Raw genomic sequence first — 142906 nt, 5'->3', positions numbered from 1 at the left:
AGAAAATCAATCGCATTTCTCCTTCTTTTGATGATAGTAGAAGTATGGAAGAACTTCGTGTTCAAATCTTTACAAGTAAGCCAAATTTCTCTAGATTTATTTCTCCACAGAGATTCTTCCTGAAGAAGAAGATCATCCAAATGTTTTTGAAGCAAAACTTCTTGATCAAAAGAGAAAGCAGAAGGCGGAGACTGTTGGATAATATCAAGCTGACAAAGAGAAGATGCTATCTGTTTTTGAATATTTCCAAAATGATTGATGTTCCAGTTTTTTAGAGCTGCTTTGGTAGCTTTGAGTTTCTTGGATAAGATAAAGGAAGATGAGCCATTGAAATGAATAATCCAAGCATTGAAGATAACTGAACCACATGATGGATCATAGGTCCAAAATTCTTCAAATCGAAAAGGCCGAGGGAGAGGGAGGTCCGAATGAGATGTATCCAAAATGATAGGGTTATGATCAGAAATTTGTGCAGGAAGATGTTGCACAGAAAAATGAGGGAACAAATGAATCCATTGAGAATTAGCTATTCCTCGATCCAGACGTTCTTTGATAAGATGATGCTCTTTTCGTTTATTAGACCAGGTAAAAGGATTGCCAAAGAATCCTAGGTCAACCATACCATAGGAATCCAGAAAATTATGAAAAGCATCATTAGAGGAACAGGCAAAAGGTCTACCACCATATTTTTCGGATTGTGAGAGAATCATATTAAAATCACCAATACACAACCAAGGCCCAAAATAATCCTTACCCACATCCAACATAGATTCCCAAAACCCAGATTTATTTTTATTTTTTTTCAGGAGGACCATAAATACAAGAAAATAGCCAAGGTTTGTTAGGAGGATCAGAGTAGCACCAAGCATTTATTGTATTAACAGAAGTCGAAATGCATTCTAAATCCACACCATGACGCCATGCTAACAAAAGCCTTCCTTTAGAGCCAGAGGGAGGAGCATGCGACATCAAAATAAAAACCTAAGCTATTTAGAACCACAATAGCATGTGAAGTATGAGTTTTTGTTTCAGACAAAAAAAGGATATCTGGAGAATGTTTTCGAATCTTACCCCTTAAGCTACGAATCGCAGAGGCACAGGATAACCCTCTGCAATTCCAAGCTAAAATCTTCATGCATGGGGAGAAGGCCTCACCGGGCACTCCTCCAAACTCTCCAAGTACATAGGAGTTGAAATAACAGGAACTTGAGACGGTAAAGAGACCGCCTCATGATCATACACGGCATCATTAAAAATATGACGTCTTCCTCTCCTAGTGTAGTGCCCCAGATTTAAAATCCTCATTTAAAGATATTAAATTGAAGATAATATTATTTTAATAATTATATTAAGTGATGAGATTTGTTCTTGAAGAATTTATGGATTATATGAGTATTATAGGAATGAAGTTTTATTTGAGATCATACATCCTAAGGTTAGGATAGATTATAGCTTGATAATTTAGTTGGTGACTTTAAGAGATATGATGATATAATGATACATATTATACATTTGAAGGAAAGTTAGCTTTGAGGGATAGTTGATTTGGTGTTAGCAAATGAAGAATGGTGTGAGAATGGTTAGATGAGATTAGATATAATTTTAATAAGGAGTGGGCCCAAAGTGTTGTTAATAATGTTCATCTTTTATTATATAGGACCGGAACCCTTCAATAATTCACACCATTTTCTTTCTTTTCCTTTATTTATTCCTCTTTTTTTCCACACTCCCCTCTCTTTTTCCATGAGGCCCCCACCCACTTTCTTATCTTCCTTTCTTATTTTCCACCAGCACACCAACGACCAACCCCTCTCTTCCCCCACTTTCCACAATACTACCACTCATTACTCCTTCCTTTTTCTTCCTTCCTTCTTTTACCACACGGCTTTTGAACTTTTCTTTTAATTTTTCTTTGACTTCACCTACTCCCATTTCTTATTACTTAACGGAGAAGAAGAAACAATAAGATAGAGAGAGGGAGTTTTACGGATGTAAAAAGGAGAAGACAGAGGGAGAAAGAATGTTGCAATAGAGTGAGAGATGGACAAAGTAGCATGAGAAAAACAAAGCGGGTGAGATGCTGAGGGGGGAGAAACAGAGATTTAAAGGATGACCAAAAGAGAAATTCGCAGAATAACAAAGATAGGTTCTTCAAAGGTAAAATTCTTCTTCCTTTAGCTATGGGTATTTGATTTTAAGTTGAGTAATAGGCCTTAGATGAGAACCTTTTTGATTTAATCATGATGATATTGGGTGGTTTCACTCTTGAGAATTTTGAATTAGTAGTGGGAGTTGATTCTCTATTTTAATGGGTTAACTTCCCTAAAGGAGTAGACTGGAGTTAATTGATTCTCGTGAATTGTTATTAATTTAGTTGTGAATAAACAGAGTGGAACAACAAGATATTTTTTTCAAGATGATTAATTAGCAATTTAAAGACTGCTCATAGCTTCAGTCTCGAGGTAAGTAAATTCACTACCCCTTCTAAAATTACTTCATGTCATGCTATTTATATATTCTTGTATCAAACTGTAAATGATTATTTTATTTACCTGTCATGGAGATACGTTGCATGCATGAATGATTTATAAAAGAATTATTTAGAAAGTTTATATTTCTTTAAATGCTTTCTAAGCACAACAAGTTTATATTTGGAAAAGTTTTCATTTTAAGAAAAGAAAGTTGAGAAATGATGATGATTATAAGAAAGAAAAATGATGATAAACCCTCCTACATGTTGCCCTAAGATGCATCAAAAGAAGTACAAAGAAAAGTACAAGAGATGAGATAAATGTTTATGAAATGAGGGCACATGTATGGAGGAGAGTATTTTTGGCCCCAAGATAAGATAAGATGAGAGTTCGGTACCGATACTCGGATGGAGGCGAAACCACTGAAGGAGGCTATGCCAGAAGGTGGTATTCCATCAACAGACCGTTGAGTGCACCAAGAAAAAGAGTTAATTGACGGTCGGGCATGGCTGAGGCCACAGTTCAGTGCCATGGTCACAAGGACCCGCAACCCTCGTGCACAGGGGTAATAGTGTACATGGGCCCTATTATGAGAAAATGATACTATATTTTCAACGATGATATGCTATGATGATCTATAATGATTATTTATAATGATGCATTATGATGATGATTTATAAAGATGATTTACAACGATGATCTATTACTAGATGTAATAGTATGTATATGTTACAGGAGATGCAACCGTACATACAGATATTATTATGGCTAGAATTATATTTATTTGCGAAAACGATTTTCAAAACTGAGAACAAGGAGTAAAACTATTTATGGTTGTGGATTTTACTTGCTAGGCCCCCTTTGGGCTCATTCAGTTTTATTTCTTGTTTTCAGGTAGAAAGGATGTTGGAATAGGAGGCCGGAATGGGGACGGGAATAATTATTAATTTTCAAAGTCTTTTCATATCAGTGATTATAATAATATGATATTCCGCAACTAAAGTTTAATGTTTTCTAATTTCGCTTGTAATAAAATCTCTTGAATAATGTTTTATACATTTTTTGTATCCTTTAAAATCAAGTACTCTGATAGACCTTATAGATCTTTGCAAGAACTTTTGTTGTAAAAGAAGAAAAGTGGCAAACTCAGCCTTAACGGGCTGGGGATGTTACACCTAGCCCTGAAAAAACGACGAGAATTCATCGGGGGAGCAGCCACAGAAGCTGCTGGAGAGAAACTGTCTTCAGCAATTGTAACAGGGGAGGATACTGCCACAGTCAAATCTGCACAAAAATCAGGAGCAAATGGCATCGGTGGCTGAGGCATATTTCCCAAAATCTGTCCATAAAGCCCATGAAGAGAGCTGCAGGCCTTCTCTTTTAGTTTTCCTTTCTCTGTCTTTGTTTTGTTTTTATGCAGTGCCTCCTCCCTCAAATTCTCAACCGCATCTTCAGGCCTTAAAAGAACAGGTGGCAGCAAGATGAGACAAAATTCTTTTGCATTTTCCTTACTATTTCAGCCCACGCAAAGGCTGTTGCATTACAGAATTTGCTGCATATATTTCTTTGACAGCAATGGATCCCAACTCCAAGATGATGATTGCCACGTGTACACTCACATGATTATTCCTCCGCAATCCTATTTCATTTTGAGAATAACTTGAGTGTGGTTAGTGCATAAAGGAGGGGTTTTGTGCACACCGCCACCCTTCTTTTTTGTTTATATTTGTTTTTAATTTTTATTATTTTGTTTTTTATTTATTTTTAAAAGTAAAATAATAAAATAATATTTTTTTTTAATACGCCACGTGGCGGGTTGATGGCCTTAGGATCTCTAAAGAGAGATCCTAGCCATCAACTGGATCCTCTCCAGTTCATTTTGAACTGGAGAGGATCCTTGTCCACCATTTAGTAGCTACCACATCAGTTTATTACACCAACTTAATACTAGAATAATTCGTCGAGTAATTTTAAGTAACCTACTTGTGTCCTACTAAGAATGATGTGGCAATTAAAATCATCATTGAGCTTGTAATTGATCATTATTGAATTTTGATCAAAGAGTGATTTTAATAGTCATATCATTATTAGTGGGACACAAGTAGAACACAAGTAGGCCACCTAGAATTACTCGATGAATTATTCTGGTATTAAGGTGTCTTTGATTTTGGCATTGAAGATAGCTCCTTGTATCTCCTTGAATTGGCCAAATATGGTACTGCCATATACTTGTATTGGTATTTTGCAATTTGTTAGAGTACTAGCAGTAGATATATTGTATGTCATTTATTTCTTTATGTTTAAGGAAAATTTCAAAAAAATCACAAAAACCTACTCACAATAGATTCCTTACATTTTTTTTTTTGAGAAAAAAGAAGTCACTTTTATTAATGAATCAGGACAAAACTCATGGTAACAATCTTCTGCATTACATCGCACACAGTCACTCCCACTATCCACTCTCTCCCCACCAAGGGTTGGTACATTTAATCAACCATCAAGGGTTGGTACAGTGTTTTCCAATGTGTAGAGAACTATACATTATTTTAATATAAATATTTCTCTTTCTTCTCTCATCTTTCATTTTTTTTTTTTTTTTGTCTTTAATTAGGGATTGTGTTGGGATTTTGTAAAAAAAAAGTGAGGGTAGGTAGAGAATTTGTATTTTGTAAAGAAATAATATTTTAATGGTATAGGGAAAGATAATAGAAGTTATTGTGAAACATATTTTCATAGGAAATCAAAAAGTAACTTTGTACCCTAAACTTAGTCCTTTTAGATGTGTCAACTAATTGAGTTCTATATGACTAAATTCAAATGGTATATATTATTATTAGAATGTTTTCAACTTTGTTACATCAAATTGTTGAGAGATCTGTGGCTTTACATGAACATGTGGTATTTGGTCTAGGCAAATTCTGACCGTTCGGCATGCATCACGAGTTTTTTTTTTTTTTTTTTAATGCACAAAAGAAAGCATGAAAATATTAAAATTTTTGCAAATTAATTGTAGTTATTCACGATGTGATTTAATACCATATGGGATTGCATTAAATGTCTTCACTTTCTTTTTTTTTTAACATGTCCACATAAGGGAAGGAAGATTCGAACGAGTAACCTTCGCTTTATGAGGCGTGGTTCACACCAATTGAGCTAACTTTTGGGTACAATGTCTTCACTTCTAATTGTGAATACAAATTGCAAAGCTTCAAAAAGAAGGAAATATTTTAATTGTCAGGATCATCCTAAATATGGACAATTTCTTAAATATGAAAAACTTAACAAATGCTAGCACCGATTAGTAAAGGAAATGCTAGGTGTTCTCATGGTGTTCTTTTAATCCTAAATAAATATTATTTAAAAACAAAAAAATAAATAAATTTTCCTTATTTTTCACTTAATTTTTAGAAAATAATATTTACTTAACACTAAGAAAATACTAAACATCTAGCAGGGAGATAAGAGGAGCAATCTTTTTTTTTTTTTTTTTTTAAACAAAATAATAGGCCGGGCAACAAGGAGCTATCTTTAATGCCTTTTTTTTTTTTTGGTAACAAACTGCTTCATAGAAAACAAACAAACAGACAACAAAACGCATCTCTCACTAAGAGGGGAGGGTGGGAGGTGGATCTTTTCCACTACAGATGGGGATGGAAAGGGGGGAGAAAGAGGAGAAAAAAAAATATGGGAATGCAGTCAGAGAAAACTCTAGCCGCGGCCCAATAAGCCACATAATGGGCGCAGAAGTTAGCACTTCTGTTAACTTTCCTAGCCTCCCATTGAGAAGAGGAAGGAAGAAGAGATAAAACATCATAAATCAAACCATCTATTTGCCAATCCAAAACAGTGGAAGGTTGCTGTAAAGAGGAAATAACAATGGCAGAAACTCCTTCTAATACAAATTTTCCTAGCTTCAAAGAGTTAGCTAGTATTGCAGCCAGTAGGGCTGCTTGTGCTTCACCATAGGCGGGCTCACAAGGGGGGTTGAATTGATACAAACTCTTGGTGATGTAACCATTAGAATCTCTGCATATAGCAGCTTGGACAGAAAATTGATCTCTAGTAGTAGTGTCAAAGTTGACCTTGAAATTGCCTAGATGAGGGGGAGACCAACTTTCTCTCATAGGTTGAGAAGTGGTTTTCCAAGCTGCATAGTGATCTAAGGATAGCCTCATGATTTTGTTAGCAAAATTAGAAGCTTTGGGGAAAACTCCATTATGGATAGCTTGATTCCTGGAAAACCAAAGAGTATCACACAGCACAGTAGCAAAAATTTGAAAAAGATGAGTGTCAACTAAAGGGATACCAAAAGATTTGTTAGGAGATAGAATTCCGATGATCCAATTAGGCAAAGTAAGAGCTGACCATTTCATAGAATCAAGAGGCCAATGGGAAGATCTCCAAGAAATTCTAGCCAAAAAACATCTGAAAAAGAGGTGATGAAGTGAGTCCTCTTCCACTTTGCATAAGGGGCAGATTAAGTCTACCTGGGGAATGGGAAACACAACATTGATCCTAGTCTTGGAGGGGACAATGTCCCAAGCAACTTTCCAAAGGAATAATTTTAGTCTATCCATCAGCCTAAGCTTCCATAGGGCTTTCCATTGGGTGGGGGTTAAAGGAGAGGAGGCTGTGGAAATCTTAGGGGTAGTTATGAGCTTGTAAGCAGACTTAGAAGTGAACAGACCAGAGGAGGAAGGAGTCCATATGTAATCTTCAGAAGAAGAATGAGAAATCCTGATTTTCTGTATCTCCCTAGCACTAGAGGAATCAAAAAGGTAATTTAACAAGGGCATGTTCCAAGAGGCTTCAGAGGAATTAAGGGTGTAGGAAAAGAGGTCAGTGATCAAAAAATTAGGGAGAGGTTGAACCAGATGAGGAGAGGGAATGGGGATATAAGAAGACAGAGTGGGGATCCAAGGGGAGCTCTAGATGGGGAGAGAGGATTGTCTGTAAATTTTGAGACAGGCATCTTTTGAAATGACAGAGATGGAATTTGTGATGCCTTTCCACAGTCAAGAGGAAGAAGAAAGGGATGAGGGGGTGAGGAGAGAGTTAGAATGAAGATACTTACCTCTGAGCTAGGCCACCCACATCGTGTTTGTATTGCATAGGAGCTTCCAACCAAGCTTTGAAACAAGGGCTAAATTAACCTCTCTCATCTTCCTGATTCTCAATCCTCCCAAGTCTTTAGGGAGGCATAAAGAATTCCATGATTTTAGAGATAGATTTCTGGACTTTGTAGGAGGGAAACCCTACCAAAATTTTTTGAAACTTCTATCCAGCTGAGAGCAGAAGAAAGAGGGAAGCAAGAAGGTACTCATTGCATATGAGGGAATGGTAGCAGCAACTGATTTTATGAGAACCAATCTGCCTGCTTGGGAAAGGGTTTTGGCTCTCCAGCCCTCCATCCTACTTAACACCTTATCAAGGATATAATTGAAAGCACCTATTTTCGAGTTTCCCAACAGAATAGCTAGGCCAAGGTAAATAGATTTAGTGGGGTTGGAAGTGTATGGAAAGATGGCTGAGATGGAGGAGATGGCAAAGGAGTTAGAATTTTTGCTAAACTGAATGGAGGACTTGGTTGTGTTAATCAACTGACCAGACCATCTACAAACTTCTCAAGGCAAGAGTTTTTGCATATGGTTTTAGAGAGGTTAGCTCTACCAAAAATGAGCAGGTCGTCAGCAAAAAGCAAATGGTGAATAGCAGCATTGTTTCTAGCTATCTTTAATGCCTTGGTTGGCACAGCTCATTCTCATTATACATACATGTAAAAAAAAATAATAATAATTATGAGGAGCTAGGACTGAAATGACAATTGTACCCATGAGGATCTGGTTATAATAATATTTGAATCACCATTAGCGTACGGGGATGTAGCTCACATGGTAGAGCGCTCGCTTTGCATGCGAGAGGTACGGGGTTCGATACCCCGCATCTCCACTTTTTCTGTTTTGTCGTTTTTGTTATGGCCTCCGCCGCTAAAAGTAGTCGCTGTAGTAACAGGGTAAAACTAAAATTTGAAGCTCTGGTAAAGAGTGACCCCACTGCTGGACTAGTTTTCAATTCCCATCCCCAATCTCTCTCTGCTTAGCTCTGCATGGAGCTCTCGTTGTCTCCTTCGTCTTCACTTCGAATCCAAGCCGTATTCCCTCACTGCAAGACACCATTTTATCACACAAAGATACCCACTAGGCCTACAAGCAAATCTCATCGCTCTCTCTTAGAATGCCACCCAATATTGCCTTCAGTTGCGCTTTTCGATCCCAGAAGTTACTCGAAACCTGCATCAAACAGACGGTGCAGGCGTAATTCCATCTGGGTATGCTTCATTTCTTTAACAAATCACATTGAATTTGTGCACTTTTTTTTTCTTTCTTTTTTGTTCCTTATCTATGTTTCATAAGAAATAGACGTATTTGATGATTGAAATCCCATCGACTATCATTGAGATCTGTTGTTTTCCATCTGCGTTGGTTTAATTTCTTGAGATTAGAGAAATTTATATGCAATCATTCAAATATGATTGCATTGCGCTTTGTTAATTTATTTTCCATTCTTTTTTCATGAATAGAAAACAACATTACACAAAACCAATACCATCTGAAAGCTTGAAAGCTCAGGAATTGTACTGGACCATCCAATTAAGATATGATCTTTTCCTATATTGAAAATGATAGCTTTGAATTGAACCAATCATCCTTTTGCCTGTCCAAAATGGGGGACCAAAAAGGAGTATAAAATGGTGGAGCTGCAATTTTTTCCCCTTAATTGTCATGCCAAAGTGCTGTTATCAACCTTCATAAAAATATCAAGCTTTTAGGGCCTATTGGCCTGAGACTGATGGAGGGCAATTTGCTTTGACAGTGTGTCTATCCTATTTTATAACCTGATTTGGTTCGACTAACAATGTTGTGTCCAAGTTGTTTTTATGGTTAACGATTCTAAAGACTCAATGTACGGCATTAATGTGAAGTGGATACCGACAGGCCTGCACTCAAATTGGAGCAGCTGGGTCTGATCCAATACCAAATAAAATTTCAGACTTTAAAGATGCGTGCTGGAGATTTCTTAGGCCTCATACCATACGTGGAACAGCTCTAGGGTCCTCGTAAGTAATTACTACAAGAACATATTGGCTGACATTGGTTTACTGATCTTTATCCCAACAACTGCCTAGTTGAGTAGATAAAACATCATCTTTAATATGTTTTGCAGTGCTTTGGTGGCAAGAGCGTTGATTGAGAACACACATTTGATAAAGTGGTCTCTGCTACTTAAGGCATTCTCTGGCCTTTTTGCTTTAATATGCGGAAATGGCTATATAGTTGGCATCAATCAGATCTACGATATTGGGATTGACAAGTAAGTAGTGAGCGTATGCACAGATTTTTCAGTTGTATGTAAAAATCAATTTATGCAACTGGCTTAAACTCAGAATAAGGTTTTCTAAGCACTATTACAAGACTTATTAAACATTTTCTGTGGTCTGAGACCTAGCACAAGATGAGCCATTATCACCCTGCTCTTAATTCTTCGACTGTATAAGACTTTCATTAGTATTAAAGAATGATTTTGGTATAGCCAGATGGTCTTTATCCAATAATTTAATTCCCCCCACCCTTCTGAACAATAGATATACTAGGTGGTGTGTTATTGTCCTTAAGTCTCGGTCTATTATTTAAAAGCTGTGTATACAAATTGAAAAAGTATGCGTTTTTGGATTTCTGAGTGCTTGATACAAGATTTATCCTAATGTGTTCACCTGTTCATGGAAGTATGCATGTAAAATTCTTTGAACTTAGCCTCTTTTGTTTCATTTGCAGGGTAAACAAACCTTATTTACCTATAGCTGCAGGGGATTTATCGGTTCAATCTGCATGGTTATTGGTGATATTTTTTGCAGTGACTGGCCTGTTGATTGTTGGATTGAACTTTGGCCCATTCATTACTTCTCTTTACTGTCTTGGTCTTTTTCTTGGCACCATCTATTCAGTTCCTCCATTTAGAATGAAGAGATTTCCTGTTGCAGCATTTCTTATAATTGCCACGGTATGGCTTCTTTTCTTCCTGCTTATAATTTTGATTTCCGATGGTCACACAAGCTTAAATAGCTTGATATCTGTTAGACACAAACGTCAAAACACGTGAACGGTGTCAAAAAATTTAGTAATCCACAATTTTGCCAAATTGATAATGAAGTAGAGGAAGGGGTTGTTACTTTACATTTTAAGATGAACAGATTATTGCTGAGAAAAAAGGGGGACAGCTTTAAGTAATAGAAATATTTGAAGCCATAGCCAGGGCAAACTGAAGTTGAAAAGGGTTATCAATTCACATTCTAAGATGACCTTGACTAAGTTTTGAGGAAGGAAGAGAGCCCTACAAAAAAAAAAAAAAATGTAGATAGTTTACAAAAACATAGACATAACATGCATATCCACATTCATTTGTATATACATGAATGTGAGTATATATGTCTGTGTAAATGAAGTCATTATTTTAGAGGCCATTAAGAACCACATTAATGGGATTCAAGTTCTGAGAAAGGAAGGACTGTTTCAGGTTTCAAGGTGGGAAACATGGTAATGGAGATTGTTATTTTATACATTGATGATGCTCTTTTGACTGCATTAACACAATAATTTACAATTATATTTTGCTCGCCAGATGATTCTCTAGAACACACTGGAATTGACCCAAAAATAAGTTTTGCAGGTGCGCGGTTTTCTCCTAAATTTTGGTGTATATTACGCCACTAGAGCGGCCCTTGGACTTACATTTGAGTGGAGGTGAGTTACCATTTTATTATGTCTTTCGTAATATAGTTGAGTAGGATGAAGCCGTTCTCACATGCTTCACCTAGGTTTCAAAGAGATAAGACTTCGTAAATGAACAGCCTAGGACCTGTTGAGTTGGTCCTTGACGTTAACTTATAGTAAGCAACGACAAATCAACTGTTGAATTAGGTTTTGTAAATTAATTTACAAGATATAGGACTTTCAAAGATTATGGGTTCGTTTGAAAAAACTTTTTAATGGGGTTTTTTTTTTTTTGGTTATGATGTGACATAAATTGAAAATAGTTTAGAGTGTTTTCTATTTTGAGTTGTTTGCTAATGCTTTTGCTTTTTTGCTAAAAAGCAAAACGCTACCCTAAAAAGTATTGCCAAACAAGCCCTATATGGTTTGACTTCAGTCGTTCGAAGATCTGGAGCCACTTTAGTTAATGTGATTGGTGTGACTCCATAATCAAATAGCTCATGATAAGGCTTGGTAAGCTCCTTTATATTGTACTTCTAATGCATGTCTGAAGGTTATAGCTGCGCTTTTATATGACTTATGGGCCTCCAATTATTTAGAACAGGGATCTTAATAATTATTGAGTTGGCCAATTTTCATTCCTTTAAGTTGTAATCAGTGCTGAAATTGAGGAATGAATTAGAGTTTTATGCACTCCAACATTTCCTGAACCTATTTTATGAACTCCACTAGATTATTAAAAATGACGTACTTAACGATATTGTTTTTTGTGTAGAGAATGAACTATACTGGTTAATTTAATATCTAATTTTATATTCTGAAATTTGTACCTATAATGATATTTCTGCTGCATGTACACATCTTCAAATTTTTGAGATCTTAATTTACACCTGCAGCTCACCCGTGGCTTTCATCACTACTTTTGTAACATTGTTTGCGCTGGTCATTGCCATAACAAAAGATCTTCCTGATGTTGAGGGTGATCGCAAGTAAGTTTCATGGTTTCTTTTTATTAATTTACTTATTTCTTTGAGCTGCTGATATTTATTGACCTTTTCATATGTATGAATTGTAAGTCTTGGATTTTACCCTCTACGTGCCTTAATTTTCGTGATTTGCTTGCTCATTTCTTGTTTGGAACTCGATTCACATTTTCAGTCAAACCCAACCCAGCTGTTTCTTTCTCCCTGAAGCTGGCATCCCTTGTTTGAAATATCAACGTCGATCTAATATCAATTTGATATAATCATTTTACAGGTTTCAGATATCAACCTTAGCAACAAAGCTTGGAGTTAGGAACATTGCGTTCCTTGGTTCTGGGCTTTTGTTGGTAAACTATGTTGCTTCTGCACTGGCAGCAATTTACATTCCTCAGGTGAACACATGTCCGTTGAAGTTTATCTTCTTCTTCTTCTTTTGACCTACCTCTTGGGGTTGAAGATTATCTTATTTGTCTTTACATACTTTCTGCACAGCTTTTGCATATATGTATTCATTATTGATATTCTTCAGCAAGGATGAATCCAAAATGATGTCCTTCAATTGCATGTGTACAGGCTTTCAACCGTAGCTTAATGGTACCTGCTCATATGATCTTGGCATCAATCTTGATCTTCCAGGTTTGTTTCTTGTGATTTATAACTCTTCTTCTTACCACAATAACCAGGATGTCTTTTTGCATGAATTGCCCTAAATACTCCTTTACTTAGCCCACTCACAATTTTTTCCCACTACAATAGAGAGATTATGTTTCATTTCTGATCTACTATTCGGGAACCTCAATGAATGTTTCGAAAATGAATTTGAGTTTGGCATAAATGATTCTTTAAAAGAAAGCAACTCCAATGACTGCTTGTTGGCTATATGATATATTGGAAATTAAGCTGACTTCCTGTATGGTTGCTGTTGTTAACCTAAGAGTCTGTTTCAGCTGATATATGATTAAGGTCGTGATCAGGTCCTTGCATGTGCTGCATCTTATTCTACATTGCTAGTACTAAGATTTTGACCGACCCCAACACCTCGCCATAGTTTTAAGTACCGGACCAGACTGGTTGATCTGACCGAGTGACCTGCTACCTATAACAGTCCGATCAACCCCCTACACCTGTACCTACCAAAAACTGCCCGAACCCACCAAACCTGGGATCAAACCATAGCACAGCTCATTGGACCATTAGCGGTTTTGGGCAATTCCAATGGGTTTTTATTCAGCAGACACCCTCGTCCTCGAATTGAAACACCTCGCCAACCCCCACAGGAGTCTTTGAGCACCCTTGGCCTCTTTACCTGATACCCATCCACCTACGATTGGCTATCAACAAAGCATCCAAACCCTTTAATTGCCTCAGCATCTATCAAGTAATCACCATTGCAGTCAAGTCTGCCCCTTCCCCATCAACTACAAACCATGTTGTTCAAGATCTGAGGTCCTTTCTAAAACCAGAGTAGAAACTTTTGTTTGTTTCTGTTAAACAATAGGAATGAGGTTGGTTTTGACCGACATTCATACATAATGAATCCTACTTTGCTACCTTCAGCAATATCAGTGCAAGTAAAATGAATTATGAACAAGACTTTTAGCTATATGATATTTATATGCATGTCCTGATGGCTGATGCAATGACCCTTTCATGTTTTGCCTCTTCTAGCTCTCTTATGGTTAACGAATCTCTAGGTTATGTGGAAGTTGGTTTGCTGATTGTTAATTCTTTTCCAGAGACACACAGACAACCTGCTTTCGTGCAAATATTTTTAAATTTTGAAGGCTCTGGCTTACTATTTTCTTTTTGTGTAATATCAGGCATGGGTGTTGGAACAAGCAAATTACACTCAGGTAATTCATTATTTCTTGTTGCAAGAAATTATTGTAGAAGTTTTTCCAGTATCATTACTTTAACTGGAGTCATTTTTATCTCTACTTATCTGAAAAAGAAAGAGTAAAAAGAATAGCTAAATACTGCTGCGGCACAAAATTCCAGAGGAGTCGAGTCTTCATTTTCAGATATTGAATTTAGCTAAAGATAACAAATTCAGTAACACAAACTCTATGTTAAATATGTTTGGAGTGTTCTATTTGTTTATTTCCAGTCAAGTTGTCAAGGAGACCACTTGGAGTCTTGGACACATATGAGATATTCAATTTTTTTTGCACATGACACCCAATATTTAATATATATATATATATATATATATATATATATATATATATATATATATATATTGTAAGTATTTGGTTATATTTTCTTACATAAGGAAATAAAATGATTCTATTTGTTAAGAGGCACGACATTTTTTTTTTTTTTTTTTTTTGTCTGAGCATGCAGTGGGATGTGCACGCGATTCGTTAAACCCTAAACAATTCCGTAAAAGACATGATCTTTGAACATACTTGTTTTCACTTTTCTATAAGCAACTTTTGATGACTCCACTCCATATGCTGGGTTTGTGCCTTTGATGGTGAGAAAGGGAAACTGGAATGATCATATCTCCATATGATTCATAGACGCCCCTTATTTGTAGACACTGTAACAAAACAAGTCACACTTTGTCTGGAAATCATATGAACAATCTCAGCCTTTTGAGTAGTCCAAGTATTACTGTGTGAATAAATGACTCTGGATAAGATTGGTGGTTGTAAGATTCTCTTTACCTCTTCTCTTACTGATCAAAGTGATACTAATTGGAATTCAGTAATGCAGCTGAAGGATTTAGATATATATATTCTTTCTTAAAAAAATAGAAAAGAAAAGAAAAGAAAAAAAGAACACCAAAATGAGGATTCCATTTTAGTGTCTGATCTCAAGTTTGATGACATTGTGCAGGAAGCAATCTCACGGTTCTATCGATTTATATGGAATCTCTTCTATGCTGAGTACATTATATTCCCTTTCATCTAGCAACTTAAATCTTTATTTTTCTTGACCCCTTTTTAGAGAGAGAGAGAGAGAGAGAGAGAAAGAGATTTGTACTTTTCTGTAAATAACATGTATGCTTTGTATTAGCAATGTTGTTGTACGTGTTATAGTTTTTGTCTACTTGCACATACACAAAACGCTAGTTCTGTTGTCTAATTTCCATTCTTCTTTTCAATTCATTTTTCTCATGTTATTTTCTTGTAGACCATTATTTTTTATTTTGGATAATTACACTTAACCCCCACTAAGTACCACTCATTTACCGATTGCCCCTACACTTAGTGACACATGACCCCCTTCAACTACCAATATTGATAAAAAAAAAATAAAAAAAATAAAAAAAGAAATTAAAAAAATTAAAAAAAAAAAGAAAGGGATAAATGCAAAATTGGTCCATATGGTTGACTTAAATTACAAATCACTCCCTGTGGTATAACAAATAATTTATAGGTCCCTGTAGTTGGCCTAAATTATAAATTACTCTCTGTGATATAAAAAATAATTTATAGGTCCTCAGGGTAGGCCAAAATAACAGTTTATTCTCTAAAATTAATTTACGTTAAGTAATTTGATTGGGAGCATTTTGCGATAATTTGACGGTCACATTTTGTGAAGCAGTTGAGGAAGATGAAGATGAGGGAAGGTTACACACATGGTAAAATTTTGAGGATATAAGAGATTAGGTTAATTTACCATAACAATATGATGTGGAGTGAGGGTTAATGTGTAATCTTAGTTGGCGTCATAAAATTATGTGAAAAATTCTAATTGTCATTTTTGAAAGTAGAAAATTAATAATAACATGTGTTGCATTTTTATTGGGTATGACGTGGCAAAGTGGCATATTTTGTTAATTTACTTAAAGAAAATTGAATTCAGAGAGTAAACTATGATTTTGGCATACCTTGAGGACTTACAAATTATTTTTTGTATCACAGGAAGTGATTAGTAATTTAGGCTAACTATAGGAACCTATAAATTATTTGTTATACCACATTGAGTTATTTGTAATTTAAGCCATTCACAAGGACCAATTTTGCATATATTCCAAAAAAAAAAAAAAAAAAAAAAAACCTTACAACCGAGCTCGTTAAATCTGACAAAAAAAGCATACGTGACATGCAAGTGCTCATTTTTACTTGAAATAGCAAAAATACCCTCAAGTAAAAAAAAATAAAAAAAAAAAATAATTAAGCTAACTAAAAAGACAAACAATATATAGGCTGTTTAAGAGGCATTCAATTGGATTTTTCGATGTGTGTTTCACGAACTAAAAGTGCGAAGTTTCGTTTCTTTTTAAAAAATTTGCAATTTGAAAATGTAAAAAAAGATTGCCTTTTTCAAATAGCAAGCAAAATATGTTTTTCAAAACCCAAGCCAAATAGTAATTTTACTAATACTAAATTGTATTTATAAAAATCACTTGTTATTTTTACCCTTATAGCTTCGTCACTTGTTATAATGACGAAGCTGGTAGCTTTAATTACCGAAGTAAAAGCTTCCATGGCGTGTGATTCTGTGAAGGTCTCATTACTCCTTTTATATATATGGAATCAAAAAAATTTCAAAAAAAGAATAATAATAATAATAATAACTCTTTTCATCATTTACATCTTTTCGAAACCAAAACAACATCAAAAGATTATGTATTCAACTTTTATCGTCACCAGAATGAATCCAGCAACCCAAAAGCGACAGCAAAAAGATAAATACATTATTACATACATATACGGATCGATCATCTATCGATGCATAATATAAATTTGATCAAACTGCACATTTCCTCCTCTTGGCGTTGGCAACGATGACAGGTTTGGTCGAGCTGTACAAATGAAAAATCGATCGGAACCTCCTCTTCCTTGGCCAGCAAATTCCATCTTCTTCTTCTTCCTTCTCTTCAAAGGTTTCTCCATTAATGGTAGTAGTATTAGTAGAAGACGCGTCAGTTGCATCACCGACGACTTTGCTTTGCTCTACTTTCCCTTCGGCGCCGCAGCTGTTATTGTTGTTATCGTCGTCGTTGTCATGGTGGTCATCGGACTCTCCGCTGAGTTGTATTAGCTGCCGAGCCACGTCTATCTCCGACTCGGAGAAACTAAAGCCCTTCTGGTTCTGGGTTCTTCTAGCTTTGCATGCTAACGCTGATTTTGCCATTATTTGCCCGTTGAGAGAGAGAAAGAAATTGGGCGGACAGAATGATGCTTTACATATATATAGACGAAGATATTAAGTCGGTTGCAATATTTTTTGTTTTCTTGCGGGGCAAGTTGTCCGTGTCTCCGTAGTAATAAGAAAGGAGGGAAGTCGCTCTCTCTCTCTCTCTCTCTCTCTCTCTCTCTCCATATATATATATATATATAAGTCGGTCAATATATATATATATATATTATTCCCTCCCTGCAAGACACCCTTTTATCACACAAAGAAATCCGCGAAGCCCACAAGCAAATCTCATCGCTCTCTCTTAGAATATCATCCAATATTGCCTTCAATTGCGCTGATCGATCCAAGAAGTTGCTCGAAACCTGCATCAAACAGACGGTATAGGCGTAATTCCATCTGGGTGTGCTTCATTTCTTTAACAAATCACATTGAATTTGTGCACTTACTTTTTTTTTTTAATGAAAGCACATCGATTATGATTGAGATTTCTTGAGACGTGTTGTTTTTTTCATCTGGGTTGGTTTAATTTCTTGGGATTAGAGAAATTTATATGCAATCAATTTGCACTCTGTTAATTTATTTTTCTATTCTTTTTTCATGAAAAGAAAACAACAGTACACAAAACCAACACCATCTGAAAGCTTCAAAGCTCAGAAATAGCACTGGATCGAACCATCCAATTGAGATATGATTTTTGCCTATATCGAAAATGATAACGTTGAATTGAACCAATCCTCATTTTGCCTATCCAAATTTTTTCCCTTAATTGTTATGCCAAAGAGCTGTTTTCAACTTTCATAAGAAATATCAAGCTTTTACGGCCTATTGGCCTGAGACAGATGGTGGGCAATTTGTTTGGACACATTTTCTGTGGTCTGAGACGTGGCACAAGATGAGCCATTATCACCTGCCGTTAATCCTTGGGCTGTATAAAACATTCATTAGTTTTAAAGAATGATTTCGGTATAGCCAGATGGTGTTTATCCAATAATTTAATTTTTGCAAATTTCTTCAAATGTAATCTACAAAACTTTACTCTATGAGCACTTTCCAATCTTCAAATGTGATGTCACAATGATGATTTATGGTTTTCCTGTTTTATGATTTCAATATAGGATTACATAGAACTGAAAGGGGTCTCTTCTCTTTTTGGTTTAATGGGCTGCACATCCTGCAAAACCCTATTCAGTTCTCATCCAATTTATACGGTAATCTACAAAAATGTGTAGAATAATGGCAGACATAGAAAAGAATGCAAAAGAATCCTATATCATTTTCTCTACCCCAGCATGCTGCAATAAATCCTGTATGGGTTTTGGTTTCATCTAAATTTAGTCTGTCTATGGTGTTGCTGATTGAGACAGTATCAGTTGCTCCGGAGCAAGGGAACTTCTGCCTGCACTTGTCTCTCTACACAAAGAATTTGGAGTCAAAACCTTTGGGCTGCAATGGGACAAGGTCCGCGGGGATGCATTAATACTTCTTGATCTTGGAGACAAATTGGCTTGCTCTAAAACCCGGAACTGAAGCTCAGAAGGATAGTCTCTCATGCAACCAATCCGTGGCCCGGCGCCGGTTGCCCATTTACTGGATAAACACTTGGCCAACTGATATGACTTCATTCCTTTATGCGAGTCTATCCTTTGCATGATTTTCTCTTTTGGGATGGGCTGTTCATCATCTTCTTCTTGGTCTCCATCAAACAAGTTTAGCTTAGGAACCATGAAATCTTCCTCTGATAAGAATGACTCTTCCGCTGTCTCATAACCGTCTTCTGCAGATTCTGGAGGGTGAGCGTGGCAATCTGATTGATGTGCTTCCTTCTTAGAAATGTCAATTACATCATGTTGGTATGGTATTTCAAGTCTGGCTACTTTCGAGCCTAATTCTCGTGACAATCTAGACATGGAGGGTCGGGGAGTTTCTTTAGCATTAGAATCCAGGTCTCTGGAATCAGAGCACTCTTGAGCCAAGAAATGTTCACTCATTGATGGGTTGCTTTGGAGGCAAATGTCATTGGCCTTTTCATTAGGGGCTTCTTCTTCCTCTTCATTTGGGCTTTTCTGTTACATAGAAAGAGAGAAGTGCATCAGTGATTTGCCTTCATGGTGATAAAATTCGATATGAACTCTGAAACATAGTCTACATGCAACAACAAAGCAGAAGGTTTTGGCTAGCTACAAAACAGCATGTGTTCCAATGTTTAAGTATCACCATTGTAGGAAGCATCCCAATACTCTCCTGCTGTGTCATCTTGCTACATAAATGAGACTGCATAGATTTTAACTTTATAAAACTATGAGAAGCATAGTCAGCATGTTCTACCTTTACATTGGTGAGATCTATATTCTGTTCCTCAAGGAACAACATGAATTCTTGAAAATTTTCTTCTGTCGGTCGATAATGCCCACTGTGAGGCCAAACTGCCTATTGAGTTGACAAAAACCCTATTAGAATGTCACACAAATTCCACAAAAAGGAGAAGGCCACCAATTAATCAAGCTTTTCATTGAAAATCTGTGTCTTTTACTTTTATACCTTCAGAACGCCGTCTTCCACTACCAATCTTCCAGCAGACAATGTGGCTCCTCCTGCCAAGAAACTAGAATGTTGAAATGTGCCCTTGTTCTTCTGCCCAACATACAAGGTCTTGGATGTGCAAAGAACAAAGATCCACTTGGCATCTTTGGGTCCTTCTGTTGTATCAAGTAATTTGTCACTCTGCTTATAGAGAAGTTTCCCATCCCGCACCACAACTTCATAAGCCTTCCGTTCTGCCTGCAAAATGAAACATTTGTCAGGAAATAAATTCCAATTGCAAATCATGACCTTTTGTTTCAATTTTGAGCCACTTAAAAATCTTGAGGTTTAGATTTAATCAACTTTGCCTTTTATTTAAAGTAAATTTCAATTTATGTATAACGAAAATATATGAGTATTATAAGATACAATCCATTAATTCTTAATTATACTTTACTACTGCAACCAAACAAATGAATAAGAGTAACATTAGCCTAATAATTATTCCTATCACTAATCCATTTGATTCAGTGCACCAAACATGACCTAACTCTAATTCTAATTCCTTGCAATTACAAAGGGGACAGGAGGCTCACTGGACCAAGATATTTGATGCATTGTTGCTGAAGCTTCAATCGAGGACATCTCTCAAGATTTACTTCTTTTCCTTCTCCTATATCGAGCCTGCATTTTTTCGAAGTCCAAATATCAAAAGGGCAGAAATAATATTTACTGTCAAGCAAAAGTCAATATGCAGGATTTGCTTTTGGTCCCAACTATCTTACCAGTAGAAGAAAGGCTGTTTACTCTCACACTGAAGCCAATTAACATAATAAATTTGAAGATTATGGCCATAGCGATGGCGGGGATCAATCTGTTAAGGAGAAGGGACAAGACTAAGAACAAGCAACAAATGAAACTAGTAGTTTGATTAGAAGATGTTCCTTTAAAAATGGACTTACTGCCTCAAGCCAATGTTGTAAAGCAAGTTTAAGAGCCTTTTCATCCTTAGATAAGCCTTTCCCCACCTGCAAAAGGGTAAATTAAAAATAAAAAATAAAAAAAAAAAAAAAAAAGAATCAGCAATTAAGAACCATATATAACAGAGCAACATCATATAAGTATGCATCCAATTGATTAAAACTACCTTAGCAGCTCTAGTTCTAGCCCTGGACCAGCGTGAAACAGCGGTCTCGGGTTTCTCGATGTCAAAGAATGATATAGAGCTCCGCTTCAGTTCTGCAAAATCGAGCAGCTTCCACCTACAAAGTGAATTGCAAGAAGCTTATTATACAAATATGGAGATGGTGTTTGGGCAAGCGGACCTAAAACCAATCCATTTCATTCTGGTAAAGCAAAGAGATCCTAGACACCACATGTGAAAATAAATAGTGACTCCAAATTAAATTATCAATCTTTGTTCCAAAACTATATGGGACAAAATTAAACGGATGATCTCATCTTCATTTATTGTCCAAACTTTCCTTAAGAGAAATGCATTTAATAAAACTTTAAAAACAAACCATCTCTGCTCCACAAGAACTGCACAATCTGCCAGCCGCCTCCTTGTTCGGAAACTCTTGTACACTTTCTGCAACTTCAATGCAGCCTGGTACCTATGCTTTGTTGGGCCTGACAATGGTGATTGGTGAGTTTTCTCAGACAATCCATCTGATCTTTGAAATTGGTCTCCAATGTCTTCAGTCTTAGAGTTCACACATCTACCAAATACAGTGTTTTCCATTTCTGCAGAAGGAGTTTTGACTGAATCACGGCCATTGAAACTGACTGAATCACGGCCATTGAAACTGACTGATCGCAGCTGACTCCTTACATCTCCGCCCCTAAAACTAATTGATCGTACAAGAATAGCTTCAAAGCGACTATCCACATCATCAAGGTCAGCTAATGGACAAGATAAGGATATCCCCATCGATCAAAATGGGATGCCTTGTATATCCAAATGACCAAGGTCTCAATCAACAAGTTCTAAGGGGACTAGATACCTGTTGAAATATATAAAAGTCAAAAATTAAACACCAGAAATCTGTAAATTGGTACCTACAAGAGACAATCAAATGGTAAAGAAAATAACACTTCGAGGGTATATGATTGACTTCATGAACACCTGCCCATACTTTGTTTAATGAAAAGAAGAAAAGGAAAATGCCTGAAAAAAGTTAGCCAATTTTGAGCATTTCATGCCTTCCCCACAGTTTGTTTTCCCCCATAAACGAATTAAGTTCCCTCAAAGAGCATACCTTTTAAAATAAAAAATAAAAAGAAAGAACACAAAAAGGATCGTACAGAATCTTGAGCATTTGAATAACTACACATTATGAATTCCTCAAGCACATCATAGACAATATTATAAGACCATATATCATAAAAGAACTCCAAAATGCACAACTCATATTCCTGGAGTGCATTTTTCTTTGTAGGCCAAAAATACTTCTTAATATAAATGGGAAAACAGGTTCAGACTCTCATTTCAATCAAACAGCACAAGAAGAAGAAAAAACACCATTAACGTAGTTGATCTTTTCCTCTACAACCCAACTTTTATATATACATATAAATACATATCTACTTTTTTTTTTTCTTTTGAATATGTGGGTAAACTCTACAGGTTTCATCAAGGATATATCCCGGAACGGAAGGGCCTCTTCAAACCTACCCATTTCAATCAAACAACATGATAACATAACCCATATGTCGTTTTTCAAAAATTCCTCTTTCTCTTCACGGATTTATCAAGAAGTTTCAATAAAAAAGGAAGAAAACCCAACAACATGAGAATGAAAAGTAGGAAACAGATATGAAATGAAGCCGTATAGAAGTCTAACCTTAATCCATCGGAGACGAAGTGAGAAATCAGAGATGCGACTGGCTTTAACACACAATCGAAATGATAGGTAGAGACACAAGAAAACCAAAAAGAGAAATGGCCAAATGGGGATTTGTTGGTGGCAATGTGAGAGAGAGCGAACAATGTGGCGGGGTGGTGAAAGAGGTTTTTGTGTTTGTTATCCAGAGGTTCAAAGATTACCCCTCTCTCTCTCTCTCTCTCCCTCTCTCAAAGCTTTCTCTGTCTCTGAAGCTCTACCACGTTGGCTATGTGTCATTCTTGCATACGTATATATAGAAGAGAGAGAGAGAGAGATGAGAGTGAAGTAACAGAAGCATCGGTCGCCCTCCACTTGTGCAATTGACAATGAAAGAAATGTTTTTCTTTTTTCTTTTTCTGTTTAAAAAAAAAATAATTGTCCAAAACCTTTTTTTGGTTTAAAGTAGATACTAATGAGACTTATTATTAATTTTGCCAATAACATTGACAGCTCGAACGGTTGATTCGTTTGGTTAATACTTCGTTTTGAATTCTCACTCAACTTATATATACGGTTTTTGTGGATGAAATTGTGTATATTGAATTTACCCAATAAAAATAAATCGCTTTATAAAAAAATAAATAAGTCGCGAAGTTACGCTACCTTAAACGTGTTTCACTTTATTAAAAAAAAAAGACTTATTAATTTTTGTGATAAAGTTCATATAATTTGAATTAAAATGATAATAAATTGTAGAGTTAAATCACCACCTCCTTAAAAACTTTAACTTGTGCGTATCGTCTCCTTCACCCTGGCCACTGCTGCTGTTTGCTGGTTATTTGTTTGTGTTTTTGGTTTTGAATAAGAGTTTTTTTTTCTTCTAAATCTGCCTTTATGAGCGATCTATGGGGTGAGGAGGATTAGATCTGTGATAGATTTTCTCTCAGGGTCGGAAAATAAAGGTTGAAAAATATAGCTACTTATGTCTTAGATCTAGTATGCCCAAGAACAAATCTGTGCATTAACTGCAATTATACATAGGTTAGCGAAAAAGTTAAGGTCATAAATAGTACATAATTGTAAGATCTGTATTGTATCTATGACGTTGTAACTTCATAGCTTTGGGCTATGATTTTTCAAAGTTTTTATACTCTATAATATAAGGGTTTTATGCTCTGAATCTTATTATCAATGAAATTACAAAGATTTCCCATTCAAAAAAAAAAAAAACTTTAACTTATGAGAAATAAATAATTTAATTATTTAACTAATATTTTAACCCATTAAAAATTTCTATTAAAGTACAAGCAAATGCTGCTACTTGAATTAAAAAGAGAATAAATTGTAAAGTTAAAGTTTAAACTCAAAATTGACTCTAATCATTCTCAAAAACTTAAGCTCATAAAAACAAAAGGAGATAATTTAATTATTTAATTAATATTATAACAAATTAAAAAATAAAAACTACATAAACTCTCATTACATATATTTGTAACACAAATATTGCACTGCTTCTAATTGACTTCACGAAGAATAGTATGTTGGAAAATATTTTTCAAAATGGTTTTTTGTTACCTAGTAAAGACCAACATTTATTGACGGTTCATGCCCAAATTGAGGTGCTTGACTTCCGTCTTCACACGATGAGCCTTGAGATTGACATTAAACGACCGTTTCAAACAAACAAAAAGACTTTAAACGACAGTGAAAGCATTACAAGTCTATCAATGGGTAGAACTGGTCTATAAAAGATGATGCAAGCATCTACATGTTACTATCAACTTTGGACCTTTGGTATATATGACTATATGAGCAAAGTCTCAAGTAATCCTACTTTTGGTAGACTCTGAAATGTACCAAACTAATATTTCCTCTAGTTTGAAATTACAATTTTATCCTATAATTGTTGACATGGCAATTGTTAAAGCAATAAATAAAAATTTGTTAGAAACAGATCTTTTCTATTTCAAATCTGTATTCGCATTGGTTGGACATTACTCTACTTGTTTACGCTGATTGTTGAATAAATATTTGAAAGTTAATTGGCTTCAGTTCGGTTTCGATTAGAATTGGATCCGTTAAAATTGAGACATATGTCCTATAATAAAACACAAGAAACACGTGTTTCAATTTTATTTAATCTATTTTCAAATGAAACTGGACTCAAGAATCAACCTATATTATTTGTTTAAACTAAATTTTTTGAAACAGAAATATGATTGAGATAAGTGAAGCCCCTAAGTGGTTGCAAGGCTTGGTAAAGAGACCTTCAATATTTTGTGGTAACTACCCTTAATGAGTAAGTGCCAAACGCGCAATAAATATATATATAGGAAACGGATTATCTTTATTTCAGTTAGTTATCCAGTTACGGTTTATTTGGGATTGCGGTTTTAATAAATGCGATTTTTAAAATTGTGTTTTTAAAATCGCTACTTATTAAAATTGCAAAAGCGTTTGGTAAAACATGTTAAATTTTTTTTTTTTTTTTACCAAATATTTGTTATGCGAAATTGTAATTTTGGTTTAAAATTGTGTCTTTTCAAATAAACACCCCATAAGAAATCGCAAACGTTTTTTCCTATTTTAGATTAAGTGTTTTTTAAATCGAAATGTCAAGTACCTTACGTTTTGCGATATTTTTTAAAAATGTATATTATTATTTCAAAATCGCAATCCAAAACGCAGATTATTCAGGACAAAATTGTCATTTTATTTTTATTTTTACAAATTTACATCATTTTTTTATAACTAAAATCGATTTCTCTCGATTTCATTTGAAATATATATATATATATATATATATATATATATATGACGATTTGATATTAAAAGCCGCAGAAGGGAAATATGTTTTTGTAGGTAGCTTGGGCATACTATTAATTGTTTGAAAAATCTTTTGTAAACTGATGGGGGCCAAAGAATCTTTTAATGGCCACCAGTTGTGTGATGATTAGAGACTTTTGGGTACCTACCTACAAGGCTACAACTATATTAATTAAGATTTAGTTGAGCTAATTGTGTTTTATATTCTGGGTGGATAAGGAGTGACGTGGCTTTACTCTAAAAGGATCACTTCACATTTGTCAAAATGTAGTTTATAGACTTATACTTAAATATTATTTTTTTTTATAAAAAAAAACATGGATATTTGGTACATTAAACATTGACTTTTACAGTGAAGAACCCTTTGGTAATATGATAAAATAATAATAATAATAATAATAATAATCTCCTAGTAGATCAATTAAAAAAATAAATAAAAACCTCAAAGCTAAATGTAAGTTAGGTAGATTACACCTCATTCAACTATTTTATTTTATTAAACCATGATATACATAAGGGTGAAGTTAAACAACACGCTGGCGTGCGTGGCACGTCAATGTAAAAAGATTTTTTTTTTTTTTATAATTAAAAAATTTTTAAAAAAAAATTTACACTAACGTGCCATGCACGCAGCGTGTTGTGTATCATGGTCCTATACATAATACATGCACAACTTGTTCACTCCTCTGTCTTCCTCAGATATTTTATTTAGGAAACCAAATGACTCTTGGGTGAGGACCATAGGCCCCCAATAGCCTTTTGGTCCCATCTTAAATTATGCACATATTTTAAAAGGATTTTTTTGGTCTTAGGGTAATATTATTTTTTAAAAATTAGGTGAGAGAAATAATGGTCAGTTTATTTTTTTATTTTTGTAAAAAATAATATACACCTATGATAGAAAGACAATAGGAGAGTACCTAACATTTCTCTTTTAAAATCAAGCGAGTCACGTTCGGCTCAATAAATATTTAACTAAATTTTAACTAACGAATTAATTTTTTCTATTTTAATTATTCACTTTTTCAAAATACGTATATTCAACTCAGTATTTTAATTATTAACTTTCACTTTTCAATTTAAAATATTATTTATTTATGTACTTTCTTGATTTTCAAAGAAAAAAATATACCATTAATTACACTTCACCCTCCCAAAGTTTGAGCGGATTTTCAACTTGACTTCTAATGTTTCAATTTTTACAGTGTACCTTATCAAAGTTTCAAAAAATTTCAATGTGGCCCATCCATTAACAATTTTCGTCCAATTTAACTGAAAATTGGTCGGGGGCCAAACACATGTATTTTTTTGTCTTAAATTTTCAAAATGTCCCTATGTATTTTAACAAATTTCAAAACTGCCCCAAGGCAAACCAAAAAAAAAAAATTGGGGGTGGCTGTACCTTTGGCCATTTTTGGGGTAGCCCCCCATCTAGCCAGATTGGGTGTGGTCAAAAGTCGAAACCACCCCCATTTGACTCCTTGGGGTGGCCAGCCACCCCCCAAAATGGCCCGAAGGGCAAAATTTTGAACTTTTTTTTTAAAAAATAAAAAATAAAATTAATAGGGGCAATTTAGTATTTTTTTTTTAATTTCTGTTAGAGAAAACTAAAATAGTTAATGAATGGGTCACACTGAATTTTTTTTTTTTTTTTTAACTTTAATGTGGTGCATTATAAAAATTAAAACATTTGAGGTCAAATTAAAAATTAGCTCAAACTTTGAGGGGTAAAATATATTAAACCTAAAAAGAAAACATTATTGCTGAATTTATTGAATTGCAGTTCTCAACAAATTTGCTAAGCCAAATAAATTCTTTTCGAGAAATTTTTAGTGATTTTATTGAGTTGCAGTTCTCAACAAATTTACTATGCCAAAGTCTTTTTGAGAAATTTTTAGTACAAAATTATCTAAAAATAACTTTTTAACTATTTTGTCAAGTGGGTGCTCGTGTATAGACTATATATTTCATTCTTCTTTTATAATGGATTTACTATATTTTCGAAATTATGGTAAAAAAATAATAATAACATCCGGTTGACCTTGGAGTCAGTGTTTTACTAAACTGCAATTTCCTCGAACCTTCTTTACGACAATGCAATTATCGCTCTTGATGAGAAAAAGTGACCACATTTAACTCTAATCATTACTTTCCAGCTATTTTCATCTATTTTCTACAAAATCCTGCTTCCCACTTCCAACAATGAACGACTCCCAATTTCAAGACCGGCTTTCAAACTTCAAAGTAAACTGTTTTTTTTTTAAAAAAAAATTAGTTTATAACCTTTTCTCGTGTTAAATTGAAGTCGGTTTAAAATTACGTTTGAAAAATATAACTTTTAAGTCAAAAAAAATTATGAGCAAAAGTTTTATTTTTAAGCTTTTGTTAAAAGTGTATTTGGGCTATTTTTAGACTTTTAAAACCCTTAAAAGCGTTTTTAGTTTAGTAAGGCTTTTAATTTTTTTACTAAACTGGTATTTTTTCTTTAAACGAACTTTTTTTAGTATTAAAAGTACTTTTAAGACTCTCAAACGTAATCTCAATCAGACTCTTACAAAAAAGAAAAAAAAAATCTAAATTTTATAGCTTTACAAAATATCTAATTTATATATATATATATAAAACTATTTTATTTTCATATTCATTTTGATTTCTTTTTCTTTCTTGGGTGGATTTTTTCCAGATCATTTTTCCTTCTTGGAAATGGGATGGGGTGGGGTGTCGTTTGTTAGAGCGTGAAAATCACGCGCATTAAAGTGAATTAAGGTTTTCGGAGAATGATGAAAGTCAAAGCATGTGTCTTGGAAAATTCTGTCATCGCCAAGTTGCCAACTGTCGTACTCATATCCCAAGGCAAGCAGCTTCTTTGTACGTTGTCGCGTACGAACCTCAAAAACATGCGTGGCGCGAAAACCGAGGCCCACGTTTTTCACTTTTTGCATGATTTTTTTTTTTTTTTTTTTGGTGTGTTTGGTTGCCGTTGGTGAAGACACCCCTCCAACTTATATTGACTAAATCACCCTTAAGCCAGTTAATAGTAACTAGCTTAGAAAACAAAAAACAAAAAAACTAGTACCTATAAATGTCATTTGCCTTTTAAAATGAGAAAATAACATATTCTTCCATTCATCTTTTTTATATCAATTTTACAAATATTTTATAAACTTAAGTAATAAGATTTTGTAATTATTAAATGAGAGCCCCTTCTATAAGAATGTGGTGTAAAACTTATTTTTAAAGCTTTTAATAGAATATGACACATTTAAGTAAGAACATCAAATATAATAGAGATAAAAATATTGTATTTTTAGTTAAAATTAATCCTATCAACTTTTTTATTAATTCTAACCCAATACTCACCATTCATCATCGAAGTCTCATCAATCAAAACCGATCAAAACAGTGGATCCAATGGTTTATCAAATGTTAAGAGAATAAAAATTATTTGGTACAACTAGTTTTATTATTTTTTGGTGTAAAATTTCTAGTTTATACCATATCTTGATTGAAGTTATTCTCTTATTAAATTGATTATTTTTTTTAAAAAAATATTGAATGACTATTAAACCCAAGTCTCCTACCACATGAATATATTAAAATAAAAATAGGATAGAGACGTGGTGTAAAGCATTAGTCGTATAAAAAAATGATTGGTATTTTAAGTTTAGCTAAGCAGCATAGCGGTGAAGAGTGGACCTTAACGCTGTTCCCGATTTGCCAATACTGGGATTTGCTGGAATTTGATTGGACAGCGCTTTTTTGGATGAGTGGGATTGCGTACGGCTGTACTTTTCCCTCGCAGAACCCGACCAATTAGATTAGGTGAAGACCATCCTCTTCCTTTTATGTCCAACGCGCTTGTTTCTGAGCTCAAGCACCGACACAAATAGAGAGTTTTTATTTATTTTATTATTAGTTTTTTAATTTATACGACCGAAAGGGATTTAACAGTATAAATCAATTTTTAATTTCATTATTATATCATTTTATATTTTTATTTATATAATAATCTATTAAATACAGCAATTTGGATCGATTAGTAGACTGACCAATTCAACAACACCATAGCTATGTTTGGCAAGGGAAAGCACCGCACTGTAGTTCCAGCTACAGTGCAATCTGACACCAACAGTAATAAATTTGGCTTTGTAGTTTTTTTTTAAAAAAAAACAAAGTATTAAAATTGGCCAAAAATTGCTGCACGCTTCACGTGAATTTTTTTTTTTCAAAGCAAAAAAAAAAAATCACGTGAAGCGTGCAGCAATTTTTGGCCAATTTTAATACTTTGTTTTTTTTTTAACCAAAAAAAAAAAAAAAATTTACAAAGTCAAATTTATTACTGTTGGTGTTAGATTGCACTGTAGCTGAAACAGTACCGTTCCAGCTACAGTGCGGGGCTTCCCCTTGCCAAACATAGCTGATGGTTGATCGTTGAAGGACATCTTTGTAAAGGCAGAATTTGGATTTTAGTAGCATTTGGATTTAAGAATTTTCTATGAATAAACAAAAGATGAGTTTTGAACTACAAAATTAAATAAATAAACACAATATAAGATTTGAATGACCATTCATGAGTAGTGGAGCAATTATAAAGATTTTTAGGACATGGCCCTTCAACCCATATCATGTCTGCGTTCATATTAGACTATTAAATTATCAATTTTTTAAAAAGTTTAAGTTAATAAGAAGAGATACATTTAATCACTTAATTATTATTTTAACACTTTCCTACACACGTGAAATATTTAATTGAAATATGGTGAATTGACCGAGTCAATGTTCGATTCTAGGACCTTTGACTATGATATCATGTTAAATTTGAAGAATTTTGTGGGCGTATCATAAAATCGGTTCAATAAAAGAGGGTTGTACACTCCTTATAAACATGCACAGGGTTTTGTCCACAAGCAAGCAATGTGAGATTATTCCTCAACACTTCCCTCACATCACGTGCATGCCAGTATCTTTCCTAATCCTTGTTACAGAGTAAATAGTGTGGGTCACATTCATCTTGTGGTAGACTTTGATACCATGAAGAATTTTGTGGGCCTCGCCTAACTCATCTCATAAAACTAGTTTAATAAGAAATGGTTGCCAATTTCTTATAAACATGCCAAAGATCTTATCGACAAGCAATATATGATTAATCCTCAACAAAGAAATTTAGATATATAGGAAGGAAAGAATTCGAGAATCTCATTCAATGGATTAAATAATTATTTCGTATTATCTTCGAAAGAGATTCTAGAAGAACAATTTGATTAATTCAACACATGAAACATTTTTTCAAACCAAAAAAAATAAAAACACCCATTTGAAAGCATATTTTATCCCCCAAAAAAAAAAAAAAAAATTGGTGGAAAAAAAAAAGGAAAGAGCGAAATATATAAAAACAAAAAGATTTTTTTTATGCAAGTTCAATGTCCGTTGGAACGATTCATAGACTCGAATTCAAGTCAAACTCGAAATAGTGGATCCATTTTGATTTCTATTTGTTGGTATTTGCATAAGCATACGCGTAAACAATTATTAATTTATTATATGTGAAAAATAAAATAAAATAAAAAATAGAGGAAAAAGGAAAAAAAAAAAAGAAAAAAAGTTGCGAGCAATATAGGAGGAAAAAGAATAGTAAAAGGGAATTCCAAATTCCAAATCTTTGACGTATACTTTGTCCCAGCGACTCTCCACGACTCACCCAGGAAAAGCCTTTTCCCCTTGACCCACTCCGTCATACGGGCGGTCAAGATAGGGTAATTGACTAATTGGTCTGCCCCCACAAAACACCCAAAAATGAAAAATATTAAGTCTTTTTTCAAGAACTTTCCACCATTTTTTCTTGAGTTTCGCTTTACCTAATCTGAATGAATCTTATTGAGATTTTTCCACAATGACTTCGTCAATTCTGTTATTTACTTAAAATGAGATATGCTTTTTGTATCCTGGCTAGTATATTTTTGTTAAGTTGGCATGTTTTATCTTTCTTTTATTTTATTTTTAATTAATGATAAATAGAATATGCCAACTCAGCAAAAGTATACATGAAATGAACATTAGAATGCAAAAATCCATTCGTCTTAATTCAATGAAGACAGTGGCGGAGCTAATGAACTTGTACATTTTTCTAATTTTTTTCTTCTTTTCTAATCACTAATACTTAAATACAATGAGAAATTGAGCTTAGAATTGTATCAAATTCTTCAATTAAATGTTTAAATTCTAACAACCAATATTTTCAACATTTAATAACCAAAATATCAAAATTACAAGACCACTTATATTAAGAATTGAGCTTAGAGCAGGAGAAAATAAAAAGAATTTTTATTATTATTATTTTTGGGGGTGCCATGTGGAACTTTGGGTAGGAATTTTTTTTTTTTTTTTAAAAAAAAAATCTTTGGCACCCCCAAAGCTTAACGTAGCTCCGACACTGAATGAGGATGACTCTAGGTTGTGGTGGGTATCGGTCCAGTCGGTGTCAGTAGGGACATTTTCACAAACCGAAATGTGGAAGTCGATTAAGTAGATTAATTAACCGACTTTATACTGACAATAAATAGTTTCAACTTTTTCGGTTAATCGGTTAGGCAGCTAATAGGAGGTCTAAAGCATATGCTTTATAAATGAAAAGAAAAAAGCAACTACAAATTAGCTAGGCAAAACACTAAAAGGACGTACAACTACAAATTAGCTAGGCAAAACAATAAAAAAATTGATCTGATAAAATTCAAATTTCAGTTGAAAAATTGATTAAGTCAATTAATGATATTAATGGATGATTATTCTTCTTTTTTTTCTTTTTTACTACCACCTACGAAACCAAGTTAACGTTGAAACAATATTTTTATTCTACCTACCAACTGCTGATAATCGGTTGCCGGTCAGTAACGGCTTAGTAACGGTCGATAAACGGTAAACGATTAATCTGTTGATCCCAAAGTGTAGGTTGTAGCATTTACTTCAATCAATATTTTGTAATTAAAAAGCAAAATGAGCAGAAACAATAGAAGGATGTAAATCCTCTGAAATTTTCTGCCCGAATTCTAAAATGTTCGGGCAGACAGTGAAAAAGAGGAGCTCGAGCTGTTGAAGGTGAGATCAGCCATTACGTGCTTGAAGACCAAAAAAAAAAAAAAAAAAAAATCGAACCAGCAATAGGGAGATTAGTTGAATAGGTACAAGGAGAAGTCAAATATAAGAGAAAGAAGTCCCAAATTCTGAAGAGAAATTGTCTGGAAACATGGAGTTCATCATATGAAACATTGAAAGCTGCTCAAAAGAAAGACATGGTTCAACAGTACAATTGTAGAGAGTTCACAAAGGTGTAAAATGAAGTGTATTGACGACATGTAGGACACATTCTCTTCCATCAAACCATGATATATTTTCCAACAATTTTATTTTTTGAATTGTTAACCATTCCGACAGCAAGTGTAAGTGACTTTTTATAAGGGTTTATTTGTCCAAATAAGGGACTGTTTGGTTTGCAGAATAGTCATCTAAAATAAAATGGCTATGGAATAGTCATTCTTTTGGTTGGTAAGGGTCTATCCTAAGAATAATTATTTCCGTGTGAATCACTAATCCTTTATACACAGGAATTGATATTGCTGTAAAAAAATGAGAAGAATAGCTATTCCTCTAAAAAAATAAGAGCTACTCATGAGGAAATGGACAAAGTTTTTCAAAAAAAAAATCTTTTATATATATATATATTTTTCTCTCAAACTTAAAAATAAAAAAATAAAAACAAAAAATATATATATCATGTGGGTGGTCGGCCACCACACGTTCAACCTTTTTTATTTATTTTTAATTTTTTAATTTTTAATTTGAGTTTTGGAAAAATTAGAAATCAAATGGGTTTTTTTTAGTAATTTTGGTTTAATTCCAATTATGAAATATGTGTTGGTACAAAACTAAAGAATTTGAATAATTATTCAATTCCAGCATCTTCTATTTTCAATAATAACTATTTATTTTTTTAATGAATACCCGTAAACCAAACGGGGCCTAAGTTTCAAACAACTTGCTTATAAGTTATTTGCTTGAACACATGAGTCTCGTAAAGACTCACTCACATATTATGTAATAATGGGCCCGAGAATAACATCCAACTCATACTTGGATGGGCTTGGTTCCCGGTGGTAACATGGGCTTGTTCTATGTCATGCATTTGAGAAATATTTGGATTTTAATGCCTATTTCTCAAATGCCCAATGTGAATGTTAAGGACATATACCCAAAGAGTAAGCCCAATATGAATATGTTAAGGATAATGACTAATGGAGTAAAGCAATGCCCATGTACAGAAAGGGTAAGCCCAATATGAATGTTAAGGAAAGGAGATTGAACAAGGCTTGGAAAACTTTGGCGCGCCCAAGAGAGGGATTTGGCTTGCATGCTGTTATTTAGTAACAGTATGTATGTTGTAGTTTAATCAATGATCAAGATTGAATTTCTCAAAATTTCTCTTCATTTTCTCTCTCCTAATAAAAGCTTATAAAAGTAAGTCAACTTTAAAATTTAGTATTAACCGTTGATTAAACTACAGCATACATGCTGTTATTTTAATAACAGCATATAAGCCGGATCCCCAAGAGAGAATGGCCGGACCTTGTACGCAGAGCAGACTAAGAATGGGCGACGAACGACTTCATTTACTATTTATATAACTTCTTGTAAAAATATTCATTAATGGTGGGATACAAATTTAATTTATACAAACTAGTCTTTGAAATGGAAGACAATAGACTTGACATAAACTAAAGGGATAAATATAAAAAAGCCCTCCAAATTATTAGTCGGTTGCAATATAGCCTCCAAATGTTCAAAAGGTACTAGAGTAGTCCACAAACTACCAAAATGTATCAAAAATGTCACTTATTTTTTTTATATTCCTATAATACCCCTATTCTTTTAACAAATAAAATAATAAAATAATTGTAAAAAAAAAACCAAACAATTTTTTAAAAATACAAGAAAACCAATTGGCGAATAAAAAAAAAGAAAAAAAGTTTTTTTTGGAATAAATAATAAATAATTAGTCATTGTAGTTGACCTAAATTACAAATTGATTCATGTCGTATTAAAGTAAAATTAAAGGTACAGTTCTTGAGATGTTCTAAAAAAAAAAGTACTAAAGCCCATCAAACTACCAAATTGATTTTGCTTTAATAGGACATGAAGCAATTTGTAATTTAGGCCAACTACAGTGACTAATTATTTATTTATTCCAAAAAAAAATTATTTATTTATTTATTTGTCCATTGTTTTTTTTTTTACAATTATTTTATTATTTTATTTGTTAAAAGAATAGGAGTATTATAGGAATATAAAAAAATAAGTGGCATTTTTGATAAATTTTGGTAGTTTGGGACTTTGGGAGCTACTTTAATACCTTTTGAACATTGAGAGCTATATTGCAAACGACTAGTAGTTTTGGAAGGGTTTTTTTATATTTTTCCCAAAACTAAACCTTTTGTGCGTGGTAAAATCTTGTGTTTTCCTTTTAATATCATTTGGAGCAATATACTGATGTGTTATTTTTTATTAGAGGGTACAAAGGATTTGATTTATGCTAGGTTCATATAAAAGTTATTCTCTTATTGGACACAAATTTCCTCAAAACTAGTTTGAAGAAAATTTCCTTCAACCTACCTTGATAAGTGACAAGTGTCATTCAACATATTTGAGTTTTAAAAAAATTAATGTCTGGGTTTCTATGTTAGTATAATGTCAATAAATGACTGTTAAAAATATTATAAAAAACTAGGGGTGTCAACCAGGTCCGGTTTCCCATTTTTTGGCCAAAACCGGAACTAGAACCGGGACCCCGGTTAACCGGGGTCCCGGTTCCCGGTTCCCGGCTGGTTCCGGTTTTACCCGGTCTGGTAACCGTTTTTTTTTTTTAAAAAAATTGGTTTTTAGGCTTATTTTAGGTATTGAGCCTAAAATAAGCCTTCTTTTTTTTTTCTTTTTTTTTTTTTTTTCATAAGTTGACCTATTTTTTTAAAAATCTATTAGTCTTTTTGTCTAAATTAAATTGGCTTTGTTGTGATTGTTCCAAACAATTAAAAAATAAACCTAAAAAAGTCCAAAAATCATAAAAAATCAATATTTTTGCCTATTTGGGCCTTAGAAATAAAAAATTAATTTTTTAAAATACCCTAAACCTAAACCTAAGTGTAAAAAATATTAATATATATTAAATAAAATGGAAACCCGGTTCCAGTATTCCCAGTAAAAATCGGGTACCGGAACCGGGGTACCCGGTTTTTGGATTTTTCAAACCGGAATCGGAACAGGGACCCCGGTTTCCCGGTTTCTGGTTTCCTGGTTTTTCCGTTCCGGTTCCGGTAATTTTTGACACTCCTATAAAAAATATGTGAGAAATGACATTTGTCACTTATTAAAAAAAAGGTTGGAGAAAATTTGTGTCCTTCTCAAAATGGCATGCATTTTTTAAGCTATTAAAAAAGTATGTAAGAGACACATGCTATTAAAGAAAAAAAACTTCTCACATACAATGGACACATTCACTTTTAAAAGCTATTTGTAAGTAATTTCTTACAAACTATGTCTTCATGGTTCACATGACGTGGACATAAATTTCCTTCAAAGAAATATCCTTGCACCCATGTAAAATAGTGTCAAGTGTCTATGAACATTTAAAATGCACATTAAATTTAGTGTAAGTTAGTAAACTGCTATTAATGAGGTTAAGAATTTAATGTACATTTTAAATGTTCATAGACACTTGGCACTATTTTACATGACTTGGAAGATATTTCCTCCAAACTAGTTTGGAGAAAATTTATATTCCACATGACGTGGCACATATGATTTTAATTTCTTTTATCGTATTTAAGAGATTATGTTATTTAATTTCAATCCAAAAACAGTAAAAATTAAAACACGAACAAGAGGGAAGAAAAAAAAGGTTCAGGTCGGTTAGTCTTGGGCTTCATAAGCCCGGCCCAATTGTCCCTTCCCTGATTTTATACCATCACTCCAATCCCTCGTCTCCCATCGCACGCTCTAAGCCTCTAACGAAGTCTCAAGATTCCGTGCGCTCAACCTGCGACCTACTGCGGCGCTGCTTCTCCTTCAAAGGTCTCTCTCTCTCTCTCTCTCTCTCTCTCTCTAAACCTGCGGCCTGCTGCGGTTTTTTTTTCTTTCTCTGCGTTTTAAGGATGAGTGCTCATCTCTGCGAGCTGGCTTGGGTGATTTACAAAATACCTTGCGGATGCAAAGGGATGATGTTCTTCTACGTTAAGAAGCAAGACGTTTTGGTGTAGATTTGGGTTCTTCTGATTCCAGTTTTAGCGCAGAGATTGAAAAATAGTTATAGTTTGAATGTACTAGTTCAATTGGTTCTTAAAAGGACTTGTAATTGAGGGGAGTTCGCATTGTTGCATTATCAATAGAAATATTTATGCATTTGAATCTCACAGATCGCATTGTCAATCCTTAATGGGTATCCGGCCTCACCATGACCAAGATACAGTGATCTATAACGAACCCTTCCTTTTTAGTTTTATGGTTTGGGTTCCCTTCGTTCGATTTGTTAGATTTTGCTGTATGTATGCATATATCGTCAGCAATAGCTTAGCTCTTGGTTTTATTTGATTCTTTTGATCAAATAATTATTGGTTAAAAATTTGAATTTAATTTTTGTTGCTGAGAAATTTGTGGATTTTGGATTTCACTGAATCGGTTTCATATGAAGGATTACTCTGATTTTAGCTTTTTATGCTCTGAAGAACAAAAATTCATCTTCGCTAAGCCAAGTGGCTGCTTAAGGTCTAGTTCAGCGTGTTTGCTTGTGTTTGTGGGTTCTTTTGTAACTTGTAAGTAATAATACATGGTATAAAAGTATTAACTTATGCAAATTTACATTCTTTTCCTGACACCCATTTGAGGTTTTTAGGGTTTTAGCATCCTTCTTGTGTGTTTTTTCAGTTTTGTGGAGTAATTACTTATCTTGTTCTGTTATTGGATTATACAAATTGGTACTGACAGAGTTTAGGTTGTTTTCATTGGGACACTTAAATTTTAGATGTCAATTCACTGAAGATGTAACAATTTTTGTTCTGTGTTTAAATGCAGTTTCTTGAGGTTTCTGATCTGTTGCATTTAACTTGTTCGTGAGAATGGCTTCACGTTTCTGGACATCCCAGGTTCTTACCTTTATTTCAATACCTTATTAGTATCAATTATTGGATTCTGTATTATGGTTGAACTTTAAGAACTGCCTTTGTTAAAGGATTTTATAAAATGTTTTTGTGTTATTAACAGGGTGGCAGTGACTCTGAGGAGGAGGAGAGTGATTATGATGAAGAGATTGAGAATGGACCCGGCGACTCCACCACTGAAGCTGGGGGAAGCAGATACCTTAAAGAAAATCTAAGTGATAGTGATGACTCTACTGGCCAAAAGCGGGTTGTTAGGTCTACAAAAGATAAACGTTTTGAGGAGATGTCAGCCACGGTTGACCAGATGAAGAATGCAATGAAAATAAATGACTGGGTGAGCTTACAGGAAAGCTTTGACAAGATAAATAAACAACTGGAGAAAGTAATGCGCATTACAGAGTCTGAAAAGGTTCCTAACCTTTACATTAAAGCACTTGTGATGTTGGAGGACTTCCTTACTCAGGCTTTGGCCAACAAGGATGCGAAGAAGAAGATGAGCAGCAGCAACGCGAAGGCCTTGAACTCAATGAAACAGAAGCTGAAGAAAAACAACAAACAATACGAGGATTTCATAAATAAGCATAGGGAAAATCCTGAGAGCGAGGAGGAAAGAGATGAGGATGAGGAGGATGAGGATGAAGAAACTGATTCTGAGATTGAGGAGGATCCTACAAAGATTGAATTCAAAGATTCTGATGATGAAGATGATGGAAAAGGTGGGGATAGTGAAGACGAAGATGGTGGAACGTGGGAGAAGAAGATGAGCAAGAAAGATAAGCTCATGGATAAGCAATTCAAGAACCCTAGTGAGATCACATGGGATACAGTTAACAAGAAATTCAAGGAGATTGTGGCTGCTCGGGGTAAGAAAGGAACTGGAAGGTTTGAGCAGGTTGAGCAGCTTACTTTTTTGACAAAGGTTGCCAAAACCCCTGCACAGAAACTTGAAATTCTATTCAGTGTTGTCTCTGCACAATTTGATGTCAATCCGGGTCTCAATGGCCACATGCCCATAACTGTATGGAAGAAATCTGTCCAGAATATGCTTGTGATATTGGACATTCTTGTCCAGCATTCCAACATAGTGGTGGATGAGATGGAGCCCGATGAGAATGAAACCCAGAAGGGGCCAGACTATAATGGGACAATCCGGGTTTGGGGAAACTTGGTTGCCTTTGTTGAAAAGATAGATACTGAGTTCTTCAAGAGCTTGCAATGCATTGATCCCCACACTCGTGAGTATGTTGAGAGACTCAGGGATGAGCCTATGTTTTCAGTTCTTGCTCAAAATGTCCAGGATTATTTAGAACGTATTGGGGACCTGAAGGCTGCTGCAAAGGTTGCGTTAAAGCGGATTGAACTCATCTATTATAAGCCACAAGAGGTTTATGATGCCATGAGAAAACTGGCAGAGCAGACTGGAGATGGAGATGATGGAGAAGCAGGTGAAGAGCATAAAGTAGTTGAAGAAAGTAGGGGTCCATCTGCATTTGTTGTTACTCCAGAGCTTGTTCCTCGGAAACCCACATTTCCAGAGAATACTAGGAGCTTGATGGATTGCCTGGTGTCCCTCATTTATAAGTATGGAGATGAGCGGACTAAGGCCCGTGCCATGCTCTGCGACATTTACCACCATGCTATCTTGGATGAGTTTTCAACTTCACGTGATTTGCTGCTTATGAGTCACTTGCAAGATAGCATCCAGCATATGGACATATCAACACAGATCCTTTTCAACAGGGCAATGGCACAACTTGGTCTATGTGCGTTCCGGGCCGGATTAATCAACGAAGGCCATGGATGCCTTTCTGAACTATATTCAGGTGGAAGGGTAAAGGAGTTGCTTGCACAAGGTGTTTCACAAAGCCGGTATCATGAGAAGACTCCAGAACAGGTACTGATGTTTGTGTTCTTGTCTCATATGTAGATTAATCCTTAGTTGGTGGTGTTCATTTTTTTTTCTTCTTCTTTTTCTTTCATTGTTGGAAGCTTGTAGATCTGCTGAAGGTACTGATGTTTATGTTCTTGTCTCATATGTAGATTAATCCTTAGTTGGCGTTGTTCTTCTTTTTTTTTTTTTTTTCTTTTTCTTTTCTTTTCATTGTTGAAAGCTTGTAGATCTGCTTGGATATTCCAAGGTTGATATTTTCTCAAAATTCCCATCTAGGCTACTTCACTGTTACACTGTATGTGCAGAACATGTGGGTTATTATGTCCTTTGAAATAGTTTAATTGAAGTTTTTTATAAGAAATTATGTTGCGAATAAATTAGCTGAAAGATGCAAATTCTGTACTTTCTTTTATGTGCAAGTATGCTATCTTCAGTTTACAATAAGGTGTGAGAAGTGGTGCTGAAAATTTAAAATATAGCAGGGAGTTTTACTGATGACGTGTTGTTGATGCTATATTTTTTCAATGACAGAATAACATGTTGGCATTATTAACTGACTGATTGTGCTTTTGAAATTATATCCCAATTCAAGGTCTTTGTATTCATTCGATCTTGAAGATGATGACTTGTTTTTTACTTCGTCAGGATTAAATAATTACAATCTATTGCTTTTTTTTTTTTTTTTGTAAATTGTGAATGTGAACAAGTAAAGAAGGATTGCTTGTGTGTTTTCTCTCTCTGTGGGTTGTAAATTGAGTTGACCATGGTTGATACAGTACGACTGACAACAATTTGATGGGGATGATGGAGTGAAGCAATATACTATGTTAGACATGATATCACCATTACATTTTTCATGGACAAGAAAAATATGAATTTAGATTTTGCTGTGAGGTTAGCTTGTGTTTGTTCTGGTTAATTTTATTTCATCTTGTGTAAGATGATAGTTTTGTGAGGACAAAAGCCTGTTAGTTTCTTTAGAATGTGCTGTGTGACTAATTTTTGATGATTTGCCATTCAGTCTAGAATCAAGAAATAGAAAGACCTTTATGTTTGCATCTCTTTTTGTAAATATTGTTGTTGGGTTAGGTTCAGTGCATCTCCTATGCGATTTAAGTAATTTGCATACTTGTTTATGTGTATGTCCAAGGGCTCACTATTGTAAATGCTTCTCCTTAAACCCAAAACAGGAAAGGATTGAAAGGAGACGGCAGATGCCATACCATATGCACATAAATCTTGAGTTGCTGGAGTCTGTCCATCTGATATGTGCCATGCTGCTAGAAGTGCCCAACATGGGAGCAAACACCCATGATCCAAAGCACAAGGTCATAAGTAAGAATTTCCGACGATTGCTTGATGTGAGCGAGAGGCAAACATTCACAGGTCCCCCAGAAAATGTCAGAGACCACATAATGGCTGCCACCAGGGCCCTTAGCAAGGGAGACTTTGAGAAGGCTTTTGAGGTTATCACGTCCTTGGATGTGTGGAAGCTCCTTAGGAATCGAAAGAATGTCCTTGAGATGCTCAAGGACAAGATCAAGGAAGAGGCACTGAGGACCTACCTATTTACCTACTCCTCTTCCTACGATTCTCTGAGCTTGGATCAGCTCACCAAAATGTTTGACCTCTCAGATGCCCAGATTCACAGCATTGTTAGCAAGATGATGATCAATGAGGAGCTTCATGCAAGTTGGGACCAGCCAACCCGGTGCATTGTTTTCCATGATGTTGAACACATTAGGTTGCAGGCTCTGGCATTCCAGTTTACAGAGAAGCTTTCAGTCCTTGCAGAAAGTAATGAGAGGGCAATAGAAGCGAGGATAGGTGGTGGTGGTTTGGATCTACCTCCAAGGCGGAGAGAGAACCAAGATTATAATGCTGGGGGAGGTAGGTGGCAAGAGGGCTTCTCTTTCACTCAGGGAAGGCAAGGTGGTGGCACTGGGCGTGCTGGATATGGTGTTGGTGGAGGGAGATCTTTGGCGGTAGGCCAGGGTGCTGGAGGTGGGTACTCAAGGGATCGGACAGGTCAATCCCGAGGCAGCAATGCTAGCTATCCGGGTACACGATACCAAGATGCTGCATATGGAGGGTCAGGGAGGAATTCTTATCAGAGTGGTTCATCTGTGAGGGGATCCCATATGGATACTTCAAACCGCATGGTCAATCTCAACCGGGGGGTTCGTGCTTAGAAACATAGTAGTGAGACTACTGGCAGAGAAGACAATACTGATTAAAGTACCTGCGTTACAGATAGAAAGCTTTTTGGCTAAGATCTCTGTTGCTTCTGAAATTTGACCCAAATTTGTTTCATTTTCTTGCAATATTTGAATTTTATGTACTTGAACCTTGAAAGTTGATAATTTATGCCATGCTATGCTTGCTGCTGCTATGACGGCAAGCGTACTCCTTTCATCATGTTTTGTTTCATCAGTTGCCTGTAGTATTAGTTTTCTTATACGAGATAATGGAATGGGTTTTTTTGTCAGACTTGAAATCTTCTGAGTTTTGCTGAGTTGTTCTTCCAAGTTTGCTTAAAAAAGTACCACCCGTGTTGCTGATCCAGATCATTTGGGAGAAGGCTTTGTTAAGTCGGTTGAATTAATCTGTCCTCAACTGTCATAACATTTTAATTATCTCGTTTTGAATTAATGTCTCCAACTTTGATCCGCAGGTAACTTGATAGGGCTGTTAGAAAATTTCACAGGGCCCAAGGGGTTCCAATGCAACTATTTCTGGATACTAGCAAGTTTCACTTTGTAAATAGTCATAACTTGCTAAAGGATAGTGTGGAAAGGTTGCCTCTTCCCGTGCAAAAAAGTAAAGGATAGAGATTGCTTCCGGCGAAAAAATTATGAGCAATCTAATTTGTTTCTTGAAAAAATAATTGGAGTTCTTCCTCAGTTATCATGAGCAATTCAATTTGTTTTTTTCACATCACTCGGAGATAATAATTTCTATAAGGATTTGACACAAAGTAGATCATTTGTGCCTTCCAATAAGAAAATTACACATCAGCATATTGCGCGCACCAAATGAAGACGAAAAACACACTTGCTGTTTTCGCCTCTCTCCAAACATCAGCATATTGCTCCAAGTGTTTTGTTCTAGTGCACGTGTTTCAATATATTTATAAGCTGCTCATTTTACTTTTCTTATTTTAAACGCAATAGTGTTTTAGGATCTACATTCATCCTCCTTGCAACGTGTTGAAAAAATTGAAGAACTTCAGCCTCATGTTTATGTTAGATTGTCATTAGCATATTCCTTGGAGAACTATTTCCCCCTGTAAATATTTATAAATATACACTTTTACAAATTTTGGATAGAATTGATGTTTGAAAATCCGCTTGCTTAAGAGCTTATATTATAATCGTAATATACTACCACGTTCTGCAGTCGACGTCCACGGTGATCCACTTGATCAACACTGACCTGAATGGTAACCTTTTATCTTTTGACGGCTTCACTCATCTATCAACATCCAATAACTTAATATTATACCCATAAATAGTATTTAGACATTTTAATCCAACTTATAAGTAGCTCATTCTGTCGCTCAACTACAAAATTGCAACTCATTCTATCTCATACTCGACAAAATGTGCATGATCCCATATTTGACGTGGTAACTGACTTTGATACCAAATGATACAAACATTGGATAAAACTCACCCTTAAAAATGGCTTGCAAGAGGAGAATATCTAAAAGCTTATATATACATAATTAACATTACATGTAACTCATGTGAAACACTTAAAATCGTAACACAAGCACTCCCATTATGCTGGTAGACTGGAAATGGGTAGGCAGAAGGTGGGTACCTTCCCTATGAAATATTCAACATGCACTTCCTTAAATCCCTTTTTTATTTTTTATTTTTTTATTTTTTATTTTTATTTTTATTATTATTATTATTATTATCAATAAATGGCTTTACCTGGTTTTCTGGAATTATTTCGAATGTTCAGTTTGAGGATGGTAAACTTAAGTTGTCTAATGTGTATTGTGTGGTAACGGGTGGCAATATTTGTTGTAGTATATTTCTGGGATCTATGCTTATTAACAGCTTCTTTGGTCATACTTTGTTTCCTGAACCTAAAGGGTTTTATGTTAAGAATGTTACATAAAAACGATGTTTCATTTTGCTTTCCCGGAAGAATGATGCCATGATTCTTCTCTCAAATTTACCTGTCTGATATGTTGACAACCTTGAAAGAGATTTCCCTGTTGAAAAACTTCTATTCAGCATGCAAGTCATTTGAAAATGTCTGCATAATTGGGTCAAGCCAAATTCTCTCATTAATAAGAATATAGGTCTCTGTGTATGGAGGGGGGGAGGGGGGGAGGTGGGGTATATGAAGTCCACTCATCACATACTTCTAACCCTAATAGAATTATAGGCCTACATACTGTTTAAAACACCCAATAGAAACCAAATTCCTACTCAGCTAAGGTGTATAAAGCCCTATAACTCAGTGATCACTCAATAACATTTGGGCATATCATTCTATGTAGCACCCCGCATAAGAAAAATACAAAAAAAAAAAGAAAAAGAAAAAAAAAAAAAAGATAAGAAATTAGAAAGTTAAAAAAACAAAAAAGAAAAAAGTGAAAAGACATTGTCAATAGCAGTATATCTGCAGACTGAAAGGAACAAATTTCCCCAATTGATCAAATTCCATGGGTAACATGAGGCCATCATTGGCTATGAAATATGAAAAAAGAAACAGGTACACGAGGGAAAAAGGAACATCAAGATCTTAAAATGAAATAGTTATGGACGTAATGATGTTAGACGGTACAGAAAAAACAAGAAAAAGCAAGGTTGTTTTCTGGAAAGGTAACAGATTTTCATTTCATGATGTATAGGATTGTCTGTAAACAAAAAGCATGATTGTCAGGTCTAACTTGGACTTTCAGCTTCCCTCGAAGCATTTACTAGATTTAAAGTCCCCATTCTCTCTTGACTGTCCTTGTTGATATGGGCTTCATCCAAGGCATTTGATATATTTGAAATCTCCACATTCTCTTCACTATCCTTGTTCTTGATGTGAACTTCCAACGGCCCTAGCTTTGCTTCAAGATCCTTGACTTTGGAGGTTAAAGATCTCACCTCTCGAGCTTCAGCTAGCCAACTAGAGGATGCTGCCTGGCACATAGCACATAAGCTTTTTATCTTAAATAGAAGGGAGCAGTTGGTATATCTATCATGTCTGAATATTCCAGCATCTTGAAAGTAAGGGAAGCTGAAGACATTCTGTAAACGTAGTAGTGATTTATTCATAGATTATTTTAGAGATAACGTAACCGAATATTTTGGCCTGTCTTTCAAACTTAAGCCCATAAAAAAGCCCAGCAAACACCTAACTTTTTTTTTTCTTTTCAAAATTCTGCTTGTTGATATGTTCTATTATCATTTCTCACTGAAGCTGAAAAATGGTAAAACACAGAAAAAAGAAGAGAAAATTTGTGTTTGATGGAGGAAAATGAAGTGCACAAAGGACAAGAAATCAGATAATTTAGTGCCATATGATATCAACAATCGAGCATTGGGTTTTACTTGACAACCAATAGCATCTAAAGATCTTTAAATTAATTCCGAAAATTTGGTCTTAAGTTGCCAAATACATTCTTGAGCCATCCCTTGACAAAATGCACTTTTCGAAAATATCCTTGCTATTTTAACTGAGAAATAGCCAATTATTGAGAAGCCAAAAGTAAATAACCTTTGTTACATAGTGCCAAACATGGTTCAAACTGCACAATATTTTCAAGATGCAGTTAATATAACTCGCAAAAAGGAGGGGGACCAACAGAGGCTAACTGCCCAAAATGGACAGATCATAAAAACTTCAGGAATAAGCATGAAGGTTAAGACAGTTTAAAATGTGGAACTTTTGGAAAAGGCCAATGACTGCAAATTTGGACTTTTCTATTATCTTTACATTCATAATGGCAAATAAAATTTTCAATTACAGGCTTAAGAGCAAAAATATGATCAGGTTGGTGAATCTAGAATGTAGAAGTGCCAACTCTTGCCTAAAGTAATCAGTTTCTAATCCCTTCTGCATTCAGGAAAGGATGTATAAAATGCATATATGTCCTTGGGTTTCATCACAATTTTCACACAAATCTAGACATCCTTAACCATCTTAGACTTTTTAGATAAACGCTTTGTGTAAAAGTACATTTCTGTTCTAATGGAGAAATGTACTTTCACAGAAAAAAGGTTATATATCAGGCTGTTTCTTTGAAGAACAGAACAAAAAGCATAGGAAGCCATTGAAAATAAAACATTTCCTTTCAAATTTTGAGAAAAGATGACATACAAAATATATAATTTCTTATGCATGCCACTGACAGATAACTTGTCTTTATCACATAATGTCCAGCTACTATTTGAATTAAAAAATTTGTTGTCTTTAGCACATAATATCCAGCTACTATTTGAATTCAAGAATTCGTCCAACAAAAACATATCAAAATACACCTTAAAGCTCACCTGTTCTAGTTGCTCCACCCGTCGTTTCAGATCCTCCTCAGATGCTTCTTTGTGAATAACTTGAAGAACATATAGCAAGTGAAAATGGATAGTATCTGAACAATGTTGTTCAATCACACAGTAAGGTACAGCGGATTGACAACCCAAAGCATAGAAAGGGCAGTTCACAAGCTTCATTGGACAAACAGTTATGCAATGCCTGTCCATCTCGCGTCTCATGATGCTGCCGGAGCACATCTGCTCACATGGAACTATTTTGAAGGGACAAACTGAATCATGCTTCTCCAAGTGACTGGCACAAAATCTGGCATTACAGCCCTCATTTGTGCAGGTCAGAGATCTAAAGCTGCAGTGGCAAACATGCTCAGCAAGCCCTTCTGCGGACATGAATTTCCTGTTACAGTGAAATGCATTCTTGAAGTCAACATTCTTGAGCAAAGTATGTGCAATGGCTTCTCTCTTATCTAACAACCAAAACCCATTTATCTCCATCTCTTGAACAAAATCATCTATCTTGTCTTCCCTCTTTTCACTCAGTAGCCATCCTGAAACCCGGCTGAACAAGTTCCTCTTAGAACTAGCAAAATCATCAACAAAATCAGAAACAATATCGTAGGGATGGTCAGATGCTTCTGCCCCTGGACCAGCTTCTAAGATAACAAATTCAGCAATAAAACTTTCACTTCTCTGAGTAAGATAGTCCACCAGTTCTTTTCTCATATCAACGGCTACAGAAGCCGGGCTCTTGAAGATACCACCTGATGTGTTATCAACACAAGCTGAAGCTAATCCTGGGAGGAACGCTTGGGCTATCTTGTGAACTATTTCTGTATCAGATAGATCACATTTGAATGAGGGGCCTTCCTCTTTCCCATCTTCAATCTTCTCCGGTACAAGTTCTGCATCATTTGCAGGAAGATCCATCCCCAAAGATGCCTGCAAACAATTTCAGCTACAATGAAATCAAAATATATATCTATATATATATTTCAAATTAAAATCATTTCCAGATAGGAGAAGTTTGATTATCTAAATCGCGAGTTTAAGGGGTCGTTGGAACCCTACTTCCGCAAAGAATTCTGCGCACTGCTTACCCCAATCAAGTTGGTTGAAGATTGCGAGATTAGCGATGGCGATGATGAAGGGCTTCGGAGACGTCGGCTTTATCGGGGAGGAAGAGCACCCGGACAGGGGGTGCAATGATCCATGGCGCGGAATCCATGTCCATCGCATTCGCATCCCCAACTTCCTTTCAATCCACGTGGTAAATTTATACTATTAGGATATCCTATTCAACAGTAAGACAGCCCAACACGCGCAGCCAAACAGTCGACTTTCTTAAACCAGAATAAGAGAAGATAGACAGATAGTCACCTGTAGCCAAACGCCCTTCTTCTTCTACAAAGAAAACTCACGATCGCTCTCACGCCGCACCGTGCTCCACTCGCTCGCGGCACCGCCGCACGGCTTTGCACGGATCCTCTCTCTCGCTGCACCCACGCTGCACTTGGCACAGCGTTGCGCACTGTCAGGCTGCCCGCGTTCGAGCCTTCGCCACGCACAATACACCACTTCGACGCTTGGTACTGGACCACCCTTGCTTCCAACACAAATTTTTATATATGAGCACCTCATTGTCATTTTCTGAAACTGCTTTCACTTTAATTTATAATTTAATTGAGTTATTTGATGTTTAGGGTTTGGTTTAGAAAGAGGTGTTAATGGCAACAGCTACATACCCGCCACCGCCGCCGTATTACAGACTCTACAAAGATTACTTACAAGATCCGACATCGGCTCCGGAGCCTCCCCCTCCGATCGAAGGGACATACATTTGTTTCGGCGGCAACTACACCGTGAGAATTCCCCATCTTTTCATTCTCTTATGCAAACTTTATGTGTCACAGTTTTGATTTCTCAGTCCTGTCTTGCGAGTGCAATTTTTGGTCCTAAAGGTTTAGGTGTAAGTTAATTTATGTTGAACATAATGAAGAAATTTGTCCCTTGGTTTTTCTCAAAGAAAGAGAAGGAGATTTCCTGTTTGAGTTTGTTGGTCTCCACTGCATGGATTGTGGTTTTTCTTGCAATGAGATATGTGGATTTTACAAATTCCTTGAGCTTATGTATGATTGAATGATTGAGACCTTCTTGTTATTTATAATTCCATAATCAATTTTCTTATGGCCTTTTTTGTTTGTTTGTTTAAATTTCTTTAATGTAGACTGATGATGTGCTTCCAAGCTTGGAAGAGCAGGGAGTGCGCCAGCTATACGCAAAAGGGCCAAATATTGGTATGATCCTGGAGCAGTTTTGCTTATGTATCTTTTGCAAGTACTAATTTTTTGTAGAAATACTGTCCTTTTTCCAAGAATGAAAGATCTTTCATATCAAATAAGGGTTGGTTGGGATACTAATAGTGCCTTTTTCACTCTTCTATATCGTACTTCTTGAATATGTAGTAATTCCTCCCTACCAGCTTATTGATGAAAACTGTAAAATACAGCATTTTTAGGGGAACTCTTTCCCTTGTCTTTGAAACTGGTTTCATGGTTTCCCTTACTGTTAATCTCTTGAGCACATTATCTACCTATGGGGCCCTTCTAAAAATTCTGCAGAGACTGAGGAAATTGTTTCAAATAAAATGGACAGTTGTTTAAATTATACGATGACTGAGATAGTTTGTAAGCATATATACATTAGTGTGTTTGTACGTGTGTGTGTGTGTGTAGGAGAGAAAGAGATTTTGTAACTCTGTGACAGCTGAATATCTACACAGTTCATCAAAATTACGATACAATAGTTGCTAGGGGAGATAAACGGTTGGTAGTGTATTGTGCCCTTTTTTTCTTTGATGGGTGATATGGTCTGAGAGAGAGATTGTAACTCTAAAACTGAATATCTGCTTACCCATGTATTTCATCAAAATATATTGCAATAATTGGTAGGGGAGATAAATAGTTGGTAGCGTATTCTACCTTTTTTTTTCTTTGATTGGTGGTACCGTACTCTGTCATGCTTTTCTTTTCAAGTTTTTTTTTTTTTTTTTGGCTACCAAATTCTTAAGTTGCTGTCTTTGAAATATTTATCTTTTGTAGATTTTAAGAAGGAATTGAGGTCACTTAACAGAGAATTGCAGCTGCACATTTTGGAGCTTGCAGATGTTCTTGTTGAGAGACCATCACAATATGCAAGGAGAGTGGAGGACATATCCCTTATATTCAAGAACTTACACCACCTTCTCAATTCATTGCGCCCCCATCAGGTAAATTATTTTTTGAGCATTTGAGAATCTTTTTGGTTGCTTTTCGTTATCCACTTCAACATTTAATGTCTTTTTCCCTACAGGCCCGAGCGACTCTAATTCACATTCTAGAACTCCAAATACAACGCCGTAAACAAGCTGTGGAGGATATAAAGAGGTATGACCACTAGAAAATGTAAATATTCTGCTTTGTTTTCCTAGACATCGGAAATGAGCTTGTTTTGTCCTTTGAGCATTGCAAATGAAAAATTTGCTTTTAATTAAGATCACTGAAATGATAAGTTCATTTTACCTACTGAACACAGCTTTTAGTTCCAAAAAGGTTGAAATTGAACCCTATGATAGTCGTGTGGTCTTGTGTTCTATTCTGTTTGTGGTTTTGGGCCGGGGGGAGTAATGGTTGGGAGAACATGGAAGAAGGATTTTTGGGGGTGTAGGAAGGATTCCCAGGGTATGAAGTTTTCATTCTTATGCCATGTATCAACTCTCTGTGGGACTTGTATTTTAACATGTACGTTTACAAAATACATGCAAGAAAAACAAGCCCAGCTCTATCCTATTTTGGTGCTTTGCTCATTTATCTAAGTATGATTATGAAATTATTAGCTTATGCTCTTCTTTAGAAACCGTCAAAGTAGGCCAGTATGAGATTGTTTGTCAGACAAAAAAACCAAGCTCTGCCCTGCTGTAGAGCTCTAATACTCACTGTAACCTCGAGCAGTCTACTCCTTGACCTGGCTCAGCTGAATTACAGTGCCATAATCCTTGATATGTTGATATGAGACACAGGAATAATGAGGTTGAAGTGTTTTTTTTTTCTCCTCTTGAAAAAGACAATGTTCATGACCTCGTAGACTGGTACAATGTAGTAGGGGTATTAGAAAATATCAATAATTTTGAATGTGGAAGCACAGGAAGATTGATGGTTGAAATGAGCTTCTCTTGGTGCTCAGCATGACTCTTAACTGCCAGCTTTTTCTTGAAATTAGAAGGCAACTTATGTTAGATAGACCAATTATGTATGAACCATTCCCAATATAACCCAGTTATCATGGCCTCGGTTAGAGTTGTGCATGCGGGCGGATATTAACCGCAACTAGCCGTTATCTTCAACTAGCCATTATCTGCAATTATCTTTTATCCGCATATGCGGATGCGGTTAGCAAAAACAACTAAACGCACATGGGGATGCGGATAGCGGTTTTAGGGTATGTAGATGCGGTTTTAGGGTATTCACCGCATCTGCATACCCTTTATATATATAAAAAACAAATTCACCAAAACGGAGTCGTTTTGAATTTGGTATAGGGTTATGTTTAGGCTTTTTTCTTTTCTCTCATCTCATATCTCACAGACTCACTCACGCCGTGACACAACACTCTCATTGAGCCACTATCGTCTTCCTCTCGCGACGATATGGATTTCATCTAAAACACTTATTTAAAAAAAAAAAAAACACTAAAATATGTCCAAAACACTAAAAACAGGTCCAAACTATTTTCAAAATCGTTTAAAATAGGCTCTAATAGAGACCCGAAGAAGGCCCATAAACTAAAATAGGCTCAAAAGGCCCATTACCTGATATGCAAGATAATGGTTAATAACTGTATTTAATAACCGCAATAACCACACAGATATTACATGATGCGGGATGCGGATGCAGTTACCTAAAAGTGATAACTGCATTATGCGGATGCCGCATGTACAACCCTAGCCTCAGTGACGGCCCTTGCTACAATGCAAATGTCCACTTCAAAGATGATGTTGTCTTCCGAAGCAGATGGGGCTATAAACTTTCAAAAAGAAAGAAGTTGATTTTGCTCTTTTGGAATTGTAGAATAATTAAGGTAGTCCGGCAATATATGCCTCATTTATGTTATATTATGCATTACTGATTACTGAATATTTTTAGCACTATACCGCAATGTTTGAAGCCTCGTCTTAAGCATAGTGTTCCTATATTTTCCTCTTTCTTTAACTGACAATCAAATGGAAGTTTCTTCCCAACATTTGGATTCATTAAAGCTATGAAGTTATAATGTCATGTCATAAGGCAGTTTGGTTGGGTGGTCAGTGACTCAGAATGATAGTTGTCTCATTTGCTTGTCCAGGAGAAGAGAAGAAGCTCAGAAACTTCTGAAGGAATCCCTTGCAACCTTGGATGGACACTAAAATCCGCATGCAGCTTACTCAATGAGAAAAGAGCAACGAATATCTAGGTATTTACAATGGCTTTAAGAAATATGGGCATCTCAAAAAGTTCTTGTTACTGTTCAAATTCCAGAGATCTAACTGAATGCCAATGCCACTCAGCAAAGAGCCAATGACTATGAATGGCTGGATCCCTAAAGTTGGTGGAACGTTGAAGCTGTGATATGTCCTTCTGATTTAAATACCTTTCTACGATTGACTGAGTATGTTTCAATTATTAAATTGAATTGATTTTCCTGCTCCCATCACCCATGTATATTGAACTTTGGAGGTTGGGATTCCTTTTATTTTCTTCTTCTTCAAGAAACTATTTAACACTTCAATCTCCTGTCACTGTTAAACATAATTGTGTGTCTACCCATAGAAATATCTTTTCAAGAAACTATACATTTACCCTTTTCTTTTTAAGCTTCTTTTACTTAAAAGCATTTTTTTTTTTACCCAAAACGTTTTCAGCTGAAAAACAATATATATTTTTTCTTTAGAAAAACTATTGATTTTTCGATTTTCATTTTTCCGCTCTGGATCTGGGGGTTGGTATTGGAGGGAGTGGTGGTGGTGTCTATTCTAAAGTGTACTATAGTGTGGTGGGGGGGTCTGAACTTGAAGTGATGAGCTGTTGAAAGAAAATGTTTTACGCCTTAAAAAAAATAAAGGTAAACCATTTTATTGAAAATATAAGTATTTTACGGTTTATCAAAAATGGTTTTTGTTGACCAATTTTTAAGCGTAATTAAACACCCAAAATACTAAAAATAGCACGTTGAAACAAACAGATATAATTAAATGTCCCGTTTGTTAAAATCTTTTTTTTTTTAACAAAACAAAAATATTAACAAACAATTCCAATACAATATATGCTTACAAGCATACAAATATTTTTCACTTCATGCCGTATCATAAAACCATTTCAATCTAATGTTACGTTTGTTTCGCTGTAAAATATTTTTTGAAAAATGTTTTTTCCTGTTTTTAGGTGTTTGACACGACCGAAAATTGTGGTCAAATTGAAAACATTTCAGTTAACCAAGTAAACTTTTTTCAATTTCTGTAAAATGGTTCTCTTTTTTAAAATCATAAATTATTTTAAAAATTTGAGCTTCTCCTTATTGCACATATTTTCTCACATTTCATTTTTCGTTGACGCTAGAATCTTTCGCTGTTTGTAGCCACTGATATTCCTTGGAAGTTGCTAGCCGTTTTTTGTTACCATTGGAAGTTGCCGGCAATTGTCCACCATCGCTAATTTTTTGTACGAATTGAAAAATAAATTTGACTTATGTCGAAACAAACAAAGTTTGAATAAAAAATACACCATCTAAAATGCATTAACTAAATCAACCTATCCATTGTTTGAAGAAGATGAACATTGTTCTTGCCTTTCATTCATAAATACAAAAGGATATAAAGGTGTAATTTTTATTTTTTTTTGTAAGAGAAAGTGTAAAATTTGAACCTTGTCATTTGTTGTATTCAAACAATTGCTTGACCACTAATCAACGAATCATTAGAAACTATAAAGTGAAAACGACATTCAAAACCAACTTTTCAAGTATATCTGTACAACCAACGTTGAACAAGTCCACATCACTTAAATCACTTGACCAGAAAGGACAGGAATATGGTAAGCAAAGGATTACTGCCACTGTCAGCAGCTTTAACATTTTATTTTTTATTTTTTATGGCCGTTTTTTCGTTCTTTCTTTCTTTCAGACCCTTTTGGGATTTCTCTCTCTCTCGTAGTCTCTGTAATGTTTGTATGGCACCACATGGACACCCGATGCATATCTAAATAGAGAAAGGAAAACCTTCAACATCCCTAAGAAATTTAATTTTTTTCCCGAGAAACAAACGGAAAACCCTAGCCCTCGCAAAGGTACAAACTAATCTTCAATGGCGGTTTCAGAGGAGGAGTGTTCCTCCGCCAAGTCCCGATCGTCTTCGTCCGCTTCTAGCAGCAGCACTCACTACCTCGCAAAGTGCGTTCTCAGAGGAAGCGTCGTCCTCCAGGTCCTCTACGGGCACATCCGCTCCCCAACCTCCCTCGACGTCGTCTTCGGCAAGGTCCTCCTCTTTCTTTGAATTTCGTTTTTCATTTTCGGTTGAAATCATGTAATTGTTTTTCACTGATGTTTTATAATAAATTGCTTCAATTAGACTTTGGTCTTAGATTTGAATTTTTACTCATTACTTGAACGCACTCCGTATGCTTTTCCGATTGCTAATTCTTTGCTACACTGCTTTTTTAATGAATGTAATCGAGACCTACTTTGCATTTATTGCTTCTTATTTTCCTCTAATCTGGTTTGAAGAGCGTACGATTCTGTTCCCCGACACCCCTTATTTGAATAGTTTTGATAATGTGCAGCCTTACTATTTTTTAATCAGTAATTGGCTCGAAGGGGAGGGGAAGGGAAGATTCAAACTAATAACCTCCATTTCATAAGGTGTGGTTGCTAGCGGATTGAGCTACTCCTTAGGTGTAGCCTTTATATACAGCTTTGTAGATGTAAGATTTTTGAAGTGGGGATTTTGTTGATATGGCTTGGATGAATACAGTGAACCTATATAGGGTTTATATAGAACAGAAACAAACAGTACAAATTTAACCTAAAGCTAGAGATAATTATGGAGATAATATCTCACCAACCCTAATCAACTCTTGAAGGTTCTCTTGCATCGACCAAATCTCCACTAAGTCATACTAGATTTGAGGTGGGAGATGGCACCAAGATTAGATTCTGGCATGATCTATGGTGTGGGGATAGGGCTCTTAAGAAAGCCTTTTCGGGTTTATTTGGTATTGCACGCACAAAGGATGCTTTTGTTGTGAATCATATGGATATTTCTGGAGGTTCCATTCAATAGAATGTGAGCTTTGTTAGAGTGGTTCATGATTGGGAGGGGGATGTCTTTGCCTTGATCTTCCTGGTGTTGTATTTAGGGAGAGTGGGACAATGAGATGTGGTGGGTCCCTTCAAAAAGAGGGTTATTTGGTTTTAAATCTTTTTACAGTGTCATGACTTGTAATGACGGTTTTCGCTTCCTTGGAAAAGTGTTTGGCATACTAAGGTTATGTTGAGGGTGGTCTTTTTGCTTGGTTGGCGGCCCTAGGAAAAATCCTTATTATGGACAATTTCTGGAAGTGGCGCATTGGTTGATAGGTGTTGTATGTGCAAGAGGAATGAGGAGTCTGTGAATCATCTTTTTCTTCATTGTGAGGTTGTTTGTGCTATGTGGAATGTTTTCTTTAGTCGGTTTGGGTTGTCTTGGGTTATGCCTAGATGAGTAGTCACTTTGTATGCTTGTTGATGGACCGCCAACAACACTCAAAATCTTGCGGTGTGGATGATGGTACCTTCGTGTCTTTTGTGGTGTCTTTGGAGGGGAAAAAAAATAGAAGTTTTGAAGACCGAGAGAGGACTTTGGAAGAGATTAAGTCTTTATTTTTCAACCATGTATCTTTGGACAAATGCTTTTTGTTTATTCTTTAGTGATTAGTTTTTATTAGTTTCTTGTTCTTTTTGCTCCTACTAGTTAGAGGTGGCTTCTCGTGTATACTCTTTGTGTACCTGGGACGCCTTATACTTTTTATAATATCCTAATTTTTTTTAAAAAAGGAACTCCACTAATTTAGATATATGATATACCAACTATCCATGCAACACTTTGATACATACTTTTCATGCCATCTCAAACATGTGATAATTTATCAAAAAAAAAAATTGGTAATTTACAAAGTTACCATGAAAAGAGATTGATAATTGAAAGAAAGGGAAAACAAGAGGGTCTCAGCACTGGAAACCTAGTTCTTAGAGCATCTTCAAGAGCTCTCTAAAATCCACTTTTAGCCAAAATTTGATTAATTCTACAAAAAAGCAAGCTCCATCAAGCTCTCTATTCCCCTCTCCATTTTAGGGCTTGTTAGACCTTTTCCCCACATTTGGAGAACAAAATCCTTTCTCTTCTCCATTTTTTTATGTTTTTATATTTCCCCTCACACTTTCTCACTCCCTCTCGAGTTCTCTCTCTCTCTTCCTCATCTCTCCCTTCGCCACGCCTGTAGTAAAATCAAAGACAATTCCAATGATACAAGACACATGAAAAGTGCCCAAGTTTCAATACAATAGCTTTTCATGAATAACAAGACAAATGCACCAACACCCAGAATAGAAAACATTGAACCAAAGAAAACCCAGAAGCGCACACCTCTGAAAAACCTTGAAAATGGATGTGTCCTTCAAAGTTTTAAGCGTCGTAACACACACACAATGCACACCACAAAGAGAGAAACACATGCAGAGAGGCGGAGAGGGATCGAGAGGGAGAGAGAAAGTGTAAGGGGAAATATAAAAACGTAAAAAATGGGGTTTGTTGTGTTGTTTTGGTAGTAATTCTTTGGCTTCTCTCTGTTGTTTGGGAGGAGTGATTTTGGATTGAGAAATGTTTATGGGTTTGTGGGGTGCTTTTGATAATAAAAAATGAATGAAGATAGAATAAAATTATATTTAAATAGAATAGAGTAAAATTTAGAGAGTTTATTATTTGGTACTTTTGTATAGCTGCTAGTTAAACTTGAAAAAGTGAGTTTTTTAGCCAAATTTTAGCTAAAGAATAGAGAATTCATTGAGAATTCTCTTAGCCTCTTAGGTGATGGCTGCCATTGAAAGGTTTGCGGCTGAAAGAGTGATTGCTGAAAATTTTACGGTAGAACATATCAAGATACAATGCGTTGGATGATAGGAAACAACAATAGTGAAGACATTAGTGAAAATAAAAGAGAATCAAACGAAAATATTTTCAGCTGAAAGGGCGTTGTGGGGTTGCTTGCTAGAAATGTGGAAGCTCTGAAAGACTACTCATAGGGATTAATCAACTTACTCTGCTACCATGTAAGACATTGTGAATAAGGATTTTCTTGGTATGACTTAGATGATTATAATGAACCCATAAAGAGTAATTCAAATTCAAAATTCAAAATTAAACCTAGATGTATTGTGGAAGTAATATCTCGCCAATCCTAATGGAATCATAAAGATTCTATCTCACCAACTAAATCTCCACTAATTTAGATATGGTACATTGGTTATGATTCAATGCATTTCACCTTATGATTTACGCATTTTTAGTAGATATGGCTTTTATTGAGACCAAGTATGAAAAGATAGGGTGGAAATATTAGCAATTTAGATTAATATATCAGTTTTGACGTCTGTTTATAGTTTTATTTTTATTTTGCTGTAATTTTCATTGGAGGAGTACTGAATAGTATATGTTAGTAAAATTTTTTATGGTTTATCTTGGTGGTGTCAGCTAATTAATAGCTTCCCATACTAATATGGTGAAGTGTGAAAAAAAAATTCAGCTGACTTTTGGAATCTCTCCTGATCTATTTTGTCTGATTAAAATTTTTGTCATTTGTACAATGCATTTAACCTTTTATTTTCTGTTCTTATTATAAGAGAATTAGTAATGGATCTCTTATTTTCACCTAGCTTAATCCACCTCTGATTCATTGATGGCATTTTGTTCAGGAGACATCCATAGAGTTGGTAATCATTGGTGAAGATGGAAGTGTACAATCTGTATGCGAGCAGCCTGTATTTGGCACAATTAAAGATATTGCCATCCTTCCCTGGAATGAGAAGTTCCAAGTACGAAACCCACAGGTTTGTTAGTTAATTCCCCTGTATTCAAAGACATCTGCTGCTGAATTGTTTTTTCCTTGTCTTGAGAGATAAGTAAATATATTGTACGAATACAAGTTTACATGATTAAAAGTAATTCTTTATGTTTGGAATACCAATTTTTTGCCCTTTCTTTTCTAGATGCTGGGTAAAGACCTTGTGGTTGTTATTTCTGATTCGGGGAACCTCTCATTTCTCACATTTTGCAATGAAATGCACAGGTTTTATTTATTCTTGCTTAGTTCGTTCTTTCCTGGTCAAAAGAAAGAAAGGACTTCGCTACTTCTTTGTTTGATTTTTTAACGGTAGGTTAGTCCTTATTAAGTGCGCTTACTGTATATTGGTTGTTGATATAGGTTCTTTCCGCTAACACATGTTCAACTTTCCAATCCTGGAAACTCAAGGCATCAGCCTGGAAGAATGTTGGCTGTTGATTCCAGGTAAGCTGCATTTGTGGTTAGACAAATTGGAAATGATACTCTGTTCATGATCAGGCTGATTTGTTTAAGCCAGTGTTCGGCACTCCTTTTTTTTTTTTTTTTTTTTTTTTTTCTATAAAATTTAAATTTAAATTTTGTTTTTTTACTTTCCCCTTTTGCTGGACTTAACTGGAGTCCTAGTGCTGAATTTGTGAAAAACTCTTAGAGCCCTTACTGTAGAGTAGTGCAGTAACAATTCTTGTTACTACTAGCAAATTATTTTTTTGGCACTGGTGCTTTTATCATATGGGAAATCTCTATGAAGCTACGAGAACTCCTGTCCATGCATTTTTTGGATGATAAAAAGGCAGAAGTAGTATTTTTTATTAAGCAATTTGATCAAAGTACACAAGGAAGATTCAATGAGCTAGGGTGATTGCTGATTAGTAACTCCACAGTGTGATATATATAATATATATATTTTTTTGATAAGTAATCCAATCTCATAAAGAAGTGCATAGGGGCACAACCCAAGTTTACGGGAAGTATACAAGAGAAACAAGTATGATATTTCTTATGTCATGCTTGTCTAAAAGGAAAGAAAAAAAGAAAAGAAAAAATGCATCTTATTTTATGTAGGATTATTTTTTTTGATAAGTAATCGGAAAATATCATTAAAAGCGTAAAGGCGTCCCCAAGTATACAAGATTATGTAGGATTATATTATGGTACACATGCTTAATCTTTTGAAGGCTAATTCATTAACTGTATTAAGTAGGATATCTATTGTTTATGGAAATAAGGCCCGAACTTCTGTTTCAATATGTGTGTTTGTCTCTTCTTTTCACATCTCTTGAGTTTCGGAAGAAAAAGAGAAGTATCTGGAATACCTAAGGATTTTCCTAAGTTCTAACTTGTATGATTTTCTTTTTACAGTGGCTGTTTCATTGCTGCCAGTGCATATGAAGATCGCTTGGCTCTGTTTTCCGTTTCAATGTATAATGGCAGTGATATCATTGATGAGGTTAAAAGATATTTTAACTTGCTGACGTATAAGAAAGTGGTTTGTTGTTCTGTATGTATGAAAGAAAGCAATATATCCCATATGAAACTACTCCCTTGACTAAATAATTGTCCCACTTTTAAAAGGGACATTTTTTTTTAACCAACATTAAATGTTATCCCACCTACTTAAAGGTACCTTTTTATTATTACCCAATTTTTTTTATTGAAAAGTGAATTAGTATTTCACATGTGATGACAAGGTGTACTGTGGAAAGTGTAATATATATACATATTTGAAAAGGGACAATAATTTTAGGACATCCCAACAAGGAAATGTGGACTATATTTTGGGGATGGAGGGAGCATTTTATTTAATTTACTCATATATTCTGATGACATGTGAATTTTACATGGAGTTACTGAGATGTTTTCTTGTCACACAAATTCAGAGAATAATTTACCCTCCTGAAAATGAAGGGGATGCAAGTGTTTCCAGAAGCATCCAGGAAAAGAGTATACAGGGTACTATATGGAGCACGTGCTTTATTTCACAAGATTCTTGTCAACCAAGTAAGGGGCATAATCCTGTACTAGCCATTCTTCTAAATAGGTATGGCAACTGAGTATCTGTCATAGGGGGATATAGCCTTATTTTTCATTGTTATGTGGCTTTAGGATGAAAGTTATACTCTATTTCTATTCTATCAGTGTTCTGTTAAGGTAAAACATAACTACAACCCAAATTTTGGACTGCAGGCGGGGAGAAGATGGGAATGTACTTCTGTTGTTGGGATGGAATATCAGAGAATGTGCTATATGTGTTATATCTGAGTATACTGAAGCTGGACCCTTAGCGCATAATATTGTTGAAGTTCCACACTGTAATGGGTTTGCCTTTCTGTTCAGGGTTGGTGATGCTCTCTTAATGGATCTTAGAGATCCGCATAATCCCTGCTGTCTATATCGAATGAGCTTAAATTTTTTACCCAACGCAGTGGATGAGCATAATTTTGTTGAGGAATCGTGTAGAGTACATGATGTTGATGATGAAGGTTTATTTAATGTTGCTGCTTGTGCTTTGCTGGAGCTGAGGAGGGATTATGATCCTATGTGTATAGATGGTGAGAATGGAAATGTGGTTTCAGCCCGCAAACATGTATGCTCGTGGAGTTGGGAACCAGAGCATCATAAAAATCCAAGGATGATTTTCTGTGTGGATACTGGAGAATTTTTTATGGTTGAAATTTCGTTTGATACTGATGGCGTTAAAGTTAATCTATCAGAGTGCCTTTATAAAGGTCTACCATGCAAGGAACTTTTATGGGTCCAAGGCAGATATCTGATTGCAGTTGTGGAGATGGGGGATGGGATGGTCCTCACACTGGAGAATGGAAGACTGCATTACACAAGTACTATTCAAAACATTGCACCAATATTAGATATGTCAGTTGTGGATTACCATGATGAGAAACATGATCAAATGTTTGCTTGCTGTGGAGTGGCCCCAGAGGGATCATTAAGGATTATTCGCAGTGGTATCAGTGTAGAAAAATTGTTGAGGACTGCTCCTATTTATCAAGGCATAACTGGTACTTGGACAGTTCGAATGAAAGTAATTGATTCCTATCATTCTTTTCTTGTGCTATCATTTGTTGAAGAGACCAGGGTACTATCGGTTGGCTTAAGTTTTACTGACGTGACTGATTCAATTGGTTTCCAGTCTGATGTCTGTACTTTGGCATGTGGCCTGGTAAATGACGGTTTGCTTGTCCAGATTCACCAAAATGCTGTCAGGCTTTGTTTACCTACCAAGGTTGCTCATTCTGATGGCATCCCTTTGTCCTATCCAGTTTTCACCTCTTGGTTCCCAGACAATATTAGTATAAGTTTGGGGGCAGTTGGACATAATATGGTTGTTGTTTCTACCTCTAATCCATGCATTTTATATATCCTTGGGATCAGATTTCTATCAGCTTATAATTACGAAATATATGAAATGCAACATTTGAGACTACAAATTGAATTATCATGCATTTCAATACCTCAAAAACCTTTTGAGCAAAAACAATCAAGTTCTTCCATCAATCTGGTAAATAGTAGCCGTGTGGATGCCTTTCCAGTTGGAGTTGACATTGGTAAAACCATTGTTATTGGGACACATAGGCCTTCAGTAGAAATCTTGTCCTTTACACCGAAAAATGGCCTACGAGTCCTTGCTTCAGGGATGATTTCATTGACAAATACCATGGGAACTGCTATAAGTGGCTGCATTCCTCAAGATGTAAGGCTTGTATCAGTTGATAGGCTTTATTTACTCTCTGGTTTGAGGAACGGAATGCTGCTTCGGTTTGAGTGGCCTGATGCCTCCAAAGTGTCTTCATCAGAATTGCCCAGATACCAATCTCTTAGTTCGTCTTTAGAAAATACATATACTGCCTTATCAGGTATTAGAGTGCCAACTTCTTTTAGCCCACATCTGTGCGAGGCTAATCTATTTCAGAAGACAGACGACCTTCCTGTTAATCTTCAGTTGATTGCCATTCGTCGCATTGGCATTACTCCTGTTTTCCTTGTTCCACTGAGTGATTCACTTGATGCAGATTTAATTGCTCTTAGTGACAGGCCTTGGTTGTTGCATACTGCAAGGCACAGCCTCTCTTATACATCCATCTCATTTCAACCTTCAACACATGTGACCCCTGTATGTTCTGTCGAATGTCCAAAAGGAGTCTTATTTGTTGCAGAGAACAGTCTACATTTGGTGAGAACTCTTTTCTACGGAGTCATATTTTGTGGGTGTTTGGCTTTCAATTTTAAGGCTATTCCTTTTCAGCTTGTGAAAAATTATGCTTTCTTTTATACCGAGTAAATAGGGAAAATATTACGAGTTTCCTTTGCATTATATATCATGTTAACTGTGACTTTCATCTCGTTTAAAGTTTCTACTCCTATTTTATTTATAGAACTTTTGAATTGTTATATTCTCTCGTTTTTAAAATGCATTTATTGAGGTTTCTCTTTTTTTTTGACTGTGGATATGTGGATAATGTGTGTGGAAAGTGTCTTATACTATAAAATTGATGATGGTTGAATTTTGAATCTTTCTGCTTGGGAATATTGGAAATAGGAACCAATACTAGTTTTATTTATTCATTCCAAGAGGATGTATTTTTATTGTTGGGTTTCATGGGACAGAACTGGGTTTTTGTGCTAATAAGTGAAGTGGATATATATTAATTTATCATTACTCGCTGCCTCAATAGGTTACATATCTCTGATTCTATTTTGAAAAAAGTGAAAAAAGAAAAGAAAATGAAAACGGGGTGTATATATGATTTCATGGGATTACTCAACAACTGAATAAGCAGGTTGAGTCAGTCGAATTAATGCAAGCTAAAGGAACCCTTGTTAATATTATGGAAATAAGAGTTCTACCTAGATAAAATCTGGGGTATCTGATCTCCCAATTTGAATTTTGTTCTCTCTCTCTCTCTCTTTCTTCCTCTGTGTGTGTGTGGACATGTAATAGCCTTGAAATGACGGCTTTAAGTGTATAGAGTGCTGAATCATGAGTAATTTTGACTTGTTCTTCTCTCTTACTGGCTCGATACTCTTTTATGCGTCTTTTTTGGCTGATTTTGGTCAAGATATATCTCCTTTGAGAATATTGGGCTCTCAAGCATTTCATGAAAGGGTAATATCTGATGTGTAGTGGTAAAAAAAAATTATTCGACTTTGGTCAGGTGCTTATTCTTATGTGCTGGAACTTAAAGCATTCTAAAAGTTGTCGATGACTCGATAATCAGCTGATGGTCCCATTCAATTTTATAAAAAAAATAATAATAATTTGCAGTCGATGCTGTATGAAGAAAATTTATTTTACTGATGATCTGATGGATATCATGTTATTTATGACTTTTTGTTTCTTCTCTTTTTCTTTCCTTCTTTCCCTCTTAAATTATGGTCCTTTCTCAAACTTGGATATATTGGTAATAGTTAGTGTGGCATATGCTAGTATTTATGGTCTTGATCATTTGATTCTCTAGGTGGAGATGGTGCATAGTAAGAGGCTTAATGTGCAGAAATTTCATCTTGGAGGCACTCCACGGAAGGTCTTATATCATAGTGAAAACAGGCTATTACTTGTAATGAGAACTGAATTGAGCAATGATATGTGTTCATCCGACATATGTTGTGTGGATCCCCTTAGTGGGTCGGTCATATCATCTTATAAACTTGAACTTGGAGAAACAGCAAAATCCATGGAGTTGGTGAGGGTTGGAAGTGAACAGGTCCTGGTGGTTGGGACTAGTCTGTCCTCCGGTCCAGCCATAATGCCCAGTGGTGAAGCTGAGAGGTGTTCATCTGCCCCATACCTTTGTTTTCCCAGCTTTGCCATACTTTTAGTTTGAGGGTTCTCTGTTTTGTTTAATATCAAACTGCTAAAAATTTTCCCATTACAATAATGTGCAATAGCTTAAGAGCATCTCCAGCAGTAGTGGCTATTTCAGCTACCAAAAACACACATTTTTTCATTTTAACTATTAACTTTTCAATAAAAATTCCAATGAATTATCTATTCCTCTTTACTTTTTTTAAATATTATTTTTCAATGTTTTGAGGGAGAGAGAAACCAATAAAAAACAAAAAGTAAACTATTACCCTCAATATTATATTCACTCATTGTAGCAAATATTTTTCTTTGAAGCATCTGTTGGAGAGCCAAAAGGACTAATATTAGTTAAATATAGCTAATATGAGCCCTTTAAAGCATCTATTGGAGATGCCCTAACATTTGAGGGCTTGATTGGTAAATTGTAGTTGTGGGAGAGTTGAATACGAATGTAGTTGTCCTGGTGGGCATCCTGCGAATATGAATAAGTTGTTTGGAAATGTTAATTGTTTTTTGGGGAAACTACATTTACTCTCCTCTAACTACCATGATTTTTGGAATGTCCTTCAAATGTTTTAATATTTGCAATGTCCCCCTAATCTACCATTGGGGTTGCAATGTCCCCATTCCGCGGCTCATAATGACAAAAATACCCTCCCATAGGCTAAAAATTCAGAAAAGGGTGATATTTTATCTTATCAATGGTATTTTTGTAATTTTGAGTTGCTGAAGGGACATTACAACCACAATGGTAGATTTTTTTTTTTTCTTTGTGGAGAGGGGGGAGGGGCGGGGTACATTGCAAAATCGATGGTAGTTAGATGGGGTGTTAAATGTAGTTGACCCTTCTTTTTATGTCATATATATTTAGTTCCATACATGTTATTTTAACTGAAATTTTCTTTAACAGTACCAAGGGCCGTCTTATTGTCCTCTGCTTTGAACACGTGCAAAATTCAGATAGTGGGTCAATAACATTCTGTTCAAAGGCAGGATCAGCTTCTCAACGAAATTCACCATTTTGTGAAGTTGTTGGGTATGCCACAGAACAACTATCAAGCAGTAGTCTCTGCAGCAGCCCAGATGATACTAGCTGTGATGGAGTCAAACTTGAAGAGACTGAAGCATGGCAATTGCGCTTAGCTTTTTCAACTACATTGCAGGGAATGGTCCTTGCAATATGTCCTTATCTTGATCGTTACTTCTTGGCATCTGCCGGTAATAGTGTAAGTTGCATAATTCTTTCTTTCTCTCTTCTTTCTTTACTTCTGTTATTATTATTATTTTTGCTAATTGTCTTTTGGTCTTCAAGCAGCAAAGCCTATGTATTTATGCATATGCTCTTTGCTGTTTAAGATGTTGGTCCTCTTATCTCAGTTTGGTTTATGTATGTATCCTCTGCTGATTAAGACGTTGGTCTTTTTCTCAGTTTTTTGTATGTGGTTTTCCAAGTGACAATCCTCAAAGGATGAAAAGGCTTGCTGGAGGAAGGACACGATTTATGATAACATCTTTGACTTCATATTTTACTAGAATTGCTGTTGGTGATTGCCGTGATGGTATTCTTTTCTATTCTTACCATGAGGTAATTAGCAAAGGCAGTTTCTCTATGTAATTTGTGTTTGATTCCTATTAGCCTTTTTTCAAAACAAGGATGGGTTCATCTGTTAATGTGCATAAATTTTTCCCTTTTATTTGTTTTTCCTTGCCTATAGCTTTAAGGCTTGTATTCTTGAAATGGTGCTGAACTTGCCTACTTTGCTTTTTGTGTGTTAGGATTCCAAAAAACTGGAGCATCTGTATTCTGACCCATCACAGAGGCTAGTTGCTGATTGTATTCTTATGGATGTTGACACTGCTGTTGTTTCAGATCGTAAAGGGAGCATTGCGGTTCTGTCATCTTCAGATCGTTTAGAAAGTAAGTTTTAGATTAAGCCGTATGTGTTAAGGCTTTGGTTTGAATATCCCCATGCATGCCAAGTAGTTCCTATTAAATGTCCTGTAATCAGCAACTGCCACTCTTCTCTGAAGAATGAGTGCATTCAAGTTTGTGAAAATCCAACTTTTGCTTTTGGAAAAGGAGAATATTACGTTCGAACTTAGAAACCATTAATGAAAGGGAAAATGTATAATAAGTCTCTCAGTCAACCCTCCAAAATTTAACTCCCTGATTTTTTTTTTTTCAAAAATTTACTCGGGTCAATTGAAATGATAATAAAATTTCTGCCATCAAAATTTTTTAACAACCGTTAGGGCCACTCAAAACGTACCGTTTTACCTAATTAAAATATTAATTTTTTATTAATTTAATTTAAAAAATTAAATCTAAAAATTAAAAAAAAAATTGAAGGGTGGCTAGGGGTGGCAGTGGCCGCAAACCACCCCTAGGGTGGCTCAAGCCACCCCTTGGGTGGTTTGCCCAACCTTGGAGTGGCTGCGTTTGGCGTGGCCCGCAGGCCACCCCATGGGTAGAGGGCCACCCCAAACCCCCAATGGGGTGGCCGCGAGCCACCCCATGGGTGGAGGGGTGGCCCGCGGCCACCCCAAACCACCCAAGGGGTGGCTCGAGCCACCCTAGGGGTGTGGGCAAACCACCCCTGGGATGGCTTGCGGCCACCCCATAGGGATTGGAAAAAAAATTTTAATTTTAATTTTTTTAAAAAAAATTTTAGATTTAATTTTTTAAATTAAATTAATATTTTAATCAGGTAAAACGGTGTGTTTTGAATGGCCCTAACGGTTGTTAAAAAATTTTGACGAGAGGGATTTTATTGTCATTTCAATTGACCCAAGGAGTAAATTTTCGAAAATAAAAATCAGGGAGTTTTTACTTATCAAAAAAATAAAAAAAATCAGGGAGTTTTAAATTTTGGAGGGTTGATTCATGGACTTACTATACATTTTCCCTTAATGAAATTTACCTTACAGATCAATACTTCAGCAATTTAAACTTTTTTTTTTTTGGATGAATGAGTAAATCTTTCATATATCAACATTGAAGTACAAAGCACTCTAGCTATTTTTTAGCCACAAACTCCAGGAAACAACAAGCCTCCTGAACACTACAGAAAAGGCATCAGAACAAACAGAAGCTAACTACTGACAAAGCAAGTGGAAGATAACTACAACCAAAGCAACAAGCCACAACACTAGGAACTGTAAATCACCAAAGCAAAACTTTAACCTCAGCATCCACAATCACTCACCTCTTGTACACTAACAACAACCAGGAAATGATCAAATAGCGAAAACATAGAAACCGCTAAACACTTTACAGACTCTTCAACCGGGTCACTGATCAGATAGCAACTCGACAGCACTTGTAGCACAACACTGCTCCACCAAAGCTCATTCAGCTATTACCCAACACACTATCCGTCAGACCCCAACTGCAACACAGGTCTTCATTTTCTTTACTTCTTACTTATCAAAAAAAAAAAAAAAATCTTTACTTTTCAGATAATTCCCTTTGGACATGATTCTACTTCAACTTCCCAAATTATTCTCTGAATGATTTTCTCCTCAGTTTGTAAGGGATTCCCATGCCTTTTATTGTTCCTCTCCCTCCAAAGATTATAAACTGAGGCACTCAAAACTAATTTGATCAAATCAGCTTTCAAACCTATCCCCTTCCATTCCTTAACTCCTCTCTCAACTATATCCTCCCATTTATATGGCAGATCAACAATCAAACACCTTCTTAAGTTTCCAAACCAAACTCTTCTACAAAAGCTACAATAAAAAAAGAGATGATTGCTTCCTTCAATACAGCTCCTACAAAACACACAAAGTGCATTGCCTCCAAAGCCCCAGCTCAGTAGCCTTTCACCAGTAGTAAGGCTATTTCGAATAGCTAACCACAAGATAAAAGACTGCCTTGGAATTGCCATAGGGAACCATATCAAATTCCATATCCCCATTCTAACCAAAGCTAAGTTACTTTGAATCTGCACAAGGTCATCAGACCTAGCCCCTTTCCAGTACCAATTCCCTTCTCGAATAACACTAGACGTAATATAAACTTTCATCACAAGTCCTCCCCGTTGATCATCTCTGCTCTTTATAGCTTTCATATAATTAATTTATTAAGAAAAGAAAAGATTATAATAGTTTTCCATGAGTTTAAAATGGAAGAACATACAGTTCTTATATTTGTCACATTTTCGTATCATAAATTTAACCAAAACACTTAGTAATGATATTCAGTGCTCTTCTCCTTCACTGATAACATATCTTTTCATCTTTTTCATTTGTGTTGCTTATTCCTATGCTTTGAAGCTGCTTTGGGCTTGAAGGTTTTGGCTAAGTCAGAACTAGTTTGTGTGGAAAATAATGATCATGTTGGGGCCTACTGTTGGGGCCTCCTACAAGGCTAAGCATATTTGGGACTATGTTATTGAGAACATGGAGCGTCGATTGGCTAGTTGGAAAATAACGTACTTATCCAAGGGTGGCAAGGTTACCCTTATTAAGAACACATAATCCAATTTGCTTACGTATTTCTTGTCCCTTTGTCCTCTCCATGCGAGTGTTGCAAACCATATTGAAAAGCTCCAACGTGACTTCTTATGGGGGTGGGTTAGGCGAAGAGTTCAAATATCACCCGCTTTGCTAGTCCAAGGTTTGTTCGCCGCTCTCTGAGGGAAGGAGGGAAATTCGGAACTTGTTGGTGTTCAATTGTGCTCTCTTAGGTAAATGGCTTTGGTACTATATGCATAAGAGAGAGTAGCAATGAACTCTCAATTTGGCAGTTCGTGGAGTGGGTGGTGTCCTATTGAGCCTTTTGGAGTGTTTGGGGTTATGGAAGAATATTAGGAGGGGTTGGGGGAAATTTTTATTTCACACCAGATTTGAGGTGGCAAATGGCTCTAAGATTAGATTATGGCATTACCAGTGGTGTGGGGATGTGGCCCTCAAGGAAGCCTTTCCAAATTTATTTGGTATTGCCTGTGAGAATGATGCTTTTTTTGCAGCTCACTTGGAATTTTATGGTGGTTCCAATCAGTGAAACATGAGCTTTACTAGAAGTGCTTATGATTGGGAGGTAAATGTCTTTGCCTCATTCTTCATGCTGTTGTATTCAGTTAGAGTGAGACAAAAAAGTAAAGATAAGTTGTGGTGGGCCCCCTCCTAAAGAGGGTTGTTTAAGGTTAGATCCTTCTAGTGTTCCTTGGTTTGTAGTGAAGGTTGCCGCTTCCCTTGGAAGAGTGTTTGGCTAACTAAGGCTACTTTGAGGGCAGCTTTTTTCGCTAGGTCGGTGACTTTAGGTAAAATCCTTACTATGGATAAGCTCAGGAAGTGGCACATCATTGTAGTGGACATATGCTGCATGTGTAAGAGGAATGAGGAGTTTGTGGACCATTTTCTTCTTCATTGTGATGTGGCTTATGCCATTTGGATTGCATTTTTCAATCATTTTGGATTGTCTTGGGTTCTAGACTTGTAGTTGACCTGTATACTTCTTGTTGGACTACCGTACACAAAGTGCTGATATGTGGAAGATGGTGCCTATGTGCCTTTTATGGCGTTTATGTAGAAAAAAGAATGACATAAATTTTGAGGACCGTGAGAGGACATTAGAGGAGATTAAGTCCTTATTCTTCAAAACTTTGTATCTTTGGACAACTGCTTATGTTTTCCCTTTGATGATTTTTCTTTTTGTTCCTTCTAGTTAAGTGCTTCCTCTTGTATACTTAGGAGCTACACTTTTAATGATACATGTTGATTACTTTTCTTTCATCAAAAGAAAAGAGGAAAATAACCACACCTAATTCATATTCATGCGTTGCAACCAAGAGTATTTGGTTCCTCTGGGTGTGGAATGTTAGTATGGCCATTTTTTTAAACCAAGTAATGGTCTTCCCTGAATTATGTGTTGACCTCATTATTATTCTGCTATTGACTTGCTTATCCTGTTGTTGCTTTTGTACTGTGGCCTGGAAATATAAGATTGCTAATATTTTAAACTATTGTTGCTGTGTCCCAGATAATGCAAGTCCAGAATGCAACTTGACTCTAAGCTCTGCTTATTATATGGGTGACATAGCAATGAGCATCAGGAAGGTACTCCCTTGTGCACTTTATAAGTAAAAGAGTTATCATCTAATCCAAATATTTGTAGTATTTATGTCAATATATATTGCATATGCTTTTGTTTTTATGTAATCTGTCATTTTTTGCTTAATAAATCAATTTTTTGTTTCTATATTTAGATGATATTATGCTAATTAGAGTTTTCGGAGAAGTTCTTGGTGCAATTCTAAATGCATTTCAAGGACTAGGGCATTAGGTCGAACATGATTGTCATTAAGCAGCATCTGATAACTAATATATTATTACTTGGTTGCATGGGATTATTGGGCGCATAGATTTATACAAATTTAAACTGACTTTGACCAGGGTTCTTGGCAGGCCCCTGTCAGCAACTGGCTTCTGATGCCCGTTTCGTCCTAAAATATTTTTGGCTGAAATTATTTTTCAAGAAAACTGGCTTTTTTTTCTTTTCTTTTCTTTTTTTTTTTTTTTTTTTTTTTTTATGTCGGGAGGTAGGGCCCTTCGGACCTACTCCTGCAAAGTAAACCCTGTCCTATGCACCGCACCCTCAGAAGTTTCTCTACACGGAACTGATTAAATCATTGGCTTTTCACCTGAGGGTGTGGCCCCAAGGGATTGTTTGCACTCATGAGGTGTTGAACCTTAGACCTTGAAGGGAGCAAACCCTCAAAACCAAGGCCTTCACCACTTGGGCCAACCCCTTGGGGTTATTTTTCACTGCTTGTTTGCAACTATGAAAATGATTTGGAAAACATTTTCTGGTGTTTGGAGTTTTGGAGTTTTGAGGGTTTATGCATGCTCTAACCCTACCATTCACCCCTATCATCATAATATAAAGGGATACTTTCGAGCTAATCTGTAACAAATATGTATTATTGATATCTAACATGCTATTTTATTCTTTCTATAGCGGGTTTTGGATCTAATGGTATCTTTTAGACATAATTTCATAGAAGTTATTTTATTGTAGTTCCCATAATGATTCTGTTAATTTTCTTGTTATAGGGGTCATATTTATATAAACTTCCAACTGATGACATGCTGAATGGTATTGACTTGTCACACAACTCGATCATCGCCGGTACACTATTAGGAAGCATTATAATCTTTATTCCCATATCAAGGTATGATTTTCTCAGCAAATCTAGTTTCTTTTTTTCTTTTCTTCTTTTTATAGTATATGGATATTGGTGGCTTATTGATGGTGGTGGCATGCTGTCCATCAAGATTTCTTTTTCTTGTGTAAATGATATTGAATTAATACAAATGCAAATAAACACCAAGGAATACCATGCATCATACCAAGAGAGGATTGGATCCAACAACGATAAAGCTAGACTTTTGGAGGACCCCTTGCAATCTCTTTTGATAGAAAACACCATTAACATATAAACTTTTTCTCATTTTGTGACTTTCTTTTGGTAGAGCTGATCCTTGAAGATTTAAAATATTTTATTTATAAAAAAGGACCACAAAGTGACTGTAGTTTTCATTAGGCCTATTCCATGAGTGACAACAGCTTTGGGTTGTTTGAAGCATCAAGCTTCAGTGAGCTATTCTCTCTCCTTGCCTGGCCATATCATCTATTGAGGGAAGCATTTTGAATCAGATAAATTCTAGGGCCGAGGAATCCCAACTCTTCTGTCTTAAGTCCATTGCCTCATAACATCATCTAATTTCTGTTTTACGCCTACTATCTCTTAAATTTTGTCAGAGATACAATTTCACTGGGTGGCATTGCATGGGGTAGCAGTTTTCAGAAACTGACTAACTACCTCACGAAATTTATCATCCAATGCTCATTAGGTATTTGCTCTTGGGCCTTGGGCTCAGTCAAAACATTTCAAGATCCCTATTATCTGTTGCAAATATGTGATATAGGACTTATTAGTTACAGATCGAGCAAAAGAAAAAGAAGGTAGCAGTGCTGACTTGCATATGATCCTAATTCTTATAACCTAAAATTCTTAGTGTTACATTTAGGAGTGTGTTAACATTTTGATGCTGCACCTTATTGCCTTTTGTGTTTGATAGTGAAGTCTGGCTTCGAATATTATCTTTTCAATTGTCATGTTTATGTAGGGAAGAACATGAGCTCTTAGAAGCAGTCCAAGCTAGACTTGTGGTTCATCCATTGACTGCTCCAGTTCTAGGAAATGATCATAATGACTTCCGTAGCCGCGAAAACCCGGTAAGAAAAGTTGAAACTAATTTTAATGTTACCTCTGGGAAGCACTGATAGCAACAAAGGATTGAAATCTGACGGCAGAATGGTCCTATGAGATTGGATGATCTAAGAACCATCTGGTTGTACCTTATCAGTTTAGGGCCACCTTTTTTCTTCTTCTTTCAATAAATGGATGTGGAATCTTTGTTTATCATTTCCCTTGCATCCTTTTTCTCCTATGACTTTTACCTGCACCGTGGAGAGTATAGATTTTCTGGTCAATCATGTATTGTCAATTTATGTGTGTTATTGTTCGTCCCATGCCACACCCAGTTGTTGAGGCTCAGCTTCTTGTTAGCTTTTCGTAAGGTGTGGTAAAATGGTAATCTTACCTAGCTTGAAAGAGATTTGAATGAGTCTGAAGTATTATAGTGGCTTAATGTCATTGTTCTTCTATTAATGTCATTGCCTTTTATTGTACTTCTTCTAATTGACCGACAGGTTGGGGTACCTCAAATACTTGATGGTGACATGCTGACTCAGTTCTTGGAGCTTACAAGTTTGCAGCAAGAGGACATATTGTCAGTACCTCCTGCTTCATTGGAGACTGCAAAATCAACCTCGAAACCACATTTACCTTCACCTATCCCTGTAAATCAGGTGGTGCAACTCCTCGAACGAGTTCATTATGCATTGAACTAAAAAATGCATCTTCTCTTCTTCTCTCCAATCAATCGTTAATCATGAGATGGATTTTCATTTGCAATACCAAATGTTTATGATGGTATCTTCACTTGCCCTCTTTTTGCCCGGGCAGTGGAATTTCCGACTCTAGGCCCAAAACACTGTTAGATATATTGCAAAAGTGACAAAATCTCTTCTTCTTTTTTTGCCCATCAATCTAAATGGTGGAGCAACAGCTGTACAGGAAATAAATATGTGAAATATGGGTTAGGTTTCCTTGCTGCATCTATGTAATTTAATATCTTGTTTTGTCTAATCTTGTATTACTCGCAATCTATACTATATGGAGGGACGAAATTGAAAGAAATGATTGTATATTGGCCTAATGTATTTCGAGTGGAGCTTTGTTTTGGGATGGTAGTCAATATTCTTGTATTTTTAGATTTGTTGCTACTGGCAATCATGCTTGTTTTCCTTTTAAGTGGCCTGGATGCTACGTTATTGCTGCTTTTTACGATCATTGAAATTGTATTAAAATAATAATAATAATAATAAAAATTGTAGCTCCATATGGTTGGTTTCTAATGGCTTAAATTCTAGAATTGGTATTACGGCTTTGCAGCAAATGTACCCCTGTTTTGCACATATTATCACTGCAGTTAAAGGCAACAACCGTATCAATTGTCCTAAAAGTTTTAACTCATTAGAAACTGTGAATTTTTTAATTTTCATTTTATTAAAGCGCCTTGGTAAGCCGGCTCGAACAAGATGGTCCTCCGACCCAACCCTACAGTCTATCCCACACTCCCCGACTTGGACCTTGGAGTCCAACTTAGCCCAACAAAAAAACTTCCCATCTTTTCTAGGAAATCATTATTAAGGAAAATGTTTTCAGCACGAAAAATATTTTACATCGAAACAAATAGAGCTTAAGATTCATGGACAAACTCAACAAATGAAAGAAACTGTGAAATTAAGGGTAAATTTGGTCAAACAAATAGGAATGAGATTATGCTTTATCACTTACACCTTGTTAAATCATCAATTGTCCTAAAAGCTTAAACTCATTAGAAATGGTGAATTTAATCATTAATTTTCTAACACTCCCTTTCATGTGTAGTATTTAACACGTGAAATATTTACCTGAAATGAGAGATAAACTATAAAGTCATTGTTTAAATTCAAAACCCCTACTTTGATACCATAATAAATCACCAATTATTCCAAAATTAAATTGATATAAAAAGGTGAACTTTTAATATTCTGACATTCCTAAACATGGAAAAAATGGTCATAAGTTAGCATCTTCACATTTGTAGCCTATATTACCCAGAAACCTTTTTTTATATAAGTAAATTAGTAATGTATATTCATTCAAAACACAAAGGGGCATAACCCTAGTACACAAATTGTATCCTTGTATTCCCTTTTGCAAAACTTATTGTATAAGTGGGAGACCAATATTTATCTAATTAAGAGAAAGATTCATATTGAGTTCAATCATTTTCATACGAATTTTAATTATGCTTTTTTAAATTATGTAATTCCCCATATCAATTTTCTAAGAGAACATTCCACTGACGTTCAATTGTAGTGTCCTAAAGGTTTGAAGGTTACACATCAAGAAGTATAAAATTTCTCCATTTATTATGCCAAAAAAATTATAAATTATAAAGATCCCTTTATGCATAAAGAAAAATAAATAATCCAAAGAGGATGATCAACGCACCATTGAATTCAATTGTCACTATCACCGTCGTCGAGGAGAAGGAGGCTTTCCGCGCAAGACATTATCCAATACCTCTTCTCCATAATATTTAGCAGAACTTTGACATCAGCAATCCTACATGTCTTCTTGTTTATGTCGTACCAAAAGAGTGTATCAGTATGGTCCGTCATCAGAACCTTTTCGCCGTCTGTTAAAAGGACTTGTGCTAGGTCGCGGCAACTCAAAGTCATAGGCAAGTGATAAAGCCGACTCCAACTGCTCACCACTCCGTACTCCTTCATCATCCAAACATCATTGCCCCAAACGGCATTGTCTGTAGCCTCAATAAATCCGGAAGCACAAAGCGATCCTCCCAAAACCCCCAAAACCATCGTGATTGAAAGCGGATGGGTTTGCACTCGAAATTTCTCGGTGGTGAGATCGAATGCAAGAAGAGTCGTTCCTTGAGTAGTAGAAATCAACCAATGGAAAGCACCGTTCAAGAAAGTTGGCTCCGACCAAAGAGAAATTGAATCCTTGTAAGGCCATCGATCTTCTACTCTTCTCCAAGAAAGTGCTTTTAGACTATATACCATAATTCGTAACGCCTTCATTCGATCATTAATCCACACAAATTCTATCATTAAAACCTTGTAGTCGTTGTTGACTGGATCATGCCCGAATGCAAAATTGAGATGCATCGCGGGATGCTTGATTGGTGGTAATCTCTTGTATTTTTTGATTGATGGGTTCCAAATCACAATTTCATAATTGTGGGAGGGAACCGTGATACAGTAGCTGGTGATGCAAATCAAGCTATTGCAGCAGCCTACCACCGAGGTGTGGTGGAGGTTTTCCGGACGAAAGAAGGGTGGGGAGATGCTCACGGGCTCACTCAACTGTTCCTCATTGGATGAAATAATATTTAGGAAAAAGAAATCCTTTTTCTGTTCTTGCCCAAATGTCTCCGCAACGAGAATGTTTTCTCTGTTGTTGTCGTTGTTGGGGTTCTTGAGATGGATGAAATAATGCGGGTCTCTGATTAGAGCAAACCACGGCTTCGAAAGGCACTGAAAACGCAAGAGAGACTTGACTGGGAGTAGAGCGAGTATTTGGGCGATCAAGTCTTGCGGAAATTCCATCGTTTTTCTCTCGAATCAAATAGCGCAAAAGACTGAGTAGACGTCAGGACGGCAAGAGTACTCGGTGCGGCGCTGAAAGGTGTTATGCAACTATCAGCCTTCTAGTGCCAGAGGATATTTTAGATCGCAAATCGTTTGTCTCGAATCAAATGCCTCTACATCTCCTTTTATTGGCTTAGAGTTTGAGTTATAGTGGGTTTTGGTGATGCAATTGGATTTCATAGTTGGTTTCGGTTTGTGTTGCTGGGTCACTCGGAGTTCGTATCGATAACTCAAGTTTTATTGTAGATTTTAAAAATTGCGTTTTTAAAATCACTACTTTTTAAAATCGCACAAGTATTTGGTAAAACATACTAAAAAGTACTTTTTTTATCAATTGAGTGTTTGGATAACATTAGCATATAATTACGGTTTCATGACCAAATTACCAATAAGGATGAACAAGACAGAGAGGATGAAGAAAAAAAAAAAAAAAAAAAAAGAGAAAAGAAGGGTTTTAATATATTTTAGGTGGATATTCTTGGTATTTTTTTCATTCCCGTTCTAAAAAAAGTAACTATTGCGCCAAATATCTTTTTAATAGAAATCATGATTTTGTTTTAAATTCGCACCTTTTCAAATAAGCACCATCTAATCAGCTTATGGAAATTGCAGATTTTTTTGCGATTTTAAAATTTGTGTTTTTAAAATCGCAATCTCAAACACCCTAAAATTGCGATTTGGTTTAAAATCGCAAATTATTTTTTTAAAAACGCACTCCCAAACGCACCCTAAAATCAAAGAAACACCAAAGAAAAATAAAGAAAGATATGACCTCTTCAAGGGTCTAGCCTCCATAATTTGCTTATAATAATTAATTGAAATTGTTATTAGATGCTTAGCCTAAAGGCATTTACATTGCTTTTTATGAAGTAGAAAATAAACCTAATCTTAATAGGGGTAGGATTAATAACCCTAGGAGAAAAAATCATAACCTAATAAGGAATCGACTAATTATTTAATAATAAAAAATAGAAGATTCTTAACATTTTCTCGATTTGTCACGTTCCGGCGAGAGAGAGATTTTGCCGTTCCGGCAAGAGGGAGAGAGAGAGTATGAAAGAGAATTAACCTAAAATTAAAATTAAAGAGGCACGTAATTATTTTGGAAAACAATTAAACCGGTTGAGACAAATTATTACAAGAGTAATGCTAGGTACCATTTTTTTATCATCCTAAAATTAACCTAGCATTACTCTTATTACAATTTGAGTTATAGTCGGTTTTGGTTTGTGTTGCTGGGTCGGAGACTCAGAGTTCGTTTTTTTTTTTTTTTTTTTTTTTTTTTAATTGGTTTTGACAATGCAATTTCATAAAGTGTCACACTGATACTTTTTTAAAATCCAACCATCTATACAATTAATAATTAATAGACAATTATATATTTAAAAAATAAAAAATAATGCAATGAAATTTTTGATTAATAATCTTTATGCCTCTTAAAAAACCGGTTTTTTATTATTTTTGATTAATAATGCAATTAATTTTTTTTTTCTATTTTGTTTCTACGTCCTATCATTTAGTTCATCTAATTCAACTATAACATATAATATTATGTTATATACATATTAAAGTGATTAAACATAATAATACATAATAATTTGATTCGTATTATTTGTTTCCTTATTTGATTTTGACATTAATAATACTTAATTTATTGAATAATTTATATATGGAAAACTCTTCAAATATAATTAAACATCATTAATTACGCTAATTTAATAACCGGTTTTTTAAGTAAAAACTAGTGCACTCTTAAAAAACCGATTTAGCCTTTAAACTCTCTCTTACTAAATGATGGATCAACATGTAAAATATTTAACTAAAAATGGGGAATAAATTGTGTGGCACTAGAATTCACTTCTACTTTGATACCCATCAAAAATTTTGAGAAACAACCAGATCAATTTAAGCTTAAGTTTTTGAGATAACTAGCGATTGAACAAACTTAAACATGGTTCAACCAATTTTTATATACACATAATTGTTGGAGTTTTGGAGAAAACCCTGTTAAACTACCATTTTTTTTTTTCACGGGCTTAAATTGATAGGAAAAGATGAATTTAATCATTTAATCAATATTTTAACAAAACCTCCCTCTCTCTCTATACATATATATTCTAACTAAAACCCAGGCATTAGTTCTTGCTCATAGGAACAGACCAGAAGCTTTGGCTTGCTACTAACTTGCTTGCTACTTCAAGGTGGTGGTTTTCTCGGCAAACGTTGATCCAGCTCTTTACGATCCAGAGAAGTACTCGAGCTTCAATGGCTACGTGGAAGACTTGGTGTGCCTTCTTGATCAGCTCAATTTGAATCAGACTATTTATTTGGATCACTCCATGTTTGCCATGATAGGATGCATGGCGGCATCGAAGAGACCAGAACTCTGTCAAGTTTCAACACCCTTATACTCTTCAACGACTCTCCAAGGTAAATTTCTCTCTCTCTCTACATGGAAGACTCATTGAAGAGTAGTCGAACCACCTCCAAATGGTCAGGAGATGGCTCGGCCACCCCTTCCGACCATATTTGGGGGTGGCCGAACCACCCCATAGTCATTAAGAGTGGTTCAGTCACCTTTTAATTTTGTTTTTTGGTTGATTGGGTTGGCTGAATCACCTCCGCTTCAACCATTTTTTTAAATTTAAAATTTAAAATTATATATATATATTTTTTTGTTATAGGTGATACGTGTCGGAATTTGATTAATGGTGAATTAGTGATGTGGCAATTTATGGTTTTTGTAAAAAGATTTGGACGAAAATTGGGTGCATGACCTATTTGTTATTTTTGTATACCATAATGAGCTCTCGACAAATTTTTATACCACAAAGAGCTTATTGCAAATCTGTGTAACAACGTCAACTGATTTTGCATTTTTTTTTTTTTCCTTTTGTTTTCATATAATATTTGATAGCATTTTTTAGGAACCTCAATGATAAAGGATCCAATGGTGGCTTTGAAAGATCAAACCTCGACACAATCTTCACCCAAATAGATAAAAGATTTTCGAGTTGGGTTCAAAGTTTCGCCCTAGTAGCTGTGGGTGTGAAGTGCACAAGCGCAATACGTCAATTCCAAAGCAGCTTGGGGAGAATGAAACCAAAGATTGCACTCAGTGTGGCTACAACTGTGTTTCTAAGCAACTTGAGAGGGGTTCTACCACAAGTTCCAGTGCCCTGCCCCATCATCCAATCCAAAAAGGACGAAGGACGTCGTCATTCCGAGGTCCGTTGCATTCTACATGAAAAGAAAGCAAGCTCGCCGGCAGCGGTGCCAGGGCGAAAATACTAAATACTGAAGGCCATTTTCCTCTACTTACAGCTTATCCTCTGCTTTTGAAAGTTCTGAAGAGGGTACTTCCTATTAACTGATAACCGAATTAGGAAGTTGGATTTAGATGGCACTATACCTCACATACATGCCATTCATTTGTAATCCAAATTTTATTTGTTAGGATGAATAATAATTATTTTATGTTCTACGTGTTTCTAATTGCGCATCTCTAGCCTAATAGACTTGGTAGTTAACTTGAGTTGGAAAATAATCATCTTTATTTTTCTACTGTTTCATAGTCCAGATTTTATTTTGTTTCATCTATCGGTGTAGATGATAATATATCATTTAAAATTTTTTAATGACATGGCAATATATATACTATTAGGTCGGTGAAATCTAATCTAGACCATAAAATAGTAAATTTTCATTTCACTTAAAATGAAAAGGATCCTGATCTGTAACAACACAGTACGATTAATGTTGCAATCATAGTTCAATGCCAAAAAGAACAGTTTCTAATTGCTTAGGGGGGAGAAAGAAACAACAGTTTGTAATTATGAATTCAAGTAAATAAATATTCAACATCAAGGCCGAAACAGCAGATTATAAAGCGAGGCAACCAAAAATGGATGGCATATCACATGAAACTAGAAATCCACCAATAAAATTGGACAGTTATTAACTTGTTTATACATCAAAATGGGCATTATTGAAACTAACTGACCCGCTAAATGCCTGCTTTTCTACAAAAAAAGGGTGAATGTCTGGGATCTACCCGGCCGTTATGGATGAAGCTTTGAAGGTTTTTGAAAAATTAATCCGTTAATACCTTTGGACTGTACATGGCAAACAACTGGCCTTCTGTTTGGGATTCAGGAGGCATGTGATGCAAAGAAGTCTGCACAATGGTTTGCCTCTCTAATCCCTACGACTATGGCGAATTTCGCAATCACATTGCCACGTGCTGGATCAAAGTTGAATTTGGAATCACAAAAATCAAGCCAGTGTGGTCTCAACGTATTCCATTGCCTTCCTTTTTACTGACTCGATTCTTTCTTCATCGCCAAGAGACTTCTCATAGTCAAGATACCTTTTGAATAAGAACTGCAAATCCAGACAATATGAAACCACCCATATAAGAAGTACAGAAGAGCACAAGGCAAAAAGATTATTTTAGAAGGAAGGATAGTATAATAAGTTGTACATACTTTCATCTTTTTAGGTGGGAGGCTCAAACTGATTGCCCTCTCAAACAGTGCACGAATTATATCCACTTCTCCAAGTCGAATCTCCTGACAAGTTTGACGCAAGAATGTAAGCTGAGACAGCAGCAAAATGACAAAAGATAACAAACATCGTGTGGCAAAAAGGAATTTTACTTGATCAAGATAAACACTCCACAAGTCTGTTCTCTTTGGGTACTCTCGCAGAATTCCTTCAAACATGGATCGTCCTCTATCAGGAACCCCACATTTGAATTCAAGAATAGCTGTCTGTGAGATGAACTTGATGTGCTTATGGCGTGGAAGGCTTAATAAAGCACGATTTACAACAGGCTGAACCGCATCCTGCTGCTGGTTCAAGATCCTTTGAACTCGTCTTAACCAAATCTGAAATTCAATACAACATACAAATTAAATATTTTGAGGAAGGAAAGAAAACAATTGTAGGAAATAAATATGGTACCTTGCAAGAATGCTTGAACTTCTTGGTCATTTTGTCAAGAAGCTCGTCAATTAATTTATGTTGCTCTGTCCTCTCATACATTCCCAGAAGTGCAACATGGACCTTTTTGGGATCGTTATACTGCAAAGCTCTTTGGAATACTTTCACAACAGCCTCCTGAAGAGAAAACTAAATTAACAAAACTCCCAATTCGAGGTACAGTGACAATGAAAGCAAGAAAAAGAAAAATTGTTGTCTTCTATCTAGTACCTCTGGAGGATTTCCATATTCATTTTCCAAATTAAAATAAGCCACCCAAACATTAAGCTTCTCCTTCTCTTCTCGGAAGCTTATTGTTTGCAAAGCCCTTCCAAAAGCAAAGAGAAACAACATAGTTAACGCATCTGTAAAACACATTTATGGGAAACACAATATCCTACCATGCGCTTCTAGAAAAAGCTACTATTATCAATCATATATATTGTACTTATTCAACATGGAAAACACAAGTGTCACCCTTCCTTTCCCCTTGAGGAGAGGGGGAAGGTGGAGGGAAGGGGAAAAAAAGAGAAAAAAGAAAAGAAAGAATTGAATAGCCACTCCTATCAAAAGAGCAAAACCAAATAACTAAATGACCTCTAATCATTTACGGTTAGCGCCAAGAAAAGTATAAAGAGAGATAATTTGTTTGATTACACACCCAAAAGAACTGTTATCAAAGCAAAATTTGGCTATTATGCAATAACAAAAACTAATTACTTTTCTAAGTGAACTTTGCTAATTTTCTTGGGAGAAATTCTGTTTGCCTATGCTTGACATTCTAGCAGTGATGCTTTAAGAGAGTTTCTTGCATCATTTTCCATCTTAGATCAACTTTATCGCAAAGAAAAAGATATTAAAAAAAAAAAATCGCTTCTTTTTTTTTTTTTTTTTTTTTTTTTTTTTTTCGTTTATAAGTTGTACATGTACCAAGTGGGGTTTGAACCCATGACTTCATCCTTCATCCCAAGAAAGTAACAATTAAGCTAGAGCTCATTGGCAAGCAATCTTGAAAATCAAAAAGCAAAAAGACTAACCAAATAGAATCTTTAAGTATTCAAACAAGTATCTAGGAAGCAGTGCCTATAAAGGAAAACTAGTTAGTGGCTATGGTGCAAATTTTACCAGATGTTATGTTTTTTGTTATAAACGTGACTAGTTCATCCAGAACTCATGAAAAAGTGGGTCCATATGCTTCCTTTTAATTATATACACAGGCTGATTCCAATTAAAACCAGCAAGGATCAACTAATTTCATCTGGTCATGTGGCAGACATTACAATATTGCAACCGGACAACTAGCATGAGACAACTTGAAAAGGGGTCGGTCCAGGTTCAACCTGTGGGAGAGGAGGGTCTTGGGTGGAGGCATCTCTAACGAGTTTCAAAGGGATTGCATATAAGGGATGAGGCCGGCATCTAAATTTGAAAAGCAAAGGGCAACAAGCAAAATAGCTCAAAGAATACCTTTCAGCAATAGAACGGGCTTTCTCGACATCAGCCATAGAAAGTGCGAAAGCCATGTACTTTATCCAAACAAAGCTGCTATTAGGAGAGCTTCTAACCAGCTTCTCAAATTCATCAGCAGTTCTTGGTATATCATTCTCCAGTAGTCTATCCTCAGCAGCCCTAATTTCTTTCTCCCTGCACAGGGTAGTTTCCCAGTTAACATGATTAAAACATGAAAAGTATAGAACTAGCCATTGAAAAAAATGGACCAAGAACTGGACAAGTGTGAGAATTGAATCAACCTTTCTTCCTTCACTTTTTTCTTTGCCTGTCTTGTGTTCCTTTCATGTATGGTGTCTGCCTCATCAATACGCTCTTGATCTTGACTGACTAAATTACCCATATCAGGCAGATCTATGTCATCGAGACTGACCTCAAGTGGAGGAATGGAAGCCCTTGATTCAGCCTGTGCAAGAACTGGGAACCCTTCTTTTTCACCTTCAATATCCATATTTTGGACTCCAAGCAAACTGCTACTTGGAAATGAAACCAACGTAGTGTCATCACTAAAACCATTTCCTCTCTTGGCTTCATCAGGCTGCTGTTTTGAGGGTAGTCGAATATCAACATCACTCCCAATATAAGAATCTTTCATTCCAAGAGATATTCGGCGTCTTTGTTCATCCACCTGATAAACAGGTGAAAATACAGAAGAAAATCAATGCAAGTAATAAAACCATAACAGGATCTTGGTGAAATTAGCTTATCCTTCGATTGCATGATTTGGCAGAGTAAGACTATGCCAGATATATAAACAGACCATCCATCAAGTTCTAAAATGAGGTTGAACAACCCGCTGACTGCATATCAAAAAATGCAGCCATAATATGATCTAAAGATGATCTGAAGTATCATATCTTTTTTTAATGAATACATAAAATTTAAAACGCCAGAGGAAGTGTAACTCCAACAATTCTTCATTAATACCTTTAATATCTTCGCTGTCACTCTCTCCCCTGCTCTGTATTTAGTTTCGATGTTGTCAATATGATGATCTGAAAGCTCTGACACATGGCATAGACCCACCTAGGCAAATAAGAGGACATGCATAAACACTTAGTCACAATGCATAAATGATAATACAAGGTAAAACCATCGACTTAAAACTGCATAATTTTTAAGTAAAAAAACAAAAATAAACAGTAAAACATACAAGCACTTCTGTATAGATTAAAATTAATGAGCTTCATGCACCATCCAACTAAAAACATTGTGATAAGAAAAGATAGGTTGGCTGTTAGCATCAATTTGGGAAGTAAATTTCCTGCGCGGACATTGCCCATCTTAAGCCCAAAAAAATTGACTCAATTGCCACATATAGCATGTTTCAAAATAGCTTTAAGGAAAAGGGTACTACTATTCAAATCCCCAACTTTAAGTGAATAACTTATTACTTACCAAGTTCGAGTCGTCAATTGTGATAAACAAACCATATGATTCTATCCGCTTAATCCTGCCAGAAATAATATCTCCAATGTGCAGGGCTCTCAAATCATTAATTTCAGATTTTGGTGCACTGCTTGCACTCGATGTCTTCAAGGTAACTTCTACTCGCTTTGATAAAGGCTCCACAGACAACACCCTGCACTCAATCCTCTTAGTATATTGCTGCGTCTATTCCCACCTCTACATATCACTTTAACCAACAAGTGAAAAGATGAACAAAGGACTTACCTGCCGATTAGAAGTTTTCCAATAGGGAAATCTTTTTCGGGGTTGTCAACAAATCCGTCAGATAAATTTGAGAGAAGAACCTTGGCATCGATCTTCCGGGAAAGCAAAATGAAACATCCTTTTGATGTAACATTCTTAACATAGCCCTTTAGATTCAGAAAACAAAGTACGACCAAGTAAGCTGTTAATAAGCATAGATCCCAGAAATATACAACAAATATTGCCACCCATTACCACACATTAGACAACCTAAGTTTACCATCGTTAAACTGAGCATTAGACATATAACTCCAATTGTTATTGCTTAAATTTAAACCAGGAACAAGTTGAAAATGCATCAAATATTAAATTATTGGATTATGAATTATATATAATTCCAGAAAACCAGGTAAAGCATTTATTGATAATAGAAAAGAATTATTAAAAAAAAAAAAAAAAAAAAAAGAGGAAAGAAATGAGGAAGTGCATGTTGAATAGTACATAGGGAAGGTAACACCCCCCGCCCCGCCCCCCCATCCACCCCCAAAAAAAAAAAAATTTAAAACAAAAACAAAAACCGCCATCAGAATATCCCAGTGGAAAAACAAAACTGCTGCTTTGAATATGGTAGTATGCCATTAATTAGTCTAATTATTATATTTTACAACACAAACAATTCACCGAAAAATGAGGCTGTAAGTACCTGCAATCTCTCATTTGAAGTATTAAGTAAATAAAAAAGACTACAAGAGAAGACAAAGTAAAGGCAACTACATTCAGGAAAGCTTAAGATGAGAATACAAAAATATCCAGTACCTGTACAACAACATTAGGCTGAAGTTCCTCAATCGTTTCAACATGTTTGCAAGGAGGATGCCTGTAGATCATAAAACACTACTGCGTTAAAAATAAAAATAATATATATATATAATACAGAAGAGTAAGACGAGAACCTTTTTGAATATCATGAAACAAGTGCAAGAATACAAAACACTTCGAGCTCTAATAACTCTCAAATGTAAGGAAAAAAGAAAAGAAATTAAACACAAACCCACTTGAATCAATAATGAATAGAATAAGCTGGTTGTCATTTGATGAATGATTTTTGTTTCTTTAATTACATTGCTCATAATAACTATATCCTTGTTTACTTTACTACTTTTCGTTATCAAGCAAGGAGAAAAGCAGTAAACATGCCAGATAAACATTTAAAAAAAATGGTCCACATTAAAAAGTGCTAAGGCTTTTAATAGAGCTTAATAACAAGATCAGCAAGAAAGTTCTTCATAATGATTAATCTATCCAACCTGTCCACAACAATTTTCATGCATGTTTATAAGGCTCGTACTTCTCCATTACTATATGCATATTTTCTGGAGAGACATTACAGCAGATCATTCATAAACTCTGTCCTAGAAAGTTACTAATGAAGAGACAAAATAATAATAATATAAACAGGTAATTTTGATACGATGCAAGTTAGTAATCCCCACATACCCGCCAATTTCTGCAGACGATTGACTAACCATGCCATCTAAAGAAGAACGTAACGACAATTCAACATGAGTGGTGCCCCTGACAGTGCGGCTGACTTCCAACACCTTGCACCTGACAAATTGCCCCTCATGATATCCGGATAATGGGTCAGGCACCCATGAGTCTGTAAGTTCCATAAAATGAACCCTACCATATAGTTGAGGACCAATTTGCACGAGCAATCCACCAACACCTGGAAGTATTTTGGATATTCTCCCACCCACAATATCTCCTTCATGAATATGAGCTGTGACCTCACTCAAATGATCATCCATCTTTAAATCTTTGCCATCAATATTTCCATTAGAGACAGCAAATGATGAATTAAGAACCAACCGTAATAGATTTTTCTCTCTGTTAATACTTAAAATGTGACCAGAAACACCTTCTCCTAAATGAAAGCGCTTTGAAAATTCCCCTAGTTCACTAGGTTCACATGAACTGTCAAGAATAAACAGCTGAGCTCTCACATCTCGAGATATTGTTAACCAGACCCAATCACTGTCTACTTTATACACGTAACCTGTGACATGTTGTCCAGTTGAAAAATCAACATCGTCGGTCATAAGCTTGTCCCCTATATCCAATAATCCTGTATTCAAATTGCAACTTAGATCTCATAGGTGATAAACTTTAATGGACGTGGACGCAAAGGTAAAACATTTTGCAAATACAGATGATAAAACTAGTAATTCAAAGCACATGACAGATAAATAAGCAAGCACAAGAGGAACAGTCCTGAAAGATTAATTTGAACGTGCAGATACATATATCTTTGGAGGTAATTTCCATGAAGCTAATAAAGGTACGATATGTCTGAGTTAAGATGCCAAAATCATTTCCTTTAACCACAGGAAATTATAGTAGTATCAGCGACTAAAAAGAAGAGAATGGGAAGTGTTTGTAATGGAATTAAAACATTGAGTCAAAAAGAAGATTAGGCAAGCCCTCAAGCATACAACCATTTAGCAAGTTATAGCAGCAGGACGTCAACATTTCAATTCTAGCATATTAACAAAACTTTATAGAGGGAGGGTGATTGTGGTGGTCAATGGTTTCTTAATAGGGAAAAATGTAGAAGAAAAATATTGACCAAAATACAATTTGGAGGATATATAAGAGGACTACAGTCAAGCTCAATAGCTTTACTGAGCTGAAAATGTTGGCACAAATCAAAAATAATTTATGCCCCAGATGCAACGAACATAGTTATGATGATAATTACAATGAGGTAAACTTGAAGTGACACTGGAAATTACTTTGTTCAAGAGAATTCCATGTAACCAAGGCTGCATTTATTCTGGCGTAAAACATTTTATTGGAAAATAATTCAGAATAAAAACATTTTCTAGGAAATCACAATTTTTTTACTACTTGGTTGAAAGCCTAAAAATGATGCAGAAAATGTTTGCTCCTATTGCAAATCATTACCCACCATTGCACCCAAAACAAAAACCGGAAAGAGATTGGAACCGCTGCATCTCAAAACCAAACAATTCTAAAAAACACCAAACTTTCACCTGCGATCAAACCCAAAATAACCCAAAACCAGAAACCACCACAAACATACAACCCAATCACAACAAAACTGCACCATTTACCATACCCACACTTTACCATCAACACAGACCACACAAAACCATCACAAATACATCCCCTTGACACCAGCAGTCCAAAACCTAAACACTGGGAAATGCAGAAAATGATTTCCAAAAAAGTTCTAAACCAAAACAAACACAGCCCAAGATACTAATAGGTTTAAAACAGACCACCAAAAGGGAATTTAAGTATATCTTTTTTTTTACCAGTAAGCATTTTAGGTTTCAAGGACAGTTCCCATTGGTAGATTTTTTTATCCGATTGCTTAGCTTTTGCAACAATCCTTGCAGTCACTATTTGCCCAATCCGTAAGTTACCAAATGGATCTTCCAAACCATTAATGTCATTCACCTGCCCACAGAACAAATAAAAATTGTATGATAAACAAATTACAAAAAAATATATATATATATCACACAAATGGTTATAACATATGCCTAAGTTATTCAAAAATACCTCTGTTATATGAACTCTTCCACGAAAACCGACTCCAAATTTCAATTTTAGTTCAAGAGGCTTAATTTCAGTAATCTGAAAAGCAATAACAAGAAATAAAGTAAGGAAAAAGTATCCTAAACCAGTGTACACACACATATGCATAAGCATGCCTCTAAACAAACCAAACACTAAACACAAAAGAAAGCCAGAACCCCTCATGGTTCTATCCAGTTGTGAATCTTTAATATCAGAACATGATTAGAATAGTACAAAGTACTCTAAACTATCTACCTCAGCCTGAACCAAAGACCCCACTTTGTAGCTAGACTTCTTTTTGGCTCTTTTTGAACTGGATGTATCGGTGGCTTCACTCATTGAATTAAGAAGCAAAAACAACCTCCCTGGTGTTGAAGGGCTTGGAAGAGCCATGACAGTGGCAATGACACTGCATCAAGCAATCAATTTCAAGTTGCATAATTAAATTCTAAAGCGTCAATAATAAGCAATTAGACTAGTTTCTTTTATTTCTTGATGAGTAATAATCAGCAACTGCACATATACTTATGCACAAAGGAAGAATGCATTTTTAAAATTCGAAAAGCAACCAACAAAACTTGCGCAAAAACTGACCAGAAGCACCAGAAAACTTATAAATTATAGAATAATGCACACTTTTAAGGCCAGTTGTCCTCTCAAGAAACATGAAGTGACTAAAATTTTGAGGAAAGAAATTAATATAGAGGGTACTATCAACCTCAAAAAAGTTTTGGAAGAGACTCTGAACAATTGCAATGGCCCTACGGGATGAAAAACCAAAAGAATATAGCTTTAAAGGAGTACCCATCAAAATTAGTGTTCACCTTTGTCCAGTCAGAAATTGTTTCTGGGGGAACTTTTGAGTATTATAGTCAGATATCGATGCATATCCTATAGCATAGTTACATTCTGGCACTGAAAGGACCTGCAACAGGGATAATGAAATTCTGAAACATAGGAGATTAAGAATGTATATGAATTATAACACCAATCTATTAACATAAACAATAACGTCAAATACTTGCCAAGTAATTCTCTTTCACAATTTCCACAATTGCATTTACTGTTTGATGCACTTCCAAGTCCTTGGATGTTTCTTTTTTGCGTTTCTGAAACCATAATGTAACAACAGAGGTAATAACATAAAAACATCATACATTAAAAAGAAGTAACACCTACATGACACCACACAGTCAAAGTGGTTAAGTGCACCTAGATAAAGAGCATAGAATTTAACCTTCTTATGAGATTTGCTTTTTAAACTTTCTCCTCTGGATTCATCCAAAAACTCTGGCTTTAGAGATAGATCAACAAGGCGTTCTGATGATGCAACATCAAGAACTACAGCTCGAACAAGCGAGCCAGATTCTGCAATGGTTCTGCCTACTGCAAGGATTACATTGCAACGGTAACTGAAAGCTAGAAGGCAACAATAATCAACCAAATAACCAAAATATAAGGTGAAGAACTTACACTGATAGTGTGTAATAAAACCAAAAACATCATGATACTTCTCAAAGCTGACAACAACTCCAATATCCTTTGTCTCCTCAATTTTTCCCTCGATGACACTACCAATGCTAAATCTTTCAACCCAATGTAACTCAGATCCTCCGGAGTCCAACGATTGCAACTTAGCAATCTGATTAGAAAGAAGACAGCCAATGGTTAGAAAATATTTGAAAATCTAGCAGATCTCTCTAAGATAGTAGCCAATCGCATAAATATGATTACATGAGATTAGAGGTTAATTATGATCTCAAAAAGTAATTATATCATAAAACTATAAGATATAATATAGCACATAAGCAACTGGTAAAAAAAAAAATCAAAATATAGAAGTAAAAAACACAATGATATTGACACAATGAAAGACAGCTTGGACTCGTGTATTGCAAATAAATACTATAGTAAGAATGAAAGGAAGCATAAGCTGAGGAGAACAGCAGCACAGTATCTACGACCAGAACCGTCGAACGTCAAACCACCAATCTTGTTACCACCGAATGATCCAAAGTAAACACTTGCACCACAAGTTAGACACGTTGTTGAGAAAGCCTCATCAAGTGGGACAACAGACAATACTACATGGCTTAAATCTAAGGTAATAGTATGAGTACACAAGACCAACAGTGCAGCCGACAGGTTGTCCCATAATTAGGTCAAACAAAAATGCCAACAAAAATTACTGAGAAACCACCAAATAGATAAACCACAAGCGGAACTTAAAATCTCTGTACTGTTGAACTCTGCAGAGCCCAAATTCTCAAGGCTGCACCAGAATGAAGAACTCTATGGCATAACCATTTGATAACAATTAATCTCTTACAACTTAGAAATGACTGAGAAAGTTAGGAAAACATTACCACAAAAATACCAAAACCAACAAATTACCCAATAAAAGAGGCCCATGTAGGAGATTTAAAAGAAAGGGCAAAGCCTAGTACCTAATATTTAGGGAAGCTATGTAAATCAAGTTTCAATATGTTATTTTAGGTTCATATTCTCGTGTGATTTGAGCGTTAACTCATTAACCCTCATCAGCTTCCTCCCATTCTTGCAACACCGTGCAACTCAACCCATCAATCCATTAATAAGTATGCCTACAACACTGCAATATTAACATCAAAATAAGTGGAAAACGTTACTGTTTGTACTGACATAGATGCATAGTCCACATATGAAGACATAGATTTGGGTCAAACTGTATATATTTATGTAATCTTCCATAAAACCTAACAGAAATAAAATAAATCTACCAATTTAATGGAAAAAACAAACAAACAAACAAACAAATTTAAATTTTTTTAAAAAAAATATATTCAAATTGTCACCCCTATTGCCATGAATTTGACGTAATCAAGGCCAAACGCTAAAATTTAGTATCTACATTAGCGCATGTCATTTTCCGGTTACTGCGTTTTCACATGAAAGAAACAATTTTCCATACCTCTAACCACCCTCTACACTTCACTTATAAAATAAGGGGAAAGCGGGGAAGGGGAGAGAGGGAATAAAGAGACATGCACCAAAAGTCATTTTGTGATGCAGCTAAATACACATTTAGATAGTAAATACATAGAAGCACAAAGATTAACAGATGATCATAAAAATCAAATTTTTAATAAGATGCCAATAATGTTTTACCTTCTCCTCCAGAAGAAAGTACTCTTGAATGAAGGATGCATCCGTCGAATGGCAAGATGACTCCTTCAAAGAGACTGTTATTCTACCTGTGTCATTACTGACCTGAAAGAGAAAGGGCGGAGGGGGACGAGTGTGTTAAACCAGACTACATAACTGTTTCAAAAATCATAATTGCAGAAGCTTCAGTCTCAAGTAGTTCACCAACATCGAGAATATTACTGCGAACAGATTGTCCAATGTAAAAGGACTCCGAAAGTTCAACTCTTTGGTCATCTGTTGCCTACAGAGAAGAAAACAAAATTTTATCGCACAAAAATTGTATAAACATATATCAGATTCAAATATACCAGGATTGTATGGACAGAAAAATGAAAAATTAGAACCTTGTGTCTAGGGGAGAAACCGGTCAAACGCCCAAGAAAGCGGACAAAGCAACCCGTCTCAATTAAATTACAAATGTACCCCTGGTTTGCACAAATAAAATTATTATCACTGCAATTTGAAAGCATATAAATACAAATTGAAAATGTGCTTCCCGCAAACAAAAAGTGTAGCAACAAATCATATAAGTAGAGAACTAACAACTCACATGGACTACTGAGTTAGGATGAATCTGACTGAGATTCAAAGGAAGCTGCTGAGCTGAATTGATCAGAGAATGTTTTGCAGAGAGTACCAAATGGTTGCCCTCAATATCTATAATGATGCAAGAACAAGTTTCAAAATCATATCCAATTAATAATGTTAAAGATAATAAAGCTTCCATTTAGCACTAAGAGAATTACAGCAGAATCAACAACAAAGCATTCACTTGGAGGAAAAGAGACGGAAAGCAAACATCAAAAAGCATGAAAGCCACATCTTTGTCAACAAACGTTTTCACAAGATACATGATGATGACTCAAATCCTAAATAAAATGTTAAGTAAAACTTTTGATATGACTGATACATAAAACCCAGGCTAAAAGAAAAGGCAAAATATAAGAAAACGGCAATGACAAGCTAGGCCTTAATATATCAGCAGCTTAGGAAAATCCAAACAACAGAATAATGGCAACACTTCAAGAAGCAAAAAATAGAGTTGCTTCTCCCTTTACCGTGTATGCTAAGACTTGGTCCAACAGAAAGGACTATAGGGATTTGATACTTTTACATTGATCCGGACCTTTTGAAGTGAAAGGAACACAATTATTCTTGAAAATAGCAAGCCATCAACAAATTGGGGTTTTTGAGGAGGTCCCAATTCACATTGCTCAATGGATTAGCAACTGAGGAAGTATTTTAAGAGGTTGCTTTATTTACATCTTGAAAACTTGTTCACTTTCATTTTAGTTTTTTTCCCTTTAGTTCTTTTCTATTTTATGGCCCACAAAAATTGTATATCCAATTTACAATATTGGGTGCAGAGTATACGGTAATAAGGAGGAAAGCATTTGACTATCTAGCAAGACTTGCAAGAGAGTCCAAAAGAATGTCTCAAACTAAAGTTTTATAGACAAATCCCTTCTACTTATGTTTTTTTTTTTTATATATAAGTAATCAAAATATCATTAAAAGTATAAGGTGCACCCACGTACACAAGAAGGGAAAACACCTAGCTGGCTAGGAGAAACAAATCCCTTCTATTTATGTGTGTCAGCCTTAGCCTTAAATATGCCAAAGGGAAACATAGTTGTGTCAAGCTCCTGATCTAATAGGAGTAAAAGTAAGATGGGTACGATGGGTAACACAACTGGTCAGCAGAGTAAAAGCTTTACAAGACAATTTTATCCTCTACAAACTTCTCAATAGGCGCCACCATCTACCTGTACATCACATACACGCACAAAACCCCAACACAGCAGCAGTGTCTATCAAACTATTAGAAAGGAAAAGGAAATATAAATTATTGATTTTCATTAAAAATGAAATGAAATGAAAGATGTTGGCAGTTAATTAAGGACAAGAAAGTGAATTGCTAAGGAGAGGAGTGCTGAAAGTAGCGAGAGAGGAGAAAAAGGTGGTCAACAACAATTTAGGTATTTTTTTTTTATTTGAATACTCTTGTCTCACCCACAATAACGCCAAAAATTGAATTATCTCTCTTTTTTTTCTTCTAACATAGCTCTATTTCTTACCCAAAAATAAGCAAATAAAAACCACATTTTAAAAGAGAGCATGGCCAAAGATTGGAGAATACCTAGTACCAGCAGTTGATCAAACTCATATCCAGCCTTCAAGACTGACTTCATCATAGTAGCATGCCCTGAATAAAAAGAGACTCAAATCAGGAAATTCCAATAAATAAAAAAGTGCAGTCACAAAAAATCCTTATCAAGCCCAATAAACTTCTATACCGTGGTGATCTGCCAAGTGTTCAGTTGAAATTGTACCCTCCAAGTAACCTTTTGCATTTACATAGACTACAACACCATGGGTGGTTACTCTGTCAACAACTCCAGAAACAAGGCTACCTAACTTTACCATATCCTCTTCAGAAACCCTGCCATTTGAATTCTCAAATTAAATAGAATAAATTATGAATGAAATTTACGATAACCATTTTTTCTTGCAGAGTACAGATAAGGACTCTATTACAATAACTTGATAACATTACCTCCCAAACTTCACAATGGTCAAACCATCTGAGCCACAATTCATTGGAAATATTATCTAAAATGAACTTTCAGGGTCTTTTTCCAAGTGTGGATAAAAGTTTCGTATTTTACTTTCATATTGAAGTTCACAGGCAGGAAATATAAAGGCAAAAACCAACATCAGAGAGTGTGGGGAAGCAAACCTTGTAGGCTTTATTATGAAACTAAGGTTGATCCTCCTCGAAGCAGGGACTGAACTCGTTATCCTACACTTGACAACTTGTCCAACATGGTAATTTGTACTTGGGTCACATCCAGGTTCTAATCCGAGTTCAGATCTGGTTTAGAATGGGACAAGATGAGTAATCAAAATATCATTAAAAAGTAAGCAAATTAGAACTCAGGTTTACATAGATGATGTTTTAATATTTTCTGAATCAATAGATCATTAAAAAAGGCAAAAGACGCAACTCAGGTATACAAAAAGTATACAAGAGGAACACCTAACTAAAAAGAAAAGAAAAGGTCGATAAAATCATGAAAAGCAAGCAAGTCAGGAAAAGTTTAAAGCAGCTACACAGTGGAAAAGAGTATTGAAGGACTTTAAACCCACCACTGTCAACCATTAAGTATCCTTCCAAACTACCAATTTAGAATTAACTCTTAATCCAGTAAAATGACATCATTTATCCGCAACAAAGCATAAACTATGGGACAACCGCGTCTTAAATCAGTCTAATAAACTCATCCATAACCAATAGCACAGCATTGATCAGCCCCTGCCTGTTTGAATTGTAAAACAAACAAAAAGTAAAAGGAATATCCAAAGTGGCCTTGGCAGCAACAACAACAACTGCCACAGCGAGGGTGGCTGGAGGGGAGCTCCGGTCCTTCTGCTAAAGACTCATTGTTGATCATTGATGTAAAACCTATTATAATAAGAAACTCACTTGTGATTTCTCCCCTAGTCCTTAATCTAGCCACTGTTCTATCATACATATCCTTAATGGCATTGATACACTTCAGAGGATCCCTTCTAAACTTCAAAAGAGGAAGAAAACAAAAAACCACCAAGGAAAGCAAACTTTAAAGGTTCTTAAAGATACCAAATACTAAGCCAAAATTGACTAGGAATTTAATGATCTAACAATAATCCCAATGCACATTCCTACTGCATTCAGCCTGCTCTAGTTCCATAAGCAATCCGTTGTGGATAACTGATCCTAGATGACAAAAATGGTCACCTTTAAGTATCTCTGGCTAATGGCCATAATTAGGTAAATGATCCTAGATACCGGAAATGGTCATCTTTATGTATCGTCCAGCCATAGTTATGGTAATTGATCATAGACACCAGAAATGGTCACCTTGGGCATCATCTGGCTAATAGTCAAATTTGCAGCTCTTTTGGCTATCAATTTTCATAATATTCTCACTTTTTTCCTAATTTTCTAACATAACATTTCTTATATTCTAACTTCTTTTTTCTTTTTCCTTTTTTTTCTTTTGGGACTATTTCAGCATTCATCGCTATTTTACCAGAAAACAAGATCGGAACATCTTAAAGGAGAAAATCAATAACCAAGAGAGAGAGAGAGAGAGAGAGAGCAGAAAATATGTATATAGATTACAACGAAGTACCATCAGAAAGAAAAATTGACATTGCATTAGTACATCATTTACATATCAATAACAATGATCAAGCGAAGTCAAATATAGCAAGTTACTAAAACTGTTATCTAGATGACCAGAGACTAGCCTGGGAGCAAATCCTTGAACTCCATTGTAAAATCGTACAAAGCATCCATGTGTCTCAATCTTTGTGATCCATCCATGTGTTACTAAACCATCAGTAGCATCAGCGTATGAACTAAGAATTCCAAGTTTCGATTTCACCTGTAAAAGCATCAGCAAGCAATTTCTGAATCAGAAAAAAAAAAAAAAAAAAAAAACTTAAATAGATTCTTTGAAGACAAGGGGAACTGCTATATGGTTTAAAATCCCAAGGTGTGATTTCAAACCAAGAATATATGATAAAGTGGATTGTAATGAGTAACAATTCCACGTGATCAAGCTTAAAGAAATTAACAACTAAAAGCTATAATCAAAGAATGTGACATCTACTATCAGAATATAGAACATGTAACAGATTTTGTTAAACTAAATCTTGGATAAGCAGAAACTGGGGATTAAAGAGAATGGACATAGATAAGCATTGTGTAAGAGTGCTAATGCAAAATGATTGTTATCGAAATTACAAGTTATTGGCTCATTAAGAAAAAAAAATACTAGTCATGGGAGATTCAGAAAAAAGAGAACGTACAAGTGTTTTCTTGTTTGTAACAGTTATTCTCTTCAATTTGCAACCAAGCACACGGAATACCAGCTCAGCCCCAACCTGCAAAGTCATACGTACAAAAGGAGTCAATAGCCTCAAAATAAATCAGTTTAATAAAAGGAACCCAAAAAAAAAAAAAAAAAAAAAAAAAAAAACATAATAAGATGAATCATCCTTGCCCTATCATAGTCCACCAGGAATACAGTAAACATAAACCAAAAATGGAACTAGTTCAAAAAGCATAAGCTGCTAGGACATTGACCTTAAATTTTTTGCCAGGCTTTGCAACTTCAAATTCAGACATATGCTGGACAGGACACTTTGCCTTCAGACCACCAGGAAATTGCACAATAGCACCAAAGTTGTCAACAGCTATAATTTTAGCCCTCACAACCATCCCAGGCTTGACATCCTCGTGGGTGAATACAGGGTCTTCAAAAGCCCCAGCCTGCTTGAAAGAAAAAGTGTCAAAAAAAAATTAGACCTACAAATGCTCTCAAATCGTTAGGGCAAATCTTCATTTTGTGCAATCATTAACTGAAGGTTAATGAAGCCATAAAACATCAAAAAAAAAACATACATGGAAAAGGAGAAATGTTAAAGCCCTCATTACACAATTAATTATTAAGAAAAAAAAAATCCTCGTTACAAATAAGGACTGCAAAATTGAGAACAATTCAATATCTTCCACATTGTCAAGAACGATTAGGAGTTAGTTGCTAAAAGGAAAAGAAAGCCATTGAGCTCCTAGAAAGACATTAAACAAGGTATATCGAATGACATCTAACATTACAAAGCTCCCGGTATATTCAGTAGGCAATAGAAAATTATTCACTTCCCATAAATATCAACTATTTCATTAATGCAATATATACCAAAGTAAAGATCAAGCACATAAACCTTTTAAATCACTTAGAGAGCCTAAAAAGTCACATCTAATTTACCTTAAATGAGGTTGTGGTGAAACATAGGAATGAGATTATGCTTTATCACTTACACCTTGTTAAATCATCAATTGTTCTAAAAGCTTAAACTCATTAGAAATGGTGAATTTAATCATTAATTTTCTAACACTCCCTTTCATGTGTAGTATTTAACACGTGAAATATTTAACTGAAATTAGGGATAAACTATAAAGTCATTGTTTAAATTCAAAATCCCTACTTTGATACCATATTAAATCACCAATTATCCAAAAATTAAGTTGATATAAAAATGTGAATTTTTAATATTCTAACACTCCTTTTATTTTTTAATAAGTAAATTGTATATATCAAAAAAAGAGCGCAATGCGCCTCTAAGTACACAAGAGAATATACATAGGTAGCCCAAAATAAACCCAAACAACAAACCCCAAAAGAAACCCAACCCAACTAGAACCACAACCAAACGAAACCAAAAAAAGAACCCCAAAAAACCCAGAGACTGAAGCCCACAAACCCACCACCAGCCCTAAAAAAATACTAAACCCCTAATGCACCTCAAGAGGAAAGGAGAATGCATTTTTGGTCCCAACACAACCCCGACGGCGATAGTACCGCTTCGGAGAAAGTCTCTCTCTAGCCTCATAGTTGATGGAGCATTCTAAATTCTTGATTTCCCGCTTCCCTTTTGCCTTAGAGGTAAAGGGCTCCCGCTCCTCTTCAATATTCGAAAAGAGATTCAAAAGACTTTTCTCATCACCTCCTTCACCATTAGTCAGTCCCACACTGGAGGCTAAATTCACCGCATCTATAACCACCTCCGAATAGTTCCCCACCCCTTTCTTGGAGGGTTCCGCTACAACCTCGGCAAACAGCTCCTTGTTCTTCTGCAACTGCTTAGCAAGCTTCTCCTTCACCCTCCGGGCATACCCTATTTGAGAATTGGAAACAGAGGAATAAATCGGAGCACCACTCTCTGACATTCGAGGAAAAGGTTCGCTTATTCTCAAACCCAGCTCAGCCGCGTGCTTTTCTGAAATAGAACAGGTCTGTGAATCTTCGACTACAACCTTAGAGCCCTTTACCGACGAAGGCAGAGAGGAAGAAGAAACAATTCTAGACCCTAAAAACCCCCGACGTAGCAACCCTTTCGCCGGAGCAGTCTTAATGGGTTCAACCTCCTTCGCCGGAACAGCACCAGCTCCCACCGGAGGAGCAAAGACCACCACCTGAGACAAAGGAGAGACATGGGTACTCACCGGAGTCAACAGCCAGTTCTAGGTATTCTCCGGCAACAGAGCAGCCTTCGTCGAAAATACAGGGACCGTCGCCGTTTCATGAGACACAAACCCCGACGCACAAACCTGTTGAGTTGACTCCAGATGCACCTCCGCCAACGACAGCCCCACCAACGCAAGCTCGGAATCATCGCTGGAAACCCCAGCGAGACCACCGGCGACCGGCGCAAATACCTCAGATACGCACACCTCCCTACGATCGGCCGGAAAATTAAACTCTCCCGGCGAGGCAGATCCACACTGTCAAGACTTACGCAAACTCTTAACACAACGCTTCATACCCCTGCGCCAACCTGTCTTGAAATACCCAGCGAGTTTGGGCTTAAGGAAAGACCCAAACTCGCGGCCTTGTAAGCTTTCTAAGAAAGCAGAGAAAAGCCATTGTTTTCTCCTAAAAGGTAATACACCCAGCCCATCTAAAAGTCCTTTAACTAACCCAGCTAGGACCCGGCCCAAAACAGAACGTAAAAGACCTAGCAACGTCTTCTTCTTCTTCTTCGTATGATCCGCCGCCGAGATAGAACATGTGACAGGATTAGCAGGATCCGGCGACTCCAACTCCAAACAATTCACCATCACCCGCAACTCATACTCACCGTACCCGGGCTCGAAAGAGTCCTTCACCGGGAAAAGATCAATGAGTTGCGAAGATCTTACCCTCCTCCCAACGAAAGGCTCCTCAGAACCAACCGCCAGTCGAAGAACCTCCGCAAAGGAGCGCCTAGGGTGACATCCAGAGATGGATTCTCCCAAACCAAGCTTGAGCTGCGTCCCTGGAACAGGGTGCGCAGGGGCTGGTGGACCCAACAACCTCCGCAACTCATTTGCAAACCGACGACATCCCCTCCCTCCATGGCCCACAGGTAGCCAAATGATTCCTTTACGACCTCCCTCAGCAAAGACGGCCACCTCCAGGAAACTACCTGCCTTATTAACACCCCCATGCACCATCAAAGCCTTATCGCCCTCGCGGTATGACTTGGCAATATCAACCTTCAATAGAGATTGACTCGCCTCCTCGACCATATCCACCAACCATGAAGCACAAGGTTGGCTCACGAAAATTACCCCTACGAACCCTTTTCTCTTTTCCTCCAAACGAAGATTAGGACACCCTTCCTTCGATGACAGGCAAAAGGATTTCGCTTCTATGGAGAAGCGCCGTTCCATTGAGGCTCACCAGAGCCTAGCGCACAGCGCCGCCGCTAGGGCAGAAAAACTATCTTGCTAACCCTTTCGTATAGGATACTTTGTCAATATCAAATCTAGAATGCAAGGCAGTTTAATTCCATCTCTAATATTCTAACACTCCTAAACATGGAAAAAATGGTCATAAGTTAGAATCTTCACAATTGTAGCCTATATTACCTAGAAACCTTTTTTTATACAAGTAATGTATATTCATTCAAAGCGCAGAGGGGCATAACCCTAATACACAGATAGTATACAAGAAAATCTCTAAATCATAGAAAAAGAAGAATATAATTCCAAAACCTAAAAAACAATTAGAAAAAGGCAAACTATTCCATGCCACTCTCCATATATATACAAGGATTGTAGCATCATCTTCTTCATTTCTAGCAATCCATTCCCACGAACTTCAAAGCTCCTTACGTTTCGCTCTCTCCAAAGACACCACATTAAACACAAAGGAGCCAGCCTCCATATGTTCAAAGCATTATAGTTTCCCAATTGTCCCCTCCAACTTCCAAACAAATTGCTCACCCTTCAATTCATAACCCAAGAAACACCAAACAACATAAGAAGCACACTCCACAACTATGTTGCAACCTCACAATGAAGGAGCAAATGATTTAGAGACTCCCCACATTTCTTACACATACAGCATCACTCCACCGAAATAACATTCATCTTTCGTAAATTATCTTATAAGTTAAGATTTTCCATAAAGCAGTCGTCCACACAAAAGAACGCCACTCTTGACACCTAGAAACCTTATGATCCATATAAGATTTTTTGGGCTCAACTCGATCAATATGGAGGACATTTGATCTCACAAAAGGTTAAGTCAAGCTCATGAGCAACATGGCTGAGTTCAAAATAGTTCAAACGTGAACAAAAAGAGATAAAGATTTGAGAGTCTAGTTCTCATCTTCGACAGTTTCACTTATGCATCTCTATTTTATTTCAGTTCAAAAAGTCAATGTACATGAGAAAAGATAACTTCACTGAAAGCTGATGTCACTATATCCTACTTTCAATTAAATACAAAATTAGTTTTCCTTTTGTATATTCTCCTTCAACTTTGGCAAAGGCTTCTTTGTTAAAGGTGCCTGGACATCATGCTTTGAGATTGGCTTGTGTGAAAAATAGGCAGACAAGCCAGGCCATTAGCTAAGTTGAGACAAAACAGGCTCAACTCATTTGCAGCCCAACTATTAGCGCAATATGGTCATCATATTATATAAATCTCGTACAAAAAAGTAAAGTTGAAGTACAAGGACAACCTTCAAAATCCCTGTAGCAAGCCCCTCCAAGTGCCTAAACCCTAGAACTCGAACACGAACATGACTACCTTCCTTAAACGTTTTTTCAAGCTTTCGGACTTCCTCTTCAGCCACATCAGATATCTGTAGCCAACATAAATTGAAAATTACCATCAAGACAATGAAATTGAATAATTAGAACAACCTAAACAAATTATGCCAAAAAAAATGATGAATTTACATACGCTAACATATGCCGGAGTTGACATTGGAGTAGATGGTATTTCAAGCAGTAGGCCCAATCCTTTATCAACCCTGACTACTCTTGAGTTGTCATATTTATCTCCAACCTTAACATGCTGCATATCAAAATCCAAAAGTGTTAGTCTAGCACGAATTATGCCCCTTTACCAAATTAAAAAAAAAAAAAAAAAAAAAAAGAGTACCCAAATAGAATATTCATGTCACTTCGCAAGAGAAGAGATGATGCAAGTGGGAGAAAGGAGGTGACTTAGACAAGAACTTGTAAGAAAAGCAAGTCCACTCTTTAAAGCAGGGTCAGCCCAGTTAAGCAAAATGATGGATGCATACTATCATGAAATTACTTAAAACAAAGCTCTAGTAGAATCTGGATATCATCTTATCAGTCACAAGTATAACATGGGTTGACCAGAGGCACAGTTTTACATCAACAAACAGATATAACATGGGTTGACCAGAGGCATAATTTTCCATCAACAACACTAAATCATTATTAAATGCATTTAATTGGTTTGAAAGCCAAACTTCAACTAATGCAAACTAAGGATGCAGCAGAAGAAGCCTATGAACAGAATTTGTAGCGAAACCCCTCTCATATCTATCCTGCCAAGAGCCAAATCAAAAACCCAACAACATGCACACTACCTGAGCTTCATTAAATTGTGGTCAGGTTCAGCTAATGTTCTACCTACTCTAAAATAGACAAATCACATTCAATTCCAAAAAAATAAAAAATAAAAATTATAGGATTACAGGATCAGAGAAATCCATCTCACAGACTGATATATCCATTAGGCAAACTTAGGAGTATCACAAATGTGTAATAACTTACTGAAGGAATAGCCTTGTTATGAACAAGATGTGCATTCAGGGTCAATCCAATAGCTCTAGTTGAGGGATCAATAAATAATATCCGAGCATTAACCTAAACCAAAAGAACAGATAGTTTCGTTAGTAAGAAGCAAGAACTCAAAGATGCAGAAGAAAAAAAAATTATATATATATATAGTGTCAGTACAGAGATAGTTGGCCATATGTCATATTTATGGAAACATGTTTGGTATAAACCACAAACTTAGATAGCAAATAAAACTGCACAATCATTACGTTAACAGATTATGCACGCAACCAAGATTTGCAATAATGCAAAACAACCAACGACCATGGAACCATGGCACATCAAAAACTATTTCACCCAAAAAAAAAAAAAACAGAGAGAGAAAGAGAAAGAGCTTTGCGCCAAATTTGTCGCAGAGAATGCAAACGGTTTCATAAATTTTCACATCTCGCAAATCTTTAAACGACTAAAACTCAATCTATTAGCAAGTTTCAATTTTCACACATTTCACACGAGTTACAAAACTAAAACTCAATCTATTAGCAAGTTCCAATTTTCACACACATGTTACAAAGCTCAGCAACATATAAAGATAGCTCCTTAAGCGTATGGAGCCGACTTGCCGCTGAAAAACAGCAATCAAGAGCATTGAGCATAAAGCTTTTATAATTAGTGCAGTGGAAGAGCACCAAGATCAATAAAAGAGTAAGTTCAGGCAGTTACCTTCTTGTTTTGATTGTATTCATCCTTCCAATTTGTAGTCGGGTAACTATTTTCCAAATGAAATATATCAACCTGTAAAATTGAAATGGAAAAAAAAATGCAATCAATAACAAAATAATAATTCTAGTAATATCATAATAGAAGCATGACAAGAGCTAGCAAGCTTACAGTTCCAGTAAAGTATGTAAGGAATGATAACATAACACCATTTTCAAGAATTGACTGTACACGAGCATTGACCATCATGCCTGGAACAAGAAGATCAATCGAAATTCCCTTAGGATCCTTGGTCTGTAGACAGTGCAACACAAAAATGTTTCATTAGAAAGAAACAGTGGAAGAGAAAGGCAAAATCAAAATGACAATTCCATGTAAGGCAAGGGCATACCACACATTTGGACACTGTATCCGGGTCACAGTTCAGATTCACAACTTGACGAAGTTTGTCAATTCTTCCAACAACCCCTTGCAGAAGTTGCCCAATTTTCACTTCAATCTCCCCGCTTACTGGAAAGATCATAAATGAAGTGGGCAAGATGAAGAAACAGAAAGGGACTTATAAAAAAAAAATAAGAAAGAAACAGAAAGGGTTTACTAAATAAATCAGCAGAATTAGAAACTACATCAACATAAGATTTTGGACCCTATGTCCAATGGCAAATTGGTTGCAAGTTGCAGCATAAGTGAGCATGACACAAAAAGGTGTTTTTCTTGTATGAATGTAGCAAACCACGGAACGACCTAGATAGCAAATTTTAAGCACACACAACTACTTCAGAGCCTAACAATTAAATAGTCCATGGTCCAACAAAGAGAACTCCCAAAACCAACCACCAACAGAAACGTATACATAACATGATGACCATCAAACCATTGGTTTTTTACAGAAGTAAAGGCATTGGCATGCTGAGTTAGCTGATGGGAATAACCAGAATATATATATATGAAAGATCAATGAACCTCTAAGTATTCACCCCCAAGATAATCAAACTGAATAACTGGAATACACATAAAAGCCAATAACTGAGCTCTTTCGAACAGCCAACTGGACACCTAAATGATCAACCGTGGACTCAAGAAATGTCAATTATCTTTGGTCAGTATGCAAGCATTGAATTCTAGACTAAGCCTAAAACCTATAGATCTGGTTAGTTGAAAATTATGTCAGATATGGGGTATCAAGGACATCTAATGTGAAACATTCTCTTATTAATTTACCAGTCTTACTAGACAGAAAAGACCAGAAAAGAAACAAAAAGAGAGTTAATTCATTCGTTCAATTATGCAAGAAGACATTAAAGATTAATTTGTACATGGTGAAACTAACAAGAAACACTATAGTTTACTTACCAGCTTGGTTGTTTTTTAACAAGAACCCTGTGAACGAAGGCAATCCAAAATGAAGAATGTAGCCATGGTCTTGAATACTTTTAACATATGCAGTAAGCACCTGTAGTTATACAGTCAGAAAGAGATTCTAAGTTCGCTATAGCATATCCAAAATTATCCGGGCAAGTGATACTTATAAGGCCTTACAAAGAGGAAGCTGAAATTTTTTTCTTATATAAGCAAGCTGAAAAAATGATCATTGCAGGAGATGGGAGATAGATCATCATAAACCACATAATAATAAGACTAGGCAAAAACAATGAAATATATAAAACTCTACTGTACAAGATAACATTATCTTCTTGTAAGGCATCAGTTTTTTTATAAGTAATAGACAAATATCATTAAAAGCGTAAAGGTTCCCCTAAGTACACAAGAAATATACAAGAGGAAGCACCTAGCTAGATTGAGCAAAAAGAACAAGGAAATTACTACAACTAACAAATGTTGATTTTCTTTGCTAGTATATTTTGCATTACTCATAAGTACTGCTAAATAAATCTTCGAAGTGACATTTATAGTAATCATGGTAAGCACCGATACAAATATGAGGTATCAGGCATGCTTATAACTTTAAGGAAATTTTAAATACATTCAAATCTCTTCTCATTTATGCCTATATATATATATATATATATATATATATATATATATATATATATACAAAAAATAAAGCCGCGCACACAAGAGAAAAAGAAATATGTAATTCCTATCAACAATAGGACATGGGATAGTAATTCTCAAATGCAATGCCTTCAAAGTAGTGGGACTAGAGAAAGAAATAAGAGAATAAATACACAAATAGCCTTTCCTCACTCTACAATTCATGTGAAAATTAAGTAGTGCTCAATGCAACAGAAGAGAAAAAGAAATATGAATATCTGATCACATTCATTATTTATACACATCTGAGCAGGCATACCATCCCTTCTTGAACAGCATCCAAAGTGAAACCCTTGTGTAATAAAGAAAGACGCAAAGAAAGCCAGATCTTGTGTTTCCCTTTCTCTTTTTTATCATCATCTAGCCGCAACACGACGCAAGAAACAAGCTGCCCAACATGGAATCGGCTAGGAAGGATATTACTTTCAATGTCCTGGTAAGAGTAAAGATGAATATGCTAACATTGCATAAATAAACATGAAAAAATTATCTCCGCACAAACCACAAAGCATAGCAATGAAAAATTAATTAAGGAAACAATAGCAATTTGTATGGGTAATTGCAGGAAGGAAAAAAATCTTGTACTACCGTAATTTCACTTTTCACATCAGGATCAAAAGCATCAGGCATACGAACTAATCCACGTAGACCCCCAGGCAGACCAATTACAAGGTCCTTCTCATTTACTTCAGCAATGACTCCCCAAAGCTTCATTCCAGGAGATATATTCTGAAAATACATAGGAGAACTAGAAGTTTAAGTACATTTACAATTTCAAAACAACAGAAGATTACCCTACTATAGAAGATATCAAGAGAAGAAAGGAGAGAAAGAAACAAACCATAAAAGTAGATGCAAATTATAAAAATAAATAAATTAAAAATTTAAAAAAAAAAAATTTCTCTTCTAGAAGCTAGAGATGCTATATTTCCACTTTTTGAGGAAACGTGACAGGAGACTCAAATCAGAACTGAAATTCAGCAGCAGCATGAGGGGGAGAAAAGCATAAGAAATTCAACATAAAAAGACTAAGTACTAAAGATTCTGATATGTCATAGAGCACAATCAAACTCAGGAGTGTATCTGAAAGAAAGTCATGAAAAATGTTCAAAGCCACATCTGTTGACAGAAGATACAGCCTAATAAACAAGTAATCAAACAACATTACAGGATTCGACAGCCAACAGCACAAATGGGGGATTCTAAGAGCTTAAACAATGAAGATGACAATGAGAATGATAGTCACTGAAACAGGTATCACTAAGATCAAAGAGGCATAGATACAAATGAAATGTACATTGTAGAAACAAAGTTTTAATGGGGCACTTAAGAGAAGCAATGAATATATGCCCTTCAGAGAAACCAGGTGATCTCATTATAATCGAATTTACCAACGCCCTTATCTTAAATTGGTTTCCACTTGCATGAAGAAGCTCGGTGATTTATATATATATATATAGAGAGAGAGAAACAATCTGTGTGTAAAAGCAGGCTCAAAAATGTGTGTGTTTGTGTGTAACAATTGTGTATATTTTCGTTTCAGTACCTTGAAAGTGATCTTATTTGCGTATCTAGGTAATTTTCCCGTGATGCCTTCACCAAAAAGTGAACCCAAGTCGTCCTCCCTTGCCTGAGTCTTCTTCTGCGTCTTTTTCCTCTTCTTCTTCTGATCCCACTGCTCGGCGTCAAACTCCGCATCAACTTCAGCATGGATTTCATCGCGTTCATGTCGGCTCAGAGAACTTCCTCCACCTGAATATTAGAGATAACTCATTGAAACAAATAGAGCACACATAAATCAAAGCCAAATAACAGTGAAAAATTATAAATGAGTAAGAAAAAATTATAAATGTACGAGCAAATGAATGCAAAAACCGTAAAGGTTGACACGGCAAATGCAAGCATATCTACTCGCATCAGTACCCAGAAGCACTGACAACAATTTCGGCAACGAAAAGGACTGAATGCGCTACAAGCATATGCGCAAGCGCATCAGTGACGCTCACTGATTGCCTTCTTCAACTTAAAACCTTCCCACAAAACACCCAACATACAAACCAGCAAAGAACATGACCCAAGAAAGTTAAAACCCCAAAAATTAAAGAAAGATCTTTCAAAATTAATCAAAACTGCCATTTTTATTCGTCTTCGAAATCAACACTGATACGAACAAAAAATAACGACACATTCAAGACCACGTTTTCTTTTCTTTCCTCATTTTCCAGGCGACCAAACGGAAAGTATAAAAGTTTTAGAAAATTCGAACCACGGCACATTCAAGACCACATTTTCTTTTCTTTTCCTCATTTTCCAGGCGACCAAACGGAAAGTACAAAAGTTTTAAAAAATTCGAACCTCTGGGGAAGTCAGGGACTTCATCTTCGAGTTGCAGGGATAGGGCTTCGGGCTTCAGAACGGCGGCGTTTGAACCCTTGGTTGTTTTGAAGGATTGCTTGGAAGCTTTGTTGAACTTGGGGCCATCCCTACTAAACTTATCTTTCTTCTTCTTCTGGTCATCCTTAGATATCTTCTTCCCTCCCATCTTTCAGCAAATTCGAACAACCCTTTCGTGTATAGATGATGAACTTAGGGACTGCGGCGTAGAGAGAAAGAGAGAGTCTACTTGCTGTTCATTCCTTTTACGCCTATCTTCCGTTCAGGAACAATATAACGCCGATTGTGTTCACGTAAAAGTCCCCTTGTCTTGTATATATGCACGCAGGCCGTGTTCTCTGCTAGGAGCTTGGCTATGGGTTTAGAAAAGGTTCAAGAAGAATAAAAGGAAGTACCGTTAGGGTTTTGTGGGTTTAACAATTTTTTTTTTCTTTTTTTTGTTAAGAACATTTTATTTTTGAGATAAATGATAAATTAGTTTATAGTCATGGGTTTAGCCAAAATAGCTTAAACAAAATGCTCCACATTTTTTTTTTTTTTTTAAACAAACCAAAATCCATTAAAGCATAAGAAAGTTAGAGGAAAGACACATAAAGCTAAAAAGCTTATACATATAAACCAAATCTAAACAAACTACAAACTCCTCAAAGCAAGTGAAGATGGAAGTCATCTGTGAATGCAGCCAGAGAAAACTATTGTCGCAGCGCAATCTGATGGATACTACCATCGGGAGTACGAATACTCCTATCAAGCATCTAAACAGACTTTCAAAAAAGCCATGGAAATTTAGATGCACAGTAACCGTATAAAAAAGGTTTCTAAAAAAAAAAAAAAAAAAAAAAACCACTTCACTTACAAATAGTCTAAAATCTAACCAGATCGGGTTTATCATAAAGTAACATAAACAAGTTACAGAAAATAACCACAACAACATTACATAATAAAAAGGCAAGCTAAAAATAAAATGCTGCTAGTCAAATGCTCCACATTTGACTAGCAATATTTTATTTTTTAGATAAATTGGAGTAATCGCATTGAGCTAGCCAAAATAGTTTTAAAAATATTAAAAAAATGCTTCATGTCGGGCTCAACAAAATAGTTAAAGATTTGCTGAACGGTTATGGTGAGTGGAGCTTAATAGAGAACCAGACCTATATGGAAATAAATCCCACACACCAGCCACACATCAAGCAACGGCTACAACAGATAAGGAAACCAAAATCGAATCAAGACAAGCAACGGGCAGAACATTCTAGAATCATTCTCTGTGTATTCCCCTGCCTATTTTGTAATCTCAAATATTCTGTATATATACCTAAGTGTAACAATGAAATATACAGGTCAAAATATTCACAAAATCTTGTCATCTATATGGTATCAAAGCCATAAACAAGCGACCCACGTCGTGCCTTGCTACTGATTTTTTTTTTTGTTGTTCATTGAAACCTTTTATCAAACACCTTGCAGCAATGACCTCCTCATCTACCACAGCTAGCCCAACCACGCCCAATCCCACGCCTGATCTCACCCCAACTTCAACCACACCCAATATCATCCAAACAAAGCAGCCCATTCCCACCACCCAACTCTTAAGTTTTGCCCAATCTATTACCAAACTCAATAAAGGAAATTACCTGACCTGGCGTGGCCTTGTAGAACCCTTCCTCAAAGGTGACCTATATGGTTTCCTTGATGGCACCAAAACTCCACCAAGCCCACAAACCTCCACCTCTCCAAACGGCACACCCATTGTCTCCACCGATCCAGAAACTCTATGGTGGCTTCGTCAGGATCAATTGATCCTCAGCATGCTCATGTCATCCATATCGAATGACATGTTGCCCCAAGTCCTTGGTTGCAAAACTGCCCAAGACTTGTGGAAGACACTTGATCAAACCTTTACATCCGAGTCACAAGCCCGCACGTTGAATCTTCGTCTTCAACTCACCACGGCCAAGAAGGGCAACTTGAGTGTCTTCGACTATTTCTACAAAATCAAACAAATTGTCGCAACCCTTGCCGTAGCCGGCCACCCAGTCAGTGACTCTGAATTTACAGCCTCTCTGCTCGGCGGTCTGGGTCCTGAATACGACCCCTTTGTGACCTCAGTCACCACGCGTGTAGAGCCCCTCTCCTTGGATACACTGTTTGGGCATCTTCTTGCCCATGAAGCTCGTCTTGCTTAGCACCATCAAACTGATTCCCTGTTCCCCACAGCCAATATCGCTTTTCGGAGTTTTACTTCTCATCGTGGCCGTGACACAACCAGACGCCTCCCACGCTCCTCCGGCCAAGATTTTCGTTCAAGGGGGCGTGCACCACCTTCGGCTTCTAGAAATAAGGGAGGAATGGGTCACTCTTCAAATTATATTCCCTCCATGGGCCCTCCTAGATCCAGCCCCTATATGGGCTCTAGACCCACATGCCAAGTTTGTGGTAAAATGGGTCATTCAGTCCTAAATTGCTACCATCGGTTTGATCAAGCCTACCAGGCTATTGGCCCAAATTTGACAGCATACACAGCTGCATCATCCTCCTATCGGGACCTAAATTGGTACCCAGATGCTGGTGCCACCCGCCATGTCACCTCTGATCTCAACAACTTAAGCCTTCACTCGGAAACATATGATGGGCCCGATGAGATCCAAGTGGGCAATAGTACCCGTTTGGCCATAAAAAACACTGGCATTTCTAAACTTTCTCCTCAATTTATTTTACGTCATGTTTTACATGTTCCTAAAATTACTAAGAATTTACTTTCTGTTCAAAAATTTACTGCTGATAATAATGTTTCTATGGAATTTCACCCCTCTTATTTTTTTGTTAAGGATCGCAAGTCCGGGAAAGTACTACATCACGGTCCGAGTAGAAATGACTTATATCATTGGTTCCCCCCTTTAGCTGCACCACCACGTGTATTTCTTAGTGAACGTACCACCTTTGTGAATTGGCACGCCCGTCTTGGACATCCTGCCGATTGCATTGTTCGCCATGTCGTCTCAAATTTTAATCTTTCTACTACATCCAATAAGAAGCTCATTATTTGCCCTGCATGCCAGTGCGGCAAAAGTCACCAGCTTCCATTTCCTTTATCTGAAAATAAATCAAGTGTCCCACTTGAATTAGTGTTTTCTGACGTTTGGGGACCTTCCCCTCTTTTATCCAATAATGGTGCACGCTATTATGTGATATTTGTTGATCATTTTAGTAAATTTACTTGGTTTTACCCAATTACATGTAAATCTGATGTTTTCTCTATTTTTCCCAAATTTCAGGCTTATGTCGAACGCCTTTTTGATCGTAAAATCAAATCCAAAAATTACGTCACCTCTTTGCCTCTCATGGCATTCATCATCGGATTACGTGTCTACACACTTACCAACAAAATGGGTCTGTGGAACGTAAACACCGACATATGTAGAAATGGGCCTCACTCTTCTAGCCCATTGCTCAGCTCCACTTACTTATTGGGCTGAGGCTTTTCAGACAGCATGTTACCTTATCAATCGCCTCCCTACACCTGTCCTTAACAATACACCCCCCTTTCAAAAATTATTCAACCTTCGGCCTAATTACAACTTTATGCGAGTGTTCGGTTGTGCTTGTTGGCCTCATCTTCGGCCCTATAACAAGCATAAACTTGATTTTCGCTCCGACACATGCATCTTTATCGGCTATAGTTCCTCTCATCGTGGCTATCATCAATGCCTCCACCCACCAACTAGACGCATTTATATTTCTCGCAACGTCATCTTTGATGAATCATCATTTCCCTTCACCTCCATCTCCCCTCCCCCACACACGTCTCCTTCTCCCTCACACACTACTATCTACCCTCCCCTCCTTCCACACACCCCCATCATCCCATGTCACCCACTCTCACCAAATCACGAAGATCCAATCTCCTTGCCTGTCTCCCCGCCTACCCTTCCCACTCCTCCAACTTCGAACCCTACTAACACCACTTCTTCTCTCTTGCAGGTTTTACCCGATCCTTCGGATGCCCCACCTATGTTGCCTCCCACTCAACATCGCATGCAGACTCGCTCAAAGAACAACATCTTCAAACCAAAGGCTTTTCCCGACGGCCTCGTTCGCTACCCGCTCCTGAAAGCTCTCATTGCCACTGCTGGCCCAGATGACATTGAACCTACCTCCTACACTATTGCCTCCAAGCACCCAGCCTGGCGTGACGCCATGAATATTGAGTTTGATGCCCTCCTCAGCAACGGCACTTGGACTCTCATTCCTCCCACTTCCGACATGAACATTGTTGGCTGCAACTGGGTTTTCCGTCTCAAACGCAAAGCTGATGGCTCTATTGATCGTCACAAAGCACGCCTAGTTGCCAAGGGTTTTCACCAACAACCCGGCATTGACTTTGGCAAGACCTACAGTCCAGTTGTCAAACCCACCACTATTCGCTTGGTCCTCTCCCTTGCCATATCGGTTGGCTGGCCCATCCGTCAAATTGATGTTCACAATGCCTTCTTACATGGCTGGCTCTCCAAGGATGTGTATATGGCCCAACCTCCTTGCTTCATCCATCCTCAGTTTCCTCATCATGTCTGCAAGCTCCACAAAGCACTCTACGGCTTAAAACAAGCCCCTCGTGCTTGGTACTCCCGTCTCAGTGATCGTCTTTTGGAGCTTGGATTCGTTGGTTCCCACTCCGACTCTTCCCTATTCATTAGTCGAATCCCTCCGGAAATCACTTATGTCCTCATCTATGTGGATGACATCCTCATCACCAGCTCCCTTCCTCAAGCGACAGACTCATTCCTGCAATCCCTTCGCGATGACTTTGCCATCAAGGACCTTGGACCTCTCAACTACTTTCTCGGCATGGAAGCCATCTCCACCTCCGATGGCATTATTTTATCTCAACAACGCTACATCCTTGATCTTCTTCGCAAGAGCAACATGTCCGAGGCCAAGCCTGTCAAGACTCCCATGTCCACAGCCCACATCCTCACCCTACTATCTGGAGATACACTCATTGATCCGTCTCCCTATCGCAGCCTTGTCGGTGCCCTTAAGTATTTATCCCTAACTCGACCCGACATATCATTTGCCATTAACAAAGTTTCTCAATTCATGCATCGGCCAACCTCCCTTCATCTGCAGGCTGTCAAGTGCATCTTCCGGTATCTTAAATCCACCATCTCCTATGGCTTGCTCCTTCGCCGCTCTCCCTCTCGCACCCTCCAAGCATATTTAGACACCGACTGGGTTGGCTGCCCCGATGATCGCAAATCCACCGGCGGTTTTTGTATCTTTCTTGGCCCTAATCTCATTTCTTGGTCCTATCGCAAACAACGCACAGTCGCCCACTCCAGCACTGAATCTGAATATCGCACTCTTGCTACCACTGCTACTGAACTCCTTTGCCTTCAATCTCTGCTCCGTGATCTTGGTATATTTCTTCCTTCACCCCCCACCCTTTGGTGTGACAACATTGGTGCCACATACTTCTATGCCAATCCCGCCTTTCATGCTCGTACCAAGCATATTGAGATTGACTTTCACTTTGTTCGTGATAAAGTTGCCGCCATAACACTAGCAGTATGCTTCATCTCAAGCAAATATAACTTAGCCGACATCTTTACCAAATCCATTGCATCCTCTCATTTTTCCCTCATGTGCACCAAGCTCAACATAGTATGCCACTTGTCTCACTTGAGGGGGCGTAATAGAGAACCAAACCCATATGGAAATAAACCCCACACACCAGCCACACATCAAGCAACGGCTACAACACACAAGGCAACCCACAAGCCAGCCATAAATCAAGCAACGGCTACAACGGATAAGGAAACCAAAATCAAATCAAGACAAGCAACTGACAGAACATTCTAGAATCATTCTCTGTGTATTCCCCTGCCTATTTTGTAACCTCAAATATTCTGTATATATACCTAAGTGTATCAATGAAATATACAGGTCAAAATATTCACAAAATCTTGTCATCTATAGAGCTCAACAATCTTTAATTTATATTGACAAAAAAAAAAAATCAATATGATTATCTCTTTTCTTTTGATAACAAGGAAAGTAAATGAATAAATACTTTAAATAAAAAAATAAAGTGAACAACTAAAATGTTGAGTCGAATTTAAGTACTTTGAGAAAAAATGATAGCTAAAATGTTAAATCGAATTTGAGTACTCTTAAGTGGTTTTGAATTATGAGTCAAAATAGCTTGGAGTAATACAAGAGTGATATATAGCTTTAATAGTGGAGGATTGACCTATGTTGAATGTTTGTTTGATCGAGTACTTTAATTATAAAGTCGTAATTCTTAAAGTGTTTCTTGATTATAAACATTTTTTTTTTAATTATTATATTACTTAGTCTGAACATAATGCATTTTTAGTTGTACAAAAGAAAATAAAATAATTATAAAAAATATAAGACTTTGAATTGTAATACTCGTACCGAACGTGGCCACTTGTTAAAATAATACGCAAGGTTTAAGATTAAAGCTCTTACCACTTGAGTCAATCCTTTAAGATTATTAAATTCACATTTTCTTATCTGCTTAAACTTTAGAATAAGTTGTGATTTAAAATGGTATCAAAACGATAGGTCATGATTCGAATTGTGATTCCGTCAATTCAGCCAATTTAAATTAAATATTCTATGTATTGAGTTCCATCTATTAAGTGAAAGCAAGCCTACACGAAGAGGGTTAGAATATTGATTAGCATTTTTCTTTTGGTATTAATATTTAGGGTCCATTTGGCAAAGCTTTTTTGTCATTTTTTGCTGTTCAGGAAATTTTTTCCATAACAATCGACATAAAAAAAATGATTACTTTTTATATTATATCATTCATTTTTTACTATTATTTAAATAAAAAAATCACTACAAAATATATATATATATATATATATATATATATTTTTTAATATAAAAAAATTCAAAATTTTATACCGCATCAATCCACCAAGGCAAAAATGCTTTTGCTAAACGGACCACTTGGGTCGGGCTGTTGGGCCACTTGGCACGTGGGAATGGGCCGGCATTCAAAAAATGATGAACGTAAAACGTGCTTGGAGATCTCTATCGTATACAACGAGGTTCACAATAGTCGATTGAGTTTGACATAAGAAAACGCTACACGCGTAATTTCCGATGGCTGCCCTTTAGATCCAATGGCTGTGCTTTAGAGAACAACTTGAAGACCGATAGCCTCGCGCATTACAATAACAAACTCACCTTGAGTAGAAGCTTCTCGAACAGAACATTCAGGCGATTTGTGGTGCTCTGATGCAGAGAAAGACTGAAAGACAAAGTACCAATTTAAGCTTAGGATCAGAGCAGAGCCTCAAATTCCCTTTCGTTGTTCGTGAAAGAGAGCCGCTCCAGCGAATCAGAGATCCTTCTTTCATTGCTTCTCAGGTCTCTCTCCTTCTTTCTTGCTCCTTCTCTCTCTCTTCGAATACTTGAAAGTTGAAATTGATCTATCAGGTCCTACATCGCTACACATATATACACTTCTTCTGCATTTTGAGGGATTATTATTAGATTTAGATTGTATAAAAATTGTGGATAGTTTGCTTTTTAATTTCATTGTGTTTGTTGTTTGTTGTTTTGTTTTCTTGTTTTTGGTTGTTGCTAATGTTAGGTTTAGTTAATTGCATACATTTGATTTAGTGTTACGCTCTTGATTACTAGAACCTGAGCAGAAAAAAGTAAACAAAATTAAGAATTTGTTTGTTCCATTTGATACATATGATTGTGTTTTATTACCTCGTTTCCGCATTGAGAAATTGGAACTTTTCTCTTTGAGATCCTGTATTTTGATGGAAATCTTTGTTATGGATTTTTTTTTTGTTCTTTTTCCCGGAGCTCTTGTTTGTTTCCCTCCAAATGTGTGTGTGTGTGTGGTTTTTTTTTTTTTTTTTTTTTTTTTTTTTTTTTGTAGCAGTGAGAATTACTTTCTTCCTCTCTTATTTTATATTGTCAATTTCTTCTTACAATTTCAATGGGGAAATTAATTCTCTGGAAAAAATGATCAGAAACGGTCAAACGGGTATAAGTTAGTCGTTTACTTTTAAACTGATGAATGTGAAATAGTGGGAGAGTTTACCTGTGTTGGCTTTTCAAAACTATATTGTTAGCGGAACGAGAAGCTTTCTACATGTGTTTTTTATTTAGCTTAGATTTTTTGTTACTTATACTGCCGGATGTGTAATAATTCTGTTTTCATAATAAGTATATATCTATATGAACTCTGAATATGTATCTGCACTGCATTTATTTCCACCTGAGTTGATGAGCGATGGCAATGGTGAGCCACTGGTACAATTCTTTGGTACCTAAAGCATGGTTGTAGGATTTATTTCCGTCTTATTTTTCATTTCTATGACATGAACATATTATTTTTGTGATTATTTGTTTTCTTTTGGTGGCCACAGGAAAGTGAAATGAGGGGTAGAAGTTACAGCTACAGCCCTTCACCACCTAGGGGTTATAGCCGAAGACGTCGTAGCCCTAGCCCCAGGGGCCGCTATGGAGGTTGTGGTAGAGATCTTCCTACAAGCCTTTTGGTTCGAAACCTTCGTCTTGACTGCAGGTTTATTATCTTGAATTTTATGCTATTTGCCTCTAATTGTATGGAATGTGTGGTAAATAGGTTGTTTGGAGATAGGATATGTGGTATCAAGTTCATTTGGGTCAAAATTCACTGTTTCTTAAGCTCCGTTTGCTGACTGGAATTTGCATTGATTTGGTATTCAGTTCCATGTCCATGAATTTCATGGATTTACAACTTCACTGAATTATTAACCTAGCTGTTTGGATTAGTCTGGAATTCATTTGGAATTCTAAGTTCAAATGGATGGCATGCCTGGTTAAAATGAAATGATAGAGAGGGATAGGGATTAATGGGGCTAAGTAACCTTTTTAGTATTATTCATGTAAATAATGATAGTAATGAGTGTGTTTTGGAGGGACCCCATAAGTTTTTCTCTAATTTGGTGTCTCATTCTCTAATAAGAAATTGGGATCCACGTGCCCAAATTTAAATTTGATGTCTATCAATTGTCACATGACATGCTGTTCTAGAATTCCAAATTTTTAACTTTTGTGTAGAATTGGATCCATGGATCTGGCCCATTTGGATTTGCAATTCAATGCCAATTCCAAGATCTTCTTAAAGATCCAAAGAATGGATTTGTAACTGGAGGGGTTCAATTTTATATCCAAAGTCCAAATCAATGAAGGATTCAAACATGTTGTTAGTAGTTTTTCCTTTTCAAGGAGAAAACTAATGATGAATGGGGAGTAGGTATAGGGAATGAAAACATATGAGAAACAAATATTCAAAACCAATTGAAATTTCCTAAAGAGTTCAATTACTTTTATGCATTTAGGTATGCAATTATTATAGTGTACGCATGAATGACTACTATGGAATATTAAATAAGTTGGTGACTTATCAAAAGAAATTATTAAATTAGTTGGCGTAGAATGGCTCAAGAATTCTTTATCTATCTAAACTGTGTATACTTGATATTGCTAAATGTTTATGACTTGCTATTGATAAAATTATTGGGTCTTTGTTGGTTTCTCAATTGGGTGTTCTTGCAGTTACCTGGAGCAATTATTTGTGCAATAATCTCTTATTTATTGTTGCAATAGGCATTATTCTGTTACAAATAGCTTTAAAAAAGTACTTCTCATAATAAAGATTGTTATTTGTCAAACATAAGAGGGCCTCTGGTGATTGTGTCAAAAGGATAACTATCCTAGTAGCATGGCTCAAAAAAGCTCTTAAAGTTATGGATGTGTTTCTTGGAAGGTCAAAAGTTACATCTTTACTTTTATGGAGGCTGGGTTAGGACTATAGGTTATTATTATTTGTTTTTTCTCTTAGTTCTATCAAAATTGATGCAACGAAAGCTTATCATCTGAATATGGTTGCAGGCCAGAGGATTTACGTCGGCCATTTGGGCAGTTTGGCCCCCTCAAGGACGTTTACTTGCCTCGAGATTATTATACTGGGTGAGCATGCACTGTATTACATGATATGGTTTTTTAATGTTGAAAAACCTTCTGTAATTACTTATTCTGTTGGGTTTTAGTGAACTTCCCTGTTTTGAAATTTGTCCAATTGTGTCTTAATACTGTCTTGAATGTGATGATGGGATCTTATCCACATGCTTTCTTTAATTAATATATACAATTGGTTTATGGGTACTTGGTTGTTTTTATTGAAAGTGTTGAAGACACCAATGAAGTAATAAGAGTACTGTGTTGAAGACAACTATGAAGTAATAAGAGTGTTTTGTTGAAGACACCAATCAAGTAAATAAGAGTACTGTTCAAGATGATCTTAATGTACATGAAGATTCGAAGGAAGTTGGGTTTGAATTCATTGAGAAGAAGTTCAAGTGTTGAAGAATTTCATCTCAATTTTAACTTTGGAATCCCACAAGGTTAGCAGCCACTTGGTGTTTTCAGTCGAATTGTATGAATCATCAGAAATTGTGCTTATCGATATTTACATGTTACTGGACTTGCTGATGATTTTCGCAATCAACATGCATCTTTGGATCACATGTGAATATGTATGTATCTAGTTTTTGAGATACTTAACAAGTATCATGGTGCAGGGAGCCACGTGGCTTTGGGTTTGTCCAGTATGTAGACCCTTCCGATGCTGCAGATGCCAAATATCATATGAATGGTCAGATTCTTCTTGGTCGTGAATTGACTGTTGTTTTTGCTGAGGAAAACAGAAAGAAGCCTTCAGAAATGAGGAACAGAGAGCGTTCTAGGTAAGATTCTTTTTCTCCAACGGTAATGATTTGGGCATCAGTCATTTTTACTCCGGAAGGTGCCTGTTTTCAATTGATGCCATTGTGATTGAGGACTTGCTGAATGCATAATTAAATGCCCCACCCCCCCCGCATTTACCGGGAGAGGAATCTTCAGCTCACCAATTTTTCTTCCAATGATTTAGGGTGATTACGTTCTTTTGGTTCCTATTCAATTTAAGATATGCTATCTAAAGCACTAGATGTGGCAGCTGGGCTGTCATTCTGTACTCGAATAGTATTTGAAATTCTGTTCTAGGCTGTTTTGCAATGTTTCAGACATCACATGTCCGAAAGCAATTATGTCCTTTGTTCGCCGTTTCTGATTTGTGTATGATGATGTTTTCAAGGGGTCGAGCATATGCACGAACTTACTCTCGAAGTCCAGATTATTATTCCCCTCACCCTAGACGGAGGCGTTATTCGAGGTTTGTACTTTGCAGCGTCATCGATCTCATTTTAACTAAATTTAGAGTAGAGTAATGTTATATATTACATCTTTATCTTATCCATTATTTTAACAATGGCTAATGGACACCGCAGCCGAGTGAGATAGGGGTGGTGGGTGGGATGGGATATAATATGTAGGGTTACTCTTAAATTTGTAGTGGACATGGCTTGGAAGCAAGAGGTGTAAAAGATGTCTCTTATTGTAAACACAGGTCGATTTCCCCCAGAGATAGAAGGTACAGGGAGCGATCATACTCGAGGTCACCTTCTGGGTCACCCAGGGACACAAGCTACAGGGGGCGATCATACTCGAGGTCAACTGATGGGTCAAGGAATCGCAGCCGCAGCTTTACTAGGAGCCGCAGTCGAAGCCCGGATTACTAACTCATTAGTGATTAGTTAATACTTAATAGAGGTCGTCTATGAGCTAGAATTTTATTGGAAGCCAGGTACCTTATTCTAGAAGTGGACTTTTAATTAGCCTGGTTTGATGTACTAATAATTTGATGCTTGTGACGATTTAGAACCTTTTTTTTTTTTTAGGAGGTGACGATATAGAATTGTTACTTTTATAAGTATTTCCCTCAACGCTTCTATTATTATGGGAAATTTATTAGATTTTTCCATATTTTTAATTTGCTAACGTATCCATTACGATATGACTTGAGCTCACAAGACTCGTTCATCATATTAAACAACAATAATCATACTCAATGTTATACATTGCAATTTTTTTTTTTTTTTTTTTCTAAGTACTGAATATGTAGTTATGTCAACCAAAACGCATAACATCCACCTCAGCATCCTCATAAAAAATCTACAGCTTGATCTAGTAGACAGCGAGTGCTCGACATACTATAATCGCTCGCTGCTATGTCTGTCAACACAGCCGATTAGATCTCCACGCAGCAGCCTGATTGCACGATTCCCAAAAACCCCTCATCCGCTTCTATCCTCTCCAGTTTACCATTTTGCCCTTCCATTACAAAGAACCCCTGTGGCCCGCCTTGGTACGCCGACCCGGACAAGAAGGTCCTACGACCCAACTCAACCCCGCACGCCCCGGCTCGGACCTCCGAGGCCAGCTCGGCCCAACAAAACAGCTTCCCATCTTTTCCCACACCGACACAGGACTTTGGACACTGAGTCGCCGTCCACGCGTCCTCTACTCGCCTCCACTGACCCGTCCCCAAGTCGTAGGACTCGGCGCTTCCCTCGAAGCCGCCTTGGCTCTCGGTCTTGTACCCGCTCACCACCCAGAACTCGGACCCGATCACGACCCCTTCGCACTCGTCTCGCTCCTGACTCATCGGGGTCAACTCGGCCCACTCGTCCCTCCTCACGTCGTAAACCCAAGCCGACCGCAACGCGTTCTTGCTACCGTCGTGCCCACCGGCGATGATAATTCGCCCACCCAACTCACCGGCGGCGAAGAACGATCGAGTCTCCGGCATGTCCTTGCCCCTCCTCCACCGCCGAAACGTGAACTCGAACACGAAGACGTCCTTCACCGGCTCGTAACTCGTCGGGTGCCATCCTCCCATGACCACGAGCTTGCCCTCCGAGCTCGTCACCTGACAGAACAACGGTAACCCATCTGGGTACTTGGGAACCGGGTCGATCCTGTCCCAATCCCCACTGTCCGGGTCGAATACGGACACCCCATAACCTGGCGGTCCAATCGGTTTGGACCCATTACAACCGGATCCAACCGGGAGTGATTGAACCAAGCATGCCGCTTTACGGGTATACCCGAATTGCTTCCTGTGGTAGTAGAACCCTCTGCTGTGCAGAAGCTGCCTCCATCGGCGACAAACTTGGGCGGAGACTCGGTGAGTCGCGTAGTGCAGACGAGTCAGGCACTCAAGCGCGAGCTCTTCCGGTAAGCCAGGAATCAACTCAGAAAACTCACTCAAATACATTTCAGCGTTGAAAGACTTTTAGAAGTTGAATCGGGCGGAATCCCCAATTAGATATTTATAGAAAGAGACGATGACAGACAACGGCCATAGATATCGGATAGAGGCATCAGCGTCTGCCACGCGCCGCACACAGATTCGGCTGATTACAAAACCCTTCTAGAGGTATAGAGAGAGGGCGTTGACTGGCCGTTTAGAGAGTTTGGGCGGGTATTGGATAAGGAAAGGACCCATGTGGGCCAAGTGGGTGGACAAATGGATAGAGATAGAGCTAAACTCGTGAGTCGTCAGTGATGACTCGGAAGATTTATAGGCCTTCTGCTTCCAGATAAAATCGAAGGGGACAAACCTTGTGAACTGTGATCGATAAGAACAATGATGAATGGTTGACAGTGATGGAAAAATTGGGTATTCTTTTATTTATAGATTTCACCCTTCTGTACAGCCATTCCGTTAAGAGATGTGTTGAAAGGACAAAAAGTCTTCTTGTAAATTGGGTGGAAGGAAACTTCTGTAATCTAGTTTATTATTATATTACATCCCTTTCCTATAGCACATTAAAATACATGTAATGTTAATTATATTCATCACGGGTGTGGAATTTTAAGTGATTAGGGAATTTACTAGGGTAGGGTAGGGTAGGGTGTAGGTTTAATTTCCGCAATAGAGAATCTTCACATATGTCTCATTAGTACTAGCTGCTATAAATTTTTATTGATGCTTTGATGAAGCTGAGTCAGGCTATGACTTAGATTTGAAGGAGCACATGCAGCTCCTAATAGGTAAGTGCTACTATGATCATGTTTAGATAGGATAGTTACAATTAGTATCTCTTACTGCCCTTTTGAATAAAATATATATATAAGAATTATATGTGAGTTTATTAGATTGAATTAGGTTTGTTTGTTAAATCATTATCTTTTTTACTTCTTTTTTTTTTTTGTCAAAATAATAATAATAATAATAAACAAACGCTCGATTATTATTGTTTTTGGGAAAACGCTCGATTATTATTGTTTTTGGGGTGATGATTTTTGCTTCAAAATTAGAACATTTTTTTTTTAAAAAAAATAAATAAATAACATATAATTTGGAAGAAAATTTTGTCCACGTGTCAATCAAATTTTTTTTAAGAAAATAAAAAATCACAAACACATTCATTATTATTGTTTTTCGCATCATGGCTCTTGAATTAAATCATCTCGATTTTATAATTAAGATTTTAAGTTGGTGCATCAAACTGTACATATAAAGTCAATAAAATGCTCTCCTTGAATGCATCCAAATTTCTTAGTTTAATCATCATTAAATACTAGAATTAAGGGGAGAATATATAGTTGGAGTGGATTGCAGCAACAAAAAAGCTTGGAGAATGAAGAGTAAGAGAGAGCAAAGGATGTTGAATCAAGTTTGAAGCAAAGGTATCCTGAATTGGATTTTGGACAAACTTTTTCTACAAATCGTTACCCAGGAGCCCAGTTGTGTGGAAATCCCCACCATGTGAACGTAAATCACATGGCCCACTTCATGAAATTTAAAATTATTATTGTCTGACTTTATTTCCCTCTAATTTCTTATTCACCGAAAGAGAGAGAGAGAGAGAACAAAGGCTATATTTTAGGGCTTGTTTGAAATTGTGTTTGAGGGGCTAAAAGTACTTTTAATACTTAAAATATTTGTTTGAAAAAAAAAAGTACTCGTTTAGTAAAAAAATTAAAAACGCTTTTAATAATCTAAAAAGCCTAAAAATAGCAACAAAAAAAAAAAAACCACTTTTGGCAAAAGCTTAAAAATAAAGCTTTTGCCCAAAAACTATTTTTGCCTTAAAAACTCTATTTCTCAAACGCAATCCCAAATAAACTCTTAGTCTGTTCTAAAAAGTATCTTAATTGAGTTTATGAAAATCTTCCATTTGTTAATGTGTTTTACTTTAATATGATATAAAATGCATAATTTTAAAGACTAAAATGCGATTTTAATGGTCAAACTGCGATTTTAACAAACGCTTAATTGCGTTTTTAAAACTTATATTTTCAAATCACATAATAATTTAAAATCATATACCTAAACGAACCCTAAACTTAGTGCGTACTAAGTCATGGAATTATAGAATTCGTGTTATTTTAATCTTAAAAATAAAAAATAAAAAATTGTCCAAATGAATTGGACCGTGATCAACAGAATTAACTAACAAATTTATTAAATGCATGAATGTGCACCGATCAAAGAACGGGGCCTTTTTATGTGGCGTGTATAAATACATAGTCCTTAAGACTTTCATGTGATGAATGGGCCTTTTCTGTCTCGTCAAATAGGATTTTTAAAGATATGGCTTGCCAATTATCAAAGGGAGACAGCTCATCCTTGCATTGAGGAGAATTGACATAACATTTTGTTTTCTTAAAAAAGAAACAATTTTTTTTTTTTTTTTTTAAAAAAAATCAAATTTAATATTTAAGAGTTGAGAAGTGTTTAGTTTCATATATATATATATATATAATTGTTCATCTTCATACAAAAATATACAAATCTACCATTTTATTTGTGGAGCCTATATAGATAAAAAAATATGTAGGAGAATGAAACCAAACATTTATCTTAAAAAATTTTGATTACCAATTTTGCTAATAAGAATGTTTGTAGCGATACTACACATTTTAGTATTTTACTGTATCTTTCTTACAAAATAATATGACAATCCACTTGACACATATCACATGAACAATTAAATTGACATGGCAATCCACGTTGGCTCGGGGACATAACGTAAGCCCTAAAAAGAGTTTTTAGGGCAAATTAAGAAGCAAAATAACTAAGAGGTGACTGAACCATCTCTCGTTTTACCCTTTGAGGGGGTCGTTAGCCATCCCATGTGATTAGGATAGAAGCTCCACTTTAACATAATCTCATTTCCAATAATAGTTATTATTATTATTATTTTTTTAAAATGAATCAGTTCAATCTCATTCATTGATAAACGAGCATAAACTTCAAATAACATAGAGCAAAAGTTACAAGCGTTAAAGATGAAGTATTACAAGTCAGACTCAAACAAAATCCGCTAACCTATGACTAATTTTCAAATTAAACAGCAGATCTACGCCAAATAGACTCAAACCAATGCATAAGTAGCTCTTATTCCTCGGCACTGAGGGTAGAGAACCCCAAGCCAAAGCTTATCTTCCTCAACCCGAAAGCCAGGATAAAGTTTACATCCACAACCAAAGGTTTGGACCAAAGCAACAAACTCGAAGGGCATCAGGCGGGCATATCAAGAGAGAGGACCGAACATTATTACAAGCAAAAACAAAAACGATTACAGGGAAACAAAACAAAACAAGACAAGACAAGACAAGACAAGACTAGACCAAAAAAAAAAAAAAAAAAAGGGAAGTCATTTTGTGTACTGCAATTTCACCTAACTAAGGAATAAGTTAATTTATTACACCATGCATTATGCTTGCAATTTAATTTATTTAAGCCCATTCATAACTCTTAAATGTCAATTTTATGTGCAAATTTGATGGTGTCATGTCTTTTTCATGTTTATTTGTTATTCGATAATTTGATGCCTCTTTTTATATCTCTTTTTATGTATGTTTAAGGGTATGTTTGAGCTTGCGTTTAAGAGGTTTAAAAGTGCTTTTAACACTCAAAAGTCTGTTTAAAAAAAAAAGTGTTCGTTTCGTAAAAAACATTAAAAGCACTTTTAAGGGTCTAAAAAGCCTAAAAATGCTCAAAACACACTTTTGGCAAAAGCTTAAAAATGAAGCTTTTGCCCAAAAGCTCTTTTTGACTTAAAAGCTCTTTCTCAAATGCAATCTCTAAGAGGCTAAGAAAGGTATATGAAATGAAAACAGAAATTACCCAATGATTATAATAAAATCTCAAGGGTCATGAGATATGAACAGAAACCAAAATTCATGTTATTCAAAAGACATCAAACATAACCAAACTTAAACAACTCTTGGCTTAAATAAATAAATAAATAAAGGAAAACTTTGATTTTTTTTTTTAAATATAATTAAATTTCAAACTATGATATCTATAAATTAAAAGTGTCTTCATACATTATGGAGATCCCAAAAATAATTATCTCAAAGAAAATGAGATGAATTATGGATGGAAATACTATGAAAAGACTTATAGTGATGATAATGTTGTCGGTAACCCTTTTTTTAGTTATGGTGAATGCAGAGGAATATTGTCCCTTTTCCCTTTTTCACAGCTCCCACTCTCATCCCGCTCGATTTATGTCTTTCTCTCCAATGCAAAATCAAGAAGGAAGAATACTCCTCAAGGAAGTAGTGCTTCTATATCAAAAAAGAAGAAAACTCCTAAACAAAGTAATGATTTTAGAGAGCTTAATGAAGAAGAAAAAAAAAATTAAGAAATTGTTATGAAGATTGCAGAAAGGACAACAGGTTTAAAAAGGGAGTGGGACTTCCCTTTGCCTTCCGTATTCTTGGTGAATGCAAAGAAAACTGCGGACGCAAACTAGGCTTAATAGAAACATAAACCTTTATGTCATTTCCAAATAAATATTCAAGGAGAAAAGCATTCTTAGGAATCAATATTTCCTAATGTTTCTTATTTACAGCTTGCTTTTATTCTAGTATTATAAAGATATTATGATATTATTCTCTTTAGAAGAATATCATGTCCATTTCATAGAAAAGAAATACAAAATTGTTTGAGTCATTTGGAGGTAGATACCCTCAAATTGATTGATTTATCACTTTATTTTCTTTATTTTATGATTTCAAGCAATAGAAATTATAGGTGAAAATGCGGGCGGATAATAATTACTAGCATCTGCTATCCACATATACGGGTAGCAAAAATCACTATCCACGTATACGGATGCAGATAATAACTGCATGAAACTACACCAGAGTCCATAAGTGCAATTAACTTCAAATTCATATTCATTGTTGACTATGATTGTGACTTTAGAGTTTCATTTTTGTTATATTATTCTATCTATTGATCCTAAAAATTTATTGTCATCCTCAACTTGAATACTCGGGTGGTGTACGTACGTTTGTCATTCAAAGATTTTATAGACTTTTGTATCTTCTTCAGAAGATAGTTCATGTTGATCACTTTGCTTTTTAAGAAAGCTTTGATCGATTTTTATGATTGTTAATTCTTGTTCTAGCATTTTGTTTTTATTTTTTTAATTCTCTAATTTCTTGTTTAATTTGGTTTACTTCATGCTGTAAATCTTGAAGAGTTACATCTTTTTGAGTTTTCTTAAATTTGTCTAATATTTTGTTTAGACAGATTTGAGGTTCCGTAATTTTGTTTTTAACTTCTTGTTTAGTTAGAAGACTTTTTAGGAGTAATGCTACAAGTCCTTCTTGTATTTATAAAAATCACCATTGGGCTTGTGATTAATTACTATTAAATTTTAACTAAATGGTAATTTCAAAAGCCATCTCATTTTTTGAGAGACACCAAAGTGACTTGTAGAATTACTCGACTTTTTAGTTTCGTAAGATATTGAGCTTTTAATTCAGTATCTTCTACTTTCTCTATTAAATCTAATAAGAGCTCTTCTTGTTTACTTAAAACATTTACTGATTTGGATTTGCAGCAATTACCTTCACAGTCTAACCTTATTTCTGAATCGATCACTAGAGTTTCCACTTGCATATTGGAATTATGTTGAGTTACTAATGGTGAAATTTTCATAATTTTCACTTGAATCAGTATGTTTCAATTCTAAAGTTTCAAATAACTTGCTTCTCCTTTTATCCACGAGGGATTTGTAAATTATTGACTTTTTCTTTTACTTTACATTAGGTTTTGTCATGACATGTTTTTCCGCATTTAAAGCATTTTATTCTACTTTTATCTTTCTTGTTAGTTTTCAAATATTTTCTGACTTTTTATTCTTTTGATAAAATTTATTTTTCTTATAATACGTTTTTTTTTTTTTTTTTTAATCTTTTTATATCTTTATTTTTATGTTTCTTCTTGGTGGGGGATACGGGGTAAACTATATTGTTCCAAGAAATTTTTCATTTTATACTTAGCTTTTCTCCTATCATTGTTTACCTGTTTATTTATTGGGTTAAATACTTTATTTTTCATGTGGTTTAACTTTTTTATTTTTTGCTCATAGGATTTATTTTTTTATCACAGGAAGTACTTCTAGTTTGCCTAAAGACGAAAATAGTATCTCCATCTAAATTTCATCTAAAATTTGACGAAATATCACGTCGGCACCAATAACAAATTAACCCGTGTCCATATAATTAATTAAAAAAGGCACTATTTTGGTTTGCCCTTACGACTTGATGTCAACCCCACCGATCTAGCCCTAAAAACCCACCATCTCCTAAGCCCAATGCCACCACCGAAAGCCACCTCACCTGATCTTGGTACCCTTTTTCTTTTTCTTGCTTCATTACTTTCTCTTCTCTCAATTTTAACTGCGCCTTTAAGCTAATGAACCCAACCCCATCACTAGAATCCCGGCGGAGCCCACATCTTCTCAGCTTTAGAATTAGATTCTCTCAATTTTTTATTTTATTTTTTTATTTTATTTCATTTCTTTTCAAGTTGATGCATCTATTGATGCATATGAAGTCAATAAAATGCTCTCCTTGAATGTGTCCAATCATTATTTAGTTACTTTAATAATCATTATTAAATACTAGTATTAATGAGAGAATACTTGGAGTACAGCGCTGGCAACAAATAAGCTCCGAAGAGAATACTAAATTGGGAGTAGGACTTTTCTCGGAATCTACCCGAAAAATGTGCTAACTTTTTCGACAAGTCTACGATCCCAGTTATGTGGCAGCCCCTACTGGTACGAGTAATGCTATGCAGCCTATGCAGCAGCAAACTATCCGTAGTCCTTTCGCACATTATTGGTTTAACCGAACTTGGGTTAAGCCAGCCTAATTATAAAAATAAAAAATAAAAAATTTGAAAACCAAAATCAAAACCTTAGCAGTACCTTTTCCCTCCATCCCCACACTCTCTCTCTCTCTCTCTCTCTCTCTCCCAAATTGGCAAGTTCCCTCCCCCCTCTCCAAAGTCCAACCCACCACCACAGGTCCATAACCGGCCACCACCATCCAGCGCCTCCGAGCACCACGAAGCAGCCACGTTGCTGCCCACCATTGGCCTTTTCCCCTCTATCTCTCTCCCCCAAAACTTTTCCCTCCCCCCTCTCCCACCAACCACCAAAGTTGAATTTCAATTTCCCCTCATTCTCTTCCCCAAATACTCATTTTTGCTTGCAGTTTTATTTTTTCATAAAGCAATGTTATACCTTGACCGGCCTGGATTTGATTTTCTATATTCTTGATTGCATTTGCTTTAATGTACAATTGGTAAACCTTATTAGCAAGTCTATGGTTGTACTAAATATTCTTTTTTTCTTTTTTTTTCTTTTTAAAAAAGACGATGTGTGCCGTAGGTAGCTGTTAAAATAGTATGGCAACAGAAGATTGCCTGTGATTATATTAAACAGATCATACAATAAATGTGGACAATGTTAGGAGTAATACATTTGATAGCAGCCATGAAATGTGAAGTGTCAGATTGGCAGCCATGTGATAGATCCAGTATGTTTAATCATGTGGCTTCATGTGGAGTTGCTATTTCTTCTTGGCTATAACAAACTGTTGAACACATGAGAGGCAGAGAGAGAGAGCGAGGAAAGATTATTTTAGCATCCTTGGAATCACATTTGTGAGCAGGAGTTCTGAATCATATAAGTGCTCTCAGCAATTGTTATTTTATACTTCATCTGTAGGAGAATGTGACAAATGCTTTGATTTTGCAACTAAATGGGTATGGAACATTTAACGTAGAGGGGTCCAGTTAGAGTAATTTTAAAAGTCTTTCTTGTGTTTCTCCAAGAATGATATGGCTCTTAAAATTACTATTTGATCAAAATTTAATAATGATAAATCACAAGCTCAATAGTGATTTTAAGAGTCACATCAATCTTGAAGGGACACAAGAGTGATACAAGAGTGACTTATAACATTACTCGTCCAGTTAAGGGAGACAAGTGATGCCAAGGGCCACAATAGGCATCCTAACTAGTTGCATTTTGTAATAGAGTAGTTTTCTAGATTGTAATATTTGGTTGTGGTTAGATTTAGTTGTAGTAGAATTGTAAGGAATAATTAATAATGTGAATTGGTGGTATTTTGTTGGTCTATATTTTGCTATTGAAGTATGTTGGTGGTATTTTGTTGGAGAACAACAAAGATAACTCAAATTTGATTCTAAATACATTCAAATTTCTCCAAACAGAATTATTATATTACTTGTTTAACAGAATAATTATATCACTTGTTTATCTCTAGAACTATTGAAGCAGCATGGGCCTTAATGCTGCCAACGCCACTGCCACTTTACATGCAAAACATCCAACCATGCCAACCACGAGTTCTTTTGGAGTCAATGTCAAGGGAAAAATCTCTAGAGCTGTACTTCACTTGGAATAATGCAACCCCAATGTCCAATGCCAGATGCAAGAAGCATCTAACACCACCAATTAAGAATGCAAAAGCAATACCAATCCAATTTACAACTCCAAACCAAATTAGAGCTCCAAGCCAAACCTATCTCATAGGTACCAAAACACACGTCTATTTTATTTTTATTCAAATTGATTATTTTTTACTTGTTTATACTAACTAGATTGGGCACTGAAATAACTTACTAAAAAGTCCATTGTGATATCGATATAGAAAGCATGACTAAGTTCAAATTCATGAAACCTATCATATATATACGAGACAACACATATATATCCTAAGTGCGAAAAGAAAATATCTAGGGCCAGTTGTCATCATCACCCAATAAATTCAAAGAATTCAACAATAACATTCAAAAATAATAATCAACGAAGTTTTGCACCTTGTAATCAACAATAACATTCATTTTGTACCTTGTAATTGTCAATTTCCCTCACATACATGGACTCAGCCATCCAGGTGTCACTTAATGATTGGGCAGTACAAAAGTTTAGCATGGCGTTTGGTTATGATCTTCGAGTGATGTTTCCTATGACATCTCTCCTTGGGCTTCTCACGCTTTGGGGCCAATTGGCATTTCTTGGGCCTGACAGAAAGGATTGTGATAAGAACTCACGGTTGACGATGGGACTAGCTTGGATGCATGGGGAAGGTAAGATTTTGGACCATCTAATAAACTGGCTGAAGCCGGAGTTGACTTTGGGCTCGATAAGTTACCCTTCGTCAGTTCTAACTCGATTTTCTTAGCATGCACCACTGCTGAGAAAATTTGACAGTTCCAGACTAGAAAATCCTTTGGCCCAAATGTTTTCGGGGCGACCTTGCTTTCTGGCCCAAATTGTTTATGTGAACACGTTTCTCTTGTCTCGAATTTTCCTTTTTAGAATACCAATTGTTTTAACTCACAAAATAATTACCTTGAAACTGAGTCACCATGCATATCTGTAGGTCCTCAAAATTCAAATTGAATGACTCTCTTTCTTAGGTTTTCCCCTAGGAAACCTTAGCTGTCTTCCCAGAGCACCGCATAGGTAGGGCAAACCCTGGTTTGGGGAGGAGGGATGGTCGTTGGCTGCCTCCCTCTTCCCTTCACCCTCTCCGGAGCTAGCCTATTTACTTGATATCCCTAGTTTCGTTGCTTCCTCCCTCCCCCTTTGGCTTGTGCGGTTTTTTCTCTTTCTCTTCCACCCCTTTCTCTTTTTTGTCCCGTTCTCTGGCATTTGCCCTTCTCCTTTTGCCGTTGTGTCCGCCTTGCCATTCTCCACCGATCCGCCTTTTCCCACCGCCTTCGGTCTCTGCCACGTCTTTTCTGGGTCGGGCTTGGCTTTGGATCGTTTTGTCTTTGCTCGATCTCCATCCTCTGTCTGGTCCCCTAGACGCGTGCCTTGCCATCCTGCTCTCCAGATCCATCTATGTTCATCCCACCTTTTGATTCGGATCACCTTTTGTGGTTTTTTTTTTTCCTTTCCTGTTTTTGCTTGTTATTTGCCGTTTTTTATCGATGTGTTTGTTTTTTTTGCTTGTTTGGCACACTTTGTGGGTGTCGCTCATGGGAATTCACTCAAACTCTCCCCTTTGCACTTTGAGTGCACTGCCGATCTCCTCCGCGCCCGCTTTGCCGCCCATTGTCCGCTATCGGTCTTTTCACGCGTCCCTCGCAATGAGCTTCCAACGCCACCTTTCGCGTTGGTTTCCGGCCAGCACGCGATCAATTTCCTACCGGCTGCTGTCATCCGCTTTGTGTGCTTCTCCTATTGTTTTTCCCTATATTGTTGGCTTCTTTTTGTTGTATTTTAGTTTTTCCCTGTATTTGTTCTTTACTTTCTTGTTTTATTTCCCTGTATGTTTTTTCTTTCCTGATTTTTGCTTGTAATAAGGCTCTGTCCTCTCTCTTTGTTCTACTCGTTTGTATCTTGATGTTTCTGTGGGATATTTGCTTTGGTCTAGACCATTGGGTTGTGGATGTGAACAATATCCTGGCTTTTCGGGTCGAGGATAATGAGTTTTGGCTTGGGGGTTCTTTGCACTCAGGACCGAGGAATAAGCGCTACCTATGCATTGCTTTGTGTCTGTTTGGTGCAGATCTGTGGTTAAACCTGTTGAAAAGCCATGGGTTAGCGGAAGATGAGGTTTTTAATTGGACTTGATTGGTTGATTGTAATTTTAGCTTCGGCTATGATTTGCTTCAAATCTTTTTGCTCTATTTGTAAGAGCTCTTGCTCGCGACTTTTTATCAATGAATAAGTATGGAATATTTTCCCTACCTCCCACCCATTGTGTAGCTCATAAGCCTAAGGAAAAACAAAAAAAAAAAAAAAACCCTTGACTTGTTTGGTTTATTTGTTTATTTATAAGCCAATATTTTCATTACAAGGATTTAAAGACAAAACGCTTCATATATATATATTTTTTTTATAATAAAAAATGGCGGTTGAGTACAAAATTCAGATAAACAGTGACAATGATGCAAAAATAATTTATTCAAAAAAAAAAAAAAACCATATACAATATATTTTATGTATGTAAATAAATACCAATAAATTAAATTTAGAGAATATAAAAAATATTCTAATATAACAAGAATAAATCCTAAAAAAAATATAATAAACAAAAATATAAAATATTCTATTATCACTAGGGCTTCGGAACGCACTGAAAGACATCATGAGATTCTTTTGTTGGGGCACCCAATAAATATGCAAAAATAAATAAATAAATAAAATTCTTTCGAATATTATAAAAAAAACTATTTACACATAATTCCTTTAATACCATTAATCAAAAGCAAAATCAAAAAGTGAGAGACCAGAAAGGTAAAATTGTCTTTTAATTATCAAACAAAAATTATTACAAAGTCAGATTTTCAGTAGGAGTCTAATTAACTGTCTAATCCACATACCCACTCCACGTCAAAAGAAAATGTACATACCCACTAATCCCACTAATCCCACTTACGTGAGTTACCTGATCGTGGCTTAGCTCCAACCTATCACATCTGCTCCTCATTTTTCTTGGGGTCGGAAGCTGCTCTTCGAGAAGCTTCATTACGAGTTCGGTCATCCCAGCCTTTCTCAACTCTGATTTGGCAAACTTTCAAGGAGTAAGAGTCTCAAGATCTATGGCATGGGCGACGTGTAAATCGCAATCATCTCTCAGTTTTTGGAAAGGTTTCTCTAGGCCTACTCCCACAATCTTCAAATCATTGGCTATTCAGAGACTTGGAGCGAAGATGGGGAACAGAGTCATCGGTTTGGCTGACTTGAAAAATGAGACACTGTCGGCCAACGCACGATGGTACGGATGGTGTCAGAGGAATTCGAAATCACCATTGAATTTAATATGATTATTATTAAATTTTGATCTATTGATAATTTTAAAAGCCACATCACATTTGGGAGGATGCTAGAACACTAAGATATAGGGCACGAGTCATTTCCATATCACAATCATCCATGAGCTTCTAAGCAGCTTCCTCCATGACTACTCTCAAAAACCTCAAATCCTTAGAGGGAACACTCGTTTAAGAGGATACCTATTTGAGTAGAGCTCTCGAGCTGAGCTACGAAATGTGTTTTTAAGCTTGGCCCATAGGATCACATTAGCATTAGCATTAGCATTAGCATTAGCATTAGCATCCAAAATATTTGTAAAAAAGGATCACATTCCATAGTTTAATGAACATGAGATATATTAGGTTAGTGGGCCTTTGGGCCCATAGTTGTAGTGGGTCTACCATATTATAGTTGGTAGGATTTATGTGTTATGTAATCCAACCGAATTGTTTTCGTTAGTAGTTGTAAGGGTCTTTATAAAAAAACACGAGAAGATGACAAGATGTATTAGATATGAGAATTCTATTGTGTTTTACTTTGTGAAAGTAGAACAAGTTCTCGAATAAATGAGGTTAGTGGTGCGTTTGGAATTATGATTTCGTAGACAAAAAGTGTAATTTTAAACCAAATGATAAAAAAATTTGTCCCAAGGAATATGTGACCAAATTGGATATTGTTTGTGTTTTACTTTTGCATGTCCTTCCTCGTACGCTTCCAATAGATCTTCAAAGTTAATTTTTCTTCGTCAATTTAAAACATTTTAAGTTGACCAATATTTCACGTACTACCAAAAACTCAAAAATAAGAAATACATTTTCCAAAAGTTATTTTACGCTGCAACAAAATGGGGCCTAAATTAATATTCTAGTAAACACAAAACAATTGGTTAGAAACACGACATGTTTGGTTTATTTATTTATTTTATAAGCCAATATTTTCATTACAAGGATTTAGAGACAAAACGCCTCATATAAAATTCAGATAAAGAGTGACAACGATGCAAAAATAATTTATTCAAAAAATAAAAAGCCATATACAATCTATTTTATGTATGTAAATAAATACCAATAAATTCAATTTAGAAAATATAAAAAATATTCTAATATAACAAGAATAAATCCTAAAAAAAATATAATAATGAAGAATTTAAAATATTCTACTATCACTATGGCTTTGAAACTCACAGAAAGTCATCATGAGATTCTTTCGTTGGGGCCCCAATAAATATGCAAAAAAAAAAAAAAAAAACTCTTCCGAATATTATAAAAAAAACTATTTACACATAATTCCTTTAATACCATATTTTGTTTGATAATTTTTTAATTATCAAACAAAAATTATTACAAAGTCATATTTTCAGTAGGAGTCTAATCAACTGCCTAATCCACATACCCACTCCACGTCAAAAGAAAATCCACTTACCCACTAATCCCACTAATCCCACTTACGTGAGTTACCTAATCGTGGCTCCGCTCCAACCTATCACATCTGCTCCTCATTTTTCTTGGGGTCAGAAGTTGCTCTCCGAGAAGCTTCATTACGAGTTCGGTCATCCCAGCCTTTCTCAACTCTGATTTGGCAAACTTTTCAGGAGCAAGAGTCCCAAGATCCAGGGCATGGGCGACATGTAAATCGCAATCATCTTTCAGTTTTTGGAGAGGTTTCTCCAAGCCTACTCCCACGATCTTCAAATCCTTGTTATTCAGAAACTTAGAGAGAAGATAGGGAACAGAGTCATCAGCTTGGCTGACTTAAAAAACAAGACACTATCGGCCAACGCACGATGGTACGGATGGTGTTGGAGGAATTCGAAATCACCATTGAATTTAATATGATTATTATTGAATTTTGTTCTCTTGATGATTTTAAAAGTCACATCACATTTGGGAGGATGCTAGAACACTAAGATCTAGGGCACGGGTCACTTCCAAATCACAATCATCCATGAGCTTCTACGCGGCTTTCTCCATGACTACTCCCACAAACCTCAAATCTTTATAGGGAACACTTGTATAGGAGGATACCTATTTGAGCAGAGATCAAGTTCGAGCTGAGCTCTCGAGCCAAGATTTCGAGTCGAGCTCTCGAGCCGAGCTACGAAATGTGTTTTAAAGCTTGGCCCATAGGATCACATTAGCATTAGCATTAGCATCCAATATATTTGTCAAAGAGGACCATATTCCATGGTGTAATGGGCATGAGATATATTAGGTTAGTGGGCCTTTAGGCCCATAGTTGTAGTGGGTCTACCATATTATAGTTGGCAGGATTTATGTGTTATGTAATCCAACCGAACTGTTTTGGTTAGTAGTTGTAAGGGTCTTTATAAAAATGGCCGAGAAGATGACAAGATGTATTAGATATGGGAGTTCTATTATGTTTTACTTTGTGAAAGTAGAACAAGTTCTCGAATAAATGTGGTTAATGGTGCGTTTGGAATTATGATTTCGTAGACAAAAAGTGCAATTTTAAACCAAATGATAAAAAATTTTGTCCCAAGGAATCTGAGACCAAATTGGGTATCGTTTGTGTTTTACTTTTGCATGTCCTCCCTCGTACGCTTCCAATAGATCTTCAAAGTTAATTTTTCTTGGTCAACTTAAAACATTTTAAGTTGACCAATATTTTACGTACAACCAAAAACTCCAAAAATAGGAAATACGTTTTTCCAAAAATTATTTTACGCTGCAACAAAATGGGACCTAAATTAATATTCTAATAAACACAAAAGAATTGGTTAGAAACCCGACATGTTTGATTTATTTATTTACTTTATAAGCCAATATTTTCATTACAAGGATTTAGAGACAAAACGACTCATATATATCAATTTTTTTTTTTAAAAAAAAAAAATTGCGGTCGATAAATTTCAGATAAAGAGTGACAATGAAGCAAAAATAATTTATTCAAAAAAATAAAAAATAAAAAGCCATATACAATATATTTTATGTATGTAAATAAATACCAATAAATTCAATTTAGAGAATATAAAAAATATTCTAATATAACAAGAATAAATCCTAAAAAAAATATAATAATGAAGAATTTAAAATATTCTACTATCACTATGGCTTTGAAACTCACAGAAAGTCATCATGAGATTCTTTCGTTGGGGCCCCAATAAATATGCAAAAAAAAAAAAAAAACCTCTTCCGAATATTATAAAAAAACTATTTACACATAATTCCTTTAATACCATATTTTGTTTGATAATTTTTTAATTATCAAACAAAAATTATTACAAAGTCAGATTTTCAGTAGAAGTCTAATCAACTGTCTAATCCACATACCCACTCCACGTCAAAAGAAAATCCACTTACCCACTAATCCCACTTACGTGAGTTACCTGATTGTGGCTCCGCTCCAACCTATCACATCTGCTCTTCATTTTTCTTGGGGTCGGAAGTTGCTTTCCGAGAAGCTTCATTACGAGTTCGGTCATCCTAGCCTTTCTAAACTCTGATTTGGCGAACTTTTCAGGAGCAAGAGTCCCTAGATCTAGGGCATGGGCGACGTGTAAATCGCAATCATCTCTCAGTTTTTGGAGAGGTTTCTCCAAGCCTACTCCCACGATCTTCAAATCCTTGTTATTAAGAAACTTGGAGAGAAGATGGGGAACTGAGTCATCGGCTTGGCTGACTTGAAAAACAAGACACTATCGGCCAACGCACGATGGTACGGATGGTGTCAGAGGAATTCGAAATCACCATTGAATTTAATATGATTATTATTGAATTTTGATCTCTTGATGATTTTAAAAAAAGTCACATCACATTTGGAAGGATGCTAGAGCACTAAGATCTAGGGCACGGGTCACTTCCAAATCAGAATCATCCATGAGCTTCTAAGCGGCTTTCTCCATGACTACTCCCAAAAACCTCAAATCCTTATAGGGAACACTTGTATAGGAGGATACCTATTTGAGCAGAGATCAAGTTCAAGCTGAGCTCTCGAGCCAAGATTTCGAGTCGGGCTCTCGAGCCGAGCTACGAAATGTGTTTTGAAGCTTGGCCCATAGGATCATATTAGCATTAGCATCCAATATATTTGCTAAAGACGATCACATTTCATGGTGTAATGGACATGGGATATATTACGTTAGTGGGCCTTTAGGCCCATAGTTGTAGTGGGTCTACCATATTATAGTTGGTAGGATTTATGGGTTATGTAATCCAACCGAATTATTTCGGTTAGTAGTTGTATGGGTCTTTATAAACAAGGTTGAGAAAATGACAAGATGTATTAGATATGGAAGTTCTATTGTGTTTTACTTTGTAAAAGTAGAACGAGTTCTCGAATAAATGAGGTTAATGGTGCGTTTGGAATTATGATTTCGTAGACAAAAAGTGTAATTTTAAGCCAAATCATAAAAAATTTTGTCCCAAGGAATCTATGACCAAATTGGGTATTGTTTGTGTTTTACTTTTGCATGTCCTTCCTCGTGTGCTTCCAATAGATCTTCAAAGTTAATTTTTCTTGGTCAATTTAAAACATTTTAAGTTGACCAATATTTTACGTAGTACAAAAAACTCAAAAATAGGAAATCTTTTTCCAAAAATTATTTTACGCTGCAGCAAAATGGGGCCTAAATTAATATTCTAATAAGCACAAAAGAATCTCTAATCATGGCTCAGCTCAACCCAGTCTCATTTACTCCTCTTTTTTCTTTGAGTTGGAAGCTCCTGTCCAAGAGGCTCCATTACCAATTCCGTCATCCTTGCCTTACTTAACTCTAGCTAAGCATACTTTTCAGTAGCAAGAATCACAAGATCTAAGGTAATCATCTCTGAGCTTTTGGAGAGCTTTCTTCACACCTACTTAGAAACTTCAAGAGAAGAGGGGTATAGAGCAACTTGTTTGGATGGCTTGGAAAATGAGACACTGTTGGCCCATACACAGATGCAAAGTGGCAGTTTCAAACTCTTGTTGGCTGCCAAAGGCGTAGCACCATCGGATGCTGAGTCCTACTATTAGTTTGGGGTGCATCTCCATCTTGATTTGGGTGAGCCTCTCCTCGACAATAGATGTGTCGTTGGTGACGATGGTACGGATGGTGTCAGAGGAACTCGAAAATAGTTTATACAGATAAGAAGTGTAAATCATTATTTTACGCCTCATGTTTCTTAGTCAATTAAAAACATTTTAAGTTGACCAATATTTTACGTAGTACCAAAAACTCAAAAATCGAAAATATTTTTTTCCAAAAATTATTTTACGCTGCAACAAAATGGGGCCTAAATTAATATTCTAATAAACACAAAAGAATTAGTTAGAATTCCAGGATTTGACTTGGGTGTTGTAAAAAAAATTAAACTATTTTTTAAATGGTCCAAATTTAATTTCACCTTATCTCTTTCGCATAAAAAAACTTATAATTTTTAAATCTTTAAAAAAACTACAATGCATATAATACAATTTTACAACACCTAAGTGAATTCCATAATTCTAGATGGAGCATATATTGTGGGTACCATAAATCAATGCCGGCACGGGTGATGGATAGATCCTTGTCTACTCGGCTTGATTATCTTAAAGCATTTTAGTAATTGTTCCTCATGGAAAAAATATGGGAAAAGAAGATGAAAAACATGGAGACTTTGTTCACTAAAAAAGAGGGGGAAAAAAAAAAAAAAACTGTATACATTAGATGAGCAATTGAGTGGTGACTAGTTTGTTGGGAGGATAAACTCATAGTTTCTAGATGTAGCTAATATTTATTCAATTTTTTTAAGGGAAAATTACAGTTTACCTCTCGAAGTTGTGTACCTTTTTTTTATTCTATCTCTAATGTTTAAAATTGACAATGTAACCCCACAAAGTTTTTTTTTTTTGGTGCAATGTGGCCATTCCATTATCAAATTCCGTCTTTAAGCTCCAAATATGCCAAAATTACCCCTATAATACTTCAAAATTACCCAAAGTGTCTCGTGTGTTTTTTTTTTTTTTTTTTTTTTTTTTTTTTCAATTTAAAAAAAAAAAATTCAAAATTGGAGTGACTGGTAGCCACCCTATGGGCATTTGGTGGTGGCAGCCACCTCCATTAGGCCATGGGGTGGTGAGCCACCTCCATTCTGGCCAGAGCCACCCCTAAACTCTTTGGGGTGCTTTCAACCACCCCCATTTGGGCAAAAGGGTGGCCAACCCCTAAATGGCCTTTCTTTTTCTTTTTCTTTTTTCAAAAAAATAAGGGTATTTTAGATTTTTCATACTCTAAAAAGTCACGTGAGATGCATGTGTACTCCTAACTGTCCAAAAAGATGGAATTTGTTAACGGAATGGTCATATTTCAAAAAAAAAAAAAAAAAAAAAAACCTTAGTGGTGGTACATTGTCAATTTTTGAACATTAAATGTTGAACGCATAAGAGAGAGGTTGGAAAAGGACCCCGTAGCCCAGACCCCGCTGAAAAACGTGAGCAGAATAAAAAAAGGCACACAACTTTGAGGGGTAAACTATAATTTTCCCTTTTTTTTTTTTAAAAAAAATCATAATTAAATTTATTCTACAATTTCAATGATAGATTTGGAAAAGAAATATATATAAGAGCCTGTTTTGGGATTGTGTTTGAGAGGCCTAAAAGTGCGTTTAATATTTAAAAAGTCCGTTTGAAGAAAAAGTACTCGTTTGGTAAAAAAAATTGAAAGCACTTTTAAGGGTAAAAAAGGCGTAAAAATGACCAAAATACACTTTTTGACAAAAACTTAAAAATAAAACTTTACCAAAAAACATTTTTTTAACTTAAAAACCTATTTTTCATACACAATTTCCAACAAACTCTAAATAGAGTTTCATGGAAGTTATACAAAAGAAAGCAGGAAAAATAACATTTCTATTAATTAATATATTGGAGATGCTTAGAGTTAGATAGATAGGTGAGTAGTCTGAGCATGAGAGCATCAGTGAAGGATATAAAATGACCATAAGCCCCCACAAATCCTGATTTTCAGAGAAGAGAAACAACAGTGTATCCCCATGAACATTAAACTCAAGAATTCTGGTTTGATGTCAAATTTCAAATGATATAAAAATGTATGTCGTCATTAAAAAATTTTAAATGATACGCCAGCATGTAAACTTTTTAGTCATAAAAAAGAAAAGGGAAAACTTTACTTTGGCCCCTTAAACTTCTACTTGATTTTACAAACCCCTCTGAACTTTCAAATAACTTATTTTGGACCCATAAACTTTCAATGACTCAATGTGGACCCTCCATCAGATTTTAAATGTTACATGACGTTTATACCCATGACTTTTGTATAAAATTTCAACTTCAAAAACATTTTTTATTTTAAAAGAAATGAAAATTAAGAACATTTTAGGTTTTTTTTTTTTTTTTTTTTTTTTTTTTTTTGTATTTTTAACGGCTAAAATTAACGGAAGGGTTCTAATTGAGAGTAATTGAAAGTTTATGAGTCCAAAACGAGAGGTTTGAAAGTTCAGGAATAATTTGTAAAATCGAGTAAAAGTTCAGGGGGACAAAGTGAAATTTTTCCAAAAGAAAAAGAATATAAATCATTCTCTAAATAATCTTTTAACCACTTCTAATATTCTATAAGAAATGTTAAATTTTGTTAGCGATATATCTCTTAAGTAAATTTTATTGTCAAACACGGTTTTACATTCTAGTATACTCGAACTCATATTAGTAGCACTCAACACGTTTTTTTTTTTTTTTTTTTTTTTTTTTTAAATCAATCATTAAATTTATAAGATCAAAGAAAGAAAAAAAATCCCACAAAATATGAAATATCATTTGTCAAATTTTAATTCTTGCCGTGCCTTACAAGCCATGACTTTATGAACACACTCTCCGTATGTCGGACCATATTGAATAGGTGCAGTATTCATGCCCACTCAATGGTGCCACATGTGGAAATCTGGTCAGAATATTGATTGTGTTGTAGACTCCATCAAAGATGTAACTATCTATCACATTTGTTGCTCATCTGCCAAAAAAACAAAAACAAAATTCACCAAAACATTCATTTCCTAACCAAAACCAGACAAGCACTAAACATAAACAATGGGTTTCCAGTTTTTTGGTACCACCAAACTACCAGAAAAAGGCATAATTAATTGCAAGTAGGATGGGAACGCGTCACCTTCTTTTCCGCTACATTCTTTGCCTCCCTTAAAAGCTCTTTCCTTTCTTTCTATCTATCCCAACTAGACGTAGAGTTGTAGAGAAGCCATGCCCCACGCGCCATGGACATGTAAATATATTCACGTATTTGCAGTATTTAGAAGGAATCATAATTTATGTACCTGTGGGCGTGGGGTCCATATGTTCCATGTTCTTTGGCAAAGATAATTTGATCGGTTTAGATACGAATAAGTTTAGGAGAAAAACAAAAAAAAGAGAACGTTTTTAGACTAATGTTAAAATATGATATATATGGTCTTGGTTTTTTGTTGTTTTAGGTGTAAAATTTTTTGATAAAATAATATATGAAGAGATGGCGAAACCAAGGAGAGAAAGAGACACAAGAATTTTATAATGATTTTGTGCTAAAAGCCTATATTTACTAATAAATAGTATATTGTAAGGATACATGTTTATTTTATTGAATTGATTTACTTTTGTGGAGGTAGGATGAAAGCGGACTGGGATATTGCTGTGAATTTAAATGGTAAACGTATTGGGATAGGGGTAATTATTCGGGATTCCAAAGGTTTGGTTATTGCTGCTCTAAGCCGAACTGTTGATACATGCCCAGCTCCGGTTATTGCTGAATCAATGGGAGCTTTATATGCTTCGGAATTCTGTTGTGATCTGGGTGTGTTGGGTGTAATATTGAAAGGAGACTCAATCCAAGTGGTTAAGGCTATCAATAAAATGGGGGATCAACGTTCGAGGTATGGCCAAGTTATTGTGGATGTGCAGATGGTCCTCTCGAGTCTTCGAAGGTGGGAAGTTGTGCATGCTAAATGTGAGGCCAACTTTGCAGCACATGGTTTGACTAAGATAGCGGCTCAAGAATTTACGAAAAAGATATGGGTGGAAGAGATTTATAATTGTATTTTTGATGTAGTTCTTTTAGAGCAATTTGCTCTAGCTGTTTAGAGTTTTTATACTCTAGATAAATATCGTATCATATTATATCATATGATATCATATGAAAAATAGGATAGCTTAAGTCAGTTTTTTATTTTTTTATTTTTATTTTTTAAATAGAATCATAGAGATGTGATTACTGACAAATATGATAAAAATTTAAAAAGAAAATAAACACAACCATAATAATAAAAAATTATATATTATAATGCTAGGATAGTTTTTTTTTTTTTTTTTTTTTTTTTTTTAAGGCTAGTGTTTACATTTTGTTTTTTTGTTGGGGATTGAAGTGTTTAAATAGTACATAATATCATAATTCACGTCTACATGAATTCTTTACACTAATCTAGGGGTGACAATTTGTATTGAGTGTCGGGTTTAGATTTGGGTATTGACAAGATATGGGTATAAGACTATATAGGTTAATCATAATTCGACCTCTCTAATTAAATGGGTCAAATCTTTTAACTTTATCTTATTAATTTTGTATTGGGTTCTTTTTTGTTGGGTTTGCAGAACATATTAAAAATTGTTAGCTCTTATGTTGTGTGTCGAGTTTAGGTCATGACGGTATATGTATATTAGACTATATAGGCTAACTATAATTCGACCCACTTAATTAAATGAGTTAGACCCATTAATCTTAATCCAATACTTTCATATTGAATTCAGAACGAATATACAAATTTGTTTTAAACATTGTCAATCCTATATTCATCACAGGTTGGACTGTTCAAATTTTGGTAAACATTGTCAATCCTATATTCATCACAGGTTGGACTGTTCAAATTTTGGTATTACAAGATTCTTGAGAGCAATTGAAGGTGATCGTACAACACTGTCAACACCCATATTTTATTTTTATTATTTTATTATTTTTATTTTTTCTTCTTGCTAATAGAAGAGAAATCCGTCAAACCAAAGAGGATTAATTTAGGCAAACACCCCTGTAAAATAGTGAGGCCATTTACACCCTGTACAGGCTGTGACCCAACTAACAAATAAACTTAATCAAAATTTCATAAAAATATTTTCTTTTGAGATCTTGATGAAAATATAATGCATGTGGTACTTGATCTAATCTCAGTGGGAGGAACTGGGGTAGATAATATAGGGTTGTAGGGTGCATGTGAGTGTGACTAACCATTTCCTAAATCTAGGTTATTACTTTATCTAAAGTACTATCAATTAGCTTTGCAGCTAATTGGCAAAAGGCTGTTAACCTTGTACCTTTCCACCATTATTATACTACCTTTTGCTAATTGAACATCTAAACTCTAGTTGTTTGCAAAAGACATCATAAAGTTCAACCTTTTTAAGGAACAAAAAATAAAGTAAACAGGAAAAGTAAAAAAACAAAGTGCCAAAGTGAACTTCCTTATGCACCCACCTCAGCATTTCCACAGGAAAAATGTTTGGACTACTTCATCATAATTGGGTTGGTTTTAAATTAGAATAATATTAAATACTGCATTCTGTTTCACTAAATTAATGTGAAAATGCTCATTAATTTTTGGATTAGTTCTCATTTTCTTAAAAAATATTTAAAAATTGATAAACACTGTCACATCAGTTTAATAGGTTAGAAGTGAGATGAAATATAATATGTAATATTTTGCTTTAAAGTAATGTTATTTTTCACATCCACATAGTACTAGCAGCAAATGCCTATATGATATTTCCTTTCTTATGTTTAGAAAAAATTACAGAAAAACCACAAAAACCTGCTCACATCATATTCCTTACATTTAACCAACACTCAAAGATTGTTACAGTGTTTTTCAATGTGTAGAGAATCAAAAGTAATTTTTTATACATTATTTTAATATAAAAAAAAAGTGAATAAAAAAAGGTAAGTAGATGAGATCTGTTGTGAGTTTAAATGAAGATATAATAATAAAGACTTAATAGTCAACAAAATCAACTGGTAATTAATATCATAACTAACTCTAAAGTCTAAACCGGCAGTAAGTTGCAATTTTCCAATCAATCGTTATTTGTGATGCTTATTCATTCATAGAAAACAGGAAAATATTAAATAAAATAAAATAAAAGAAATAATGAAGTGAAGTCAAATGGGGTGCACGCGCCCAAGCCGCATGTGCACAAAGTGCATCACAACAGAGAGCACTCAGCACGAAAGCACTCTCCTTTAGCAGCCTTCCACTCATTTTCCTTCATAAATCTCTCCCTCTGTTTCTTCCCTCTTCCGAATCTCTCAAAACGCTGAGATGGGTCGGCTTGCGCCATTGTCGGAGGAGCCCGTCAACCAAGAAGACGACAGCTCAAACAGCTCCAAGAAAGGTCGAGGTCTCACATGGCGGAACTGGATCAAGACCCACCTCTCCCTCGTCTTCAACAAGAAATCCGACCTCCGGATCCTCCTCAGCGTCCTGGGTTGCCCTCTCTTCCCCATTCCGCTCCATCCCAAACAACCCACCACCACCGAGGTACACCATTCACGATCTCTGCAATCTTTCACACTTTTTTCAAAACATATTTTTATTTGATGATTTGAAGTTATTAGATCAAACACTTGAGTAAAAAAAAAAAAAAAAGAGTTATTTGATGATGTTGTAACCGACTAATGTAGGTTTTCCAGAAATATGACACTAGTGGATGTGATATGCACTATGCAGTATCCAATCAAGTAGCATACTTTTGTAAAAGTTAAAGCAAAAAAGGACCACAACTATATTTTCGTAAAACAGATGCATAATGGTTTTTGTTCTTGGCCTCCGGCAGGTCTCCTCCTCGGCACAATATATCATACAACACTTCACGGCGGCGACTGGCTGCCGGAAACTAGAGGGGACGGTGAAGAACATTTTTGCCACCGGAAAAGTGTCCATGGCCATGGTGGATGAGCCGGGCGCTGGCGGCTCGGCTGCCGGAGCCACCGGAGAGTCGCAAAAAGGGTGCTTTGTAATGTGGCAGATGGTCCCCAATATGTGGCTGATTGAGCTCGTTGTGGGTGGTCACAAGGTTGTAGCCGGTAGTGATGGCAACATGGCTTGGCGCCACACGCCGTGGCTCGGCGCGCATGCCGCCAGAGGCGGTGTTCGTCCTCTCCGGCGAGCACTTCAGGTAAGTACTATGAATCGATCTATTATCATTATTCTTGTTGCTTAAGTAATCCTTACTCCAAATTTTTTTTTAACAACAGAACAAAAAAAAAAAAAAAAAAATGGGGGGTTTGT

At 35.9% G+C, this 142906-nt stretch overlaps 12 protein-coding genes, 1 non-coding gene and 1 pseudogene across 16 annotated transcripts in view; 9 read left to right on the top strand and 5 right to left on the bottom strand.

Moving 5' to 3' along the window:
• Positions 1-8347: 8347 nt before the first annotated feature.
• TRNAA-UGC (transfer RNA alanine (anticodon UGC)) lies at positions 8348-8420 on the top strand. Its single transcript has one exon. It is a non-coding gene; the product is annotated as a tRNA-Ala (tRNA).
• Positions 8421-8514: 94 nt separating this feature from the next.
• Positions 8515-15270, top strand: LOC132192050 (homogentisate prenyltransferase). The gene is made up of 10 exons (XM_059607239.2): positions 8515-8799; positions 9467-9588; positions 9696-9842; positions 10304-10529; positions 11196-11269; positions 12136-12228; positions 12497-12614; positions 12796-12858; positions 14043-14075; positions 15064-15270. Exons 1-10 carry the CDS (start codon positions 8578-8580, stop codon positions 15136-15138), a joined length of 1173 nt encoding a protein of 390 aa, XP_059463222.2. The 5' UTR covers positions 8515-8577; the 3' UTR covers positions 15139-15270.
• Positions 15271-18650: 3380 nt separating this feature from the next.
• LOC132162607 (calmodulin-binding family protein) lies at positions 18651-22882 on the bottom strand. The gene is given in 9 exon segments (XM_059572880.2): positions 18651-19382; positions 19645-19746; positions 19858-20097; positions 20436-20523; positions 20625-20713; positions 20802-20867; positions 20987-21101; positions 21363-21845; positions 22686-22882. Coding segments are annotated over 8 exon segments (1842 nt in total). The 5' UTR covers positions 21773-21845; positions 22686-22882.
• Positions 22883-36510: 13628 nt separating this feature from the next.
• Positions 36511-41999, top strand: LOC132191463 (eukaryotic translation initiation factor 3 subunit C). Its single transcript, XM_059606484.1, has 4 exons — positions 36511-36608; positions 37605-37675; positions 37794-39584; positions 40772-41999. Exons 2-4 carry the CDS (start codon positions 37649-37651, stop codon positions 41771-41773), a joined length of 2820 nt encoding a protein of 939 aa, XP_059462467.1. The 5' UTR covers positions 36511-36608; positions 37605-37648; the 3' UTR covers positions 41774-41999.
• A 2236-nt stretch (positions 42000-44235) lies between these two features.
• On the bottom strand, positions 44236-47331 carry LOC132191953 (TRAF-like superfamily protein). Its single transcript, XM_059607098.2, has 3 exons — positions 47182-47331; positions 46088-47023; positions 44236-44734 (listed from the first exon to the last, which is right to left on the bottom strand). The coding sequence occupies exons 2-3, from the start codon at positions 47009-47011 to the stop codon at positions 44489-44491; spliced, it is 1170 nt and encodes a 389-aa protein (XP_059463081.2). The 5' UTR covers positions 47012-47023; positions 47182-47331; the 3' UTR covers positions 44236-44488.
• A 147-nt stretch (positions 47332-47478) lies between these two features.
• On the top strand, positions 47479-51883 carry LOC132192188 (mediator of RNA polymerase II transcription subunit 7a). Of its 2 annotated transcripts, XM_059607450.2 has the most exons (7): positions 47479-47670; positions 47785-47943; positions 48309-48378; positions 49183-49349; positions 49433-49506; positions 51461-51568; positions 51663-51883. In XM_059607450.2, exons 2-6 carry the CDS (start codon positions 47809-47811, stop codon positions 51519-51521), a joined length of 507 nt encoding a protein of 168 aa, XP_059463433.1. In that variant the 5' UTR covers positions 47479-47670; positions 47785-47808; the 3' UTR covers positions 51522-51568; positions 51663-51883. The 2 variants fall into 2 exon arrangements, with proteins under 2 accessions (XP_059463433.1, XP_059463432.1); XM_059607449.2 differs by having other exon boundaries at positions 51461-51883.
• A 1372-nt stretch (positions 51884-53255) lies between these two features.
• LOC132191418 (Cleavage and polyadenylation specificity factor (CPSF) A subunit protein) lies at positions 53256-72389 on the top strand. 3 transcript variants are annotated; one of them, XM_059606417.2, is made up of 15 exons: positions 53257-53624; positions 57095-57229; positions 57389-57468; positions 57604-57687; positions 58603-58690; positions 59121-59281; positions 59428-61432; positions 62718-63028; positions 63975-64290; positions 64494-64649; positions 64841-64982; positions 69051-69127; positions 70124-70242; positions 71201-71309; positions 71787-72389. In XM_059606417.2, the coding sequence occupies exons 1-15, from the start codon at positions 53454-53456 to the stop codon at positions 71985-71987; spliced, it is 4155 nt and encodes a 1384-aa protein (XP_059462400.2). In that variant the 5' UTR covers positions 53257-53453; the 3' UTR covers positions 71988-72389. The 3 variants fall into 3 exon arrangements, with proteins under 3 accessions (XP_059462401.2, XP_059462400.2, XP_059462402.2); XM_059606418.2 differs by lacking the exon at positions 64494-64649 and having other exon boundaries at positions 53256-53624; XM_059606419.2 differs by lacking the exon at positions 57389-57468 and having other exon boundaries at positions 53534-53624.
• A 1264-nt stretch (positions 72390-73653) lies between these two features.
• Positions 73654-74984, bottom strand: LOC132162113 (F-box protein CPR1-like). Its single transcript, XM_059572369.2, has one exon. It carries the CDS (start codon positions 74817-74819, stop codon positions 73707-73709), a length of 1113 nt encoding a protein of 370 aa, XP_059428352.2. The 5' UTR covers positions 74820-74984; the 3' UTR covers positions 73654-73706.
• A 2060-nt stretch (positions 74985-77044) lies between these two features.
• Positions 77045-78330, top strand: LOC132162227 (strigolactone esterase D14 pseudogene; annotated as a pseudogene).
• Positions 78331-78673: 343 nt separating this feature from the next.
• On the bottom strand, positions 78674-105973 carry LOC132191428 (RIBOSOMAL RNA PROCESSING 5). Its single transcript, XM_059606441.2, has 40 exons — positions 105574-105973; positions 104765-104970; positions 103807-103947; positions 103478-103651; positions 102517-102616; positions 101555-101673; positions 101335-101457; positions 101167-101238; positions 100438-100530; positions 99590-99703; positions 99366-99488; positions 94939-95124; positions 94662-94736; positions 94098-94234; positions 92542-92676; positions 92099-92244; positions 91942-92007; positions 90352-90458; positions 90146-90226; positions 89968-90042; positions 89763-89864; positions 88089-88257; positions 87853-88001; positions 87641-87724; positions 87440-87540; positions 86871-87024; positions 86598-86672; positions 86348-86492; positions 84504-85134; positions 83823-83883; positions 83028-83173; positions 82752-82935; positions 82281-82379; positions 81596-81981; positions 81312-81488; positions 80076-80172; positions 79827-79982; positions 79520-79750; positions 79349-79432; positions 78674-79244 (listed from the first exon to the last, which is right to left on the bottom strand). The coding sequence occupies exons 1-40, from the start codon at positions 105758-105760 to the stop codon at positions 79137-79139; spliced, it is 5799 nt and encodes a 1932-aa protein (XP_059462424.2). The 5' UTR covers positions 105761-105973; the 3' UTR covers positions 78674-79136.
• Positions 105974-112854: 6881 nt separating this feature from the next.
• Positions 112855-117808, top strand: LOC132191825 (serine/arginine-rich SC35-like splicing factor SCL33). The gene is made up of 6 exons (XM_059606935.2): positions 112855-113016; positions 114036-114193; positions 115546-115623; positions 116235-116399; positions 116789-116866; positions 117101-117808. Exons 1-6 carry the CDS (start codon positions 112885-112887, stop codon positions 117270-117272), a joined length of 783 nt encoding a protein of 260 aa, XP_059462918.2. The 5' UTR covers positions 112855-112884; the 3' UTR covers positions 117273-117808.
• On the bottom strand, positions 117574-119240 carry LOC132191824 (F-box/kelch-repeat protein At2g44130). The gene has a single exon (XM_059606934.2). The coding sequence runs from the start codon at positions 118808-118810 to the stop codon at positions 117782-117784; it is 1029 nt and encodes a 342-aa protein (XP_059462917.2). The 5' UTR covers positions 118811-119240; the 3' UTR covers positions 117574-117781.
• A 20004-nt stretch (positions 119241-139244) lies between these two features.
• On the top strand, positions 139245-139715 carry LOC132162224 (uncharacterized). The gene has a single exon (XM_059572487.2). The coding sequence runs from the start codon at positions 139245-139247 to the stop codon at positions 139713-139715; it is 471 nt and encodes a 156-aa protein (XP_059428470.2).
• A 2119-nt stretch (positions 139716-141834) lies between these two features.
• Positions 141835-142906, top strand: part of LOC132192109 (lipase (DUF620)) — a 2304-nt gene continuing 1232 nt past the window's right edge. Inside the window, exons 1-2 of the mRNA XM_059607326.2 lie at positions 141835-142156; positions 142452-142793. Of these exons, the coding sequence (XP_059463309.2) occupies positions 141938-142156; positions 142452-142793 (561 nt within the window). The 5' untranslated portion in view covers positions 141835-141937. The remainder of the gene's footprint in view (positions 142157-142451; positions 142794-142906) is intronic.

This window comes from Corylus avellana, chromosome 10 (genome assembly GCF_965113065.1).
Source record: "Corylus avellana chromosome 10, dhCorAvel1.hap1.2, whole genome shotgun sequence".
Lineage (NCBI taxonomy): Eukaryota > Viridiplantae > Streptophyta > Magnoliopsida > Fagales > Betulaceae > Corylus > Corylus avellana.
The sequence above is the reverse complement of the archived record's forward strand: the minus strand, read 5'-3'. Positions and strand labels throughout refer to the sequence as shown.

Excerpts from the sequence above, each read along its gene's own strand:
- LOC132191825 (XM_059606935.2), top strand. The coding sequence starts at position 112,885 with ATGCAGAGAAAGACTGAAAGACAAAGTACCAATTTAAGCTTAGGATCA. Across the intron at positions 113,017-114,035 it reads CTTCTTTCATTGCTTCTCAG|GAAAGTGAAATGAGGGGTAG; the intron begins GTCTCTCTCCTT and ends TGGTGGCCACAG. Across the intron at positions 114,194-115,545 it reads AACCTTCGTCTTGACTGCAG|GCCAGAGGATTTACGTCGGC; the intron begins GTTTATTATCTT and ends ATATGGTTGCAG.
- LOC132191463 (XM_059606484.1), top strand. The coding sequence starts at position 37,649 with ATGGCTTCACGTTTCTGGACATCCCAG. Across the intron at positions 37,676-37,793 it reads CACGTTTCTGGACATCCCAG|GGTGGCAGTGACTCTGAGGA; the intron begins GTTCTTACCTTT and ends TGTTATTAACAG. Across the intron at positions 39,585-40,771 it reads ATGAGAAGACTCCAGAACAG|GAAAGGATTGAAAGGAGACG; the intron begins GTACTGATGTTT and ends AACCCAAAACAG.
- LOC132191418 (XM_059606417.2), top strand. The coding sequence starts at position 53,454 with ATGGCGGTTTCAGAGGAGGAGTGTTCCTCCGCCAAGTCCCGATCGTCT. Across the intron at positions 64,291-64,493 it reads TGGCATCTGCCGGTAATAGT|TTTTTTGTATGTGGTTTTCC; the intron begins GTAAGTTGCATA and ends TCTTTTTCTCAG. Across the intron at positions 69,128-70,123 it reads TAGCAATGAGCATCAGGAAG|GGGTCATATTTATATAAACT; the intron begins GTACTCCCTTGT and ends TTCTTGTTATAG.
- LOC132162113 (XM_059572369.2), bottom strand. The coding sequence starts at position 74,819 with ATGGAATTTCCGCAAGACTTGATCGCCCAAATACTCGCTCTACTCCCA.
- LOC132192188 (XM_059607450.2), top strand. The coding sequence starts at position 47,809 with ATGGCAACAGCTACATACCCGCCACCGCCGCCGTATTACAGACTCTAC. Across the intron at positions 47,944-48,308 it reads GTTTCGGCGGCAACTACACC|ACTGATGATGTGCTTCCAAG; the intron begins GTGAGAATTCCC and ends TCTTTAATGTAG. Across the intron at positions 48,379-49,182 it reads CGCAAAAGGGCCAAATATTG|ATTTTAAGAAGGAATTGAGG; the intron begins GTATGATCCTGG and ends TATCTTTTGTAG.
- LOC132191428 (XM_059606441.2), bottom strand. The coding sequence starts at position 105,760 with ATGGGAGGGAAGAAGATATCTAAGGATGACCAGAAGAAGAAGAAAGAT. Across the intron at positions 82,380-82,751 it reads CAATTGACGACTCGAACTTG|GTGGGTCTATGCCATGTGTC; the intron begins GTAAGTAATAAG and ends TTATTTGCCTAG. Across the intron at positions 79,245-79,348 it reads TCCCACCTAAAAAGATGAAA|TTCTTATTCAAAAGGTATCT; the intron begins GTATGTACAACT and ends CTGGATTTGCAG.
- LOC132192050 (XM_059607239.2), top strand. The coding sequence starts at position 8,578 with ATGGAGCTCTCGTTGTCTCCTTCGTCTTCACTTCGAATCCAAGCCGTA. Across the intron at positions 8,800-9,466 it reads GCAGGCGTAATTCCATCTGG|GCCTGCACTCAAATTGGAGC; the intron begins GTATGCTTCATT and ends GGATACCGACAG. Across the intron at positions 12,859-14,042 it reads CATCAATCTTGATCTTCCAG|GCATGGGTGTTGGAACAAGC; the intron begins GTTTGTTTCTTG and ends GTGTAATATCAG.
- LOC132191953 (XM_059607098.2), bottom strand. The coding sequence starts at position 47,011 with ATGGATCTTCCTGCAAATGATGCAGAACTTGTACCGGAGAAGATTGAA. Across the intron at positions 44,735-46,087 it reads GGGTGGAGCAACTAGAACAG|GCAGCATCCTCTAGTTGGCT; the intron begins GTGAGCTTTAAG and ends GCTATGTGCCAG.
- LOC132162224 (XM_059572487.2), top strand. The coding sequence starts at position 139,245 with ATGAAAGCGGACTGGGATATTGCTGTGAATTTAAATGGTAAACGTATT.
- LOC132191824 (XM_059606934.2), bottom strand. The coding sequence starts at position 118,810 with ATGTATTTGAGTGAGTTTTCTGAGTTGATTCCTGGCTTACCGGAAGAG.